General features: G+C 43.7%; 1 protein-coding gene across 1 annotated transcript; it reads left to right on the top strand.

Moving 5' to 3' along the window:
* Positions 1–40,569: 40,569 nt before the first annotated feature.
* Positions 40,570–92,603, top strand: C1QTNF12 (C1q and TNF related 12). The gene is made up of 8 exons (XM_040427662.1): positions 40,570–41,667; positions 68,715–68,831; positions 69,830–69,947; positions 73,484–73,668; positions 75,773–75,881; positions 80,329–80,419; positions 88,330–88,408; positions 91,875–92,603. Exons 1-8 carry the CDS (start codon positions 41,497–41,499, stop codon positions 91,971–91,973), a joined length of 969 nt encoding a protein of 322 aa, XP_040283596.1. The 5' UTR covers positions 40,570–41,496; the 3' UTR covers positions 91,974–92,603.
* The last annotated feature ends 51,576 nt before the right edge of the window (positions 92,604–144,179 follow it).

Raw genomic sequence — 144,179 nt, 5'->3', positions numbered from 1 at the left:
GGAAACGCAACCAAACGGAACGAAATGCATTCTGGTGCATTTCATTTTGTTCAGTTCAGTTTTGTCCCCATTGACAATGAATAGGAACGAAACGGAAGCGTTTTCCCCCGCTATTGAGATCCTGTGATGGATCTCAATAGCGGAAAGGGAAAGTGAAAGTGTGAAAGTATCCTCAGGGTACTTTCACACTAGCGTTAATATTTTCCGGTATTGAGATCCGTCATAGGGTCTCAATAACGAAAAAAACTCTTCAGTTTGTCCCTATTCATTGTCAATGGGATAAAACTTAACTGAACAGAACGGAGTGCTCCAAAATGCATTTCGTTCCATTTGGTTGCGTTCTCATACTGCAGAGCAAACCGCAGCATGCTTTTCGTCATGGGATGCGGAGCAAAAACGGGTCCGTCATGACCCACAATGGCAGGTCAATACGGATCTGTTTTCTCTGACACAATAGAAAACGGATCCGTCCCCTATTTGACTTTCAATGGAGTTCATGACGGATCCGTCTTGGCTATGTTGAAGATAATACACCGGATCCGTTCATAACGGATGCAGATGGTTGTATTATCAGTAACGGAAGAGTTTTTGCTGAAGGCCAGCATCAGTAAAAACGCTGGTGTGAAAGTAGCCTTACATAGTATTCACCAAGTAAGGTGTATAGGTGCCTTCATAAAATACATGAACCTGGTGGAACTTCCAAAAGGGGCCATCCTGGTGACCAAAAGCCTTAGCAGGAGTCACAGAGACTGATTATAGTACCAATAGATAAATAGATAGAAAGATAGATAGATTTAATTGGAACTGATAAATACCAGTTTATGAGACATTCTGAATTATTGGATGGCCATGGAAGGTGTTATAGGCTTTGTTTGAAAGATTAAAGACAAATAACCTGCTATTTTTTCATCAGCGAGGTTTAAGTTTTAGTTTTCTACTCATAATTCTGCTTTTTGTCTTGTAAAATTCATCTGTGTTGGAAAATCTGAATCTGAATTTTCCTCTGCATAAAATTAAGAGGGAACAGGCGCAGTATGGGCCAATATATTTCTGTGAGGCAGGGATATTGAACCCTACAAAACAGATCAATATGTTCCCGAGGCTTTAGGCTACATCCTGATGTTTTTTTTTTCAATTCCATTGTTTTCAATAAGTGTCCATGTGAGCCATCCAGTGTAACAAGGCAAGCTGGTTGTGGAGGCACGTTAGTATCCACATTTGAACATTTTTCTTCAGCCACCGTTAATAGAAGCTTCATACATACTGTTTAGGCTGTGTTCACATGTGCAGGAGGCTCTGTCACAGATTCCATCAAAAAAGCCATACAAAAATGGTGTGTTTGTACACTGTTTGACCAGTATAATGTGGGCTGTCGAAGGTCTGTTCTCATCCATCTTTTATTGGATCTAGTGCTTGTACTATTTTTATTGCTCTCCTAAATATAAGCGCTCCTGCTATTAACTGCTCCAATATTAGCACAGATTTGGATACACCCTTATGCCATGTACTCATTAATAAAAGTTTCCGAAAGCTCTAATTCATTCGAATGCCCAAATTATTGAAATATAAACATATTTGTAACAGAAAATAAATCTAAATGTCCGATTTGAAATTTTTTCTCCAATTCACCTCCCCAAAAAGTTTACTAAAAGTGATCAAAAAGTCATACACACCCCAGATTTGCTTTGCAAAAAATGAGCCCTCACACAGCTCCATAGCTTCTGGAGATAGGAGCGGATCCTAGACATATGACCTGCACGTATCTGACATGATGACATTAAAGCAAGTCTGTTTCCTGGTGATTTCAACTGCTGAATCTGAGTACAGCATATAATAGAGGGAGAGAAGCAGAGCTCTGTGATATATATGGATTTCTTTTTTTATTCTTTATTTAAGCAGTTTCAATAAAGGCAAGTACAAAAGTCTCTTAATCATAGTAAAACATATCAGGACAAAGACTGTATGGAGAGTCACCTGTAACATAACAGTTTCATCATCATCGAAAAAAAAACATGTCAAAGAATGACCTGTGTGGGAGAGTCATCTGTAACATAATCCGTTTCAGCACTATTGTGTGTGGTCCATATGATACAGTCTAAGGGTCCATTCACACGTGCGTAGTGTATTGCGGATCCGCAATACACCCAGCCGGCACCCCCCCATAGAAAATGCCTATTCTTGTCCGCAATTGTGGACAAGAATAGGACATGTTCTATTTTTTTTCCGGAGCCGCGGACCGGAAGATCGGTGACGCGATCCGGAAATGCGGATTGTGGTCAGCACACTGTGTGCTGTCCGCATCCATTCCGTCCCCATAGAGAATAAATGGGTCTGCACCCGTTCTGCTCAATTGCGGAACGGATGTAGACCACAATTGGGGACAATGTGAATGGAGCCCAACAGTGCTTCGAGCTACAATCTTATCTTAAATACTGTATAATCAATGAGACAGTAGGAGGGAGACAAACAGCAATACATGGGGAGGAGTTATAGGGAAAGGGGAAGGTAAGAAAAGAAAAAAAAAGGGGGGGGATGAAGTAAGGAAGAGGTCTCTATTATGTTAATAGAGCACGGTACTCTGGTGTGCACTGAAAGGTGAACCATGAATCCATGCCGAGACAAATGCTCTTAGTTCCTCCATTTCCGGATTTCTCTATCTTGTTGACCCAAAGGTTTTATAGCAGGTGGGGAAGGTGATTTCCATCTAGCTGGGATTACAGGGCCCTATCTGCGTTGACTAGGTAACGCAATATTGATTTGTATAGTAGGCGGTTAGGTAGGTCCGAGAGGAGTAATAAAAAGAAGCTCAGAGTTTTTCGGAATGGGAAAAGATCTGGGTCATGGTTTATGTACCGAGTCCCAAAATGGTCTAATTCTACTACAGTGCCAGAAGATATAAATCAGTGTGCCTGGTGCCGACTGACATCTCCAGCATAGTGGAGATACTGAGGGGAACATTTTCTGTAGGGCGGGTCGGGACATAGTACTATTTAGTAAGTATCTTGTAGCTTTGCCTCTCAAATTTACAGGCAATGGATGATTTATTCGTAAAGATGGAATAGCTTTGGTTATTGGTCGGGGGGAATATCTGTCCCAAGATCAGAGTTCCATTTATCAATATAAGGAGGGCGGAAGTCCGGATGTGGAGCCACGAACGCTCTATAAAACTCTAAAAGAAAGTGTCGGTATACTCCTGAGCCGATACAAACCTTTTCGAACTGTTTCAAGGATCTGTCAAAAACCCAGAGATGAGGGGATAGGAGGAGAGGAAGTGAGATATTTGTCTAGCCCTCCAATGACCCAGGGCGCACTGGTCTGACAGATTTTGTAATTTGGAGTATGTGAGCCATCTCCCTTGCAGTTCTGAAGAAAGGGGCTCTGCACTTACCACTCAGATGCCATTGGCAGGGTATTGCACTGAAGAACAGCTGACTAGGAAGTCCGGGTGACCCAGGACTGGGAACAATGGGGAAGGTGTGGGAGATAGTGTGCACACGTCAGTATATTTGTGTAATTGGAGTAGTGTGGGTCCTATGGTGGGGTGAGCAGAGAGAACGGTCGGTGTCCGCACCATTGCCCAGGGCAGGAGTGCTAAAGGGGTCCGGGAGCAATGCTGTTCAATGGTAACCCATTGTTTAAAGGAAGCGTGTTGACACCAGTCCATCACCCACTGAAGCATGGTGGCGGCATAATATTTTCTAAGGTCTAGGATCCCCCGGCCCCCCCCCCCCCCCGTTCCTTCGGGACATGAAGCAGAGAGCGGGCCAGTCTCGGGCTCTTGCCCGCCCAGATAAAATTAAAAAGGTCTCGGTGTATTTTGACAAAGAAATTGGGAGGCAGTTTAATCGGGAGGGTCTGAAATAGGTACAGTAGGCAAAGGAGGACATTCATTTTAAAGATGGCGCAACGGCCAAACCAAGTGTACATACCCTCTGCTTATTTAGTGAGGTCTCCTTCGGGATCCAAGTTCCCAAATATTCAACCGCTCCAACAGACCATCGGAATGGGAAAGAGGTCCTTAAGTTGGATTCCAGGGAGCTGGACAACAAAATATTGTGAACATTGGGTCATCGGCGTATGCCGCAATTTTATATTACTGCCCCCTACTGAAAGACCTGTGGTATTAGGGTTCGACCGGATTGTTCAGAGTAAAGGCTCTAAGGAGAGTACGAAAATCAAGGGTGATAGGGGTCAATCCTGTCTGGTCCCGTTTTGTATTTCAAACCGTAGGTGATAAAACCCCATTCACCTTCGTTGCCACAGAGGGGCAGGTATATTAGGGAACGGATCCAGGCCCACCATTGAGCCATCTATGCCTACATGGTGTGGGACTTCAAATATCCACTGCCAACTCACCCTATCAAAAGCCTTTCAGCTTTCTGTGGACAACAGGCAGAAAGGTATGAGCTGAAGTTTAGCTTGGTGAACCAGGTTCAGTACTTTAGTGGTATTTTTCTCGGGCCTCCCTGGATGGGATGAAGCCCACTTGGTCAGAGTGGATCAGGGTTGATAATAGGGGAGCCAGGTGCGTGGTTAAGATTTTAGCAAACAGCTTGAGGTCCACATTAAGTAATGAGATTGGGCGATAACTTGCGTAGGCTGCTGGATCCTTTCCCTCTTTATATATAACTGTAATGTGCACATGAGTCATGTCTCTGGGAAGGGAGTTTCCTGTTGCTACTATGTTCAGGGCCTTAATAAGTGGAGTCTGCAGTAGAGGTAAGTACTTCTTATATAAGATGCAGGTAGTCGATCTGGACCAGGGGTTTTGCTCGGCTGCATGGTTTTTAAGGGGCTTCCGAAAAAAGATCTCCTCCCGAAAATGGAGATCTCTATCATAGGTGGCATCAAAACTTTGAACCAACGTGTTCGATCACTTCCCATGGCCACCGGGACAGTTTCCATGTGTGCCTCCTGTTCCGGGGGCTGTGTTCCTCGGGGGAATTTGCGTGGCAACTTCTTGCTGGTGTGCAAGGGAGGGGGAGGGTGGTTGAGGCATGGAAATAGGGACATCCAGCCAGTCTAGCAGAGAGAGGCTAGTGATGTCCAGGAACCGAGCCAAGTCCTCCGTTTGGTTTGGAGAGTGCAGAGTGAAGGAGAGTCAGTTTTTATGGATAATTACATGAAAAGTAGGTGGCTCCTGCTTCTGTAATCAATTGTAGGATATGTTTGAGGGTGCGTCTCATTAGCAGGGTTCGCCTCAACACATCTGGCAGAAGTTGGATTTGGTTCCCTGTGAACATTGTGCGGCCCTGTCTCCAGGCCCGTTGTAGAATTTCCCTCTTTTTTCCCTGAAATAGTGAACCCTGCATAAAACATCTCTAGGGGCTGGGTTGTTTGGGCGTCTTGAACCTAACACTCTATGGACTCTGTCCCAATTCTATTTCGGCATCTGGAGGTCTGGCTAGGAGAGAAATGAAGATGCAGGTAACCACTTTACGCAGAGCAGAAGCAGGCACCTCCTCTGGAATCCCACGTAGTGTGATGTTGTTGCGTCGACCTCTGTTTTCTTGGTAGTCTACTTGTAGTAGTAGTGTCCTGTTCAAAGCCTTTCACATTTTCTTCAACTGTAGTAAGGCGGGATTCTAGTACAGACGAGACCTGTATTTGAGTGGCTACTTGAGTGGAGATGTTACACAGGTCTGTCTTGACAGCAGCAATGGCCTGAGCTTGTTTTGGATTCCACCCGCGATTTCATGGCTTCCATATCATGTTTTAGTCGGCAGGTTACCAAGGAGGGCCCATATATCTTTAATTTAGGGCATATTAGAACGTCTGCTGCCCACTGAAGAGGCAGAGATGGGGATTCAGAGAACTCTGAGAAAGCAGGGGTTTGGAAAACTGCAGGCGCAGACACGGGGTCTAGCAGGTTGTCAGGCCGCAGGAGAAGGTCTGCTATTAGTGTCTGGAACAAAGTCCTTAGCCATAGGGGAAAAGGGAGCCCCGGTGAGTCATCTGGGTATGTGGCCTGTCTTCCAGCTGGAGTGATATGTCTCCAGCTTTATCTCTGGGCAATAGCAGCATGGAATGTGGCGATTTGGTGGACACTGGTCGCTATGCTTGTGTCCATCATTGGTAAGGTCTCCCTGTGCCATGGAGGAGAGGGGCTGTGGTGTTGTTGTGGCAGACACCGGGAGCTGGTGGAGGGCGGCTGTTCTGGAGCTGAGGGTCGTCCATGAGGAGCGGAGCTCGGCAGCGCTAATCTCGGTGGCTTCCCGCTCTGCAGTTGGCGCCATCTTGGATCCTGTAGCCCGGGCGCTCTGCGTTGAAGGTCTGGCTGAATTAGCACGCTATTTGAGGTTCTGGGGCCAAGAAAGAGGAGCCCCGGCACCCCGATCGTCTGACCATCCTTCTCAAAGCTGGTAGTGTCCGCTGACCATTAAATAGATAAGTTGGAGAGGCCCAGGGTTCGGGAGCTCAGCGCAGTGCATCTTCACGGCTGCATGCTCAGGCCACGCCACGATATATAGGATTGCTGAGTAAAAAGCAGAGCAATTCCTGACAGGACTCCAAAGAGAGACAGTAAGACTCCTGATTACCCCGCCCACACAGGATAACGGACAGCTGTCCATGAATTAGTGTGTGTGGTGGAGAAACTGTCAATCATCCTGTGTGGGTGGGGCAATCAGGACTCTTACTGGTTCTCCTAGGTGTCCTGCCAAGATTTATACTGTTTTGTATGCAGAAATCCTACTCGAAATCATATAAACCTATACATCACCGAGCTCAGCTTCTCTCCCTCTATGATATCCTGCTTATATAGGGCAGGTAACAGGTTCACTTTAAGTGTCACATCTATTAGGACCTTGACAAGATAGAGTTTCTAAAGGCGTTAAAAATGTGTATGGAGCTGGAGGGTGAATAACTTTGATCCCTAGCTGGCGTCCTTCACGCCATAGTATTTCTATCACAACCCAGCGTTCACTTTGTATGTTGCCCGCTTCTATTTCAGAGTGTGCATGTACAGTTTGAAACCCAACACTCTTACACTGCGACCTAAGGCACACTTTTTCACGCTTGTGGAGTCTGATTATCCACAGCTCTGCACATACATGTTTAAGAGGTTAAATTAACATCAATGTGTTTTTGGTGAACTCTTCGTCCAGAACCGTGCTGACTGATAACATCAAATGTTAGAAATCCTCAATGCCCGTGGCTACAATACTTGACATGAAGTTTTCATCATGTGAATGTGACATGTTAAATTATACTTAAGACACTCTTCTGTTCTCCTGTGCTTGAATGAAAACGAATCTCATACATATTTGTACAGATTCTAACCAGACAGTAATATAAAATAGGTTTGTATCTTATTATTACCAATAGAGATTGAGCGAAGTATTTAAAAAATTCGATTTGGCTGCTTCGTTTGAATTTTACAAAAAAAATCCGCTTTGTGACTAATTACTTTGTCACAAAACGCATTTCTTTGTAAGTAGTGGGTGCAATGGACAGGGAGCGGCAACTGCGCTGATCCATTTAATTGTAACCCAGAGATGCAGGGTTCATACATGATCGCAGCATCTGATATAAATAAAAGAGTGTAAAATAAAAATAAAAATAAAATACTTACCTGATCTATTGCTCGCAATGGGCTGGCTGCCGCCATCTTGCTAGCCGGCGAACTTGGTGACGTTATAAGTCACTGCACACGGGATTTCGGCAGAGATATTCAAGCTGAATGGCGGCGGGGGGCCAGTTGCGAGCAAATGAAGAAGGCATTAGTTTTTGGTTGTTTTACACAATTTCAGGTTAAATGACTTCAATACCGCGAAGCACGAGGAAATTTGACTTTGCGGTGAATCGATTTTATCCTGAAATTCGGATCGAAGTCCACGGATTTGCTCATTCCTAATTACCAATAATCAATTTATAAAGGAAGGTTGGTAACATTTTGTGGTTATATTGGACTAGAATGGTTGCACCTCTATCAAGCATATGTTTATGGCATACCAAGAGTCTATGGTCTATTTTGAGAAGGGGGGTGTCTATTTCTCACCACTATGAACCCTGTGGCTACCCACCAGTCTCCATAAACCGTATTTTTTGCTTTATAAGGACGCCCCCGCACCTAGGTTTAGAGGAGGAAATAGGAAAAAAAAATTGAACCAAATTGAATATTTCACACTGTTATAAAGGATCTGCGGATGACACACTGTTATGAGGATAATTGGGAGGATCGGTGGATGAGGCCGCTGTTGTGTGACTATAATCCCCCTCATCCTAAAGAATACAACCATGTACTGCAGTACATTGGTGTATTCTTAAGGATGAGGGGTTATAGTCACATTTAACATATTAACAATGTCCAGGGACTATACTGTAATTGGTATGTGTTTATATTATATAGACTATAACCCTCCTCATCCTTAAGAATACATCCATGTATGCAGTACATGGGTCCATTCCTATGGATGAGGGTTATAGTCATATTTAACACACAGTTAATTTTTGGTCCCTGATCTGTCACTCGCCAGGGCCTTCAGGTGCAGGGAATAGCACAGGGTGATGGAGGCCACTAAACGCCTTCCTTCCTCCTATCTCACATCAGCAGTGCTCTGTAGCAACATTGCTCATGGCCGGGCCTGGAGGGAGGGCGTAAGCTTATAGGTGGAGGCGAAGTTCCCCGCCTGCGCTTACCACCAATTAGCAGTAATATGTGGGCGGCAGAGGAGTAGGAGAACTGCTGTACTCTCTCCTCTTCTATGGAGCGGACCCAAGCGGCAGCTACGTATTAGGGACACGCAGGTTGGCGGCATTCAGTTTCACTAAATGTTTAACTGCCGCAGCCGCTGCCCACCCCACACTTAAATCGCAGGAACAGGAGTAGGCTGAGTAAAATCTCCTGCGATCCTGCAATACTGCTGGCCAGCTTGTGCCAGTAATAAGCCCCCCATCATGTGCCAGTATAAGCCCCCATCATGTGCCAGTAATAGCCCCCCAATGTGCCAGTAAAAACCCCCCCAATGTGCCAGTAATAAGCCCCCCTAATGTGCCAGTAACAAGAGCCCCTAATGTGCCTGTAATAAGCCCCCATCATGTGCCAGTAATAAGCCCCCATCATGTGCCAGTAATAAGCCCCCCATCATGTGCCAGTAAATAAGCCCCCCCATCATGTGCCAGTAAAAAGCCCCCCCATCATGTGCCAGTAATAAGCCCCCCCATGTGCCAGTAACAAGAGGCCCCCCTAATGTGCCTGTAAAACTATTGTAAAGGAAAAACAAAAAACACTTATACTTACCTCTATGTCCAGCGATGCGATGCAGGCCTCTTCCGGCCTGTGCCCGCGCTGTATGGCTCAGGGCGGCGCAATAGCATCATCGCGCCTCCTGCGCCGGCCTCTGATAGGCTGCCGGCCTAGTGCCTTGCAGCCTATCAGGGGAAGGGAATGCTTCTCCCTCCCCTGCCGCAGCACAGGCAGATGACTATGCAGATTGAGCGCAATGGAAGCGCTCATCTCCCTGTTGTGCCCGGCTGCAAACCGCTCAGTTGGGGGGGCACATGGGGGGGCACAGCGTGATGTAGGGGGGGCCGTGGCCCCCTCTGGCCCCCCTGGCAAGGATCATCCCATTGTCTATGGTGTAACAACATTTGTGTGCTGTGTACGGCAAAGGGTAAGGAACTGAGAAAGGCTGTATTACACAGCTCCATCTAACAGGCAATTCTTAGTAAGGAAGCGTTCCTTCCAGGAAATCGTATGCTCGCTAGTGGACAAGACCGCTGCTATTACATACTGCGATCTCCTCCTCAGTAATTGTTATATCCATCTCTCTTCCTATATATCTTCATTGTTTGCAGCAGATTGTGATTAGACACCTGTCATGATAGTGGGGAGGGAGGGACACCAGAATAACAACAGAAGGGGAAAGACAAACAACTAGGCCTCAAGGCTAGGGAAGGGGAACGTCCACCTTCTAGGAAACCCCTAGACCTGGCCCTGACTCCTGTCAGTATGTATAGACCTGAAGGTGGGAAAATTACATACGCCGTAACCTAAAACCTTAGGAGCCCTGAAATGCCCTAGAGGTAGTGACAGGGAATAGACTACTGGTTCCTTCCCAGGTGAACGAACCAGCATCTCCTGAGGCCTGTAACAACAAGCACAAGGGAACAACCAAATACAAAGAGCAGTACAAACTTATCTTATAGAAAATAGATGAGCAGGAACCGTAAATGTCCACACACCAACTCTTCCAAATCCAAGCAGAGAATATCAACCGCATGGTATGAAGATTGAGACCAAACTAAAATAGGGAAGCAGTAATGGACAACTAGCTGCACCAGACAAGAGGTGTGGTCATTACCAAACAACAACACTGAGAACTGAGACTGTCAGTTATCCTCACGTGCAGTCAGTCTCTTAGATCTTCTAACCTCTTTCACAGGAGGTACCGTGACAGTACCCCCCCTTCTACGGGTTCCCTTCGGACACCTAGGACCGACCTTATCCGGATTAGCCCTGTAAAGGCTTTCACAAGACAAGTGTTAAGGCTGCCGCAGGCTAGCCTGGATGTTGTGGGAGGGGCTGGTACCTGTCTTAAGCAGTCTGGCTCTCCCAGGCAGCCTGGATTTGTGGAGGGGCCGGTACCTGTCTTAAGCAGTCTGGCTCTCCCAGGCAGCACGTCGGCATTCGGACGTCTGCTACTTCCGGTTGACGGTCATCAGCAAGCGTCCTGCACGAGTCGGATCTCAGAGAAGGCCGGGGTACCTTTCACTTCAGTCTGCAAGCTGTTCAGGTCGTTTTCCAAGATAACTGGTTTGTTTGGGAGCGTGGCAACGTGGAGGAGGTAGAGGGTGTGTAGAGAGGGGAAGTGTGCCGGAGGATCGCTTCTCCTCACTGCGTTCAGCACATGCAATTCAAGTTTTGGCACCAATGGCAGCATTGTCACATAGTTGGAGCTCATTGCCTGTCTCAGCATAACCTGTATCTAAGTTCATACAGGGGCTGCGAGTCATTCTGGCTCAGCAGGTTAAACTCTGGCAGCTGGGTCCTGGTGCCATTACTGAGTTGATTACTTTACAAGGTTGCTGCTTGTGCACATGTTTGACACTCATCACATACACTACATACATACCTTAGACACATAGGTTCGCACATCAGGCAGTTTGACGAAAAAAAAAAAAAAAAAAAAAGGTACAAGTGGATTGTTTAAATAAAGTAAAAAAAAAAATAAAAAAAAAGAGTGGGTTGTTCAATAAAGAAAAAAAAAGGGTACAAGTGGATTGTTAAATAAAGTAAAAAAAAAAAAAAAAAGAGTGGGTTGTTCAAATAAAGAAAAAAAAAAAAAAAAAAAGAGAATTTTTGGGATAAAAAAAACAAAAAAACTTTATCCACCAAGCTTCATCCATACACCTCTAGCATAGGTACATCCGCCAATACAGCTACACGCTCGCACGACATACACACCCCGTTTCATCTCGAGACTAGTGTCATACGTCATACGGTCTGTTTTTCCACAAATCCTATACTTACATACATCACCTACCCACGTCTGTAGGTTCTTTAGCCCGCAGTATTCGTTTTTAATTAATCTGCCACGTCACAGATTCACAACAAACTCGGCTCGCTTCATACGTCATGTGGAAACGACTATCATACTCCCTGTCAGCCTCGAAGGCTTTTCGTTCAATCGTTTCACGCTGCTTGGGGGGGGGAAGGGAGGGCCTTAGATTCCATCATCTTGTTTGTCAGCTTACGGCAGCAGGTCGTAGGGTTAACAGGTTTTTTTTTTTTTTTTTCTTCTCTTTCTTCGTTTTTTTTTGTTGTTGTTGTTTTGTGGTGTTTGTGTGTTGTTTGCAGTGGCTACGCCATCTGCAACTCAGCCAGTGCAGGCTCCTGCATGTCTGTGCCACAGTTTTAGGGCACATCCGGTCACGGTCTGCACATTGAAGCCGGCGTGACTGAGTCGGGTGAATGTGGAGGCACAAGACCCAGCTGCTGCGGCTTCATCCGGTTCAGCCGTTCCGTACATTCCTGGTGGAAGGGTTTTCACGGGGGTTTCACACTGGGCTCATCACCTTGCCCCAGCAGACTCATGAATGCCCCAACTTGCAGTCGGTCTTCTAAACATGCTGGTCTGGTGATTCACTCTTGGCAGTTGAGCTGGACAAGGGTTCATCATTGGTCCTTTCCAGTCCCCTCCTTCTGCAATTGAGGGTGAGCCCGGTGGGGGTGGTGCAGGGAAAATATTCCATAAATTTCATTTGATTATGATTTGTCTGCTCCACATTCTTCCCACGTTCCTAGTCTCAACTCGTTGATTCCGTCCGAGGAATTTTCCTTGAAGTATACTTCCGTAGACCAGGCTATCCAGGTCATTCTTCAGACAGGCATGGGGGCTTGGCTGTCCAAAGCAGATGTCTCTGATGCATTCAAACTGCTGCCCATTAGCCCATCTCTCTGGCAGTGGCATGGCATCAAATGGAGAGATGCGTACTATTTCGCCACAAAGTTGACGTTTGGTTCCTAGAGCAGCCCCAGTCTGTTTGACAGGTTAGCGCAGGCACTGGAATGGATTTTGTTGGAACAGGGTTGCCAGAATGTCATTCACTACCTGGATGATTTCTGTTGATCGAAGAACCCTCACAGGCACCTGTTGACTTGCAGGTTTCTTGCAGGTCTTCAAGGAGTTAAACATTCCAGTGGCCGAACACAAAACAGAAGGGCCTGCGGCAGGTTTGTCACGTTCTTGGGGATCTCTCTGGATTCACGTGCCATGTCAGCCATCTGCCACAAGACAAACTCGACAGAATCAAATCAGGTGTCCGTTTCCTTGCTCATGTCTCAGGTTTGCACCATAGAGAGAATTGCAGTCTCTGTTTGGGCATGTTATACTTTGCCATGAGGATCATTCCTCAGGGTAGAGCATTCATTTCAAGATTGCTAGTCTTATTACAACAGACCAGTGATTTGGACGCATCAGTGCATCTTAATGCGAACGCCCGAGCAGATCTGGTCATGTGGGACAGATTTCTCCAGTGGGTGGAACGGCATTTCCATGTTTATTCCGAGGGCCACTTCTGATTCTCCACACGTATTTTCAGACGCGGCTGCCTCGGTAGGTTTCGCGCCATATTGGCTCACATTGGTTCGCCGGCTCATGGCCCACACACACGTGCTACAGTTGCCGGGGTTTTCTCAGATGTCGGCATTGTTCGAGATCTATCCTATCGTAGCAGCTGCTATAGTCTGGGGCATAGGTGGTCGGGTCACACGGTGGTTTTCCACACTGACAACATGGCGACCGCAGAGATCATTAACAAGGCAGATCTAAATCGTTACTTATCATGTCTTTCATGCGTAGATTGACCTGATAGCTCTGGAACAGGGGTTTCATTTTCATGCCCTGTTTTTGGATGGGGTCAGCAACGTTGCAGCTGATGCTTTATCTCATTTTGATTTTTCTCGCTTTTTTCTTACAGAACCCAGAAGCAGACTCAGTGGGCACCCCGGTACCGGACTGGCGGCTGCTGGTCTTGGATTAGACTCTCTGATGTGGTCGCCAGTTCACTCATTACCAAGTCTTTGTCGGCCAGTACGTTGCGGTCGTACCGCCGAGCGTGGGTGGTTTTTTTCGAACTTTAAGTTGGCATATCCTAGAGGTGACACAGGTCAGGTCAAGTATATGGTGGCTTTCGTGTCTTATTGTCATTCGTATTGGCTTTATCCTACAACACCATTAAGCTATATTTGGCTGGGGTGCAGCATTTTTTGGCACTTCAAGAGCCAGACAGACCCTCTATATTTTCAGCTCACCCGATCAAGGCCATCCTCAGAGGCATTCAAAAAAGCCAGGTCACGGTCAAGTCGGTCCGTCGACCTATTAAGGGGGACACGTTTCGTAGCCTGTCGGAAGTTCTCACATTGTCACCATTCAGAGTCCTTCCCACCTGGTGATCAAGGCGGCGATGTACTTGGCGTTTTTACGGGGTTTTTAAGACCAGGTGAAGTGGACACAGGCCAGACAAGGGGCGGTGGCTCTCCGCAAGGGAGATTTAGTCAGGATGGCAGTAAATCATTTGCAGTTGCCTCACAACAAAACAAGGCAGGTAGGTCCCGGCCATGTAGTTAAGTTCTTCCAGACCACAAACGCAGGTGTCCAGTGACAGTCTTGGACAACCTCTTGCTGGCCCTTAGTCTTCTACAGCCCCACCGACCCATTACTTCCATTCCTGTTGTCCACTGACGTCCAGCCAGTTCATCAAACATATTCGCATCCTGTTGACCAGTGTAGGATTGAATCCGGGCTCAATTCTCGGGGCATTCTTTCCGCATCGGTGCGGCATCCGCAGCGTCCAGCATGGAGTCCCTGTGCATATCATTAAACACTTGGGGTGCTGGCGCTCGGGGTGCTTTGTACGGTATATCCCGGAGCCACAAGCGGAGCTGGTCCAAGCATTCAGTACATTGGCAGAGTTGCACCTAGCACCTCAGGCCAATCCTTCCCTCACTGGTGGGTTTTGCCCCTTTTTCAGGCATACCGACCTAGTGAGGCCAAGGCACCACCTCAGGCCAATTAGGTAGGGGGGTGTGGGTTGGGCATCTTCCACTCGTTTAGGTCCTGACCACAAGTGTTTAAGGCTGGCCGCAGGCTAGCCTGATTTGTGGGGAGGGGCTGGTACCTGTCTTAAGCAGTCTGGCTCCCCAGGCAGCCTGGATTTGTGGGAGGGGCCGGTACCTGTCTTAAGCAGTCTGGCTCTCCCAGGCAGCACGTCGGCATTCGGACGTCCCCTGCCCACCCATTCCCATTCTTCATTCAGTCATTACAACCATCACATTCAGGGTATGCCCCCTTTTTCAGGCATACCGACCTAGTGAGGCCAAGGCACACCTCAGGCCAATTAGGTAGGGGGGGTGGTGTTGGGCATCTTCCACTCGTTTAGGTCCTGACCACAACTGGCATTAACGTCGGCTGCTGGAACCCACATTCTCTCCACCGTAACCCTTCCAGTGAACGAGATACTGGAGGGATCTACAGAGAATTTGGAGTCCACTATCCTGGTGATCTGAAATTCAAGATTATCGTCCACTCGCGACAGGAGGAGGTGGCAGGAAGGACGGTTCAGCAGGTTCGACATATCTTCTTCAGTAATGATTTGTGGAAAACATTATGAACCTTTAAAGTTCAAGATGAAAGGCTACTGGAATAATAATGGCAGAGATCTTATATGGACCAATAAACCTTGGGCCCAAACTTCCAAGAAGGTACTTTCACTTAATGTTTCTTGTGGACAGCCACACAGAATCACCCACTCTCAGGTTCCGGACCACTCAGTACGTCTCTTGTCAGCCATTCGTTTATACTTCTTGCACATTTTTTTTCTGATTATTTTAAATTTTCCGCCAAATAGATGACAAAGAAGAGGAAAATCTTCCTCTTCAGGTATACAGAAGTCTCAGTACCAGATAACATACCAAACTGAGGATAGAACCCATATGCCCAAAAAACGGCGACTTATCAGTGGACTCCTGCCTACGGTTATTTATGGCGAACTTCGCCAAAGACAAAAACAAGAAGACCCACTCCTCCTGATTCTCCTGAGACAAAACATCTCAGATAAGTCTCCAGATTCTGGTTAATATGCTCATTCTGTCCGTTCGACTGAGGCCGGAAGAGAAGGACAATTGTACCCCCAAGCGAGTGCAGAATGCCTTCCAGAATCTGGAAACAACACATCAGAGGGAATGCCATGTAACGGGAATGGCCAACCTGTGGCTCTCCAGCTGTTACAAAACTACAACTCCCAGCATGCCTAGACTGCTTACAGCTTTGAGCCTAGCGCAGGGCATGTGGTATTGTAGTTTACAACAGCTGAGAGCCGCAGGTTGGCTAGCCTGCCATGTAGCTTCAGGATGTAGTCAACAAACACTTGTGCAAGCGTTTTAGCATTAGGTAGCCCTGGTAATGCTATAAGTGCGACATTTTACGGAAGCGATCAACAACCACCAGAATCACAGTTTTTTATGAGGAATTCGGCAAATCTGTGATAAAGTCCATGGACAAATGAGTCCAAGGTCTGGACGGGATGGACAACGGAAGTAGAGATCCTGAAGGCTGAGTATGTGTCACCTTATCACGTGCACAAGTACTACAGCTGACACATAGCCCTCCACACATTTACGCAACCCGGCCACCAGAATCTACGAGAGATGAGATCGACCGTGGATCTGCTCCCAGGGTGTCGTGTAAGAACAGTACAGTGATGTTCCTCGAACACCTTGTGCTGTAATTCCGAAGGAACAAACAACTTTCCTGGAGGACAAGAATCCAGTGCATCTCACTGGGCCTCCAACACCTCTGCCTCAGGGGTCAGGATAAAGGGCGGATATTACTACCCCTTCAGACAAGATAGGACCAGAATCTTCCAATTCACCCCCCCCCCCCTTAGGAAAAGCACACGACAAGGCATCCGCCTTGATGTTCTTAATCCAGGGCGATAGGTGACAATGAAATTAAATCTGGTGAAAAAACAACGACCATCTGGCCTGCCTTGGGTTCAGACGTTTACCTGACTCCAGGTAAGTCAGATTTTTGTGATCGGTAATTACCGTAATAGGATGCATCGCTCCTGCCAACCAATGACTCCATTCCTTAAAAGCCAACTTAAAGGGTTTCTGTCACCCCACAAAACTCTTTTTTTTTTTTTGGGATAGTTAGATTCCTTATAGGGCGATATAGGAGAATATAATAGTCTTACTTACTTTTCATGCGGCCGATTCTTATAAAACGAAGTTTTATAATATGTAAATGAGGGCTCTACCAGCAAGTAGGGCGTCTACTTGCTGGTAGCTGCTGCAGAAATCCGCCCCCTCGCCGTGTTGATTGACAGGGCCAGCCGGGATCTCCTCCTCTGGCCGGCCCTGTCAGTATTCAAAAATCGCGCGCCTCTGGTCATTCGCGCAGGCGCTCTGAGATGAGGAGGCTCGCCTCCTCAGAACTCCCTCAGTGCGCCTGCGCCGATGATGTCTTCTCTTTCGGTGATGTCATCGCGCAGGCGCACTGAGGGAGTTCTGAGGAGACGAGCCTCCTCATCTCAGAGCGCCTGCGCCGAATGACCAAGGCGCGCGATTTTTTGAAATACTGACAGGGCCGGCCGGAGGAGGAGATCACGGCTTGGCCCTGTCAATCAACACGGCGAGGGGGCGGATTTCTGCAGCAGCTACCAGCAAGTAGACGCCCTACTTGCTGGTAAGCCCTCATTTACATATTATAAAACTTCGTTTTATAAAGAATCGGCCGCATGAAGTAAGTAAGACTATTATATTCTCCTATACGCCCTATAAGGAATCTAACTATCAAAAAAAAAAAAAAGAGTTTTGTGGGGTGACAGAAACCCTTTAAATGGTCAGCAATTCTCTATTGCCTACGTCATAATTGCGTTCAGCAGCCAAGAGTTTCTAAGAGAAGAAAGCACTGGGCGCCATTTACTAGGTGAAGGACCTTGCGACAAGACTGCTCCTACCGCTACCCTCGAATGTGTCAACCTCCACAATAAATGACTGTGACACATCCGGCTGTACACCTACATAATAGCAGAAGCAAAACACTTCTTCACTGCTGAAAAGGCTTGTAATGCCGCATTAGACCAAACTGAGACATCCGAACCTTTCCTAGTCATGTCCATTAAAGGTTTAACCACAGTCGAGTAGTTCAAAATAACATTTACGGTAGTAGTTGGTGAACCCCAAAAATCGCATAAGCGCTTTCAGATTTTTGGGTTCGATCCCAGTCCAACAGAGCACAGACCTTTTTAGGATCCATACAAAAACCTGAAGATGAGAGTAGGTAACCCAGGAATTTCACTTCCGGAACTGCAAATACACACTTCTCATCTTAGCTTACAATGTATTCTCTCTTAGGATCTGTAACACGTGATCCTGATGAGTTCCCATGTCTGGAGAATAAATTAGTATATCATTCAGATACACCAACACAAACCTGCCCACCAGATGATGAACGATGTCATTAATGAAATGTGTGAAAAACCGCAGGAGCATTGGTCAACCCAAAAGGCATGACCAAATTCTCAAAATGACCTTCAGGGGCATTAAAGGCCGTCTTCCCATTCGCCCCCTCCTTGATTCTTACCAGATTATATGCCCCCTCAAATCCAACTTAGAGAACACCTTGGCACCGACAATCTGATTGAACAAATCCGGGATCTAAGGAAGGAGATAAGGATCATGGACAGTAATGCGATTAAGCTCACGGAAGTCCAAACAGGCCTAAGAGTTCGTCCTTTTCTTAACAAAGAAGAACCCTGCATCCACTGGGATTTGGATGGTCTAATATGACCTTTAGCCAAACTCTCGGTAATATATTCTTGCATGGCTACTCTTTCAGGTTCAGATGAGGTAAGTAAGATCCAGGATGGTGCTAGCTTCAGCAAACAGTTGGTGGAGCTATTTTCTTTATTTGTTGTATGGCCTGGATTTTATTTGGATTGGGAAGGTTGGTTTGGTAGTGGGAGCTTTCCAATCCACCCCATTCCAGAGAAGGTTTTCCCCTAGCATGAGGGATCCCCAGGTGTAATCCACCTGGATCGTAGGTGGGAAGTAAAAGCCCATCCCAGACTGTCAGTCTGGGGAAGAGACAGAGGAATTGTGATACAGAGACCTGCGGAGGCTCTGTGTAGTCTCAGTCATGAGGGCTGAGGAGCCACAAGGCTATGTGACGCCTGATACCTTCCCTGTGTGTGGACTGTTTGGCTGTGCAAAGCTGGGCCGACTTGCACGTTTGAACGGTGCTTTACAAGAGAGGTAGGGATGTATTGTGTATAGGTAGTGCCCAGACGGGCAGGTGTTTATTTTGTTTTGTTTTGTTGATGCTGAAGTGCCATTAAAAATCACAAGTTTGGACCTTAAACTTGGTGTTTGGCAAAGAAGTCTGTAAGCGCGACCCCCTAAAGTAAAGCGATCCCTTACAATTTGATGGAGGGTGAGGCCATAAACAATGACAACAGGTTTCTAGGGGCAACGACAGGACAGAAAAAAGCAGATGCTGCTGAATGCTGCTTTGTTACTGCTGTGTTGGAGTTAAAGGGCCAGAGGCCTGTGTGTTTGGTGGAGCAGGTGCTGCTCGTGCTATTTTGGACTATTTTTGTCTGTGTTGCAAAGAAAATTGTGCGGGATTAAAAGGCCAGAAGCCCAGAAAAAGTGGACCTGTGAATTATTTATTTTTTCTGATGGTGGTACCTGGACTGTCTGTTGCTATGGGGTGGATGGAGGATCTTACTGAGCAGCTGAGGCAGGCCAATCTGGAGCTAACCAAAGGCACCTGAAGTGGCAACAGGAGCATGAAATGGAGTTTGGGCAGACCAAGAGAAGGTCCTAACCCAAGGCCTAGGCGTTTGCCGTGATAACCTCTGTGCTGAGGAACTGGGCAGTGACCTCGTGACCAGGAACCATGAACTGCAGGTTCTCAGGATGCGGTGGATGCAGAGGAGGAAGCTTTGAGGGGCGCAACTGCAGTTGGCCCTGGAGACTAAAGTCTTCAACACTGAGGAGACACTTTGTAAATGACCAAGTGTGTCGGTGATGTACCTGGAGTTCCAGAGAAAAGGTGGTGTGTACCATTGCCAAGGGCAACCAACGGGGAAGAGAGTGATATGGAGAGCGGTGCAGCTCTCAAGAGTTCAAGTGTTTACGTCAGTGTGTATAGAGTCCTAGAGCGGATGTGCGGAGGAGTCGTGATGTGGTTGCTAGGTGCAACCAACCTATGACAGTATGCAGCAGTCGTTCGGCAACAGAGAGAGTGCTGCTGGAGATGCCGTCAAGTGGGAAACTGTGCACCTGATTGTCCTATGGTCAGGAGTCATGTGACCAGGAATCTAAAGGAGGAGGGTCCTAACATCCAGGAGAAGGATAGGTGACCTTGGGGGAGATGTTCCTGTAGCTCCCTTATCGCCTGGGACTGCCAAACCCGCGACGTCTGCGGGTAAGACTGTTCTGGTTATTGATTGTATAGCAGATAAAGTGACAGTGAGTCGGCGGCAGGTGCTACCTGCTGAGTTGGTAGTGTTGAGACACCGGGACTAGACACTGCGCCGAAAATGTGCAACATTGTGGTGAATGCCAGTTCAGTCCAGGTGTTTTTGGACGCAAAATTCCAGGTGAGCCTGGTACATACCACTGGTACTGGGGACTATGTGCGGGACAATCATGCAGATAGTAAGGACTATCGGTGGCTCTCACTGAGTGTGAGACTCCAGTGGGAACTGACTTGTAAGCTTGGGGTTGCAATTACCTCGTGCATGATGTAGTTTTGGGCCGTGATTTCCCGTTTTTGGAAGTTGTGGGGTAGTGAGATACTTCTGCAGCCAGTGACGAAACTCCTGCAGAAGTTGTACCTATCCCTTTAAGTGAAGTGACCATTGGAAGCAAGGTGCTGAGGACGATGCAAAGTGAATATGCAAAGTTGTCTGAAATGCATAATGACAATGTGATTTATTACAATGTGTGGTGAGATGATGACACCCCTCTTCCCTTGCAGGCTGTGATTGGTAGAGAGAGCTCCCCCTGCTGTAAAAATTTAAATGATGTAGGAATGCTGATAAATGTTGAGGCAACCCACTGTGATAAGTGTGCAGGAAAGTGGGGCAGGGGCTAGCGTATGTACCACACGTACCAGAGGAGGAGTGTGCAGTGTCCTTCAGTGTTCTATGTTTAATAAGGAAATGTCCCAGGTGGGGATTAGGTCATCAGTGCCCCTAGAGGTCAGGATTAATAATGACAGGAGCGGTAAATGTGATGTATGTGCTGTGACCGATAGCAGCTCAGAGAGTGAAGCTACCTTGTCGAGGCCCTGCGAAATTAAGGTGGTTACTAGTAGCGACCAGACGACAGTTTATACCTGAAAAGACGAGAGTTTAAGTGGGGAGAAGTCACCCTAGTGTCTGAACCCATGCCCAGGCCGTGATAGATGACCTGACATACAGCTGCAATCAGGAGGATGATTTCTCTTTCCCCACACGGTCCCTAGTTACAATAGAGAAGGGACTAGCTGTCTTCACAGAACAACTGAAGAAGGTTTCAAAGGGGTTAAAGGAGGAGACCCAGAAAGAGTGGAGTGAACTGAATGGTCTACTGCCTGATGTCCAAGAGAAGATTGAAGACTCCAGAAAAACCAAAGGACTACAGTAGACATCGACAAAGGGCTTCAAGAGTCCCTAGTGGAACTCCCACAGGGTTGCCAAAAGAAAATGTGGGGTACTTCTGTGTCTGACAATGTTCAAGAGAAGGAGAATAAGGCTATCTCTCTGGTAGGGGCCCTAGAGGAAAGTGCCTGAGGACGAAGTAAAGGTGAAGGACTGGAAAAACACCTTACAGCAGAATTGGAAGATATATAAGGCTCAAAGGGATGACGTTGAGTAAGAACGTTCATGAGTTGGAGAAGTCTAAGCGTACTCTCGAGCAGTAGGGTGGAACAAAGTGAGGGACTCTGCTTGAAGAGCTAGAGGGCAAGAGCTTCTCAAGATGACATGTTTGCTCAATCAAAAGAAAATGAGAATCTGAAGGGGAGAGTCCTCTGAGAGAAGAGGCCAAGAAGTCCAAGCCAGAGCCTGTTAAAAATGGGTCTGGAGATGGTGGCCGCCGTAGTGCCGCCGAGGCAGAAAAGGATGGAAGATTCTCTGCTGAACCAGTTAATACGGCTGATATGGATGCTAAGTCCAAGAGACTCATGGTAGTGAGTAGCCAGGACCTGGTCATGAAAGACTTCTCTCTACCGTCAATGCTTCCAGGAAGCCGCAGCCTTCTGGGAAGAAATACAGGAGACAGACGACGAGTGTGCAAATCATGTCTACTACTGCGGGAGGGCTCTCCTGGAGCTTGCACGAATGGAGAACAAGGCCCTGGCTGATTCCTCTGGAGGGACTGCCAGAAGACGAAGAGTCTAATAAGGACCCCAATGTCCCCAGTGCCTCCAACCTCGATGAGAAAGAAAAGGAGGAATTAAAAAGGGCAAGTATATGATGCCATGTCCGAGAAGGATGAGAAGGCTATCAAAGAGAATGGAAAACTCCAGAGACAAAGGCTGAAGAAGCTAAGGCCAATGTGTTGGAGTAAAGAAATCCTCAGATACTGCAGAGCCCAAAGAAGAGGCTGAAGGAGAGTCTGCTGAAGTAGAAAAAGCCACTGAAGAAGCAAGGACTCTGAAACTGCCGTCATAATCCGAGGAAACCACTGCTGAAGAGAAAGAAAAGAGTGAGAATCAGAATGAGGAAATGAAGTCCCCAGGTGCTGCAGAGAACAAAGTTAAGATGAAAGGAGCGGCTGCTGAAGTGGGAAAAGCCACTGAAGATGCAGAAGACTCTGAATCTGGCCCCAAACCCGAGGAAGGCCCTGATGTAAAGAAGGGAAAAGTGGTCCAGATGCGTGGAAAAGGGGTGAGCCGTAAGATGCATGCTCTGCTGAAGCAGCTATGCAAAACAAAGGGAGGGCGAGGTCAAAGAGTAGAAAGAGAGGGTTGGCCCGTTAGTTGGGCACAGGAGTCCCTTAAGCATTTTCTACTGGATAGAGAATCAGTGTTGGTGATAAACCAAGCTCTGCTGGCCTGGGTGTGGCAGAATAAAGGAAAAGATGTGACACTGGCTACATCTTCCAGAGAGCATGGTACGATGTGGAAAATCCCCAGACCTCCAGTCTGAAGAAGAGGGGGAGGATATGTGGTGATGTGAACAGTGAAATGTGTGAGAAAGTCCCTGAAGGGGTGTATACAGTATCTCATCCACGTTCAGCAACTGGATGAGGTAAGTAAGATCCAGGATGGTACTGGCTTCAGCAAACATAGTTGCTGGAGCTATTTTCTTTATTTGTTGTATGGCCTGGATTTTATTTGGATTGGTAAGGTAGGTTTGGTATGGGACCTTTCCAATCCACCCCATTCCAGGGAAGGTTTTCCCCTAGCATGAGGGATCCCTAGGTGTAATCCACCTGGGATCGTTAGTGGGAAGTAAAAGGCCCATCCCAGACTGTCAGTTTGGGGAAGAGAGAGAGGATTGTGATTACAGAGACCCGTGGAGGCTCTGTGTGGTCTCAGTCACGAGGGCGGAAGGGCCACAAGGCTATGTGACGCCTGATACCTCCCCTGTGTGTGGACTGTTTGGCTGTGCAAAGCCGGACCGACTTGCACGTGGTGAACGGTGCTCTACAACAGAGGTAGTGACATATTTTGTATAGGTAGTGCCCAGACAGGCAGCTGTTTATTTTGTTTTGTTTTGTTGATGCTGAAGTGCCACAATAAATCACAAGTTTGGACCTTAAACTTGGTGTCTGGCAAAGAAGTCTGAAGTAATGCGATCCCTTACACATGGTAAACCTGGCACCAAGGGAGCAGGCAGACCCTCCAGCACAAAACACGAAATGGATTCTTGATGAAAATCACCTACCTTTAAACAAATGTCCTGCACCATTTGTGATAAACATTTTTGTGTGAGTGGAGCGGAATCAATTGCAAACCCCAAAATATTTTTGTCCAATGCACTTGTTGTCAACCTATGCATACGAATGAACTGACCACCAACTAGGTTAACCCCTGCCCCAATGTCAATAAATACTTCAATTCCCACAGTTTTGGTCTAGCTCCACCTTGGCAGGCAGGAGAAATCGGGTACTACCGGCAAATGACAAAAGTAATTTCTCAGATTCCCCACACACACTGACAAGAGTGAGATGAGGACTAAACACATCTTTTTTTTCTTTTTCACCTTGACGCTTAACATAAGGACTTACGTTAACAAAATGTCCCCCTTTTCCACAGAAAAAGCAGAGTCTATTCTTAAGCCTAAAGTTCTTATCACCAGGTCCAGGGGTAGCTCCCCCCAGCTGCATTGGCTCATCACCAGACATGTGCTCAAGTGTCTCTTTGCCCAAAGTGGAGGCCGTCACCTTATATGATAGTATGTCCTGAGTGTGAGGAACCATAGATCTCTCCCTCAGGCGTCTATCAATACGTACAGCAAGGGACTTAGCCCCCTCCAATGACTCGGGATATTCGTGAAACCCCAATGCGTCCTTCAGGCTCTCAGATAGCCCTTGACAGAATTGACTACGGAGAGCTGGATCATTCCACTCCGTATCCGTAGCCTATCTCCTAAATTCAGAGCAATCGGTCTCCGCAGAACGCCCTCCCTGCCGTAAGCCTTGCAACTTGGTCTCGGTCAGAGAGATCTGATCTGGGTCATCATAGATAAGCCCTAGAGTTCTGAAAAATTAATCTATTGACCGGAGGGACTGTGATCCGGTCGGCAACGAAAAAGCCCAAGACTGAGCGTCACCTTTTAGTATAGAAATGATTATACCCACTCTTTGACTCTCTTCCCCAAAAGAGCATGGACACAGTTTAAAATATAATTTGCATGACTCCCTGAAGTGACTAAAATTGTCACTTCCCCCGGAAAATCTGTCCGGAAGAGCCACCTTGGGTTCAGGGCAGGCCTGGTTCCCTGGTCGGAACCAGCCACCTGTGGTCTCTGGATCTGTGAGACGGTCGTGGGGAGGTCAGCTACCTCCAGAGGACAGCCCCTGGAGTTGTCCGACCAGTGCAGAAATTGGATCCATTGCCGCACTGATAAAAGCAAAATGGCGGTTTAACGGTGGTTGATAATGTCACAAATAGTGGGGAGGGGAGGGACACTAGAATAACAACAGAAAGGGAAAGACAAAGAAGTAGGCCTCAAGGCTAGGGAGAGGGGAACGGTCACCTCCTAGAAAACTCCTAGACCTGGCCCTGACTCCTGTCAGTATGAATAGACTCTGAAGGTGGGGAAATACATACGCCGGAACCTAAACTATAGGAGCCCTGAAATGCCCTAGAAGTAGTGACAGGGAATGAGACTACTAGTTTCTTCCCAGGTGAACAAACCAGCGTCTCCCTGAGGCCTAGTAACAACAAGCACAAGGGAACAACCAAATACAAAGAGCAGTACAACTTATCTTATAGAAAATGGATGAGCAGAAACAACGGAAAGGTCCACACACCAACTCTTCCAAATCCAAGCAGAGAATATCAACCGCATGATATAAAGTGTGAGACCAAACTAAATAGGGAAGCAGTAATAACCACAAGCTGCACCTGACAAGAGGTGTGGTCATTACCAAACAACAACACTGAGAATCAAGAGACTGTCAGTTAACCTCACGTGCAGTCAGTCTCTCAGATCTTCTAACCTCTGGAGGAACAGTGAAAACACCCCGATCTGCCACCTGCAAACCATAATTTTTAACCTGTCAATAGATTTGGATTGCCTGATGAACAAGCGTTTGCTCGTTCATCGGGCAATCAGTGGCAGTATTACACTTCAAGGTGATCGCTAACCAGCGTTACTACGAATGCTCGTTAGCGATCATCTTCCGAAAAATAGGCAGGTGTAATACAAGCTTAACCCCTTAGTGACCACCCATACGCCTTTTTACAGCGGTCACTAAGGAGCCTTCGGCTGGGCCCCTGTGGAGGGGGGAGCAGGGGCCTGGCTCTCACATGAGAGCTGCAGCCCTGCTCTAACAGCCCGGACCGGCAGGAGTGCCAATCTGGGCTGTTTAACACTTTACACGCCGCGGGAAATGGCGCCCGCCGCATCTAAAGTTCTAACAGAGGGAGTGGACTCCCTTTGTCTCCCATCGGCACCCTGCAAATACGATCCCGGGGTGCCGATGTGTGTGAAGGCTGGCTGGGATCTCGTGTAGGCCCCAGACCAGCCTTGAGTAATTTCCAGCAGGCTGCGCCTCTCTGGCACAGCCTGCTAATCAATGTCAAAATAGCACTGACATTAAAATGCAATGCACTTGACTATAGGGATAATGCATTTGAAATCAATCAAAAGCTGTCTGTTATAGTCCCCTTGTGGGGCTATTAACCACCTCCCGTCCGCCCATAGGATATAAACGTCCGGGAGGTGGATCTCTATTTCTGAATGGACGTTCCAGAACATCCGTTCAGAAACTGCAGCTGCACGCTAATCGTGCAGCTGCTGATCAGGTTGCCCGCTGTCAGTGACAGCAGGGCAACCCAGAGAGAAGGCAGGGACAGTGCCCAGGTGTCCCTGCCTTCTAGATCGCTGTATACACAGTGCTCACCAAGCGCTGTGTATGCAGAGCAAGAAGCGCTATGCGCTTCCTGTTCCGGTCCGGCGGTCATGTGACCGCCGAGACCGGAGAGTGCAGGAGCTGTGTGAGGTCTTTCACAGACCTCGATCAGCCCTGCACTGAGGCTGTACAGCGCAGTATTATGCTGTACAGCCTCTCTGGGGGGTGTATTTCTCCTGTAACTGGGGCTACTATGTCAGCCCCAGTTACAGGAGAAATCAACAGTGAAAAAAAAAAGAAAAAGTGAAGTAAATGTCCCCCAGAGGTCTTTTATGACCTTATGGGGGACGAAAAGTGTAAAATAAAAAAATAAAAAATAAAGGGTTGAAAAAATAAAATAAAAAAAAGGTTTCACATTCCCCAAGTAAGGAATAAAAAAAAATGTTAAAAATAGAAAAAATAAAATAAAATCGACATATTTGGTATTGCCGCGTCCGTAAAAACCAGCTCTATAAAAATATCACATGACCTAACCCCTCGGGTGAACACCGTAAAAAAAAAAAAAAAAAAACTGTGTCAAAACAAGCAGTTTTTGTCACCTTACATCACAAGAAGTGCAACACCAAGTGATCAAAAATGCGTATCTCCCACAAAATGGTACCAATAAAACCGTCACCTCCTCCCGCAAAAAATGAGCCCCTACATAAGAAAATCTCTCAAAAAATAAAAAAACTATAGCTCTCAGAACATGGACACATTAAAACATAATTTTTTTGTTTCAAAAATGCTATTATTGTGTAAAACGTTAATAAATAAGAAAAAGTATACATATTAGGTATCGCCACGTCCGTAACAATCTGCTCTATAAAAATGTCACTTGACTGAACCCCTCAGGTGAACGCTGTAAAAATAAATAAATAGAAACTGTGCCAAAACAACCAATTTTTTGGTCACCTTGCCCCATAAAGTGTTATAATGAATGATCAAAAAATCATATGTACCCAAAAATAGTAGCAATTAAACTGGCACCTTATCCCCTAGTTTCCAAAATAGGATCACTTCTTGGGAGTTTCTACTGTAAGGGTGCATCAGGGGGCTTCAAATGGGACATGGCATCTAAAAACCATGTGGAGTTCCTTTTCTTCTGCGCCCTGCCGTGTGCCCATACAGCAGTTTATGACCACATGTGGGGTGTTTCTGTAAACCGCAGAAACTGGGTAATAATATTGAGGTTTTTTTGGCTGTTAACCATCGATGTGTTAAAGAAAAAATTTGATTAAAATGGAAAATCTGCCAAAAAAGTGAAATTTAAAAATTTGATCTCCATTTTCCTTTAATTCTTGTGGAACGCCTAAAGGGTTAACAAAGTTTGTAAAATCGGTTTTTAAGTAACTTGAGGGGTGTAGTTTCTACAATGGGGTCATTTATGGGGTATCCACTATGTAGGCCCCACAAAGTGACTCCAGACCTGAACTGGTCCTTAAAAAGTGGGTTTTGGGCAATTTTCTTAAAAATTTGAAGAATTGCTTCTAAACTTCTAAGCCTTCTAACGTCCTAAAAAAATAAAATGACATTTCCAAAATGATGCAACATAAAGTAGACATATGGGGAATGTTAAGTAATACAAATTTTATGAGGTATCACTTTCTGTTTTAAAAGCAGAGAAATTGAAATTGACAAAATTGCAAATTTTTTAAAATTTTTGGTAAATTTGGGATTTTTTCATAAATAAAGGTGAAATATTTTGACTCAAATTTATGACTATCATAAAGTACAATGTGTCACGAGAAAACAATCTCTGAATGACTTGGATAAGTAAAGGCGTTCCAAAGTTATTACCACATAAAGTGAGATATGTCACTTTTGCAAAATTAGGCCTGGTCAGGAAGGGGGCAAATGGCCCAGATGGCAAGTGGTTAAGTGGTAAAAAACAAAAAAGACACATTTATACACATTTATAAAAAAAATCCCATTAAAAAATTAAGCTTTTTTTACTCTGAAATTACGCTTTTCAATGAAAAAAAAATCTCCCCCATATGTTTGATATTGCTGCGTCCATAACGACCTGGACTACATAAATATCGTGTAAATTATCCTTTCCGGTGAATGCCGAAAAAAAAAAAAAGACAGAATTGCTCATTAATTCTTTAGTTGCCACCCCAAAAATGTAATAAGCAATCAAAAGGCGCCATTTACTCCATTTACTAAAAAATACAAGTCGTCCTGCAAAAATCAAGCCCTCACACAATCCATAGAAAGAAAAATAAAAAAGTTATGGGTCTTGGGAAGCGGCGATGCAAAAACATTTTTTTCTTTAAAAAAAAAGAGGTTTTATTGCAAAAAAGTAGTAAAATGTAAAAACAATATATGTATTTGGTATCACTGTAATCGTACTGACCCAGAGAATAAATATATTATGTTATTTATACCGAAAAATTAACGCCGTAAAATTTATAAGGTAAAAGCGCAGTGGCAGTATTGCTGTTTTTGCCATTTCCCTCCCTGAAAGAGTTATCAGGGAGGGAAATGGGAAAATTTAATCAGAAAGTTATGTGTTCCCCAAAATGGCACCATTAAAAACGACAACTTGTCTCTCAAAAAAAAAACAACAACTATATAGACGGAAAAATAAAAAAGTTATAGCTCTTTGAATGCGACATTGAAAAAAGGAAGAAAAACGCTTGGTAAGTAAGGCCCAAAACAGGCTGGTCACTAAGGATTAAAGGCTATGTACACCTTCGGAGGCAAATTTTTTTTATATGATTGCATGCTGCTGATATTTGTATAAAAATATCTTTTTCAATTGGCCTTTATTATTGAGCAGTTCACAAAGGGTTAACAGTTTTTCTAGCTTTGTGACTAGCACTTTTACTTTGTGCTGGTCATCTAATAAACCTTATCTCTGAACTACTGAGCTGTCATAAACACTTATTTAAGCCACATTCTTATCAGTAGGATAAGAACTGAGCTATAATGAGTGTTTAGGAGGTCAGAGAACAGAGATAAGGAGCCTGTCTGCTCCTGGTCTGATGGAAAAGACAGAAAATCCAAAGGGTGCTACTAGAGCATGTCAGCTCTGTACAGAAAAAAAGACCCAATATTTTTAATAAAGACCCATTAAAAAAATTATTCTTAGCTCGAAATGAGTAAAAAAAAAAAAGGCCTCCAAAAGGTGTACATGGCCTTTAAGGCTTCAGCCGTCCCTCAGATCTACAGTACAGAAGGTGGGCTGTGTTGTCTCTACATAACCCATGTGAATAGATGAAATATTCAATTTCTTTAAGGCAATGAAACAACAGTGTGAAACTTTGGCTGCTGCTGTAACTTCTGATCCACTCATTTCTGGTTGTTTTTACGTTTTGGGCTGGTCCTCAATAACATAAGCATCCAAACAGAACAGAATGTTAAGTATCGTTTGCGGTATAAACTGCATAATCGCGGCACGATTGTCCTTTATATTGAAACTACTCCCAATTGCTGCATAAATCATTCATAATGTTTAATTATGTGTACAGAAGTGACACTTTAATGTTTGTGGCTGTGGATAGTTATTAGAAGATACCGCAGGATTATTTTTGGAGCCCTCGTGATACATCAGTCTATTATTTTCCTCCACTCATTTTATAACATGGAGAACACGCAATACATCATGAACTGCGCCCTTACTGTTCCTGAATTTTTGTTGGTTTGTTTATGCAGCGGCTGCCTGGGAGGAGCGAGTGGAGGATGGGAGTGGTAGTGGCTCTGGCAATAATAATAAGTTGTCACAGTGGCAATCCTCCCACGATGCCCTCCTAGGGCCATGCAGTGGTAGATGGGCACACTTTTTCTTCCCTCGGGCACACTCTGATATTGGGGCTCCTGTCTGGTAGTTGGGGTGACCTTCGTGTTGGGTATTTTGGCAGAGTGCAAGGCCAGTAGATGGTGCTGGAAAATAAATAAGTCTCTCTCTTTACTAAACTTCAGGATAGGAGTACAAGTTTTTATAATATTCCCTAAACACACCTATTATCTTGTCTGGTTCGTTATATATCTTTCCCCCCTCATCTCGAATTGCAGCAATATTTACCGCTGTCACCATCTTTCTAATTATCCTAGACAAGAATTTCCCTGGTCTACCCCCTTCCCAGTATCTTCTATTTTTAACAAATAAATCCATATTCTGTGCTTCTTCCCTAAGGCCTCCTGCACACGAACGTGTGATGCCCGTTGCCGTATTGCGGACTGCATTTGCGGATCCGCAATACACAGGCGCCATTCCGTGGGCATTCCGCAAAATGGATGCGGACCTATTAACTTCAATGGGTCCGCAAATCCGGAGATGCTGAATGGTGTGGAACGGAAGCACGGAACGGAAACCCACCGAAGCACTACGGAGTGCTTCCGTGGGGTTTCGTCCTGTACTTCCGTTCTGCAAAAGGATAGAACATGTCCTATCTTTTTGCGGAACGGGCGGATCGCGGACCCAAATAAAGTGAATGGGTCCGCGATCCGCTGCGGCTGCCCTATGGTTGGTGTTTCGTGCATTGCGGCCTGCAATTTGTGGGTCGCAGCATGGCCACCGGGCGCACACGTTCGTGTGCAGGAGGCCTAAGATAGTTATTATAATTATTAGCTGCCCAACAACCAAGCTTATCTTGTTTTCTCCGTGTTTTGAGTGATCATCTTTACCTCCTTATTTTCCAATATTAACCTTAAATCAAGCTCCTTTTTCTTAAAGCCTTTTTTTAACTCAATAATCTTTTTATTTAGAAGCCCTCTCACATAAGCCTTGGCAGCATCCCAGACCATATTTACCCCAGCTGAATCCTTGTTTAATTTAAAAAAGAAGATTAAATCTCTTTCAAATTGCTCCTCTCGCCCCAAGACTTAGGCCTCTTTCACACGAGCGTGACGGATTAGGTCCGGATGCGTTCAGGGTGCGTTCAGTGAAACTCGCACTATTTTGCAAGCAAGTTCAGTCAGTTTTGTCTGCGATTGCGTTCTGTTGTTCAGTTTTTTCCACGCGGGTGCAATGCGTTTTGATGCGTTTTTCACGCACATGATAAAAAACTGAAGGTTTATAAACAACATCTCTTAGCAACCATCAGTGAAAAACGCATTGCTCCCGCACTTGCTTGCGGATGCAATGCGTTTTTCACGCAGCCCCATTCACTTCTTTGGGGCCAGGGGTGCGTGAAAAACGCAGAATATAGAACATGCTGCGATTTTTACGCAACGCAGAACTGATGCGTGAAAAACAATGCTCATGTACACAGACCCATTGAAATGAATGGGTCAAGATTCAGTGCGGGTGCTATGCGTTCACGTCACGCATTGCACCCGCGCGGAAAACTCGCCCGTCTGAAAGGGGCCTTAAAGGTAGGCAGACAATGTCATAGAGCAGCAGGAAATGCTAGCAGAATGCTTGGGTGTATAGGGAGAGGCATTACTAGTAGACAGAGGGAGGTGCTCATGCCGCTCTACAGAGCACTAGTGAGACCTCATTTGGAGTATTGTGCTCAGTACTGGAGACCATATCTCCAGAAGGATATTGATACTTTGGAGAGAGTTCAGAGAAGAGCTACTAAACTGGTACATGGATTGCAGGATAAAACTTACCAGGAAAGATTAAAGGACCTTAACATGTATAGCTTGGAAGAAAGACGAGACAGAGGGGATATGATAGAAACTTTTAAATACATAAAGGAAATCAACAAGGTAAAAGAGGAGAGAATATTTAAAAGAAGAAAAACTGCTACAAGAGGACATAGTTTTAAATTAGAGGGGCAAAGGTTTAAAAGTAATATCAGGAAGTATTACTTTACTGAGAGAGTAGTGGATGCATGGAATAGCCTTCCTGCAGAAGTGGTAGCTGCAAATACAGTGAAGGAGTTCAAGCATGCATGGGATAGGCATAAGGCCATCCTTCATATAAGATAGGGCCGGGGGCTATCCATAGTATTCAGTATATTGGGCAGACTAGATGGGCCAAATGGGTCTTATCTGCCGACACATTCTATGTTTCTATTAGGCCTGTGTGCCATTGTGTATGGGTGTGTGGGTCTTCGGATGCTGTCTTAAGGAGTTGCAACCTTTTTTCATCTTATATTTACTGGATAACAGAGTATAAATATATGAAAAGAAGAGATTTCAGCTCACCCACCGTCCTCCCTTGCCGTGCACGGATCCCGGACCAGGAATCGATCGGAGCAGTGGAGGGGGTCCAGCGGCAGGCTCAGGATGAAATCCAGTTTCTTTGTTTCTTCATTGTAGGATCTGTGGGCTGACCAGATAGGCAAGGTCTACGCGTTTAGACCACGTGGTGGTCATGAGTAAGACGTACAACCGAGGCGAGTGGACTTTGCCTGTCTGGTCAGCCTATGGATTTTGTAGTGAAGAGGTAGGGAGATTGGATTTTGTCCTGGGCCTGCTGCTGGATTTTTTCTACTGTTCCGAACAGGGTACAAATATATATTTATTTCTATGTAAGTATTGCTCTTAGGTGATAAGCAATGTATAGCGCGACATCCAATCTAACAAGGCGTGGCACACTTTTATGACATGAAAAGATTTCCGAATACTTCACACATTTTCAGCAATGCTTTTATCATAATATAGTGTAGTTCTGGCATTTATAGTATGATATAATAGTCAAATCAGAGAAGCAAAGAATGGAAAAATACTTCTCATAATAAAAACGCTCTTCTAAGGAAATCTGAATTTCTGAGATATACAGTATGCTAGGGTATTATTGTGCAAAGATGATGTGCTTTCTGTTGTGTCAAGCTATAAAAAAATAAATAAAAAAATTCAGGATAGGAGTAGTAGTACATCCGGCAGTGTCAAGGTTTAGCTCCTAGCAAATTACAGTGTACGGATAGCAGCAATGCTGGGGGTTGTAGAGCTCTTTCTAAAGTCTCTCTCTGGAAATTAAGGTTCTTATAAACTCTTCTGTAATTCCCAGGCTGAGGGCCACAGACATAAGATACAGCTGGCCTAGCCATCTCAAAGTGTGGAAGGGTGAGATGGCAATATTCCCTCTCACAGCGCCAAAGTCTTTATCAACTTTAAATTAGCACAGTACCTTGCTGTCTGACTCCAGTGCACGGCCTTGCAGATTCTGGACCTGCTAATCTTCCTTCTCTTTCTGGAAGACCTTAAATAAAGTTGCTTCTTTAGTTGTAAATGTATCAGAGATGATGGTTCTCTGAACACAGGCCTAGTACTGAGGAGCAAAGACGTGTAAAACCTCTCACTTGCTCTGCTTCTGTCTAGACTTCTGTAGGAACTCCCTCTAGGGGAGGACCCAGGTCCATTTCCTAGTATCTTAAAGGGCTGAGTAAAGGTTATTAACCCTGACCTATCCATACAATACCATTAAGTAAGTGTATGTAGTAAATCAAGACATTTCAATTAACCAGATAATTCAACAATAAACTCTTTTGCAGTGACCTTGTTCTGTGGTACTGCATTTATACAACCGCTATAGAAGAGATACATTGTTTTCTATGTGAGTGTCATTACTTTAGATGGTCAGGCTATCACTCAAAGTTAAGGCATGTCACTCACATTAAAGGATCTGTCTCAAGAAGACAAACCCATTTATAACCCCTATTTCTTCATATGGATATCATGTAGGATCACTGTTTAATACTACAGTTCCCCCAATGACCATGAAAACTGCTCTAATCTGAAAATGGGCTGTCTAAGCCATGCCTCTAACTCCACCCAGTGCCTATTTATACACACCCAGTCCCATCCAGTCCTATTAGTGCCCACTTATGGTAATTATTCCCCCTTTAGGACCCCCACACAGTAGTTAGCCCACATTCTGCCCCCACACAGTAGTTATTTCCCCCTTTAAGTAGTGCCCCCGTACTGTTAATAAAAAAAACAGTAATACTCACCTAGTCCTGTTCAGACGATGATTGGAGCACATTGTGTCTGCTGGGCTGTTTAGGAGGAGTGCACAGGCCATTAGGCACAAAGTGTCAATGTCTCGCACCTGCTGGAGAGTGCAAGCCAGTGAAATGGCTCCCTGCTACACCATTGCATTCAACTGTATCTGCGTTATCAGAATGCAGATACAGTTGAAAGCGAGACATATTTTAGCCATCCCTGGACCACGGGACAGCCATTGAAATATGGGACTGTCACACTGGATCGGTATGGTTTCTCCTGGTGCCCCGTTCCTCATGCTGCCCACTTCTTGTACTACACCGCTGCCAGGGCGGACTGGCTATAGATCCTACAGTGAATATTTCTTGTGGGCTGATGTCAAGGGGCAGCCAGAGCCCTCTATATGGCCATCAGCTAGGTAAGTAATGACCTGACTCTCCCAGACCTACCGTAATTAAGGCTGGGAGAATCACGTACTTATGTACCTGCACAGCGGCCCCAGGCATCCTCCAGACTCCTGAATTCAGCTATATTGCCATCCTGGGGCAACTGGAGTAGGAGCACAGAACGTGGCAGCTTCTGAGGAGGTATTATTTTATGCTGCACTGTTGTATTTGGCTCTGCTGGAGCGGTATTTTCTACCGCAATATGGTAATGTTGGCCCCCATCTTCTGTCAGTTTGGACCTACCTACCACATAGGACCACTTTTAGTATTTTTTTCAGGGCCACTTTTGCTTCCCAGTTATTTGTGTGTGTGTAATTGAGTATATATTGTACATATGGGTATGCCAAAATGTAATGAGTGTGTGCATGTACTGTATGCCTGCATGTTAGTGAATGTATACACAGACGTATGAACTATAGGCAGCATTGGGGCTCAGTGATTAGTACTGGTGCCTTGCAGTGCTGGGGTCCTAGGTTCGAATCTGACTAAGGACATCATCTTTTATATAACCTTTATGATTGGGCTACATCTTGAGATATACCGTCTATATGAATCAATGAAAATTTGTTGAGAGAAGTGGATCATACTCAATGTCAGGGCCTAGGGCAGGGTTTCTCAATTCAGGTCCTCGGGACCCACCTACCGGTCAGGATTTGAGAATATCCCACAGAATGAATACCTGTGGTAAGTCCTGATCCATGGACATTAATTGGATCACCTGCTTAAGGCCGAATGCACACAGCAGTGGAACACGGACGTGAGCAGTCCGTGGTATCCCGGCCTGGCATCCTGCCGACAGCAGGAGCGCACAGCGTCATTGGTTGCTATGAAGCCGTGCGCTTCATGCCGCCGCTGCACTACAGTAATACACTCGTATAGATCATACCAGTGTATTACTGTAGTGCAGCGGCGGCATGAAGCGCACGGCGTCATAGCAACCAATGACGCCGTGCGCTCCTGCTGTCAGCACGATGCTAGGTCGGGATACCACGGACCACTCTCGTCCGTCTTCCACGGGCATTTGCATTCGGCCTAATACTAAGGAAATCCCGAAAACATGACTGGTAGGTCCGTCCCGAGGACTGAAAATGAGAAACCCTGGCCTAGGGCAACATGAGATGTACCGTAAATATGGCCCATGCGGTAACAGATCCACATGTCCCATTCATCTTAGCCTCCATTGGGTTGGTATTCATCCAGGATACCGTTTTTTTTTTTTGCGGTATTTCACAAAGAGACTTCCAGTTACAAAAATATACTGCTTGGTATACATATTTTTTTTACTTGGGGGCTAATGTGTCATATGTCTGAGGTTTCCATTTATAGATGTTTTTTTGCAGTTTACAACTAATAAAAGATGACTTGATATTTGCTCATATACTTGTTCGTGACTCCGGCACAAAGGCCTCCTTTATCCCTAAGCTTATTAATAATACACCTACCAACCTGCCTGGTGTTTTCTTTGTGGTATTGCCAGAATCCATTGTCTCCTCTCTAAAACCATCAAAAAATATTCCCACATACACGCCTGTTCTTTCACACGTTAACTACAACTACAACGCCCTTGCTCCCCTATTTCTAATTCTTCTCTCCCACTGCTAGGGGGACTATAGGCAAGCAACAATGTCAGCCAGTGAGACACCTATACTTTTTAGACAATTGGAAAATTATATGTTTGGAGTCATCAGAGCCAAGTTTCACAGTTTCTTTTCTATTTTTGGTGACTTTTACAGGGATTTTGTGCTGCAATTTTTTATGTGTATTTGGTTAATTTAGAAAAAAAAAAACACTTGATGTAAGTGTATGGGAATTATGAAGCACAGAACATACATTCATTTTTTTGTGGTGTTTTTTTAACATGCCATGCATTTTGTTTAGTCCATGTTTTTTTCTCATTTGCAGGCATTTTTTTGCATCTATTAGTTTTTTTTTGCCCATATTTAAAAAAATGCAATACGTGTTGCCAGGGCCGATTTTAGAAGTGTGGCCCTGGGCAAAATTTAAAGTGGGGCCCCAAATCCTGAAATTTTGGACTAGCAGTCTTGGTCAGTTATTCCATCAGTTATTGTGAGCCAAAAGCAGGTGCGGCTCTAAACACAGAACAGGTGCAGATCTTTCCCTTATACCTTATCTCTGTGAAGCTTCCACTCCTGGTTTTGGCTCACAATCACTGATGGAAATAACTGACGTGTGGCCTAAGCGGCTTATCCTGCAGCTTCTTTGTGTTTGTTTACACAGAGTATTTTCTGTGCTTAAAAAAAACGAATGCAGAATCCGCATCAGTTTTTTTTTTTTGGATGTGTTTTTTTTTCCCCTGATGCATTTGATGCAGTTTTGGGATGGATTTTCATTCCTTCCCATTTTCAATAGGAATTCTGGACTTGGACCCCACGTTATGAATGTCCAGGACACTTCTTTATTTTTCATGGTGAAGTTTATAAAACCACAAAAAGGTGTTGTCCCATCCGGGCTCCTGAAGTTATGCTGCACATGCACACTGTTATAGAGGATCTGTGGATGACACTTTTATGGGGGACCTGTGGATGACACACTGTTGTGGGGGACCTGTGAATGACACACTGTTGTGGGGGACCTGTGAATGACACACTGTTGTGGGGGACCTGTGAATGACACACTGTTGTGGGGGACCTGTGAATGACACACTGTTGTGGGGGACCTGTGAATGACACACTGTTATGGGGGACCTGTGGATGACACTGTTATGGGGGATCTGTGGAGGACACTTATGGGGATCTGTGGAGGACACACTTATGGGGGATCCGTGGATGACACTGTTATGGGGCATCTGGCTGTGATACTGCCTCAATATGTGACATAGCTTTACAGATTCCTTTATTAGCAGCCCTGGTCTGCTCCCCTGCTAATTTGGACTCAGGTTCTTAATCTATACTCCAACGTCCCCTGTCCCCCCCCCCCCCCCCCAATTAACAATACAGACCACCTAAACAATGCAGTCTTCATAAGTTTAACTAGTCATGCAGTAATTGAATGCAGCGTGGCCACATCACAAGCACCGCACGAGCATGCCGTTTGGTTGTGCCCTGGAGTCACATGAAGCCCACAGGACACAAGGAGCTCACAGGGGTACAGGGAGCACACACAGGGGGTACAGGGAGCTAACAAGGGGGGCACAGGAAGCATACACAGCGGGCACAGGGATCACACACAAGTAGCACACAGGGGAGGCACAGGGAGCTCACACAGGGGCACAGGGAGCTTACATACGAAACACAGAGAACACACACAGGGGGCACAGGGAGCGCACACAGCAGGCACAGGGAGCGCACACAGCAGGCACAGGGGGTACAGTGAGCTCATACGGGGGCACAGGAAGCACACACAGCAGGCACAGGGATGACACAAAGAGAGCACACAGAGGAGGCCTAGGGAGCTCACACAGGGGCACAGGGAGCTTACATACGAAACACAGAGAACACACACAGGGGGCACAGGGAGCACACACAGTGGGTACAGGGAGCTCTCAAGGGCACAGGAAGCACAGACAGCGGGCACAAGGATCATACACAGGGAGCACACAGAGGGGGCACAGGGAGTGCACACAGTGGGTACAGGGAGCTCACAAGAGGGGCACAGGAAGCACACACAGCGGACACAGGGATCACACACAGAAAACACACAGAGGAGGCATAGGGAGCTCACACAGGGGCACAGGGAGCTTACATACGAAACACAGAGAGCACACACAGGGGGCACAGGGAGCACACACAGTGGGTACAGGGAGCTCACAAGGGGGGCACAGGAAGCACAGACAGCGGGCACAAGGATCACACACAGGGAGCACACAGAGGGGGCATAGGGAGCTCACACAGTGGGCACAGAGGAGCGCACTCAGAGGGGGCAGAGGGAGCTCACACTGGGCACAGGGAGCACACAGGAGGCACAGGGAGCACACACAGAGGGGGCACAGGAAGCGCACACAGCGGGCACAGGGAGCAACACAGGAGGTACAGGGAGCTCACAAGGGGGGCACAGGGAGCGCACACATGGAGCACACAGGGGGCACAGGCAGCGCACACAGCAGGCACAGGGATAGCACACATCGGGCACAGGGAGCAACACAGGAGGTACAGGGAGCACATAGGAGGGGAATTACCAGCTGGAGAGGGAACAGGCCGGGTGCTTTGATAAGAGGGTCCTGGGAGCCCCCTGCAGTCCAGGAGCTGAGGTCAGAGTCTGGGGGTCGGATGCAGAAGAAGGCCCAGCCATCCCAGCATGAAGTTTAGGCCTAAGGCTTGGAGCAAGTGCAGGCAATGGATGGGGCGGAGCTATGTTAACTCCACCCACACAGAACGTCCTGATGCAGGTCTGTGGCATCACTCACCATTGTGGATAATGCAGCGGGCTGGGCTGTCACTGAGGTCTGGGGTGACTGTGTGGGAGAGGAACAGCAGCCGTGACTGTTCTCACAGGGACCGCTGCAGCATGGTAAAGAGACACTGGGGAGCATGTGGAATAGGAGGACCAGCCCTGTACCTCACATGGATCCAGAGATCTCCACATTCATTGTTCTGCTAGATTTATATCAAGCTGGCAGCTCAGGGGAGTGTATTTTCTGCTGCAGCTCAGGAGGCGTGTCCATGCTCTCCCTATCACAGCTCAGGAGGCGAGTCCATGCTCTCCCTATCACAGCTCAGGAGGTAGCTGAAGGATGAAACTGAGCATGTGCGGCCATCTCAGTGATCAGGTCAAAGAAATAAGAAAAAAATAAACAGCAGGTGGCGCTATACAGATACATTTTATTGAATATATCAGTCGCTTTGCAAAATTTTGAATTACATGCAATTACAAAAGTATTCAGATCCAGTTGCTGATTTGAAAACTGGAGAATATTTTCATGGGACAACCCCTTTAATGTTATGAATCATTATTTCATGCTATTTAATATGTTAATGCCCTGTAATCTGCCATCTGATCTCTGTATGGATCAGTCAGGGTTAATTATCCTGACTCAGCCCCTACAGGAAGTTAGGTGTGGGATTTATGTCTGCCCCTCACTCAGTGAGTCTAGAGTTAGCAGAGGAAGTGAGAGGTTGTCACATGTGCACATTTAGACACGGTCTTGACCACCTATATCTCAATCCTGTACCCCTTCAGTTAGGAATTACAACCAGCATTGCAAGAGTAATGTTGTCAGCCTTAGATTCTGAAGAGAGAGGGAAGATAGAGAGGAAGGAGTACTACAATTCAGATTCTTGCTCAAATCCATATATTGCTGTCTGGGAATATTTGCACTGTGAATAATTTGGAAATGTGTTTTGATACCATTGGATGTACTACAACTCCCATTCTGCACTTAAGTAAATAGAGACATTTATTTTCCTACTACTGGCCTGGTTACTGACTCCAGCATCATACACCGGTCACTACACCTACATGCCCTGCCTTGCATCCATACAAAACAAGAACAGCAAGGGCACCCAACAAACTGTCTGGAGTCCCAATATCCTGTTGTGCCCGGAGGGAAGAAAGGGTGTGTCCTTCTATTCCTGCCCTGGCCTTAGGGAGCATCAGTCTGAGGATTGCCACTGTGAATAAGTATTGCAGCCAAGTGCTTCGCTCCTCCTGGGCTTGCGGCATATCCCTGCACCATATTTATTATCCAGCCTGAGCCCCTCTGATAAATCTGGACAGGCTGTTTACGCTTGCGCCATCTATAGGATTAGTTAATCTGTCCTAGTGTCTGCATGACGCTTTATATGCTACTGTACTGTACTCAGTGCCTTTCATTTGCAAAAAATAAAAAAATGCAGCAAAAAACACAGCATTTTTTGCAAAACAGACGTAGCGCGACACCAGCTTTACTCAGATTTTCATATTTCAATTCTAAGGTCTCTTGAAAATCGCTAATTGCGGGTTTCCCCACTGTTTGGAGCCTCATCCATCAGCTGTGATGGAACTCAGCAGCAAGTGTTCAGTTGCTCCACAGCGCCACCACGGTGGAAATGCACCTCTTTGCTTGCAAGTTAAAACATTGCAGCATCAATATTTTAAGGGTTAATATGAAACATTTCCCATATTGCGTTTTTGTCATATTCAGTCTTTTCCCCTGGGGTTAAAGAAAAAGTTTTTATGGGTCATTAAAATGTGATTAACATCTCTGTGGAGAAGGGCTGAACTGCTTATCAGCTCCACTTTAATAGGGCTGTTAAAAATACTAGGATTGACAGATGAGCAGGGTGAGTTCCCTCCCTCTCCTTCAAGTAGCAGCTACAGGAAAGAAGGATATATTTGGTGAAATGAGCAGCCCGGAGAGCAACTGCCAATTTGCAGCTGGGGAGAGACAGAGTGAGAGAGAAATTGAGACAGGACTGGGACACAGAAAGAAGGAATAAACCATCATTCTGAACAATCAGTAAAAAAGCAACGTTTTCTAAGGAATCACAGGGAGAAATTTCTACAGGACTTTTCCCCCACAATTTTTACCTATTTTTGAGCCTTTTTTTAACCCAGTGAGCCAAGAGCAGATATTTAGACTTCTGCATGTTATCATGATCTATCTGTGAAGGGACACAACTTTTATTTTTAAGAATTAATGCTCAGCAGAAGTGTGAGGCGGCTGCCAACGAGAAGTGTTTTGTGGAGACACTTTATCAGATTCTGAATTTTATCCTAAAGGTTGCATCAAGTCAAGCAGAAGACATCAGGTTGTCGGCTTACAGTAACAGAGGAGAATGACTACTGATCATCAGAGTTTCCATTTCCTATTGTCCACCTAATGGGTCCACTCATTGATCATCATTACCAAGGAAGGTCTAAACCAATGGGGCTTTTTGCTGGCAGATGTGGGCTCAGATGTCACCCTGATCCCTTTAATGTTACAGACTTCATAGTTGAGTGATTTTTAATTATACTGTTTGGACTTTTGAAGAAATTGATGGGAGATCATTTGCTTTCACCTTCTCACCTACTTGTCATGTGTAAAAAGTCCTGGCGGAGTTAAGTAGATTGATGCTTTATCTTGACCCTTTTTGTCTTGGCAAGTGCTTATCTACACTGAAGGATCACTTTCCACTTGTTTTATTCCTCTCAGCATCTTCTTGAAGGTACTTGGAGCTTTCCACAGTTTAACTTTGTAAACTCTGAAGGATATATTCACCAGGCATAATGAGGTGTTGGGTATGGCTCCTGGTGGCCACACTACTGTGCCAGCAACTTGCAATTTTCCCGGTCCTGGCAGCTAAAAAAGAACGTAAAAGGGGAAAAGATCTACATCAGTTCATTGATCCTTTTAATGTTACACTGTCCAACAGTGAGGAGGTACATGAACTTGACAAGGTATGTGAGCCATGCATAGACACCTCCACTGCCTCTTACCTTCTACTCAAGTCACTTCGCATCATCCTTACAAAATCACTTATTTTCATGTGATTTATTTTACTGCTCGAGTGTTCCAGGCATGTTTGGTACTAAAATGACCTCAAACAATGGGGAAGTTCAGGAATAGGTTTAGTTAGAACCTAGAATGTCATAGAAAACTGGTAGGAGAAAATTCTGAGATGACTTCATGATCATTCATGAAGCTATGGGTTGGAGAGATGTTCACTGATAGCTACCTTAATTTTTTAAAATTCTTTATTCTAATTATAGTCATTGCCCTGTTTAATTATAATATGGTAGAATGACCTCTTTAGGTTAGGTTGTAAAAGTTCTACCAGACTGTACAAAAATACTTCCATTATAGAAAATGTGAATATATCTCATTGTCTCTTATTGTAAAACTACTTATACAGTATATGTGTGGTTATGCATTTATATATATATGGGGTAACCCATAGTAAATACATTGTAATCTACATTATGCTAAAGATACACCTGGGGGAATGTGGGAAGGTTTCATGTGTAGGTTGTAAGAATGAAATGAATCTGCTGTTATTTTGAAAGTATATTGGACTACTAATAGAGACATGGTCACCTCTCATAAGTACATTTTACTGTTTGTTATTAGGCAGTGTGAGATAAATAAAATATATAACGACCATTACTTCAGTAACTTTTAGATATATTCCTAAGTTTTACTGACTTGGGCCAACTTCTCTATATCAGTAGGAACAAGTAAGGCTGGCACCTGATCCTTACATTTGAAAGAGTTGTGTAGAACACAAGATCTTCTGTGTAGGGTCATGGCCATTTAAAGTCAAAGAAATGTACGTGAAATGACTTGATATATTGTTTGCTATATCTTCAGAATGAATGGGAGACACTGTCAGGAGGAGTAGGATTTCTTGAGAGAGTCTCGGTTTGGCTGTGAAGAGGTAGAGATGAGCAATTGAGCGTAAGCTGTTGAGATAATGAGGGTGAGCGTCTGGAATGAAAGAGATGCATTTCAGGAAGAGAGAGGTGTTTACGTTGTGGGCGGCACTGGAATGTAGTGGAAATATTGGACTCAGGCATGTTGGTTGCGTTGGGACCAGAGAAATGGGTTGCCAACATGAAGTGGTAAATAAAATGTACACAGGAGACAGATGATGGGGCTGGGACGAGTTGAGCACAAGATGGAAATATATATAGACAGAAATAACTGGGAGGCAGTTAGATAAGAATGTTCTGCAGAAATAACCCATAGGCATCCACATAAAGGAAGCACGTATGCCGAGGAGTGATGTCATGAAATATCTGCTGTATGCACGGATTATACAGAATATAGAAGTGAATGAAGGGCTACTAGAGATCGGGGAGAGGGATTGCAAATATTGTAATAATAAGGTGCAACTCGGGGGGTGAAATCTGTGGAAAATCCACAACAAAATCGATGACAGATTTAACATGTGCAGATTTTGCTCCAGATTTGGTGCAGTGGAAGTAATTCTGCTGCAGAAAACTGGTGCACACCCCTAGGGTACGACCACATGTTCAGGTTTCTGGAGGCATTTTTGGAAGCCAAAACCAGGAGTGAATTGAAAAAAGAGGAGTCCTATCCGTCCTTTATACTTTTTCTCCTTTTATGATTCACCCCTGATTTGGGCTTTCAAAACTGCAGGAAACATGACTGTGTGGCCATACCCCCATAGTAGAAAAATACTTGGTGCCACTTATCAGGGTATTAAATGCCACAAACCATCTGTAGATACAGCTATCATGTACCATGTACATTGCTTACATCTCAGCAATCATTTTGGCAGTTTTGTACTATAAATTATGATAAATGTATCTGTCTGAGGGGGCTTTGTCCCCTTCTGCAAAATGTGGCTTGTGAGAAAACGTACGACTTTTGTACGCCAGAAAATTGACGTACAGCATTGATAGTCATCACACACACCATGCACACAATTATCTAGTACAAACAAAGCACAATGGGCCAGATTTACTAATGTGTCTGCGCCAAAAATCTGTCTAAAAAAGTGGTGAAATCTGGCGCATCTATGTTTTCTCCACTTTTTCTTGCATGCGAGACAAGGGGCGGGACTTAGCAGAAATGGGCAGGGCCTAAGATGCACCGCTCGACAACAAAATTGCGCCACAGTTTCACACTAAGGGCAGGAGTTCCGGTGTTCTAACAAAAATCCTTACTTCGTGAAAATACCTTACCCCTCGTGACTTCCGGGGGTGTGCGCCTCAACTTCCGGGGGTGTGCACTTCAGCGCAAGCGCACTACCATGGTACAGGTAAGGTAAAATTACAAGGAGCGCTGACTCGCGTGCGCCCTCAGGGGTAAGATCTGACAGTCTTTTCTCCTTACTCTCACACTGCGCACGCGCGGATTGTGAAATCTCCTTACCATCACAAGGGTTAGGGTTTAGGGTTAGGGTTAAGGGTTAGGATTAGGGTTATGCCCGCACCCACCACCCACCCCCCGGATGGCAAAAGGAGATTTCACAATCCGCGCGTGCGCAGTGTGAGTGTAAGGAGAAAAGACCGTCAGATCTCCTTACCCCTGAGGGCGCATGCGCAGTGTCCATGAGTCAGTGCTCCCTGCAATTTTACCTTACCCGTGTCGTGGTAGTGCGCTTGCGCTGAGGCACACACCCCCGGAAGTCACGAGGGGTAAGGTATTTTCACAAAGTAAGGATTTTTGTTGGGACACCGGCAGAGATCAGCCGACCGCAGCTCTCTGAATCCAGCCGGATGGTACCAGAATGCCTGCCAGCCCCATTAACTATAATGGGGTCCAATGGAGATACCCGGCAAATATGCACACAGTGTTTTTTGTCCCAGCATTGTCCGCCAGACCTGCTGGCCAGAACAACCAACTGCAGGTCTGAAAGAAGCCTGTTATCACTCCACACCCTTGGCACTAGGTTCCATGTCTCTGGGGTCATAGCAGTGGTTATTTGCTACCTTTCGCAGATCATTGACCTCTTAACACATGGCAGCAGCTACAGTAGCCACTGTAATTCCTGCCCGTGACACCTTTTGACCATGGACCACACAGTCTTTAGGCCAATGTAATCTTTAGTTAGGCACTGTCAACTTAAAAAGCTCACAGCTCAGAAGAACACAGTATGGCAGCACTAGTAAACAATTTCACGTTCCGGTATGGCTCACACTTATAGAATAGTGCTGTCACTCCAAGGACTTGAGAATAGTCAAAAATGATGGACTCAGGAGGAGGAAGGAACCAAAATGGCCACCAGCACGAGTCTCTTATACGCAGAAGAAGGTTGTGCAGTTCCAAGGAGTTTTTAAAGGGCATTTTTAAGGAGTCTGGATCGCCATTTTTTATTTTCCTACTGCCTCCCGTTTCACCGCTGTGATATACACAGTCCAGACTGCTGTGCTAACATAATGGAGAGGACTCCTGTGTGCATGAACAGCAGTCCTGACAGTGTACTTCAGTACAGCCTTAAAGAGCAGATTTGTACCGATGAAACTGGCTGACCTGTTCCATGTGCGCTTGGCAGCTGAAGGCATCTGTGTTGGTCCCATGTTCATATGTGCCTGAATTGCTGAGAAAAATGATGTTTCAATATATGCAAATGAGCCTCTGGGAGCAACGGGGGCGTTACCATTACACCTAGAGGCTCAGCAATCTCTGCAACTGGTGCTCCCTCTGCACTTTCATTGATAGGACCAGGTAGTGAAAGCATCATCACGCCTGCCTGGCCTGGTTATTCAAAATGCAAATGAGCCTCTAGGAGCAACTGGGGTGTTGCCATTGCAGAGAGAGCTGAGCCATTGCTCCTAGAGGCTCATTTGCATGTATTAAAGCATCATGTTTCTCAGCTACGCAGCACTTATAAACATGGGACCAACACAGATGCCTTCAGATGCCAAGTGCACATGTAACAGGTCAGCTGGTTTATAGATACAAATCTGCTGACAGATGCCCTTTAAAGCTGTACTGAAGTACACTGTCAGGACTGCCGTGCATGCGCACAGGAGTCCTCTCCATTATGCTAGCACAGCCGTCTGGACTGTGTATATTAGTACAGCTGACAGTGGCGGAACAGGGGACAGTAGGGAAAAGAAATGGCGATCCAGACTACTTATGTGTAGTAATACTACTATTACTGCATATAATAGTCCAGAATCATGGTGACAGGTTTTTATAGGGTTGGAGATAAAATATCCACTTTGGAAAATATCTTCTTGTTAGATAGGATTGGTGATAATGAACTGATCACATCATTTCCCACATCTGGGACCTTATTTTGTGTGGAAACCCAAGAAAATCTCTGCAGTATCGCCACATGGGAAAAAAGGTATTACAAGATCTTAATAGATTTCAGTGGACTGTCTGTATAAGGGCTCGTTCACACGAACTTATGGGTTCCGTTGCCGAATCGCGGATCCGCAATAAACGGACACCGTGTGAAAATCCGGAGATGCGGAGCGATGCGGAACGGAAGCACGGAACAGAAACCCACGGAAGCACTATGCAGTGTTCTGTGGGGTTCTGTTCCGTACTTCTGTTCCGCACAAAGATAGAACATAGAACTTTTTGCGGAATGGAGGGATGCGGACCCATTCAAGTTGAATGGGTCTGGATCCATCCTGGAGGCCCCACGAACGTGCACGGAACGGAACCCATACGTTCGTGTGAACAAGCCCTAATATGCAGACATGCTATCGTAGGTCCTCCAGAGAGAGAGAGAGACAGAGAGAGAGAGAGAGAGAGAGAGAGACAGAGAGAGATGCTCCTTCTATTGAATAATAGATAAGGGGAGTGAATGGTGGACCCCTCTAATAAGGTATTTGAAATTGGTTCTTTTTAACCAGACAACCTCTATAAATGCTGCCACTGAATAAATTAACATCCAGCTAAAGGCTTCTTTATACTTGTCCTAAATGATGTATCTACAGATAGAAGAATTCTCCACTTAATTACTGTTATTTGTTTCAAAGATGCACAAACACAGTTTTTTTATAACTGTCCGAGGTACTTGTGGATCTCTGCTACTGGACAACTACTCCCAGTATGATCTGTCAATCACAGGTAGAACACAATAAAGCGGGGGGGGGGGGGGGGGGGGGTGGATATCACTGTCACCAGCTGATCATCGAGCTCACATTCTCGCCATCAGTCACTTCTGGAAACACCTAATGTAATACAAGATCAAAACAATGAAAATGGTCTCTTCACATCATAGGAAATAAAGAAACAAATGATCCCATTTCTTGACTATTTAAAAATAGATAGTGTATAAAATACCAGGCAATTATCAACTCACAGCTCTAGCTTTAAAGAGGACCTTTCATCAGTTTTGACATAGGCTAATTAGGGTATTACCTTGTAGGGCGGCCCCCACCGATGCCAAGGGTGTTTTTGTTTTTTCAACCAGCCCCCCCTCGCTCCTTCTCCCTGGCTGTGAGCGGTCCGTTTTGATTGGATCGCGCTCACAGCCAGGGAGAAGGAGACGCCCCGTTGCTGCGAAGTTACAGCTCATTACAATACAGCGCGCCAAAATATCGAGGACCACAGCGGACGAACGGTTGGGGCGGGGGGTATGGTTTTAAAAAAAAAACCACTTAAGGCATCAGTGGGGGCCACCCTACAAGTTAATACCATAATTAGTCAAATGTCAAAACTTATAAAAGGTCTTCTTTAAAAATATATTTTTTTTGCGGGGCCACGGAACGGTGCAACGGAAGCGGACAGCACACGGAGTGCTGTCCGCATCTTTTACGGCCCCATTGAAGTGAATGGGTCCGCATCCGAGCCGCAAAAACGGCTAACAATGACAGACATGAGGTACAGCTGCAGATAGTAGCACTGTATATAGTGTACATGTTCTACTCCTCAATACCCCACTATTCACCTGTTGGATAGGTGGGCAGTTAACTGAAAGCAAAGTCACATGATAGTTTTGAGGGTCACAAGACATGTATAGTGCTACAAAACATGCTGGTTAATATAGCGATAGAGGTCAGTATGCAGAGATGAATGCTCCCACAATGAAAGCACTTACTGCCCAATACCTTTTCACTACCTGCCACTTGTCCCTACCTGGTGCAATCGCCTCGCCTCATTGGCAGTGCACCCCTGGACAGGAGCGGAGCGGACCCCATTAACTTCTAAGGGAGAGTCTTCTAGGCATGGGGGGAGCAGACAAGCGGTGATATCACCTATTGTGAATATGCTAATCCTGCCTGTAATGATAAGAAGATGACTACTGAAACGAGATCTGAACAGTCCGAGAAGTGGCACCTATTATTAGAGGCCAGTCTTAAATCTACAGGATTTGCAGAATTATAGGATTTTTTCTGAAATATACAGTTTATAGTGACATGGAAAATTAAATACACCACCACCAAAAATTTTTACAAATGTGTTTAACAAAAAACTTGATGTAAAGAATTGGTTATTATTTTTTGATGCCACGTGCCCTTTAAGCAGACATATTGTTCGTCAAAATCAATGACCCCCGCTGGGATGTGAGTACAGGCTGTGCTCTCCATGATTTGGAACACTTTCGAGCGCTGCGATCCACTGGCACATGTAAAGTGTCTGTATACACGAGGGCTCGGAGACAAGGCATGTCAGACAAAATATTTAAATTAACTTGATAGTATTTACTCCTATTGGTAAATTATATGCGTTGTGATCCTGAGCCTGAGATTGAGAAGAAAAAGCATAACAATAACGAGTGTTGGGCTAATGCACTGTATAAATATTATTGCCTAAAAGAATTTTTGGAGAAGGAAAGCTGATCGCAGCCATTGTTTACCAAGAAACACTGTCCAGGGTGGGGATTGAAACTGCACAATGTATATTTTTACTTTCCAGACAGGTGTCAATGAGGATTATTCTGGATTATTATTCTGCAGAGATAAAGTCAGTGAATAGTGACCAAGGATTCCCGGGAAGGATTCTGAGAGAAGAGTGTGGACACAACAATGGTTAGGAATAGGATTAGGAAGTTGCAGGATGAAAGAGTCCGGAGTGAGAGAAGTGATTGTGAAGTGTGTTAAGAAAATAAGATCTTCATCAACTCGAAATACCCTTCTGAGTAATGTGTGAGTCTCAGCAATTACAACAATGAAGACAGAACCTTGCGTCTTTGACCTGTTAAGTGACCACAGGGTAGGAAGAGCTTTGATCTCCACCCCAGGGGTAGGACGTGGCAGTGTGTGATAGACAGGGGGATACACTGGACTGGAAGCCACTGAGGTGACCAAGCTCAATAATTGGTTACGGATGAGGAGCCCCTTTGATTTTCTCAGTGGCTGTGAGCTGTCTTCATATATACCGCATGTGATTATTAATGATAGTAATGATATTCTGCTGATATTACAGTACTAATAGTAATAACTCATAGGTTATCCATGCTGGACTAGTTACAGCCATGTCTGTTTTAAAGTAAATTCACCATAAAATAACATATTTTCTTAGAACACTATCTAGTTCTGTACCTTTGTTATTCCCCCTGGAAAGGTATGAACGTCTACTGGGAGTTACCATAACCCTAGTCAATAGAGCAGGTCTTTACACGTCTCACAATTGTGAAAGAGTGGAAGAGACATGCCCATTGACATAGATATTGTAGCCCCTATTTGTCAAGTTATTCATACATTTCCAGGAGGAATAGAACAAGGAAGGCAAACTCTATAGTTCTATGAAAATGTGCTTTTGCATTGTTAAGAAATGCAGGAATTTAATAAAACAGGAGAACTGGCAGGTCAGATATCATATAGTACATGACAGTCTCTTTCTAACAAAGCTAGAACCAGCCCTGTACCTCACATGGATCGAGAGATCTCCACATTCATTGCTCCAATGGCTGTAGTAGATGTATTTCAAGCTGGCAGCTCAGGGGCTGTGTCCTTTCTGCTGCCTATGATAGCAGCTGGAGGATGGAACTGAGAATTTGAATCCTCCGCAGTGAGGTGGACAGAGAAATTAGAAAAAGAGCAAACAGCAGGGGGTGCTATACAGATAGACTTAATACAAATTTTTAATTACATACAATTACAAAAGTATTCAGATCCTGGTGCTGGTTTGAAAACTAGAGTATTTTTCATGGGACAACCCCTTTAAGTGAAGTGAGAAAAAATGATGTGAAGGACTTGCTAAAACAGCATCTAAGGAATGGTTCTTTGGTTACATCAGTGTGAAGGGATTTGCATCTCCACCAGTTCCATTCTTCCTTTTGTATCAGTGCTCCTAAACTTCCATCCAACTTATTTTACCTGTCCTCATTTTTGAAGGAAAGTGGCTTCCAAATGCAGGACTGAAGTCCAAATAGTGCATTAGTCAGGTGGAAGTAAATGTATTTGCTTGAATGTGTTTGGGATGCAGCCTAAATATGTGTCTTAAAGGGTTCCTCCGGAACAGGATAAGTCATCAATATCAGATTGATAGGTGTCAGCTCAGTATTTGCAGGAACTCTAGTGCTGTGTAGCTGCTGTGCCTGTTTTTCTGTAGCACTACTCCCATCCACTACATAGTGGACACAGCTGTGTAGTTCCGGGGCCTGGTTCCAGAGCTCCTGCAAACAGTTTTGGTAGTGCCAGGAGTCAGTCTCCTGCCAATCCAATATTGACCAGAATCGTGGTGCTAGCTGCTATACAAGTGGAGATAGAAGCTTTAGAAACCGGGTAGAAAATGAGAGTTGCGGCTAAATGCAGCTCTCACTTCACCCAGCTCTATTTCCAGATGTATTGTGGGTAGAATCACAATCCTGGTCTTGTTTTTAAGCTGAGATTGCTCATACATCTGGCTGTATAATATACAGCCTGAGATACAGCCATCATTACACCTGAAGTGCCACCCTGCTACGATATATGAGAAACGTCCTTGGCAGGGAAACATTAAGGCTGTATTGCACTGGTATATTTTCTGCCAGATGATTCCTAACAAATGTTTATAGTAACGCTCATTACTGATCATCTGAAAGTGTAATGCAGCCGCCGATTACCCGAAGAACAGGTATTCATGATCTTTCAGCATGCTAAAGGATCACGATTTGGCGGCAGCGGATCGTGCTGTCTGCTGTCACGATCTGCTGCCGGCAAATAACTAGAAAGCATAGGGACGAGTGATAGCATAATGATCACTCCCATGCTGGGGAGGAGATTACTGCATATCAAGCAAGCAGGCGATTGCCCGGAAGGAATGCTTCCTTCCCGACACTTGCCTGTAGGATCGCTAGGTCTAACATAGGTTTTAAAGTTGTTCTCCTATGATTTCACTACAAGTTATCAATGTCCGATCAATGGTGGTCCACCATGATGAGTAAAAAAGATGAACAGAATTGACAGAAGCCAAAAAGAGCATAGTTATTTTCTAGCGGGGTCTAACTTTCTTATCTCATGTCTACTCATTCTTGAGAACAGAGGAGATCACTTTGGTGAAATGTCTCAATCACTTATATGAAAAACATGTGGAAACCTCCTTTATGCTTCTTAAGCTGAGTGCAACATTACAAAAATAAGGCAGTTTCACTTTAACAGCACGTGCCGTATCTTCTGTGATGTCAGGAATCAAAGGGATATTTCAGCGCAGGGCTGGAATTACCTGCTTACATTTCCTTTCATGCTTGAAAAGGCCACAAGAAGCTCAGATTGGACTTGAAGTGTCAATTTCAAAGTACAGTACTCTTGTATTACACAATCAAACAACTAATTTCAGGAGCTGATCTGCTGATAGGAGATTTGTATAAATCACAGAGCTCGGCTACAAATGCTCAATTCCCTGGTGTGAGATGATATTTGTCGCTTGGCTACAGTACAAACACAGATTTGGTGAGTCTAACAGACTGCACTAGTAAAAGGAGACGCATTATTCCCTGGTTCTTAGGATAAAAATAGTGGCGCTGACTTTTACATTACCAGACGAGGCTGAACACAAGATGAGATGTTTGAGTAAGTTATCTACATCTGTAATATATTGTGTGTCCCTGCACTCAATGATGTATCGCCCACGCCTCCATTATAATATCCAGAGCTCGTCCATACACAATGTTAGGCCCCATGCACACGACAACAAAGAAGAAAAAAAAAAGGGGATCAGATATGGACCCAGTTATTTCACTGGAGCTGCAAACAATGCGGACGGCACACCATGTGCTGTCAGCAGCCATCTGTCTGTTCCACTGGCCTGCAAAAAAGAACGTGTACTATTTTTGTCCGTTTTGCAGACAATAAAAGGCATTTTTAACATAGGGCAGGACACGCGAAAAAGGGAAAATGTGAAACGCACACTGCTGGTATCTGTGTTTGGCGGATCTGCAATTTCTGGACCGCAAAACGGATATGGTCGAGTGCATGGAGCCTTAGCCAAAGAATATCCTTTATACACTGCCGACCAGTGTGCCCTCATAGGCAGTGCCAACCAGAGAGTACTTATAGACAGTGTCAGTCAGAAAGTGTTCCCAGAAATCGATCCTATTTATTACTGCCAGCCACAGATTGCCCTAAAAAAATGCACCCCTTAAAGAGGTTATCTGGGATCAAGAAAAAAGTGGCCAAGGGGTGGAAATGGCATACAACAATGAGACCACTGAGGCCAGTGATTGGCTAAGGAGGCCAGTGAATGGCTGAAGAGGTCAGTGATTGGCTGCAGAGGTCAGGCGGTGATGTGATGTCACCACTGCAGCACAGTAAGCAAAGCCCGGTGGGGGGCACTGGAGAGGCGGAGGATTGGACAGGTAAGTCATTTTTATTTTATTGTGCTATGCAATTCACTTGCTCATTTTTTTCTTGAACCCAGACAATGTTTAAATGCTGCCAACCAAAAATGCCCTTCTAGGGGAGTCCCATTTTTACGAGACAAGTATGCTGATGGTTGGTCTATATAGAGACATGTCTGCTGACAGATTCACATTAAAGGCCAGAGCCCTGCTGTTGGGTGATGCGTGAGGTCTCCTAGAAAGTGCAAGTCCCAGACTGTTCTGTTGGCATTGGCACATGCTTAAAGTCATTAAGCATACCAGGCCCTGTCACACCAATCAGGTGGGCTGAGAGAGTAGCTTCTCCTAGTGCGAACATTTAGTATAGGTTCTCCAAAATGTATGTAGAGGGAAATGCCAAGGGCTCTATAGGTGTTTCATAACCAAAGGCAGATGGTTGGTGATAAACATGTCCATCCTTGAGGATATCTCGAAGGAAGGATCACAATCTAAGGCTTCTTTCACATTAGCGTTTTCAATTCCGCTTCAGTTTTGTCCCCATTCATTGTCAATGGGGACAAAACTGAACTGAGCAAAACGAAATGTTCTAAAATGCATTCCGTTAAGTTTGGTTGCGTCCCCAAGCAAGCAGCGTTTTTCTGTCCGGGATGTGGTGCGGAGCAAGACGGATCCGTCCTGACACACAATGTAAGTAAATGGGGACGGATTCGTTTTCTCTGACAAAATCTGACACAATAGAAAACGGATCCGTCCCCCATTGACTTTCAATGGTGTTGAAGACGGATCCGTCATGGCTAGAGAAGACATAATACAACCGGATCCGTTCATGACGGATGCATGCAGTTGTATTATGGTAACGGAAGCATTTTTGCAAATCCATGATGGATCCGCAAAAAAATGCTAATTTGAAAGTAGCCTTACAGAACCCCACAATTTAATTAGAAGGTGATGCTTCCAACATGTTGAAAAGGTTTCTCGCTCAATATTAAGATTGGCAGACAAATCCATTATGACCTTTTACAAGAAGTCATTTTTGGCCCAATACAACCTCAGTAGATGGAACAAGTTCAGCAATGAAGATGTTTTAAACCTGAAAGTTTAATGTGATTATTGTCAACAAGTAGTAGTAAAGTTATGGCTGGATGCTTTATACTGTAATTTCCTGACAGCTTTGTCCCATGGACTCGACAACTTGGAATTAGTTGTCTGTTTTTTGGATCCCAAAAGTTGTGAGATGTCAACTATATTTTTTGGGATGTCTCAAGCCATTGCCATACAAACACATGGGGGAGATCAAAATGGGTGTAAAGGAAAACTAAGTTAACCACAGCAACCAATCAAATTCCACTTTTTATTGTCCAAAGAAGTTTTGAAAAATGAAAAGTGCCACGTTTTACTTTACGCCCGTTTTGATGTTCTGCACCATTGACTTCAACTAGTGTATTTATTAAAGATGAGATTATAGCTAATGTTCATTACATGTCTAGGGACCAGCTCAGGTTGGCAGTTTCCTATTATTTAAGGTGGCCATACACATTAGATGGAAGCAGGTTGATGGTTGAACAACAATTGAGCAAGTGATTGTCTTGTGACCAATCCTTACAGTGAGTCATAGACATTTTACTCCATATATCCAGTCGTTCAAACTGGCCATTCATGTTCAATGACATTGGGTGAAGAATGAATGATCTTTCTAAGAACTTTCTTGAAAAGATCCTTTGTGGACTAAAAACAACAGGAAGAACATTTGAAACACCTCCAAACTTTGGTGGTCTCTCATTGTTCAGCTAAAATGGTCATTTATTATGAGATTAAAGCCTAATGCACACGGCCGCTGTTCGGGTCCGCATCCGAGCCGCAGTTGTTGCAGCTCGGGTGCAGACCCATTTACTTCATTGGGGCCGCAAAAGATGCGGACAGCACTCCGTGTTCTGTCCGCATCCGTTGCTCCGTTCCGAGGCCCCGCAAAAAAAATATAACATGTCCAATTCTTGTCCGTTTTGCGGACAAGAATAGGCATTTTTACAATGGGCCGCCCGTTCCGTAAATTGCGAAAGGCACACTTTTTTGCGGATCCGTGGTTTGCAGACCGCAAAAAAACGGAACGGTCATGTGCATGAGGCCTTAATCTGATGAATAATCTGTTTTGATCAACTTTCGACTAACATGTACAGCCACTGCTACAGAAGCTGTAAACCTTAGGGTCTATTCACATGTCCGTATGAATGGGTCCGCATCCGTTCCGCAATTTTGCGGCTCAGGTGCGGACCCATACATTTCAATGTGGCGGCAAAAGATGCGGACAGCACACCATGTGCTTCAGTGAAAAGTTCCAGCAAACCGCCAATATGTTGCAAAATGTTATTCTTCTTTATTTCATGACTCAATTGATTGTTTCATATAACGCGTTTCGACATATAGCCTTTATCAATGGAAACATAATATGATTCACAATGGCTCTTATATATAATATGTATCAATCAAACAGAAGTGACATTGATCGATACATATTATATATAAGAGCCATTGTGAATCATATTTTGTATCCATTGATAAAGGCTATATGCCGAAACGCGTTATATGAAACAATTAATTGAGTCATGAATTAAAGAAGAATAACATTTTGCAACATATTGGCGGTTTGCTGGAACTTTTCACTCATCCACGTGGAGCGACGATCCTTTCCGTTGCAACGCCAGGCAACACAGCGAGTGCCGGCTGGATTCAAGTTTAGCACACCATGTGCTGTCCACATCCGCAGCCTTGTCTATCACATTGTCCTGTGTGCAAACACCTTCAATTGCTTTTTAATGGCTTTTGTCTCAAGATAATGAAATGAGTTAAGAAATTTGAGTTAACAGCGGGAGTGCTAACCATGGTACATCTGTATGTCATGTAATGCTGCTGCTTACTGAATCTCAGGGATTATACGATGAGAAGAGTGTGACATGACTAATGCCATGGATGTTTCAGTTAGTCCACACAGGACTGATACATGGGCTATACCGTTCTGCTGCCTAATATAAGATGTGTATGCATAATTTTACATACATATACAGTACAGACCAAAAGTTTAGACACACCTTCTCATTCGAAGAGTTTTCTTTATTTTCATGACTATGAAAATTGTAGATTCACACTGAAGGCATCAAAACTATGAATTAACACATGTGGAATTATATACATAACAAACAAGTGGGAAACAACTGAAAATATGTCATATTCTACAGTAGGTTCTTCAAAGTAGCCACCTTTTGCTTTGATTACTGCTTTGCACACTCTTGGCATTCTCTTGATGAGCTTCAAGAGGTAGTCCCCTGAAATGGTTTTCACTTCACAGGTGTGCCCTGTGAGGTTTAATAAATGGGATTTCTTGCCTTATAAATGGGGTTGGGACCATCAGTTGCGTTGAGGAGAAGTCAGGTGGATACACAGCTGATAGTCCTACTGAATAGACTGTTAGAATTTGTATTATGGCAAGAAAAAAGCAGCTAAGTAAAGAAAAACCTGTGGCCATCATTACTTTAAGAAATGAAGGTCAGTCAGTCAGCCGAAAAATTGGGAAAACTTTGAAAGTAAGGGCTATTTGACCATGAAGGAGAGTGATGGGGTGCTGCGCCAGATGACCTGGCCTCCACAGTCACCGTACCTGAACCCAATCGAGATGGTTTGGGGTGAGCTGGACCGCAGAGTGAAGGCAAAATGGCCAACAAGTGCTAAGCATCTCTGGGAACTCCTTCAAGACTGTTGGAAGACCATTTCAGGGGACTACCTCTTGAAGCTCATCAAGAGAATGCCAAGAGTGTGCAAAGCAGTAATCAAAGCAAAAGGTGGCTACTTTGAAGAACCTAGAATATGACATATTTTCAGTTGTTTCACACTTGTTTGTTATGTATATAATTCCACATGTGTTAATTCATAGTTTTGATGCCTTCATAGTCATGAAAATAAAGAAAACTCTTTGAATGAGAAGGTGTGTCCAAACTTTTGGTCTGTACTGTATATTAGAAAATTGTATGATTTCCTCTTATATATACAAATAAATGGAAAAAATAAATAAAAACTGGAGTACCTCTTTAATGTGCCTTTAATGTCAGTCAGCACTCCAGTAGATTCATTCCAACTTTGTCTCCTGCATGGTATAGCAAGAGGGGCAAAACTAAGCACTAGGAAAATAATCTGGCACGCCGATGACGCCAATGTGATGGCTTCCACTCATACTGATGACTCTAAAGGACAAAACGGACTTATAATAAGATCTGCTCGATGTTGTCAGGATGCGGTTTTGTAAGGATAAGAATAGCGCTGTCTGCAGAGATTTTCTTGCTATTGAAACCCTACTGGAAAGTCCATAATACAAGTGTGAACAGGCTCCATTGTTTATTTCTAGTACAGGGAGACAATTTTTCAGCTATTTTCAGGTTGCATGAATTTATGACTATTTCCATATTATTATTATAATATGGGTTTTTTGATCATTTATTTTCTCTAGAGGATACAGCAAACCCCATTCCAAATGAAATGGAGTGGTGGGTAATAGGAAAAATAGATAGGAAAGGGATGGCACAGATTTATATGCAATGAAAGATGAACATATAGGGCCAGATTTATCATTACACTTACATCTCACTCCACTTTTACATATGTTCAAAGTCACTTTTGGCTAAGTCAGATTTATTAATGGTCCTTTAATACTGTGATAAAGGTGGTTTGACGGTAGCAGTTTATCTTTTAGTAAGCGGCTTTACAAAAGTCGCATGTTCTATTAAAAAGTAGCATATGATAAGCATGAATGAGGTAAAACCGGCACTCTTCACTTGATTAACCACACTGAGAGCAATATAGGTATATAGTATATTTATTTATTTATTTGTTTGTTTAGACTATAGTTATAGAGGTATGTTGTAAAAGTGCATAAATTTGCAAAGATAATAAAAAATTTATAAGGTATATATAAAAAGTATATAATATATATATATATATATATATATTCCAGGTAAAAAAAAAAATTGTAAAAAAAAAGGGGTAAATTAGTTAGTTTAAGAAAAAAGATTAATTAATTAAGAGTTAGAAAAAATGTAGATGCATGGGGTGCATGAAACATAGAAACATAGAAACATAGAATGTGTCGGCAGATAAGAACCATTTGGCCCATCCAGTCTGCCCAATATACTAAATACTATGGATAGCCCCCGGCCCTATCTTATATGAAGGATGGCCTTATGCCTATCCCATGCATGCTTAAACTCCTTCACTGTATTTGCAGCTGCCACTTCTGCAGGAAGGCTATTCCATGCATCCACTACTCTCTCAGTAAAGTAATACTTCCTGATATTACTTTTAAACCTTTGCCCCTCTAATTTAAAACTATGTCCTCTTGTAGCAGTTTTTCTTCTTTTAAATATTCTCTCCTCTTTTATCTTGTTGATTCCCTTTATGTATTTAAAAGTTTCTATCATATCCCCTCTGTCTCGTCTTTCTTCCAAGCTATACATGTTAAGGTCCTTTAACCTTTCCTGGTAAGTTTTATCCTGCAATCCATGTACTAGTTTAGTAGCTCTTCTCTGAACTCTCTCCAAAGTATCAATATCCTTCTGGAGATATGGTCTCCAGTACTGCGCACAATACTCCAAATGAGGTCTCACTAGTGCTCTGTAGAGCGGCATGAGCACCTCCCTCTGTCTACTAGTAATGCCTCTCCCTATACACCCAAGCATTCTGCTAGCATTTCCTGCTGCTCTGTGACATTGTCTGCCCACCTTTAAGTCTTCTGAAAAAATGACCCCTAAATCCCTTTCCTCAGATACTGAGGTTAGGACTGTATCACAGATTTTATATTCTGCTCTTGGGTTTTTACGTCCAAGTGCATTATCTTGCACTTATCAACAATAAATTTTAGTTGCCATATTTTTGACCATTCCGGAGAAAGGTACCTTCAGTCAGGGTGTGAGCCTAACAACGTGCGGGACGCCGCACTAGGCATAACAAACTGACTGATACATCCAAAAAAAAAAAATCATTAATTTTTTTGCACCTCTATACATCCCATGGTCCACAGTGACTGGCATACGAACAAGGAGAGAAGCTAAATATATCACTAACTGTCATCCTCCTATTATATGGACTGAACACTACATGAATATATTTAGAGATTCTTGAACTAAGGGATCTCAGAATGATATTTCGTCATTGGGTGATTAATGTATAGAACTATATGGTAAAAGTGATCACCGGCTGATCAATTTGCCACCTATACATCTATATATCCCTATACCTGCAATCACCCATATTAACTATACGTCTGACAGACGAACAGTGAAGATATCTAGATTCTTGATACAGATTCCTGACGCAGGACTGCAAATACAAGGAAACTCCCCTTCCCCTAAAAGGGTGAAAACAAGATACGCATCTCATGCACCCCATGCATGTACATTTTTTCTAACTCTTAATTAATTAATTTTTTTTACTTAAACTAACGAATTTACCCCTTTTTTTGCAATTTTTTTTTACCTGAATATATATATATATTTTATATACTTTTTTACTTTTTATATATACCTTATACATTTTTTATTATCTTTGCAAATTTATGCACTTTTACAACAGACCTCTATAACTATAGTCTAGACCAGTGATGGCGAACCTTTTACAGACCGAGTGCCCAAACTGCAACATAAACCCACTTATTTATCGCAAAGTGCCAACACAGCAATTTACCTTGAATACTACAGTCCAATATAGTATATCTTCTATGTACTTTATTATTTAGCTATAATATCCTGCCTACATTCAGTGCGCTGCCTGTGCTGTACATAGTGCGCCCTGTGCTGATGACTGACAGGAAAAGTCTAAGGCATATTGGTACACCATAGACTTTTCCAGGGTGTGGGTGCCACAGAGAGGGCTCTGAGTGCCGCCTCTGGCACCCGTGCCATAGGTTCGCCATCACTGGTCTAGACAAACAAATAAATAAATATACTATATACCTATATCGCTCTCAGTGTGGTTAATCAAGTGAAGAGTGCCGATTTTACTACATTTATTTCTATATTCCACTTTTTCTGATTGGGTGAATCAGCTAAACCTGAGCACCTATACATGGTATTGGTTGGGTGAGCCACCCGTTACCCACAACTATAAGATAAGCATGGTCTTCACTGGAGTGAAATTGTGCAATTTTTTGCGAAATGTTTTTGTGAATTTTTTAAATTGTCGCAATAATATATCTGTCTAGAGATTGATTTACATAAGAAAACACGCCCACTTTCAGAAAACTGGCGAGCATAGCGCAGAGCCAATAAAATGCAAATATATAAAGTAGTTGGAGGGCACTCAAATATCTGACAACATCCAGGCAAACTAATATGTTTGCATAAAACTCATAAAACGACATACATTATAAAACATATACATGTGTCCCAATGTAGACCCTGTGACCATATAATCGCCAGGTGGGCGTGTGAGTCACTTATAGATGTCCGCACTAGATAGGCGTGTGAGTCACTTGTAAATGTCCGCACTAGATCGCCCGTTCCGGCGTCCGCATACAATAGGAATCACTAGTATAATGTCTTCGAATAAGCCCCATGGGGCAGAGTACTTTACCCCTCTTCCGTTCCCGTAATCCAGCAGAGGCCGCTTATGACTCACCCGGCGTCCCGAGCGGTCAGCAGGTCTCAAACGCGGCGTCCCACGTGACCTGGCTGCGTCTCACATGATGCACACCGCTCTATGGAAAGCTGGTGAGTACGCTGGGTCCTAGAGTCCGGACCGTATATTGGTCTTTGTATCGGATTTCATTCACTGGGGGTCCGAGGGGTGGAATGCCTGTTGATATTGGCACCTCAAGATTCCATAGTAGAGTCCTGTGCTGTCATGAACCGTACGCGTTTCGGGGATCAAGCCCCTTCCTCAGCGCCAATAAAAGTCCCACATTTTTGCGCAGTTTTAATAATTGCGCCAAAATTTTTGACTTTTTCACTCCATTATTTTGACTTGAGCTAATGATAAATCTGTCCCATAGTAATAAAGTATATTCAGTCATGGATAAAAAATGGAAATGGATGGCAGTACATGTATCTTGGGATCCATTTTGAAATCTGTTGAATATGAAACTTAGACCTTATTCACACTTAGACTATTTTGAATCCACAAGACTGAGTTTTTTTTTTACCTAAAAAAACTGCAACTTTTTTTTCTTCCACACTTTTTATAAATTTTACGAGCAATGGATGACTAAAAAACAGATCATGCATAGATGCATGCCTCCCAAGTGTCCCTTTTTTTTGGAGGGACAGTCCCTCTTTTTGACTTAAGTCTCTCTGTCCCTGTTTGCTCCTTAAATGTCCCTCTTTTTAACCTGGGAAATAAATGTGCATTAACAAACTTACTAAACTGTTCCAGAAATTATCCGCCTGGTTCCTACCTGTATGTTAGACCTCAACTTATATATATATATGTTTTTTATTATTTGATGCTATTTGGACCTTAAAATGTTTATAACCAGATGATTTTTGTGTTCCAACACAAAAAAATAAACTGTCCTGCACATGCTATAAAAAAAGAACTTATACCCACCTCACCGATCCCTCGCTGCTGCCGTTTTGACCATTCCTGGTCCCCGTTGCACCCCACATCCTGCTACTGCCTCAACATGGCAGGAAATGGATGTAATTGCTGCTCAACCAATCGCTGGCTGCAGCCAATACCCGCCTCAGCCAGTGATTGAGGTGTAACGGTCCCTCTTTGACCATCCAGATAAGTTGGATGCATAGTTGTTATGCATAGATGGCCTCCGTGTGCTCTCCATGCCTTTCATGAACTCCTTGAATGGAATGGATGCATTCTGTCCACAAAACGGACCAAAGCAGTGCACGCGCCCATGTTTTTCCCGTGGAGCATCTGTCCACAGAAAAACATGGACGTCTGAATACACATGTAGAGTTCAATGGATCCTTGTGCTGTCCGTGGAGAACACAGCACATGGATGTGCATCAATGAAGTGTGAACAAGGCCGTATACTGGACTGTGCATGCAGTGCAGAAATCTTTTCCATATGCTGGTGGACATCATCAACATCAAATTGTCCAGCTCCCGTGGATGTCACCGTCACCAGACAAGCGCTGATTTATGAATCAGCTGCAGTGGCCCCCGTAACTGTGAGGCTGTGTGCACTCACCATGCCACCTCTCCTAAGCTGCTGTGTATTAAGCTTTATGTGCAGTAGGACGGAGCCTGGCAGCACCTGAATTGGCAGCCTTGCCTCAGTGCCTCAACTTAAAGCTGCCAAAACAAAGAAGATCCCGGCCAGCGAGAGCTGGGACTGCTTCTGCATGCCATAGTAATTAAATAATCACTGTGCAAAGGGGGCTCCTTCCAGAAGCCATTCAGACTTCACAACAGCACTTGGGCGAAAAGTGCGTGACTGTTTGTCTATCATAAAAACGGGCGGAGAGGCTTCTTTTTTGGGGGGGTGGATGAGGGGCTGACATATATCGTGAAATAGGAGTAATATTTCAGGCTTGGAGTTGAGGTATTTCAAAAAGGTAGAGAAAGTTTAACATTTTGTAGATTGTAGATTTTAGTATATATATTTTTTTATCCATTGATTTATTCTGCCCTATTTGACGGCAGCATAAACTGGAGACCCTGAGCAAAACGCTGGGTCACTTATTTGAATTGACCAGGGGCGGACTGGGAACTTATATGTGGCCCTGGAAAAAAAAAGTGTTCCCATGTTGTAGGTGGGTCCAAGTTGGCAGAAGACAGAGCAGCACATGTAGGTGGGGACAACAGAAGTAGGGGGGCAAGCAATACCATAGTGGAGAACAAAATACCGCCCCTTAAGGAAAACCCCTTTTTTGCACAGCATATGTACAATATGCCACAGTTTAAACCTGCAGAAACTTTGCTTTAGGCCTCATGCACACGACCGTATGTATTTTGCGGTTCGCAAAAAATACGGATGACGTCTGTGTGCATTCTGTATTTTGCGAGTCGCAGACCTATTCAAGTCAATGGGTCTGCTCTGCAATATGGGATTCACACGGCCAGTGTGGCCCGCACGGACATGAACAACTTATGTTCATGTGAATGTATTCTAAGGCCTCATGCACACGACCGTTGTTCTGGCTCGGATGCGGACCCATTAACTTCAATGGGGCCGCAAAAGATGCAGACAGCACTCCGCGTGCTGTCCGCATCCGTTGCTCTGTTCCGTGGCCCCGCAAAAAAAATTATGACATGTCCTATTCTTGTCCGTTTTGCGGAGAAGAATAGGCATTTCTACAATGGGCTGCCTGTTCCGTTCCGCAAATTGCGGAAGGCACACAGGCGGCTTCCCTGTTTTGCGGATCCGCAATTTGCGGACCGCAAAAAACCGAACGGTCGTGTGCATGAGGCCTAATAGTGTGCAAATTAAAAAATTAAACCATGCACATTTCCATTATATCAGGGATAGCCAACCTGCGGCTCTCCAGCTGTAAAACTACAATTCCCAGGATGTCCTGCTGTAGGCAGTCTTTGCATGCTGGGAGTTGTAGTTTTGCAACAGCTGGAGAGCCGCAGGTTGGCCATTCCTGCATTATATGTATGCATTGCTATATTTAGGTGCTCTATAGAAAAACTTGTTGGATGACCTACTTTCAGTCGCCCTATAGGGAATTCTGAATTATTTAGCTGGAATCCTCCATTCAGGACCCTCATCTATTAGCCAGATCAGAAAGCAGCTACAAGGAGTTTCTCTGGAGGACCCATCATATCTTCCTGTTACATGGAAAGCCCTATGAATTCAGTCGGAACTATGTAATGCTTCATATGACCTGCGGAGGTGCTGCAGAGAAGTTGAACATTTGCTTTAAGGTTCTTCCACAAATTACAGCTAATCACTAGGACCAATTAGCGGGATCGTGATGGAGATAGAAACATTATTTGCACCAGCTCCATCAAAACCATTATGTATCTAATAAGAATGCAATAGGTTGTAAAATGCGCATCTCAACATCCTGCAAAGTGCTGTAGAGACAAAGGCCATTTATTACCCATATTGCACAAGACATATCTTGGCCTTGCCGTCTTCTCTAGCCGCACCAGAAGAAATCATTGTTCATTTTTTTATTATTAGAAATAAAATTGACATTTTTACAAGCGCAGTGGTCTTGCCCAATGGCTATTATTCTCATTGCTGCGTTTTATTACATCCTGTTTGAAGTGTGGCTGGCACATACCACCCCCTCATTTCACTAATGGGGAAAGCACACTTTTGCAGAAAGCAGCTGACTTCTTTAACCTGTTCTTGGCCAGGGACTGAGTCTTCCAGCAGATGCCATTCTAGGTGCAGAAAATCAGGAACAAGGTCTTGGAGGCCACTTTATACAAATGCATTTATGCCAAGGCTATCAACCATATGAGATAAATAATGTCTTCTTTGTTACACTGCACCCATCATCTGCTGTGGGATGTGGCGTTATGTGATGCCATGGCAGGCGTCTCTTTTGAATGTTTATTTTCCATCTCAATGCCATATTGTTAGGGTGTGAATAGTATTTTAGGCACCCTTGGGCAATGTACCTGTGACGCAAGATTCCTTAAAGGGTGGGATTTTCAGGAAATGTAGTTGTTCAATAACAAGAGTTGGCAGGGTGGTTTCTAAGGGTAGCAGAGATGCTCAATTATTCAGGATGGCATGTAGGACATGGTTGTCAGGCTCGCTCCTCTCCAGCTTGCGTTTATATGGAGAACAGGTGGCAAATTGTTAAAAATTGCTTTTATGACCAATCATTTACTTTATAAGTGTTTACTATGTAAGAGAAGGCATGGGTGCATGGACCTGGGTCCATACATAGTTCAATAGAAGGCGGCTCGGTGGCTAATTCGCTAGCACTGTCGCCTTGGATTCCTGCAGCCCTGGGTCCCTGTCTGTCCCAGACAAAAAATGTTTTACTCCTTGGTAATTTTAAATTAGCAATACTGCCATAATAAGGGCTCATGCACATGGGTGTGCAGTCTGAGAGCTATTCTGTGGACCTCAGCGAGTCTTCTTATGCCTCGGTTTCATACAGAGGCTTGAAGAGTTCATTTCCTTCAAAATAATTGAGAATTGGAAAGGAAAAAAATCTTTACTATAAACAGCCACGAAGCTGTAACGTTAACAACTCCAAATCCACTGCATTGTCATAGAGTTAAATGATAAGATTTTGACTGCCTGCAACTGCCACTAGAGGGAGCTTGGGAGCTTATTGCATACTGTTAAAGGGACACTCCAGCATTTTTATTTTTTAATATACCAGGTAGTCATGGAAGCAGATTACAAATGTGTTATTTCGATTCTATCGGCCATGCACATTACGTATTAACTCAGTGAGTCTTCACCTATTCCAGAAGCCATCTCTCCCCCCCCCCCCCCCTCTTCCTCTCCAGCAGAAGTAACAGTAAAAGTTTTTGTCCCTCTGAAGCTGATGGGACGGAAATAGGAAGATCAAGTAAAAAAAAAGTCAGGATCTGAGCAGAACGATCTGTTTATCAGCGTGTAGAAGAGCAGGGCAGGATTTTCCTTGCTCTGATCCCACACTGTAGTTCTCAATAGTCTCTTCACGCAGCAGAGACCTTTGGTTTATACAGAAGCTCAAGGGCCAGGAAACAGATCATACTGTGATCACGTGACTTGGAGACGAAGGAAAAAAAAAATAACTCAGCAGAGTGTCCCTTCAATATATTGAACTCAATAATAAACCACCATTTATTACGCTCCTGCAGACAGCCAAAATGTTACCAAGACCATTCCGGGAATTTGGAGGTTTTTAGCAGGAAAACGAAGATCCAACTGTTGTAAGGATATATTAATACATTTTGAACATAAAAATGACATGGTGGTGAACACCATCTGATCTAAAGGTCAAATATAACTCCTAACCTCCGGCTCCCCAGCTGTTGCAATTCCCAGCATGCACACTTGTTTGATTATTCTCTTTGACTTTTTTGACAGGATCTAAAGGTTCTTATTTGTTTTCTCCGAGAATATGAAAGTACTCCAGTACGGAAGTTTGACTTTTTTTTTTTCTGTGAATCGGGCCGTGTTTATATAGGGTCCAAGAAATAGAACTGGGGCTGTAATGACATCCTGTACCTTTCCTTAGATTATTTCCCTATGTAGATGGTTTCATTGCACATACGGAGTCCAGTAGTTATTATACTAGTAGGTGCCATGGACACTTCATTTGTTCTTAGACGTAAGCTTTTCTTTTACCACCTTGGCGTGTTTAAAGTGTTACAGGATGCACAAAAGGCACGGCAGGCAGGCTCATGGTGTTTGCTGCGCTGAAGTCAACTGGAATCAGAGCCCATTGAATCCAACTATGAAGCAGAGAAATGGTAACTAGAATAGCATTTCAATAGTTCACTGTAGAGCTTTCTTTCGGAGCTAGGCAAAAGGGGGTATGCCCTGATGCTTACCGCCAAATGAAGGCTTTAATGTATGCCAGTGTGTATGTATTCAGTGGCATATGTTGCCTGAAGACTTTTATTATAAAAAAAGAGAATAGTTGTTGTAGTTGTGCAATGCTCCAGTGGCCCACTGCATAAGGGGTTAATGTGATGTCATTATTCACTGTGTATCTCAAGGGTCATGTGTGGAGAGTTAACTCACCAGCTCAGCCCCTGAGCCCAGTAAGGGCTCATTCACACAAACATATTTTTTTTCCATTCAGTTTTTTTTTACAGGTCTGTATGCGGAACCATTCACATCAATGGGGCTTAAAAAAAAAGGAAATGACTCAGTGTGCATTCCGTGTCCATTTTTCCACATGTCTATTCTGCAAAAAAATAGAACATGTCCTATTCTTGCCCGTTTGGCGGACAAGGACAGGCATTGTTACAATTTATCCACCAAAAAAACGGATGCAACACGGACATCATCCTTTTTTTTTGCGGATCCGTGTTTTGTGGACCGCAAAATACATACGGTCGTGTGCGTGCGTCACCTCTGCTGACATGCCTGTTTTAATAGCTTCATGCATTCCCCATGTAATAACAATTCTGGAGCTTCTATTCTTATGGCTCTATGTTGTGCCATTCCTTTATTATTTCTACTAGAAGTTATGAATGATCTGCTAGCAGTCTGCAGTAAGGGTACAGAGGGGAGGTAACCAGTTGGGGGGGTGTACCTGCACAGTCTGGAAATGGCAGCACTGATTGGATAGAGTGAGTCTGTGCACGGACACCCCCCCAACTGGTTACCTCCCCTCTGTACCCTTACTGCTGACTGCTAGCAGATCATTCATAACTTCTAGTAGAAATAATAAAGGAATGGCACAACATAGAGCCATAAGAATAGAAGCTCCAGAATTGTTATTACAAGGGGAATGCATGAAGCTATTAAAACAGGCATGTCAGGAGTGGTGACAGGTCCTCTTTAAGTTATGCAGTATATGTTTGAAATTATCTATAGTTTCCAACACAAGGGAATCTCACAAGAAACATACTGGGGCATATGTCCAGCGGCACACTCAGACATGCATGTAGACTGCAGTGGATATGCCAGGAAAGAGTGTGAACAGAGCCTAAACCATTTACTAATCTGCATGTGGCAAAAAAAAACTATTACATTTGAAGAGATCATCCACCAAAATTTAGTTTTAGAAAAATCTAGTTAAGGCCTAGTTCACATGAACGTATGGCTTTTATAGTTTTTGGGGGTCCGTTTTTTAGTTCCGTTGTGTTTCCGTTTCCTTTCGGTTTTTCCGTTCCATTTTTCCGTATGCCATGTACAGTATACAGTAATTACATAGAAAAAATTGGGCTGGGCATAACATTTTTTATAAATGGTTCAGCAAAAACGGAACGGATACGGAAGACATACGGATGCATTTCCGTATGTGTTCCGTTTTTTTTTGCGGACCCATTGACTTGAATGGAGCCACGGAACGTTCTTTGAATGGAACGGAAAAACGGAAATACGGAAACGCAATGCTTAGGCTACATTCACACGTCCGTTGTGTGTTGCGGACCCGCAAATTGCGGGTCCGCAACACACCAGCCCGGCACCCCCATTGAAATGCCTATTCTTGTCCACAAGCTGCGGACAAGAATAGGACATGCTCTATCTTTTTGCGGAGCTACGGACCCAAAATCGGGGCCGCGCTCCGCAATTGCGGCTGCAGACAGCACACTGTATGCTGTCCGCATCCATTCCGTCCCCATAGAGAATGAATGGGTCCGCACCCGTTCCGCAAAATTGCGGAACGGACGCGGACACATTTTGCGGACGTGTGAATGGAGCCTTACGGAACACATTCCGTTTTTAATGCGAAAGCATTGAAATGAATGGTTCCGTATACGGAACACAAAAAAACGGCCCGTACACTCGCAAAAAAAAAAACGTTAGTGTGAACTAGGCCTAACATGTCAGCTTGTCCTCTCTCATTCTCAACTCTCTGCCAACTAGGCCTTTAGGTGAAGACCTATTTAGGAGGACCTGTAACCTCTCCTGACATGTCTGTTTTAACAACTACATGTGACTCTATGATGTGCTATTCCTTTATTCCTGCTAGAAGTGATGAGTAAATTGCTAGCAGTTTGTATTGAAGGTCCAGCTGGGTGTTACCACTTGGGGGGGGGGGTCCATCTAATCAGCGCTGCCAGTGTCAGAATGTATGGGGACCCATAACTGGTAAGTCTACTTTCACAGCGGCATTATTGCTATACGGTTTTGAGATCCGGCATAGGATCTCAAAACCACAGCAAAACACTTCTGTTCTAATAATACAACTGGCCGCTTCCGTTCAGAATGGATCCGGTTGTATTATATTGAAAATGAAGAGACTGGATCCAGCACTAAAACCATTGTAAGTCAATGAATACCTGATCCATTTTTTTCATGTCTGAAACTGATGGTTTTTGGTGCTGGATCCGGCTTTTTCAGTTTCCCATGTTGCACACAAAAACGCTGCTTGCAGCCGTTTTGTGTTCGGCGTGAGAACGCAACAAACCGGAGCGGAATGCATTGTGGTGCACTCGTTGTGGTTTGTTCAGTTTTGTCCCCATTGATAATGAAGGGGGACAAAACTGAAGCGTTGTGCTGCGGCTTTGAGAGCCTGTGCCGGATCTCAACACCGGAAAGAACAACGAAGATGTGGGCTCCACCCCTATCACACATTGGGGGCATATCCTAGCGATATGCCCCCAATGTCCAAGATTAGACAGTCCCTTTACGCTTTATATTATTTATGATAACAAACAGTAAAAAATGATATTCACTGAAAATCTAATACTTACTGATATAGATATTGGATTCCTTTACCTTTCTTTTTTGTTTAGCTTCCTGATTCTCCTGGTCCTGAAAAGCCAGATCCTGCAACAACTTGGGTTACATTCAGAGACCGAATTGATGATGGTGTATACCCAAAAAAGAAATGTAAATCTAATAAGAATTCTGTGAGTATCTGAATGTTTTTTTTCACCATTCCCCTGAAAAAACAAGAAAAAAACTAACTCAGGATAAAAGATTGGGACTAGGAATACTTCAAAAGTATCAGTATTTGTTGCTCTTTTAATCATGTGAATATAATAATAACGTAATGCTATTTATTAGTCATTGTTGACATTTTTGGTGGAGGGAACCTTTAAAGTTTAAAGTGATTCCACACCCCACCGATCAGCTGTTACTTTATACAGATGTAGCATGCGCCCAGGGGCGTAACTACCATAGCGGCAGACCAGACGACTGCTATGGGGTCCAGGGCAAGAGGGGGCCCGGTCTTAGTTGGGATTATCCCCTCTTCTACTGAAGGTGAAAACTTGGTCAGGACTCTACCCTGTAAAGGAACAACTTTTAGCAAAGGAGGCAGTGAAAAAAATGGCCCAAGGGTCATTGAAAAGGGTTTAGGTAGAAATCCTGGTAAAATGGTTTTATCCTTGCTATGGGGCCCTTTCTTCTCTATGTACGCCACTGCATGCACCATCAGTGGTTTGACTCGTTATCCTGACAGTGTAACTTGATGACAACTCTGAACTTTAGAAGCTGTGCACAAACAAAGCCAGTGCGATAAGCTTGTGTGTTAACGCGCCAGGAATTACTTTAACGCTTGCTAGATCTGTATCTCCAGTCCTGGAGGCCATCAAAATCCTGGACAATCCCTGTAACCTCTAAAATGTATTTTCCCAAAGTTAATATAAGGCTTTCATGTCCATTTAGGATTGATACATGGAAATAACTGTAGAAGGAATGTAAAGGTTATGGCTACATCTGGGCCCTGATGCCGCAGGGAGTCTAAAGGTTTCCTCTGCTAAATCTAAGACTACATTTTGCATAATGATTGGGAGGCATTGTTATGGATTTTGCATTGGGTTCCAACAGCTTCAAGTGATGTCTCTGGATTGATGTATTAACCAGGCTAATGTACTTGACTAATTATGTTTTCCTTCATCATCAGAGACTATCGGGGCCACAAGGCCCACCAGGGCCACAAGGACCTCCTGGACCTCCAGGAATGCCAGGAGCTGAGGTCACACATGAAGTTTTATTGCAGGAGTTCAAACAGATGCTCAGAGGTAGGTGTAGGAGGTAGAGTTATAGATCTATGGGTTGATGATTACCGATAATCTCTGTGAAGTTATTTTCCTATTATCACTAGAGGACATATGTGAAGGACCGGTCCATGAATCAAAGAATAAATGCCCCCACTGGTATAACTAGAGATAACGTACTAGAGTTTGGGACTCTTATCTATTGGCCTATGTAAAGAAAGGGATTGCAAAGTGCAGCAAGCCTGAGAGGGGAGAGCAAGAGGATGGGAGTGGCAGTACTGGCAAGTATTGGAGTAGTAGTTGCAGTAGTCACGATGGCAGTCCTCACTCTGACACTCCCTGAGTCGAGTAATAATGGGAGGGGCACAACCCTTCTTTCCATTGGGGCACAACCTGGTCCTGGGGTTTCTGCCTGATGTTAGGGGGTGTGCCCTTGGTGTCAGAGGGTCTTGGGGTGCAAGGCAGGGCTCCCTTAAGGTATCGGCCAAAGAGGGCAATGTAGGCAATGCAAGGCAATAAGGAGGTTGGATTTGGAGGTAACAAGTCAACACTTTGGGCATATGTCACAGGCCCTTGCAAAATTAAGTTTAGTCTCTTCCCAAATCGGCTAAGGGGTGAAAATTCTCTCAATATCATTGCAATGCCCAACTGCAGGGTGCAGTCCTCAAATGGATGGTCAGTCTGTCTCAGTACTGTGGTGGACACTGGAAGCAATATAACCCAGACCATATGCAGTGAAGTCTTCAGCCATACATGTGTATTACCTTTCACTGACTTTCTTGTCCATGCACGGTCTCTTTTGTAATGACCCTCAACGTTTCACAAAATTCAGTGTTTTTCTCTCTCAGAGGTTAGCACTGGTTCCAGTGACTTTTTCTGGTATCCTACAGCTTGCACGGCTGGTGTAACCCTGTCTGGTACTTCTCTCTGTCACCAGCTACACAAAACTAGCTGCTCACCCTCTGACTGCAAGCTGTACAGTAGTTGTTCACTGCATACTCTCTACACTACTGCGCTTAGCTCAGATGGGTGGGGCTAGCCCATCCCTAGCAACTCCAAGGCGAGAAAAAAATAACTATTTCTCCCATCCACAGCCTGTGAGACAGTCACATTAAACCTTTTTCAGTAAACCATAGTACATTATAGCATCAACTTTTTTAACATTGAACCACCAGGCCAGTGCAAAAGTATGCCCTGGAGGACCCCACATGTCTATTTATTACAGAGACAACTCATTGGCTTTAATGGGAACAGTATAATGCTTTATAGGGGAAGTAAACACATGTCGCTGGCTTCTCACTGTGTTCCCCCTCCTCAGAGTCCTGGCAGCAGGACACCTTGTAACATAGTGACATAGTAAGGCTGAAAAAAGACATCTGTTCATCCAGTTCAGGCTGTTATCCTGAAAAGTTGATCCAGAGGAAGGCAAGAAAAACCCTCACGAGGTGTAGAAGCCAATTTTCCGCATTTTTAGGGGAAAAAATTCCTTCCGACTCCAATCAGGGAATCAGAATAATTCTTTGGATTAACAACTCTTCTCCAGAATTCTAGACGGGGTTCGCATCGTGTGTTCCCATCCATTTAACGTATACAAAAAATTTATACGTAAAACGGATACCTCACGCTCATGCCATACAGTGGCATCTGTACTTTTTTTTACCATTGTAAGAAGAAAGTATACTTTTTTTACTGGACTGTGCAGGGTACAAGATCGTGGTCTGCTGCTTTTTTGTATTCTTTTTTTTCTTATGTATATGTCAAGCGGAGGCATAAAACGTGATGTGAAGGCACCCTAACCTGTAATATTATTACACTCCAGAAATACATCCAGGCCCCTCTTGAACTCTTTTAGTGAACTCGCCATCACCACCTCCTCAGGCAGAGAGTTCCATAGTCTCACTGCTCTTACCGTAAAGAATCCTCTTCTATAATTGTGTACAAACCTTCTTTCCTCCAGACGCAGAGGATGTCCCCTCGTCACAGTCACAGTCCTGGGGATAAATAGATGATGGGATAGATCTCTGTACTGACCCCTGATATATTTATACATAGTAATTAGATCTCCCCTCAGTCGTCTTTTTTCTAAAGTGAATAACCCTAATTTTAATAATCTTTCTGGGTCCTGTAGTCCACCCATTCCAGTTATCCACCCATTCCAGTTATTACTTTAGTTGCCCTCCTCTGAACCCTCTCCAGCTCTGCTATGTCTGCCTTGTTCATAAGAGCCTAGAACTGTACACCGTACTCCATGTGTGGTCTGACTAATGATTTGTAAAGTGGTAGGACTATGTTCTCATCACGGGCATCTATGCCCCTTTTGATGCAACCCATTATCTTATTGGCCTTGGCAGCAGCTGCCTGACACTGTTTTTTACAGCTTAGTTTGCTGTTCACTAATATTTCTAAGTCCTTTTCCATGTCAGTGTTACCCAGTGTTTTACCATTTAGTATGTACGGATGACTTGCGTTATTCCTTCCCATGTGCATAACTTTACATTTGTCAGTGTTTAACCTTATCTGACTCCCACTTCTCTGCCCAAGCCTCCAATCTATTCAGATTTTGATATTGATATTTTACTGTGCAATCCTTCTACAAGATCATTAATAAATATACTGAAGAGAATAGGGCCCAATACTGACCCCTGAGGTACCCCGCTAGTGACAGTGACCCAATCAGATTGTGTACCATTAATAACCACCCTCTGTTTTCTATCACTGAGCCAGTTACTTACCCACATACAGGCATTTTCCCCCAGTCCGAGCATTCTCATTATATGTACTCTGTGATTTGCTGACAACACTAAGTAGGTGCTGAGGAGAGCGGGACAAACACACCTATTGTGGAGCTTTTATTGTCAGGAAAAAAGTGAATAGAAACTTTTATTCTGCTAGATTCTGCTCCTTAGGCTACATGCACACGATTGTTTTTTTGCAGTCCGCAAATAGCGGATCCGTGTTCCTGTTTTTTTTACATCCACATCCGTTCCGTTTGTCCGCTAATTTTGTAGGTTGTGTTTCCGTGTGTCTTCAGTTTTTTTTGTGGTCCGCAAAGAAAAAACTGAAGGCTGTAATTCTTGAAATTTAATATATACAGGTTTCCCAGCAACCATCCGCAAAAAAAAAAGGATGCGGATGACATATGGATGGCTTCCGTTGGTCATCCGCATTTTTTTGCAGACCCATTGACTTCAATGTTTATTGCGGACAGTAATAGGACATGCAATACTTTTTTTGGGGATGGGAAACCCGGACAGCGGACGCAGATAAGAAATGGATGAGTCCACCGCATTTTTAACAAATCCATAGAAATGAATGGGAAACCATCCGATCCGCAAAAAAAACGGAATGTAAAAAACCACTGCCGTGTGCATGTAGCCTTAAAGTGGTTCACTTCACAGTGAAGCTCCGCCTCTAGTGCACTGAATTAGCAGAAACTTTCAGAATAATAGTTTATATTCTCAAGAAATATGTGTGTCCTGCTTCTACTTCCTAAAAACCAAAGTGATATTCTTAAAGTTTTCTTTATAACATGCTTTTCATATGAAATTGTTATTTCTTAGAAGCCACAGAGCGTCGATCAACATCTGGAGATAGTGCTGATCACTCCAGTGAACCTCCATCCCCAATGCTCCCAATTAAGGACCTCTATCCATACAGGCGAATAGATGAAGCTTTTCATTGCCGACTGAAGGGTTCGATAATGGTGGACAAAAGAACATTGGCAGAACTTCAAAATTTTCAGCTGGTAAGAATTAAGAAGAAAGAGAAAATAGAAAGACAGTACCACAGGTGGACTCAGAGTCAACTAGGTCCTTGGGCATTAACGACTGGCCCCTTTACCAACCACTGTAGCCACTGGGCCATGGGCCATCAGACAGTGATTTCCAAATAATCAGTTCACTCCTGATCAGTACATTAGACTAAATCACATCTGGTTAACTATAGGGAATAGAGTGTACTATAACAGGCATGGCCAAACTACAACTCCCAGACTGCCTACAGCAGGGCATGATGGGAGTTGTAGTTTTACAATAGCTGGAGAGCCGCACTATACCTTGTTCTATAACTATCAACCCACATAACCTAAAGACCAATTCCCCTAACACATAAAAATATTCGCGCACGCACTCTCTATCACGGAGTGCCTTTTTATAGTAGTTGTGTGCTGGTGTGACGTATAAGGCCCCTTTCACACGGGCGAGTATTCCGTGCGGATGCGATGCGTGAGTTGAACGCATTGCACCCGCACTGAATACCGACCCATTCATTTCTATGGGGCTGTTCACATGAGCGGTGATTTTCACGCATCACTTGTGCGTTGCGTGAAAATTGCAGCATGCTCTATATTCTGCGTTTTTCACGCAACGCAGGCCCCATAGAAATGAATGGGGTTGCGTGAATGGGGTTGCAAGTGCGGATGCGGTGCGATTTTCACGCACGGTTGCTAGGAGACGATCGGGATGGAAACCCGATCATTATTTTTTTCCCTTATAACATGGTTATAAAGGAAAATAATAGCATTCTGAATACAGAATGCATAGTAAAATAGCGCTGGAGGGGTTAAAAAATATATAAAAATAATTTAACTCACCTTAGTCCACTTGATCGCGATGCCCGGCATCTCCTTCTGTCTCCTTTACTGAACAGGACCTGTGGTGAGCATTCATTACAGGTCAAGGACCTGTGGTGACGTCACTCCGGTCATCACATGATCCATCACATGATCTTTTACCATGGTGATGGATCATGTGATGACCGGAGTGACGTCACCACAGGTCCTTGACCTGTAATGAATGCTCACCACAGGTCCTGTTCAGTAAAGGAGACAGAAGGAGATGCCGGGCATCACGATCAAGTGGACTAAGGTGAGTTAAATTATTATTTATTTATTTTTAACCCCTCCAGCGCTATTTTACTATGCATTCTGTATTCAGAATGCTATTATTTTCCTTTATAACTATGTTATAAGGGGAAATAATACAATCTACAGAACACCTAACCCAAGCCCGAACTTCTGTGAAGAAGTTCGGGTTTGGGTACCAAACATGCACGATTTTTCTCACGCGAGTGCAAAACGCATTACAATGTTTTGCACTCGCGCAGAAAAATCGCGGGTGTTCCCGTAACGCACCCGCACATTTTCCCGCAACGCCCGTGTGAAAGAGGCCTAACTTTGCTACATAGTTTTCCTAGTCAGTGTTTGAATGGGCTTGGAATGGAATGACTATTTCATGGGGTCAGAATCATTCTCACAGCTGCACCCACCTTCTGCCATTAGCGGGATAAAATATTGCATTGGCCATCAGGGGGCGACAGTGAGTACAAGTAAAAGCACTTTCCAAAGTAAAAAGAATTTGATATTTCTTGTTCATTTTGAGGCATCAGAAGGTAACTTTCTCCTGATTTCCGATTTATTTTAAAGAGGACCAGTCACCTCTTCTGAATTGTCTTTAGTAACTTCTTGCATGTAATACCAATTCTGGAACATCTATTCCTATGTTTCCATGTTGTATCATTCCTTTATTAGAACTTCTAGAAGTTATGAATGAATTGCAGCAAAGGTCCAGCTGGGTGTTACCAGTTGGGGGGGGGGGGGTGTCCCTGCACATTCTGACATTATCCAATCAGTGCTGCCAGTGTCAGACTGTGCAGGGGCACACCCAAAACTGGTAACACCCATCTTGAACTTCGCTGTAAACTGCTGGCAATTCATTTATAACTTGTATGAATAGCATCTCGGCTTTTCCTCACACTTTCTGTCTTACATTAGTACACAGCTCTTGAATTTGATATTACCAGAGTTGGACTTTTAGTAACTATAAGTATATGCTGTTTTGTTTCAAATGCAGCCAGCGGCTAAAGGCGCCTTCCTGCGTGGTTCTGGAATGAACCTGCCGACGGGTCGGTTTACAGCTACTATTCCTGGAATTTACCAGTTTTCTGCTCATGTTCATATAGGTGAGTGAGCTCGATGGCGTCCGCTTTAGTCACAGGATGTAAGATATTGTGTAAGGCGAATTCCGATGTCAGGCATTTCTGTAACCTGCACATAGCCCCACCATTAGGAGATCCCCTTTCCACCCCGTTACAGCATGGGATAAGTGCAGGTTCTGCAAACCGACTTATTGCAGTGAATTGTGCCCATGCCTTAGCGGTGGCTTCTGACTGTATATACAGATGCCACCCTGGACAACCTGCTATAATGGTCGGGAACAGACTGTGGCATCTAATTTGTTAGACGGGGTGGGGGCTCCCTCCTGCAGGGGTGCAAAGTGTTGCTATGGCAGGTGGGCGCCTAACAATGTCTGCATTGTACTGTACATAAGCCAGAGGTAGGGCTTAACAGGCTGCCCATTAGTGTAACACTGATAGGTATATTACTGTACATTGCAATCCAGATGTATTACGGAAATTACGGAAAATAATGCACTAACACATTCGATGCATATATTTTATATGGACTAAGCCCTCATCCTGATATGAAAAAATCTGAGAATCTCTGCCAATATATTTTGATCCAAACACATCTGTGCCCACCTACCAGCTCCAAGGTGGTCTCAGTCAGGCAGGTCCTAATCTAAACCTACCTATGCCGTTGGGAATCTTTGTTCAGGAGAGCAGACCCTGCACATATAGTGTGCCGCTCCTTGTTACCTCTATGTGCACCAAGCAACCAATGAGAGGAAGAGCCCGCACAGCTACTGTATATGTATCACCTAATCAAAGTCGTCTGTTAGATAGGAGGGGAAAAATCCACAGGAGTGCTACTCCCAAGATAGAAACACATTCACACTTGAAGGTGCCACTCCTTCAAGCACATAAATTCATTAAAAATCCAAGAAAAAGATACAAAACATTCTGCATTCATTTTTTTTTATCAATTGTGCAAAACAAAAAACATGAAAAAATAAAATACGTTTAGTGTCACTGTAAATGCAATAAAACACAAAATACAGTTACTATATATTTACCACAGAATGAAAGCCTTAAGAACAAAACTCAAAAATAATGGCAACATTGTTTTTTTTTTCCTTTCTACCACCCCAAATACAAAAGAAAAGATATAGGATACATTTACATGCACCCCAAAATGTTGCCATTAAAAATACAACTCACTCTCCTATAGTTAGATCAACAGAAAAATAAAAAAGTTATGGCTATTGAAATGTAAAGATTAAAAAAAACAAAAAAAAACGCTGCAGCCATATCTCCTGCAGTACTATGAGGTCCTCACCCATAATATCCTAATATTTGGATGTTAATAAACTAATTTATTTTATTTATTTTACGTACTTATATAGCGCTACTATATTCCACAGCGCTTTACAGACATTAGCATCCAACTGTCCCAAATGGGGCTCACAATCTAAGGTCCCTATCAGTATGTAATAGAAAAAGTGGATCCAGCACCATAGATACTTGAGTGAAGGTTTCTGTATTTCCAGCAGTGAGTATTACAGTAATAATAAAGCACGTCCTCGTCACATCCCGCTTTAGTCTACGCGTTTCGAACAAACAATGTTGACATGAGTAAGAACATTGTTTGTTCGAAATGCGTAGACTAAAGCGGGATGTGACGAGGACGTGCTTTATTATTATTGTAATACTCACTGCTGGAAATACAGAAACCTTCACTAAAGTATCTATGGTGCTGGATCTATTACAAGCTTTGAGGTCTGACCAACAATTTCCACGCACCAAGGGGTAAACATTAGGATAACAACTACAGGTGAGCTAGATTCCTTTGTTATACATCCCTATCAGTATGTCTTTGGAGTGCCGGAGGAAACCTGCGCAAAAACGGGGAGAACATGCATACAAACTCCATGCAGATGTCCTTGGTTGGATTCGAACCTAGGACCCCAGCGCTAACCACTGAGCCACCGTGCTGCCCACACCTTGCTAAAACAGTATTGTGTATGGTGTCTGCATTCAGAAAGAGTGGACCCAGGCTACTTTCACACTAGCGTTTTTGTTGGATCCGGCAGGGTTTAGCAAAAACGCTTCCGTTACTGATAATACAACCATCTGCATCCATTATGAACGGATCCGGTTGTATTATTTTTAACATTGCCAAGATGGATCCGTCATGAACTCCACTGAAATGGGGGGCGGATCTGTTTTCTATTGTGTCAGAGAAAACGGATCCGTCCAGATTGACTTGCATTGTGGGTCATGACGGATACGTCTTGCTCCGCATCCCAGGACGGAAAGCAAACCAGTATGAGAACGGAACGGAAGGCATTTTGGAGCATTCCGGTCTGTTCAGTTACATTTTCTCCCCATTGACAATGAATGGGGAAAAAACAGAAGCGTTTCTTTTCCGGTATTGAGACCCTATGTCGGATCTCAATACCGGAAAGTATTAACGCTAGTGTGAAAGTAGCCTTAGAACATAAAAATGATGTAAAGTAATCTCTAGTAATTCCTTAAATGCTTAAAGGGATTTTCCAGACTTTGAATATTGATAACTATCCTCAGGATAGGTCATCAATGTCAGATTGGCAGGGGTCCGACACCTGGGACCCCGTTGATCAGCTATTTTGAGAAGGCAGCGGCGCTCCTGTGAGCGCAGCTGCCTTCTCGCAGCTTACCAAGCACAGTGCCGTACATTGTATAGCGGCAGTACTTGGTATCCTACTCAGCCCCATTCACTAGAGTGGGGTTGAGCTGCTCCTAGGCCACGTGACCGATGAACATGACGTCACATAGCCTAGGGAAAGCAGAATGAAGGCCACGGCGCTCACAGGAGCACTGCTGCCTTCTCAAACAGCTGATCGGCGGGTATCCTGGGTGTTGGACCCCCATGACCAGATACTGATTACCTATCCAGAGGTCATCAAAATCAGTAAGGCCTCTTGCACACGACCGTATGGCTTTTTCAGTGTTTTGCAGTGCGTTTTAAACAGATCAGATTTTTGTTTCAGTAGTTTTTCCGTCACCATTCCTCTTCCGTTCCGTTTTTACAATTGGTTTCCGTTTTTTGCGGATCGCATACAGAAACGGAAGCATGGCATATACAGTATACAGTAATTACATAGAAAAATTGGGCTGGGAATAAAATTTTCAATAAATGGTTCAGAAAAAACAGAACGGATACGGAAGACATACCGATGCATTCCGTATCCGTTCAGTTTTTTTTTTACTACAGCCCCATTGACTTGAATGGAGCCACAGAATGTGATTTGCGGGCAATAATAGGACATATTCTATCTTTGAACGGAACGGAAAAATGGAAATACGGAAACGGAATGCATACGGAGTACATTCCGCCTTTTTGCGGACCCATTGAAATTAATGGTTCAGTATACGGAAAGCAAAAATCGGAACGTAAAAGGAAAAAAAAAAAGGTTTGTATGCAAGAGGCCTTAGGGTCCTCTTACACGACTGATGCCAGGCAGTAAATGAGTGCCAACTGATGATATACAAGTTGATTAGCTCTCGTTTAAACTGCTTTCATATGAGCAGATGCAAGGTGAAAGCAGGACAAACAATTGTAATGACGCTCATTTGTACTCCGTATACTTTGCTTATTGCCAGCAGCACATCCCCTGTACTGCCAGTGATTGACATCTTTGGGGCCAGTGTCGGAGTGGCCCACCAGAGTACCAGAGGATCATCCAGTGAGCCCAGGCTTCTATACTAAAGATCCCATTTAGAGCTGCCTTTGGAACCAGTCACTCTCCGCTAGGGTCTAGTTCTTTGATTCAAATCCTATTAGACTTTATTGATGATTTAGGAGTTGGGCTTCGACAATAATTTTCTCTGGTGGGCCCTAAGGAACCCCAGTCTGACACTGGTTGAGGCCACATCAAAGATGCAAACACCCCACAAATGAGGGTTTTCCTAGTTTCTCAGGTGATCTGCAGCACTCTGCTATTTTCAAAAGTCCCACGAATAGAGAGCACACCACGCCAGCATGGCCACCACTCCATTAACTTCTGTGGGACTGTCGGAGATAGCTGAGCTAGCCCATGGCTATTTTAGGCAGTCCCATAGAAATGAATAGAGGGCGGCCATGCATGCGCAGTTGCTCCCCACTCACTTTGGGGGTCCCATTCTGAATATGGGTGCGGATCCCAGAGGTGGCACTCGCACCTATCTGACATTGGTGGCATCAATTTCTAAGATGAGACGACCCCGTTAACAAAGTAGCTAAAATGCTTTTTTTTTTTATACCAGACAATACCTTTAATATTGTTTTTTTGGATGTATAAATTTAGAGAACTTTTTTTGCAGATCTATCAAGTGTCATTTGAGTAGCAGTTGGAGATGATTACTCAGGATTATTTTTTTATCCTAAAAACAGTCATCTGATTGCATATTCTCAGAATACTTTGGTTTTACTGTATTACATGCAGAAGTACTGTTTTTACTAAGCTGTGTCCTTCAATGTTGATTGTAGATCACAGTGAGATGAAGAACAAAGGACAGTTACGTCCACGGGACAGTATCCGCGTCCTGATATGTATTGAGTCCCTCTGTCACGGATATACGTGAGTATAGTGTAACTATTGTCATTGGTTCACTGGGACATATTTTAGGTATTTGGGTTAAAGGGAACCTGTCACCGGGATTTTGTGTATAGAGCTGAGGACATGGGTTGCTAGATGGCCGCTAGCACATCCGCAATACCCAGTCCCCATAGCTATGTGTGCTTTTATTGTGTAAAAAAAATGATTTGATACATATGCAAATTAACCTGAGATGTGTCCTGTCCCTGACTCATCTCACATACAGGACTCATCTCAGGTTAATTTGCATATGTATTAAATCGCACACAGAGCTATGGGGACTGGGTATTGCGGATGTACTAGCGGCCATCTAGCAACCCATGTCCTCAGCTCTATACATCAAATCCCGGTGACAGGTTCCCTTTAAAGACATTGAGATAGTAAAAGGGGTCTGTTTTTTTCTTTTTGGAAATAGCACCATATTGTCCCTGTGTCTGGAAAGAGAGGGCGCAGCAGCTGCAGAAAGAGCAGATCCTCTAGATGTAACAACAATGCCCCTGTTGCTCCTAGAGACTAATTTGCATATATTAAAATCAATGCGGGCACATATGCACATGGGACCAACACAGATGCCTTCAGCTGCCAAGTTCACATGGAACAGGTCAGCCAGTGTCATAGGTACAAATCTGCTGACAGATGGCCTTTAAGAAATGTAACGCATAAATTGACCTGCGTTGCAGATTGTAAAGGGAATCTGTCACCAGTGACCTCCCTATCAAACTCTTTGCATAGACACATAGCTGTGGTTCACCTGATTTTTCTTGATCCGAGGCTCCCTTCCCGAGTTATGATACTTTTTCTTAATATACAAATTATTCTATCTTAATCATGACCTACTGTAACTGCAAACAAGCATACCTGTAAAAGCAAAAAGAATCACTTAGAAGCCAATGAGGTCTCCTCCTGTCCATTGTGTCTATGGACCATATTAAAAACAACTCAGGCAAGATGACAGCCCCCATAATAGTGTTCAGGAATTAGAATTAAAAAAAATCTGCAATCAGAAAACAAAAACAGATTAGACAAAAAAGGTATTTGTCACCATCTGGTTTTTACTGGTATAAAAAGTTTCGGTAACACATTTAATTTAAAGAACAGGGATCTATTATAGTCTGACCTTCATCAAAGGTTTTGTATCATGGCACAAACAAAGGAGATTTCTGAGGACCTCAGAAGAAGAGTTGTTGATGCTCATCAGGCTGAAAAAGGGCTGTGAAACCATCTCTAAAGAATTTGGACTCCACCAATCCACAAACTATGTACAAATGGAGGACATTCAAGACTATTATTACCCTCCCCAGGAGTGGTCGACCAACAAAAATCACACCAAGATCAAGGCGTGTAATGTTTGCAAGGTCACAAAGGAACCCAAGGAAACCTCTAAGCCAGGCATCCTCAAACTGCGGCCCTCCAGCTGTTGCAAAACTACAACTCCCAGCATGCCCAAACAGCCTACAGCAGGGCATTGAAGGACATTGTGGGAGTTGTAGTTTTACAACAGCTGGAGGGCCGCAGTTTGAGGATGCCTGCTCTAAACTGTGCAGTTTGCTAAAAATCACCTGAACAAGCCAGAAGACTACTGGAACAATGTTTTATGGATGGATGAGACCAAAATACAACTATTGTGTTTAAATGAGAAGCGTTATGTTTGGAGAAATTAAAACTTTGTCCCATCTGTGAAACATGGTGGTGGTAGTATCATGGTTTGGGCCACTTTTTCAGGACAGGTTGCCATCATTGATGCAACAATGAAGTTTGAATTATACCAGCAAATTCTAAAGGAAAATGTCAGGAGTCAGGACATCTGTTCATTAGCTGAATCTCAAGAGAATTTGGGTCATGCAGCAAGAAAACAAACCTAAGTTCACAAGTCCTTCTACCAAAAAAGGTTAAAGAAGAATAAAGTTAAAATCCTTAATCCGATAGAAATGTTGTGGAAGGACCTGAAGCCAGAAGTTCATGGGAGGACACCCACCAACACAAGACAGGTGAAGCTGTTTTGTATGGAGGAATGGGTGATGTGCAGGACTAATCAATATTTACCAGAAAAGTTTAGTTGCAGTTAGGGCTCATGCACACGACAGTATGTATTTTGCGGTCCGCAAAAAACGTATCCTCAAAAAATACGGATGACATCTGTATGCATTCCGTATTTTGCGGAACGGAACAGCTGGCCTTTCATAGAACTGTACTATCCTTGTCCGTAATGCAGACATTAATAGGACATGTTCTAATTTTTTGCGGAACGGAAATACGGACATACGGAAACGGAATGCACGCGGATTAACATCCGTTTTTTTTCACGGACCCATTGAAGTGAATAGTTACGCAAAAAGACTGAACGGACACGGAAAGAAAATACGTTCGTGTGCATTAGCCCTTATAGCTGCAGAAGGAGGTCACACCAGATACTGAAAGCAAAGGTTCACATACTTTTTTTTGTAGTTTTAGGTCAAATTTATGCAGAGATACAGAAACTCTGAAGGGTTCACAAACTTTCAAGCACCACTGTATCCTGAATTATATTTTGTTTTGAGCTGCGTTCACAATTCTTGAGGCTTCAGATCTGAAATCTCCCGGTGTGTTCATTGTCTGCACACAGCTGTTTTGGAGATTTTAACAGCTCTGAGAATTGAGGTTTTTACACCAGCCACTGGACAGTAATTTAATGTAGGAAAAAGTAATGAACCCAATGCATCATATGAGCTCAGCTACGCTGTTAGAACGAGTCTGACTACACGCATGTTGACTGTTTCCAATGACAGAGACAATAGTTAATAGAGCTCTGAGCTATAGTGAAGACTATCATTTAGAATCAGTGCAAGATAAATAAAATGTCATACCTTTGCAGAGTTACTTAATGATTAGTAAACTAATTTTGTACATAGCGCGGTTATATCATTTTCTGTGGAGAATGCAGAAAGAAATTCTTGTATTACTTGCTAATTATTTATAAAGTGCTGGTCAGTCTATTGTATGCAAGAAATGTCATCCTATGAAGATCCAATGAGTGTGATTTGGAAATCTTGGAAGTTTCTACGATGTTGGAACATCACATTCATTGCTTTTTGTTGAAGTGTTTTTACAGAAATTTTGGCATTCTTTCAGACATTTTTATGAGAATGCACTCAATTAAAGCAAGCATCTTATTCTAGATCGGTTCTGACATCTGCTGAAGGCTTCTGCCTCTCCCATTAGAGTAGAAAGTGTTAAAACACATTAGAGCAAGAAAAGGTTTTCCCTTCTAATTCATATAACTGTAGCTTATAATAAAAGTTCAGAATAATTGTAGCAAAGTGAATTTACAGGAAGGTATGAAAAATATGATTACGTGCCAAATGTCTTTTCAACGTATCACCATATTTACCTTCCCCAAATCACCCCCTCAGGTCCTGCCCCTCCTCCTGTTCCTTGGCAGGTACACCAAGACAGAATCAGGTTTTGCACTTGTAATGCTAGAGACCTTCTGTCGTCAGTGTGATCTCATGCCCCAGCAATGTTCCATTTGCGTCCTCTTCTGCCCACCAGCCTGGCACTTGTTATTTCCCAGCAGAGTTTGCTCCTCGGCATCATTTTCCAGTAAACTGTCTTTTTTATTGTTATGAAAGGTCTAGCTGATATTGTGTCTCAGGAGGAATGGAATTGTCAAGGAGCTGGAAAAGCGCCTTACACTTCACAAAGAACCTTCCCTGTGCTCCAGCACTTACTAATGAAGGCGAAAGGAATTCTGAGGACAAAACGTCTAAAACGTGGAATATTCCCTTGTGAATATCTACCCTTAGGGGCTTCACATAGTCTTAGAAATATTCTAATCATGTTATGTAACATAAAAAAAGAAACTTATTTGGGAGTAATCAAGCAGGACTGAGCTGATCCATCAAAGTACCAAAGGACCCTTCGGTAGTCAAGGTTTGGGGCCTCAAAGGTCCAGCAGAGGACAATCCTGTTTTGAGCTGACTTTGGAGCCAAGCACTTGCCACTAGTGTCTACTTTATATGTGACGAGCCATAAAGAACCTATAAGCCAGCAGAATAGTTTCCTCAAGTGGGTGCAAGGAATTCCAATCTGACACTGTACACATGTGGAAAAGAATATTTAAGTGGGTCCAATAGCATCCAGAGGACTGACCATTGCACCTAGACTGATTGGGCTTCTAAGAGAATCCAGCTTAGCCCCTAAATGGTCCTCAGAGCGCATGTCCACCACCAAAACTACCCTTACCCTAAACCTAACCCTATCATACTGAAGAGACCACACAGAATACCTAGAAAACCTTCCACAGCTCCCCAAAACACAACACTTTCCTAAATGGTATTTTTCACGACCACCTATCTGAAACCTCTCAGCAGCCCATACACTCTAGGCATTCCCATGAACTGACTCCTAAACCACATAAGGGGGCCTGAATAGCATGCACAGGACTAGCTCCACATCCTTCTTCCGAAACTACTGTATATCTGCTAGACGCCCTACTGTTAATAGATCTGACTTCATGACAGATTAGCCCCAAACAGCTTGAGTAGTTGACACCTGTAAACTGGTATGCGACTGTAATAAATCTGGAATCTGATAATACTATTGTAAATATGCAAGATCTACTAGATGATGTAACAATTGAAGCTCTGTGACACCGGATATCATCTTACTGTAATGCCTTCAGTTTCCAGTATCTTGGTAAATCTAATACCACATGACGGGAACAACGAACCTTGACAATAAAAGAATCGTCCATCCAATGGAAGGCTAAAAGCACAAAGAATAATCCACAACTGAACCTTAACTCATAATGACATAAGATTAATGTATTGCCAGATTAGAATGGCCTGACTCCTGACTGCTTCCCATTTGGGAAGGTCCACACTAAGGAACCAGCCAGCGAGATGGGCTATGCTGTTACATGTGGAACCTGCATCTATGTGCCATAAACAATTGCAATGGAAATATCCCTTTAATTAATAAATTTATAAAGGCATTGCCTTGCTTAGAAAACTCATTTTCACGTGCCCTATTATGTCAGTACAGTGGGTCCGATGTCCAGGATTTTCATCTCTTGTCCAGAGTGAAAAGCTCTTACAGAGAACATCTTTTGATCTGGAGGACTTGTCTAGTCCTGCATCACACGTAAGGGCTCATTCAGACGGACGTATACTGTCCGCAAAATGCGGATCCGTTTTTTTGCAAACATTTCAGTATGTCCGCAAAAAAACGGATCGCATTCAGTTTTTTTGCTGATCCATAGACTTCAATTGGGCCATGTCCTGATTTTCACTGACAAGTATAGGACATATAGGAAAAATTAGGAAGACTCACCTGTCATGGTCCCGCCACTGCTCTGTTCACAGCCGCTTCCAGTCCCAGGACTGCTGTGGCCAATCACAGGCCTCAGCGGTCACAGAAGCTTTAACGGTACATAACTGATATGACATAGCGTCGAAGCCGTGTGATTGGCTGCAGGGATCATGAGACCATGAAAATCCTGCGTGGACCAGAACAAGCAGTGGTAGGACCATGGACAAGTGAGTCTTCCTTTTTTATTAGTCTGGACCAAAGGGTTTTATCGGCCTCAAGGTCGGACAAACCCTTTAAAAGGTATACCCATTATTCATGAACAGTAATAGAAAATTCCTTTAAAAATCTAAATTGGCAAAAAACAAACAAACAAAAAACTAATCAATTCATTTCTTAAAGGCTTTATCCCAGGAACTGTTTTTATCACCTATCCACAGGACCCCTAGAGATCCCAAGAACAGAGGGTCCCTATGTTCCCACTCTGGATGAAATAGTAGTGGCATGTTGCTTCACTGCTTCATTCACCTCAATGAGACTGACATACACAGTGCTCCGTCAGTCCGATAGAAGGGAGTGGAGCAGTGGAACTGACATGGGCACCACTGCTCCATTTAGAGAGGGGCTGGGGACCCTCTGCTCTGAGCAATGTTAATGACCCTAGTAATTTGACCCACCGGGGATCTGACAATTATCACCATGAATAATAGTGTGTATGTAGTTGGCCAATTCGAGGTATGTAAGCCCTGCCCCAGGAATGGCCATTTGTGGGTGCCGCTTTCATAAGCCCCATCCACGTTCAGGTTGGAATAGCCTAAATTTACTGAAGCTGTCTCTGAAAATTAGGGACAGTCCCTGCAAATTCAGCATTGATGGTAACTAGGTGACTGACGGCATTTTTAGTCCACTGCAGTCAGCCCATAGATAAAGAATGGGATGTGACTCGAATTTTAAATGCATTTTTAGTAGAAAGTGACTGATTTTGTGTTTTATCAACATATTAAACTCTTCTTTCAGGCTTGGTCTTGAAAGTGACAAGATGCTTCACGATGCGAATTGGCCTTCCGATTCCATTCGGGTCTGAATAAATTTGATCTGAATTAAAAGTGCCCTGATTGGGGAAAAAAAAATTTGGGAAGAATTTGGGTCAAATTTCCGAACTTTAGAATAGATCACTCATCTGTAGTCTTGCTCCTGCTGCACTCCAGATGACCGCCATATGGAAGCTACGCAAATCCTGCATGCAGTAATCGACCCTATGTAACAAGGCCTTCATCTTATTGGACACTGCTTTCTTTATTGTACTTTGCAGACTATTGGAGTTTTGTAGGAATACTAATACTTTCCTAGCAGTTGTTGCCAACGAGCAGCTTGTCCCTGCCTCTGCACATTTCACAGTTAATATTTGGTGGTGGGGGAGTGGACACTGTGTCATCATCCTGGAAGAATCTCAGGCAGAGGGATGCATGTCAAGGCTAGCTCTCGCCTGGCACCAAGTACTGCACACCGCTAGCATGCTGGCGATGTCAGTCTTATGTGTGTACTGCAGTCATTCACATCTTTCACAGCCTCAGGGAACTTAGAGGCAGAGACTGGAAATGACTGAACTTTACTCTTTCCATCCAGACAAGAATGTATACCAGTTCTGGGTGTAGTATACACCTTTCTTGAACTTCCTCTTGTGTATTAGAGAACTGCACATTGTACCAGCGGGGATTCCAAAATGTGGAAATCTGAAAATAGAGCAGGGAAGCCACCAGGCATTCAAGTCATTAAAGCTGTTTTACAGCAGCCTGTTTCTGTTAGGCCCCTTTCACACGGGCGAGTTTGCCACGCGGGTGCAATGCGTGAGTTGAACGCATTGCACCCGCACTGAATCCGGACCCATTCATTTCTATAGGGCTGTCTATGGGGCTGTGCACATGAGCGGTGATTTTCACGCATCACTTGTGCGTTGTGTGAAAATCGCAGCATGCTCTATATTGTGCCTTTTTCACGCAATGCAGGCCCCATAGAAGTGAGTGGGGCTGCGTGAAAATCGCAAGCATCCGCAAGCAAGTGCGAATGCGGTGTGATTTTTACGCATGGTTTCTAGGTGACGATCGGGATGGGGACCCGATCATTATTATTTTCCCTTATAACATGGTTATAGGGGAAATAATAGCATTCTTAATACAGAATGCTAAGTAAATTAGGGATGGAGTGGTTAAAAAATAAAAAAATGTAAATTAAACTCACCTCATCCACTTGTTCGCACAGCCCGGCTCGTCTTCTTTCTTCTTCTTTGATGACCTGAGAGGAAAAGGACCTTTGGTGACGTCACTGCGCTCATCACATGGTCCGTCACATGGTCCATCACCATGGTGAAAATCCACGTATATGTGAATAAGGCCTTACCCTGAAAAATCTCAAGAAGGTGCAAATTTCTGTGCAAAATTTTGTTTCTGCAAACACCTACAAGTTTTGTATGTCAGAAAGCTTAGTAAATGTTCCCCAAAGTGTTCAAACTAGTATTTTGCTTGGACTCATGATACCAAGTAGAAACAAAAAAATCTTCTTTGTGTCTGTTGTACTGTCTTGTACCTAATCATTTATTTAATCCTTAGGTCCCTAGAAGTCATTGCTGGATTGGAAAGTAACAGCAGAATATTCACTGTACATGTCCAGGGATTGCTACAGTTACAGGTAGGAATCTGTCTCTGGTTCTAGTATCGGAGCACTGTTTATCCCTGTTATGTGTGACCATGTTTAGTGTTAAGCAAAGAAGTTTGCTGAATTTGTGGGAGGGGAGGGTCATTACAAGGCTACTTTCATGCACCTGTGAGCCCAGGCTGGCTGGTTACTAGGCTATTTATAGGCACCTGTGGGTCCAGACTGACGCCGATTCAGCTGATTTCACCCACCCACCCACTCCATCTTACAGTCACTTCATACTAGGGTGGCCCACTTTAGGCTGCCCTACCGCAGCAGTTATGGCACAATTCTACTGCTTGTTGTAGATGGGTGTACCCATCCTATCTAACCCATTCTTATAGCCGATCCGACCACAAGTTCTGTTATTAGAGTCCTGTGCGTTTCTGCAATTTGTAGAACGTATGGCACGAGGATGAAGACACTATGTGGCCACTTACTGTTTTTCCCTGTCAAGTACACGATTTGCTTCCGTCATTTCAATTATTTATTGTACTATTAGTAGTTGCTTCAAGCGTTGTTCACTTTATCCTTGTCATTTCTTCTTCATGGCTTTTTTGTGTAGACACTATATGGTAGTTTTGTGCGGGCAACATAACCATGGCCCCATTGTTTTAGCACTCTACAACATTTATTTATTTTTATATTATCTTATATATATTTATTATTTATTATTTGCACAGTGTATGACACTGCGCTGCGGAGTATCTTGGCACTATATAAATAAAGATTATTATTATTATGACACCATTATTTTTGCATTGTTCGGCCTGTGTGGCCTAGTCTTTTATAAACTTTTTTTTTTTATAAACCCTGTTCTTTAGTGTACATGGTTTCATTATGTGGAAAGTACTCCACGTGGGACGTATATATCTATGCCTTGACTGCTGTGTACTAGGCCTACTCTTCAGATCCAGTCTGGCCATTAAGGAAGGTCCAGGCCAGGGACAGACTCAGAACTTAAAGTGGTCACATATTGTAGGCAGTTCAAATTGAATGAAGGTGGGGTAACACAAGTAGGTAGGTAAAACAAAAGTAGACAGGACAACAGAAGTAGGCGGGGCCAGCAACACTGTAGTGCAGCACAAAACACCGCCCCAGCAGAACCAAATATGACAGTGCAGCACAAAATACACTGAGGGAAACCTGCGGCCACTAGCCAGGGACATAATAGGTACCTCATGTTCCTAGCATTAGTGTTGAAAGCATCTGATCATTAAGTACCCAGCGGCCGTGAGGAGGGCTCAGGTGGCCCACTGAGAAATTTCCCTGACGGGTCTATGGCCAGTCCGTCGTGCCAGGCAATTAACTATCATATACTGTTTCTAAGATGCTTTTTGCTCCTTTTTTAATCTCTAGCTTATAGATATATTGATTCCCTATAATTTTCTATCAACTGTGAATAGAAACACCCCCCTTTATGTTCAGGACCTATACTTTAAGTTAGACCCCTGTACATTAAAATGAATTATAGCTTCATCAGCCGTAGCTCCCGTTGACTTTAGGACCAAAGCAGAGCCATAACAGACAGTAAACTAGACCATAAAACCTGATGAATAACCCCTTTATTACCGTTAACTGTCCGTTCAATTATAGCCGCTTGGGGGAAGCAATATATAGCTTTCTCAGTTTTCATTTTAAGTCCAAGACACTTTGTGGAGTTACTCTACGTTTCCCAAGATGCCATTCACTTTGGTATTTTGGTATTTCAAGTGCCCCACAAGGCTGATCTATAAAGAGAATTCCTTCAGCCTGTGTTTATTTGAAACTTTTCGTTTCATTGAAAACCTTGGAATCATAAAATTCTGCAGAGCCATCCTTTCTTCAGTTACTTTTCTGGAACATTAGTAGTTGTCTCCGTGAGACAGCTAAAACTTACAGTTATTGTTTTTGGACGCCCCAGACACCAGCCAGTGAGCCATTAGATACTCATCGTGGCATTTGTTATTTTTATGGATGAGCATCTGTAAAAATTTGATTTGCTACTTTGCATTGGTTCCAAGAAATTGGACTGGAAACTGTTTTCTTAACGACAGTTTATAAAAGCAACGAACCGTGTAGATGTGCCGTATGCAAATACCAGTACAAGCGCCTTCATTCAATAGTCTGGAGGGGCCGTGGAGGCAATGAGTGATTTTACCAAACACATTGAGATGTATATATTGAAAAATCCATAGAAAATGCGCTCACAAGGAAAATGTTTATTTCAAGGTATGACATCTTGATTCTCAAACAAACTCGCCAGGGAACCTTACATAAACACTGCAAGGAAGTGAGCTCTTTATCGGCAGGGGTCTCATTACTACAATCGCTAATTTTGCCACCCAAGGTTATAAGAAAAGTAAAAAATAGAATATATGATATCATCAGAAAAATACTTGTTTAAAGGGCATCTGTCAGCAGATTTGTACTTGTGAAACTGGCTGACCTGTTACATGTGCGCTTGGCAGCTGAAGACATCTGTGTTGGTCCCATGTTCTTATGTGCCCGTATTGCTGAAAAATATGAAGTTTTAATATATGCAAATGAGCCTCTAGGAGCAACGGGGCGTTGCCATTACTCCACTGTGATTGACATGGCCAGGCAGTGTAAGCATTATCACGCCTGGTCCTGTCAATCAAAGTGCAGAGGGCGCGGCACTTGCAGAGAGAGCAGAGCCTCTAGGTGTAATGGCAACACCCCTGTAAATGCTATGGAAACCTTTGGGGGCATTTTTATTAGTACATTTCGCTTGGGCTACAAATCCTTTTTTTAATAGGTCTTTCATCTACATCTTTCACTTTTACTGCATCTATAGATTGTTCTCTGACTCACACTGGATCCGTCAGGGAGCTGCAATGATGGCTAGATCTGTAGCCCTTATCGCTGAACTCCTGACATATAGCTAAACTCTTATCAAACTGATAAGCATATAGTACTTTGACCTTGTTTAGATCAAACATGGACTACAAGTATAACCTTGCGAACACACCTTTAACAGGTATTGCAGCACAATAAAAAATCTTAGACATGGCCTGCAAATTGTTAAAAAATTAAAGGGTTTATACTCACCTCACTGTTCCTGCCGCTGCTTCCAACAGTGCTTAAGTTCCTGCCCCTGTTGGGAATGCCGCTCAGCCAATCACTGGCTGCATTGATAACCCGCCTCAGCCAGCGATTGGCTGAGTGGTAACCCCAGTCACTTCCTGCTATATTGGGACAGGAGCAGGAAGTGGAGCGCAGCAGAGATCCAGGTACTATCAGAATGGCAGTGATGAGTATCAGTGAGTACAAGCCCCTTTTTTTTTAACCATTTGCAGGCCATGCCCAAGCTTTTTTTTATTGTCCTGGAATACCCCCTTAAAGGGAAACAGTAAACTGTAAATATATGGAAAAGGCTGAACTGTAAGTATATAATATAAGCAAGAATACAGTTTGCATAAATATGCTAATTTCTGTCTATTCTTTTTTATATTTACAGAGTGGGCAATATACGTCTATATTTATCGACAATGGTGCAGGGGCACCAATCACCGTCCAAAATGGCTCCGATTTTATGGGCATTTTCATGGGGCTGTAGATGAGATCCAAGGAGAGGCATCCAACTCCAGATCATCCTTAACCCTCCGATGTACACATTCACTCTGCAATGGAAGAAGCTTTCACAATAGCTGTTACCTGGGACCATCTCTTGTGTTACTGCTTAGTAACTGCTGCAATGCAAGAAGGAAACTTACTGACCCCCCACTGCTTGGTACATCTCCTTCTGAGCCTTACATTGCCATAGAGGCCAGCCATATAGCTCTGTAATGCAACATATAGTAGGCCCCCGCTGTCAGGGGAAGGGTTAATATTTACATGTCGGACTATGTAAAAACTAGTAACATTTAGGAGTCCTTTTCGTCATTGTTTGTTGGTGTTCGGTACATGTTATAAGAAGACGGGGGCATGAAGAAACGTACAGGAGGGATGTCTAGAATGGACTCAGTCAATGGACACTATGCAAAGATATTGATGGCTGATTTAAAAGGGATCCACAGGAGGGTGCTGCTGATGTGCAATGTTGCGGGACTGGCGGCATTCTTTGCGTCACATGACATAATCGGATAAGGACTTGTCTCCAATCATAAGCAATGACACTTGTATTGATTTCTACATTATAAAATATTGCTTAAATGCCTGTAATTTAATAAAGAAAACAGTCACATTATACTATGACAACCATATACAATTATTTTTGTGTTTTTTGGTTGTTTGGTCGATATAACTCAACAGAATATGAAGAAAAGCATGAACTGATAGGTAGTTATAAAAGCATAGTTATTCGTGGTAGGTGGTCCGTGCGCCTTCCCTGTCGGTTTGCTGGTGGTCTTGTCGTGTCCTGGTTTCTAGGTGTCAGGAGTTGTGATACAACCCTTATGTTTCTGAGATACCCACTTGTTGACTTGGATATAGCTACAACAACATTCTTGACGTTATAGGTATTACATTCCACACCGGTAACAGAATAAAATATCAATTTAAAGATTTATTGGATAAACATTTTAAATGTCCCAATTACATGGGACATTTAGCAGCCATCATATCAAAGCCTCAATGGGTACTACATACTAAATATATATATTTTTAATATTAGTATTATATATAATACACCAGGTCTTCTGCTGTTCTTTTCTAATAAGGACTAAAGGGCCTCTTTGGTCTTACATCCTTTATGCTGCTCTCACAGACATGTTGATGTCACATATGTGTTAATATGAGGTAGTTGCCCAATATTTATAGTTTAATGCTGGCAGCATGGGCCCGAGAGGACTCAAGGCCTGCCACAGAAGAGTCCGGCTTATCATGAGAAAGGCCTCTCTTGCCCACCCGCTGCTCATTGACAGTTTTCTCAGAGAGGATTGAGCTGCCAATCATTGGAAAGAGAGTAAGCTCAAGAATAAACCGGACTCTTCTCTGGCAACCTGTGACTCTTCTAGGGCATGTGCTACCAGCATAAACTGTAAGTACTCTGCCACCACTTCATATTAGCACATGAGTGATAAGCTGCTGAAATGAGTATCTCTGTCACTAGTTTATGTTGCTCTCTATAAAGGACATGACATATTTCCTTCAAACACAAGGGCGGATAATGGGATACTGATAGTTGTTATTAAAGGAGTTATTCAACTCTTTGTAACTGATAAACTATACTCTGGATCGGTCATCAGCATCTGATCTGTTGGGGTCCGGCAACTGGGACCCTCACCGATCAGCTGTTTGAAGAGGCGCTGTGGCCTTCTCACTGCTTACCCTAGGCCAATGACATCACTACTATCGTTCACGTAGCCTAGGCGCAGCTCAGCCCCTCAGCAGAGAGTCATATAACTTCTAGTATAACAATCTCTGTTACCACTACCACCATCTAGGCTTACTTCTTATGCACAGTGGTTGAATATAGCAGGTCAGTGCCACAACTCAATATTTTGCCCACCGTCCTTTACCAATGCTGGTCTGGCTGTACAAAGGCATGTCCTTGACCTTAAATGTAAAAGAGAGATAGGGGACGGCTCACCTCTGATTTTATGATGGTAAGGTGCACCAAACTGATGTTGTACCCAATCACCAAAAAACAATTGTATAGAAAATAGAATAGGCACTCTTATATCTGGTTCAGTAGGTAAGCAATGCGACTCAAGCAATATGATAATGCTGGGTAGATTTATTGGTAGCAATATATGACAAAGAAATTTTTCAGTTATTTGAACATTTATTTGAACATATATTTATTCACACAGTTCTCTGGAAGTATACTTGCTGCTAGCCGCTGTTTTAGATAGTGGACTAACATCGTGTCCCTCCTATCCAAGTTGGACTGGACCTCTGGCTTTCCACTAGCTATAACAGTGGATGGTTTTATGTGTATTTTATATATCAATTTTATGTGTGTTTTATCCATTTATTTAGAGAATTGAGGTATTAGGTTTTCATTACCAATTGCATATTGTCATATATTGCTACCAATAAATCTACCCAGCATTATCATATTGCTTGAGTCGCATTGCTTACCTACTGAACCAGATATAAGAGTGCCTATTCTATGTCCTTGACCTTCATTGACAAATACAGGTTTGATGGGATGTCCATAATTCTCCAGGGGCTTAAAAAAATTATAAAGGGGTTAAATGATGAGAAAAGGGGAAGAATAGCTTGAACAAATAAAGCAAGCAACACACCTCACTGTACCACTGTCGCCGCCTTTCCAATGCCTTCTGGGGTCCCCTGATGGATTGTACTTTCTCGACACCCAGGAAATGCCCATTTAGCTAATCACTGTGACCAGTGGGGGACGCGGAAAAAGTTGATGGATTATATGTTTTATATTTTATACCATTCTTGCTCTTTTCTCAGAATTTTTTATTTATCAGGCAACCCCTTTAAAGGAGTTTCTGGGATTTAAAATCCCCCCCCCCAGCCAGTGGGATTTGTGAAGAGAAACCTACTTACTTACTTCCTGCTGCTAGGTTTCAGCTCCGGGACTGTCTGTACTGCACAGGGTCAGCTTCACCTCTGCAGCCAATAACTGGCCTCAGTGGTGACGGGCTTGCTAGTATTTATCAGCATAGCCAGTATTTCTGATACAAAGCCACTGCCGCTATTGTTTTTTTTACCGGCATTTATAAATGCCAGTATTTTTCTATGAAAAATTTTGCACATGCAAGGTCAATGATTTGAACATTCTGATTTCTTGGTATGGTGCCAGCAGGAAGCTGGATGGGAGGAGTTTAGGTGTAGCAGTGAGGGAATAAAGATGATTGGTTGTCAACAGCCCTAGCGAAATGATGACTAGGAGGAGTCAGGCCAGTGGCGGATCCAGAGCCTGGTCTCGGGAGGGGCACTTCCAGATTATTTTCTGTCCGCCGCTACAAAACAGTGCACAGTGTATGCTATATGTGTATAACATAAACATATTTCACATGAAAACTTACAATTACTTGGCTTGGCTCTTGGGGATCTCGGACGCCACTTCAACACTTTGTCCGCGGGCTCGGTGGAGCTGATGTATTTTATCCTAATGAGAAAGATTTCATAATAAGGATTTGGAGAAGGGGCAGATGGATAGCAGAGCAGGGGGAGGCTAGTGCTGCTACTAGCGAGCTCATACCATGGGGGAGTAATAAAGGCCACCATAATGCCCCCAGTAGAAATAATTCTCCTTATAATGTGACAGTGCAAAAAATACCCCCTTGTAATGCCCCCAGTTGAGCTAATGTCCCCATAGTGCCCCCATAATGTGCCAGTATAAAATACCCCTATAGAGTGCCCCCAGTAAATGCCTCCATAGTGCTCCTCCCCCCTTCCTCCTAGTGCCCCCATAATGTACCAGTATAAAATGCCCCATATATAGTGCCCCAGTAGATGACCCCATAGTACTCCTCTCCCAACTTCCCCATAGTACCCACCATAATATGTCCCAGTATAAAATGCTACTGTACAGAGCCCCCCATATAAAATACCCCTTCTTTGTGGCCTCAGTAGATGCCCCTATAGTGCCCCCAATAATGTGCCAGTAATAAGTGCCCCCAATAATGTGCCAGTAAAATGTGCCCCCATAGATGCCCCCCAATCATGTGCCAGTAATAAAAGCCCCCCATCATGTGCCAGTAACAAGAGCCCCCCCAATCATGTGCCAGCAATAAAAGCACCCCCCATCATCATGTGCCAGTAATAAAAGCACCCCCCATCATGTGCCAGTAATAAGAGACCCCCATCATGTGCCAGTAACAAGAGCCCCCCCATTCATGTGCCAGTAATAAAATCACCCCCCATCATGTGCCAGTAATAAAAGCACCCCGCATCATGTGCCAGTAATAAGAGCACCCCCCATCATGTGCCAGTAATAAGAGCCCCTCCATCATGTGCCAGTAATAAGAGCCCCCCATCATGTGCCAGTAACAAGAGCCCCCCCAATCATGTGCCAGTAATAAAAGCACACCCCATCATGTGTCAGTAATAAGAGCCCCCCCATCATGTGCCAGTAATAAGAGACCCCCATTATGTGCCAGTAACAAGAGCCCCCCCATTCATGTGCCAGTAATAAAATCACCTCCCATCATGTGCCAGTAATAAAAGCACCCCACATCATGTGCTAGTAATAAGAGCACCCCCCATCATGTGCCAGTAATAAGAGCCCCCCATCATGTGCCAGTAATAAGAGCCCCCCATCATGTGCCAGTAACAAGAGCCCCCCCAATCATGTGCCAGTAATAAAAGCACACCCCATCATGTGTCAGTAATAAGAGCCCCCCCATCATGTGCCAGTAATAAGAGTCCCCCCATCATGTGCCAGTAATAAGAGCACCCCCCAATATGTGCCAGTAATAAGAGCACCCCCCATCATGTGCCAGTAATAAGAGCCCCCCCATCTTGCCCCAGTAATAAGAGCCCCCCCATCATGTGCCAGTAATAAGAGCCCCCATCATGTGCCAGTAATAAGAGCACCCCGCATCATGTGCCAGTAATAAGAGCACCCCCATCATGTGCCAGTAATAAGAGCCCCCCCCATCATGTGCCAGTAATTAGAGCCCCCCATCATGTGCCAGTAACAAGAGCCCCCCAATCATGTGCCAGTAATAAAAGCACACCCCATCATGTGCCAGTAATCAGAGCACCCCCCCATCATGTGCCAGTAATAAGAGCACCCCCCATCATGTGCCAGTAATAAGAGCACCCCCATCATGTGCCAGTAATAAGAGCACCCCATCGTGCGCCAGTAATAAGAGCCCCACATCATGTGCCAGTAATAAGAGCCCCCCATCATGTGCCAGTAATAAGAGCCCCCATCATGTGCCAGTAATAAGAGCCCCCCCATCATGTGCCACTAACAAGAGCCCCCCATCATGTGCCAGTAACATCTGCCCCCCCTATCAGAGGAACGGGAAGGGACATGCCTCTCCCTCCCCTGCCCCGCCGCAGCACAGCCATCTGTATCGCTGTCCTGAGGACGGCGATACAGATAACTATGGAGATGAGCGCTTCCATAATGTAAGCGCTCATCTCCTTGTGCCCTGCCGCCACCGACCCCCACTTGTGAGCAGGGCCGTGCCGCCAGCTCGGGGGGGGGGGGGCAATTGCCCCGTTGACCCCCCCCTGGATCTGCCAGTGAGTCAGACAGAGATACACTTAACTGGTCCTGATCGGTGGCAGCCCACTGGTGGATCCAGGGGGGGGGGCAACGGGGCAATTGTCCGCCCCCCCCCCCCCCCCCCGAGCTGGCGGCACCGCCCTGCTCACAAGTGGAGGGCAGCGGCGGCAGGGCACAGGGAGATGAGCGCTTCCATTGTTGAAGCGCTCATCTCCATAGTCATCTGTATCGCCGTCCTCAGGACAGCGATACAGATGGCTGTGCTGCGGCGGGGCAGGGGAGGGAGAGGCGATGACATCATCGCACCGTCTGAGCCGTACAGTGCGGGACACAGGCCGGAAGAGGCCTGCATCGCATCGCTGACATGGAGGTAAGTATAAGTGTTTTTTTTTATATGTACAATACTTTTACTGGTACATTGGAGGGGCTCTTGTTACTGGCACATGATATGGGGGCTCTTATTACTGGCACATGATGGGGGGGCTCTTGTTACTGGCACATGATATGGGGGCTCTTATTACTGAAACATGATGGGGGGTGCTCTTATTACTGGCCCATTATGGGGGGGCTCTTATTACTGGCACATGATGGGGGGCTCTTATTACTAGCACATGATTGGGGGGCTCTTATTACTGGCACATGATGGGGGGGGGTGCTTTTATTACTGGCACATGATTGGGGTGGGGGCCTTGTTACTGGCACATGATGGGGGGGCTCTTGTTACTGGCACATGATGGGGGGCTCTTGTTACTGGCACATGATAGGGGCTCTTATTACTGGCACATGATGGGGGGGCTCTTTTACTGGCACATGATGGGGGGCTCTTATTACTGGCACATGATGAGGGGGTGCTTTTATTACTGGCACATGATTGGGGGGGCTCTTGTTACTGGCACATGATCGGGGTGCTTTTATTGCTGGCACATGATTGGGGGGGCTCTTGTTACTGGCACATGATGGGGGGCACCTATGGGGGCCCATTTTACTGGCACATTATTTGGGGCACTTATTACTGGCACATTATTGGGGGCACTTATTACTGGCACATTATTGGGGGCACTTATTACTGACACATTATTGGGGGCACTTATTACTGGCACATTATTGGGGGCACTATAGGGGCATCTACTGAGGCCACAAAGAAGGGGTATTTTATATGGGGGGCTCTGTACAGTAGCATTTTATACTGGGACACATTATGGTGGGTACTATGGGGAAGTTGGGAGAGAAGTACTATGGGGTCATCTACGGGGGGCACTAAGAAGGGGTGTATTATACTTGCAAATTATGGGGGACACTGAGGGCATCTACTGGGGCACTATATATGGGGCATTTTACACTGGTACATTATGGGGGGCACTAGGAGGAAGGGGGAGAGGAGCACTATGGGGATATTTACTGGGGGCACTATATAGGGGTATTTTACACTGGCACATTATGGGGGCACTATGGGGACATTAGCTCAACTGGGGGCATTACAAGGGGGTATTTTTTGCACTGTCACATTATAAGGAGAATTATTTCTACTGGGGGGGGGGGGGGGCATTATGGTGGGCTTTATTACTCCCCCATGGTATGACCCCCTAGTAGCAGCACCAGCCTCTCCCTGCTCTGCTATCACTCTGCCCCTTCACCAAATCCTTATTATGAAATCTTTCTCATTAGGATAAAACACAACATCATTATAGGGTTTTTTCACCCCAGTAACCAAAAAGCTGTATTTCTGTCCTAAATGTGACAGTGACTTATGCACGTGTAATCACAGATGTGCAGTATATTAGAGGGTTTTTTCACCCTAACCAAAAAGCTGTATTTCTGTCCTAAATGTGACAGTCACTTATGCACGTGTAATCCCAGATGTGCAGTATATTAGAGGGTTTTTTCACCCTAACCAAAAAGCTGTATTTCTGTCCTAAATGTGACAGTCACTTATGCACGTGTAATCCCAGATGTGCAGTATATTAGAGGGTTTTTTCACCCTAACCAAAAAGCTGTATTTCTGTCCTAAATGTGACAGTCACTTATGCTTGTCTAATCCCAGATGTGCAGTATATTAGAGGATTTTTTCACCCCAGTATCCCAAAGCTGTATTTCTGGACTTGCAGATAGCCTATGCTGGTGCACTATCGTTGCATAAAATGGATGCGATTATGTATTGATATTGACTAACTGAAGAAAAAAAAGTTTGTTTTCAGCAGTAGTTGGCTCAGGGCAGGCTTAAAAAAATTGTGCACTGCACCCACAAAACACTTTTTCTGTAGATCGCTGAGTACATAAACCAGTTCTTGATGAGATTTCTCCCTGATCTCTCCCTCACAGCAGCTGCAGCCTCTCCCTACACTAATCCGAGCAGAGTGACGGGCGGCGCTACGTGAATCCAGCTTAAATAGAGGCTGGGTCACATGCTGCAGTTGGCCAATCACAGCCATGCCAATAGTAGGCATGTCTGTGATGGCCTTTTGTTGCAAGTAGTATGACGCTTGTTGATTGGCTGCTTTGCAGCCTTTCAAAAAGCGCCATTAAAATCGCCGAACATCGAACCCTAACTTTTAAGTAAATGTTCGGGTCCAGGTGCCGAAAACCCTAAAGTTCGGTACGAACCCGAACTTTACAGTTCGGGTTCGCTCAACTCTACTAGGAGTTAGTGATTATTCTGGTACTATACCTACAAGACATTAAAAATGGAAGCTCTTTGCACACATTTTTGATCAAACATGTGTCGGGCCCATCTACCGATGTCAAGATGGCTTCTCAACATTGTAGGCTTAGGTTAGGCCCATCTGCAGAAGCCACCTTGACGCCACAACAGAGAATATAGCAGTGATGCTGGTAGACTCACCTCCTGTCTTCCTTTGTTATGTTCTCCAGGCTTGGCTCCAGTGTCCATTGTACGTTGGTCCACCCATTTTGGTCTGCCTCTCTGAGCCTCTGCATGAATCTACATTACATCAGCCCTTTCTGTCCCTTTAGTTTGTTTGCATTAGGTACAGTACATGGTCAGCAGCCAGGTGAGACTGAGAATAGCAGATGTTTTGTCAGTACTGCTGGCCCATGACATTGTCAGAAGGCAGCATCTGCTATTCTCACCTGGCTACATGCCTGACGCAACAAAAGGGATCGAACAGAGGCTCAACTGCTCAGTCAGGGCATTTGGTTTTTAAATGGCATAATTTTTTTAAGTTTGATCCAACCATTGGTTTTAAATCACGCTCTGTGAAGCCGTGCCCTGGGACAGGCTGCATGTAAAGCCATCCCCTCAAGACCACAAGTCCTTTTTACATGTGTAGACTTGGCCGGTATTTTTTGTTGGGAAAGGTGGCAGGTTGGCAACCCTAGTGGTGATGTATCCCCTAGTTGCACATGACCTAGGCAGTGATCCAGCAGTGACTTGCAGTGACTTGCAAAGAGCTGGCTCTGCCTGCATATCTGCTCTTTGGTTTTCATAACAAGGACTGATTTGTTTTTTACACGCAAGGCTTCCCTGTAGTAAAGTCCTCACTATCAGGCCCAGATTATAGCTCAACCAGTGGCCATTACTGTGGGGGTCTAACTCAATACTTACATATTTAATGTCGTTTTGTGCTATACCCACTGACAGAAGAATACTGTAATTAAATTCCCTTCACTAGTGAATGGTCACATATGTATGGCCACTTTCCAGGGCTGCTCTCATTTTTGGGATTGGTATGGATTTTAGAAACTGGATTACCACCAAGCATACTTTTGCATGACACATGATAAAAGTGAATTACTGTAAAACTCAATTATGTGAGAATTTGCCAGAACAAACTGAGGAATGCAGAACCTATCTTTTTTTAAATGGGCAACATCACCCATTTTTCTATCTAGGTCATTGTTGATGGCTCTTCTCCGGATAAGAACATGCGCGGGCACTGGAGAAGAGTCTCCATCTGTGGTTACAAACGGCTTTTCAGAAAATACTCTTCTAATGTTACTTGTGAGTAAGTAAACATATTCAATTAAGCAAATGATATTTGGAACATGGCAGTAAAAAGTATTATATAAGCATTTTGTACTCCACTAAAATATCATACTACTGAGGAAACAAGTTGAAAGACATTTCATGAAATGGATAGTTTTTCTTGGTTTGTCTCAGTTTTACCAGTAGAGACTTTCCTCTAATTAAGTATGGTAGGATATCCGTGCACCATAGTGTAGGGTATTTGTATTAATACCATTGTAACACTTCAGGAAGTCTGCTTTGAACTTTGTTTAGTCCTTTTAAAATGAGTCTGTTTAGCATGGTCAAAACTGCTGACAGGGGCTGGCGAGAGCAGTCCAAAAATACCTTTTGCAGAGCTTTTTCCATCAGGTGTAGTGTGAATGTGAAGTTTTGCTCTGATAAATTCTGTTTTTGCAAGTGCACTGGCGGTGGTGCTTCACTGTGAAGTGCTTTCTACTCTCTGCATTGAGCTCTTTCTACTCTCTGCATTTTTGGTGCACTGGAGGTGGAGATTCACTGTGAAGTGCTCGCTGCATGGAGTTGCTTCACAGCCCCTCCCCTCTGCTCTGAGTGACAGCTGTAGTTGTCTCCTGGTTGGATGTTACTCAGAGCAGAGGGGAGGGACTGTGAAGCAACTCCATGCAGCGAGCACTTCACAGTGAATCTCCACCTCCAGTGCACCAAAAATAAAAATCTGGCAGAATAAAACTTCATATTCATACTACTCCACAAAATGTATGTTTTGTACTGCCCTTCCCAGCCCTACCTAGTGCAGTCAGCAGTTCAGCATGATCAAAACTACTGATGACCTCCCTAGAACAAGGTTACTGCAAAAGGGTAATTGTTGTAATGTTTTATTGTTAAGTAAAATGTTCTGATTTACTGTATTTATAAACCTAATAACACTGTATGGACAGCTAAGGGTTATGTCCTTGGCTCATCCCCTTATAGAAACATAGAAACATAGAATGTGTCGGCAGATAAGATCCATTTGGCCCATCTAGTCTGCCCAATATACTGAATACTATGAATAGCCCCTGGCCCTATCTTATATGAGGGTTGGCCTTATGCCTATCCCATGCACGCTTAAAATCCTTCACTGTATTTGCAGCTACCACTTCTGCAGGAAGGCTATTCCATGCATCCACTACTCTCTCAGTAAAGTAATACTTCCTGATATTACTTTTAAACCTTTGCCCCTCTAATTTAAAACTATGTCCTCTTGTAGCAGTTTTTCTTCTTTTAAATATTATCTCCTCTTTTACCTTGTTGATTCCATTTATGTATTTAAAAGTTTCTATCATATCCCCTCTGTCTCGTCTTTCTTCCAAGCTATACATGTTAAAGTCCTTTAATCTTCCTGGGAAGTTTTATCCTGCAATCCATGTACTAGTTTAGTAGCTCTTCTCTGAACTCTCTCCAAAGTATCAATATCTTTCTGGAGATATGGTCTCCAGTACTGAGCACAATACTCCAAATGAGGTCTCACATTCTGCTAGCATTTCCTGCTGCTCTATGACATTGTCTGCCTACCTTTAAGTCTTTTGAAATAATGACCCCTAAATCTCTTTCCTCAGATAGGAGGTTAGGACTGTATCACAGATTTTATATTCTGCTCTTGGGTTTTTACGCCCCAAGTGCATTATCTTGCACTTATCAACAATAAATTTTAGTTGCCAGATTTTTGACCATTCCTCTAGTTTTCCTAAATCCTTTTCCATTTGGTGTATCCCTCCAGGAACATCAACCCTGTTACAAATCTTTGTGTCATCAGCAAAAAGACACACCTTACCATCGAGGCCTTCTGCAATTTCGCTGATAAAGATATTAAACAATATGGGTCCCAGAACAGATCCCTGAGGTACCCCACTGGTAACAAGACCATGGTCTGAATATACTCCACAATCCTCTGTTGTCTGTCCCTCAGCCACTGCCTAATCCATTCAACAATATGGGAGTCCACGCACAAAGACTGCAATTTATTGATAAGCCTTCTATGTGGGACAGTATCAAAAGCCTTACTAAAGTCCAGATATGCGATGTCTACTGCACCTCCGCCATCTATTATTTTAGTCAACCAATCAAAAAAATTAGTTTGACATGATCTCCCTGAAGTAAACCCATGCTGTTTTTCATCTTTCAATCCATGGGATTTCCCACAATCCTCTCCTTAAGTATGGTTTCCATTAATTTCCCCACTATTGATGTCAGGCTTACTGGCCTATAGTTGCCCGATTCCTCCCTACTACCTTTCTTGTGAATGGGCACAACATTTGCCAATTTCCAACCTTCTGGGACGACTCCTGTTTCCAGTGATTGGTTAAATAATTCTGTTAATGGTTTTGCTAGTTCGCCGCTGAGCTCTTTTAATAGCTTTGGGTGTATCCCATCAGGCCCCTGTGACTTATTTGTATTAATTTTAGACAGCTTACTTAGAACCTCTTCCTCTGTAAAGACACATGCATCAAAAGATTCATTAGTCTTCTCTCCTAACTGAGGTCCTTTTCCTTCATTTTCCTTTGTAAAAACTGAACAGAAGTATTCATTGAGGCAGTCAGCTAGTTCTTTATTTTCTTCCATATACCTTCCTTCTTTTGTTTTTAATTTGGTAATTCCTTGTTTTAGTTTCCTTTTTTCATTTATGTATCTGAAGAATGTCTTATCACCTTTTTTCACTGACTGAGCTCATTTCTCTTCTGCCTGTGCTTTAGAAGCTCTTATAACTTGTTTGGCCTCTCTCTGCCTAATATTATAAATTTGCCTGTCATCCTCGTTTTTTTTAATAATTACTAAATGTTATCTTTTTGTTTTTAATGATTTTTGCCACTTCTGCTGAGTACCACAGTGGTCTCTTCCTTTTTTTGCTTTTACTGACAAGCCTAATGCAATTTTCTGTTGCCTTCAATAGTGCCACTTTTAACTAGTCCCATTTCTCCTGGACTCCATTGAAACTGTTCCAATCTGATAGGGACTTGTATACCACTAATCTAAATTTAGAAAAGTCAACTTTTCTAAAATCTAAAACTTTTGTTTTTGTGTGGTGTGACTCAGTCACTGTACTTATAGTAAACCACACTGACTGGTGATCACTAGATCCCAAGCTTTTCCCTACAGTAATACTAAATCTAAAATGGCCTCCTTCCGGGTTGGTTCCTCAACTACTTGCTGTAGAGATAATCCCAGTAGGGAATTTAGAATATCTGTACTCCTGGCAGAACTAGCTATTTTGGTTTTCCAGTTTACATCAGGAAGATTAACGTCTCCCATAATGATAACTTCCCCCTTCAATGTCATTTTAGCTATTTCCTCAACTAGTAGATTATCTAATTCTTTGACTTATGATGCCAGGAGACAGAACTAGGTCCACCCACTAGTTAGTTTTTGGAATGTAGAATGTAGAGTTTGTGCTTATCTGAGGAATAGAGGACCTGCAAATGTAAGCTTCTCAGAGCTAGGTCTGAGCTCAGAGAACTCTCATCCCTGACACAATCTACAGCCAAGGAAGCATCTGCTACACAAAAATGCTTCAGACAAAGAGAATTTAGAAGGTTCAGACTGTACAAGGTATTGTGCATGTTTTTGGCATAGAGATTTTGCTGCTGTGAGAGGGGACATTGCTGGTGAACCTTTCTACACTTTGAGATGGTCCGGCCAACTTTATCTTAAATCTGCACCCCTCAGTCTGGGAATTTGAAGAAACTTTTATCAAGAACGTCATCACCAGCCTAATGTTCTAAAGAGTAACTGCACTTTATTAAAGAGAGACTTATTCATACCAAGAGGCCTGGTTACTGACCACCCATTCACCAACCATTGCACCTGCCCTCCTGTCTTGCACACTTATCACCAAGGGCATCCCAACTACTACCAAACAGGAGTCCAAATATCAGGGTGTCCTCCTAGGGAAAAAGGGTTTACCCTCCAGTCACTGCACAGCCCTAGGGAAAGCAAGAGGGGAGATTTATACTGTAATCTGTGAGTACAACAACCACCCTCCGGGCCAGAACTACCACTTCCATCCTCACATTCCCTTTCCTGGGCCCACTGCAAATGTAATATCAATACTCTTAGTTTAATGAATAAATTAAAATATGTGAAAGTGCACACAAGTCTTTAAACATACAATTGTGACCAAAAGTTTAGAGACTGACACAAATTTTGGTTTTGGCAGAGTAAGTATTTCAGTTTTTATGGTGACAATTTGCATTAACTAGATTGTTATGAAGAATGATCAGAAAAATCTCATATCCACTGCATTTCAGCCCTGCCTCAAAATGACCTGCTAACATCCTTTCAGTGATCTTGTTCGTTCAGGAGAAAGTGTTAACAAGGAAAAGGCAGTTGGTATCAATCTGCCACACTGATTGAATTAGCAGAGCAGACTGGTTGTTTTAAAAGGGGTGGTGCATGAAATCATTGTTTTCTGTTAACCATGGTTACCTCTAAGAAAACTCATGCAGTCCTCATTGCTTTGCATCAAAGGGCTTCACAGGCAAGGCTATTGCCGCTTGCAAGATTACACCTAAAACAACCATTTATTGGATCAAGAACTTCAAGGAGAGAGGTTCTGTTGCTGTGAAGAAGGCTTAAGGGCACCCAAGAAAGTCCAGCAAGTGCCAGGACAGTCTCCTAAAGAGGATTTAGCTATGAGCTTGGGCCACCACCTGTGCAGAACTTTTTCAGGAATGGCAGCAGGCAGGTGTGAGTCCATCTGCACGTACAGTGTGCCGAAAGGATTTTGGAGGATGGCCTGGTGTCTAAAAGGTAGCAAAGAAGTCACTTCTCTTCAAGGAAAACATCAAGGACAGAGTGACATTCTACAGGAAGTACAGGGATTGGACTGCAGAGGTAAAGTTATTTTCTCTGATTAAACCTCTTTCAGACTGTTTGAGACATTGGAAAAATCATTGCCAGGAGAAGAAAAGGCGAACGCTACCATGAGTCCTGTGTCAGGGCAACAATAAAGCATTTGGAGACTATTAATCTGTGGAGTTGCTTCTCATCCAAGGTGGTGGGCTCACTCACAATTTTGCCTAAGAACAATGCCATGAATAAAGAATGGTATCAAAACATGCTCCAACTTCTCCCAACGATCTAGGAGCAATTTGGTGATGAACAATTTTTTTTCCAGCATGATGGAGAACCATGTCAAAAGGCAAAAGTGATAACTAGTAGAAGCTAGAATAATGGGTGAGCACACTTCGTTTGGACTTATACAATCTAAAATTTAATTAAATAAAACAGTTGTATACTGCACACGTGTATAACATATCGTGATAAAATGAGATAAAACAAAACACTGTAAAATACACTAAAATCAAATAGAAAATCCAGTGCACTTCTTGAAGGCTGACACCACCTCTTATATCTGGCAAAGTCCACACGATTTGGCAGAAACTGCCTGGGTAGTTCCTGCTTCACACAATAATCGACTGGCTATATAATGCCAAAGTTCTTAATAGTGTAGATTAGAGTCCCATGGGGGTAAGTCCGCATATAAATACAGATAAATATCCAAAATGTAGCTATATCGGTAATCAAACCCTTTGACGTTTCATAGATTATTTCAGAGTGTAAGTCTCTTGTACTGTTATATTCCAAATAACTGTTGGTAATAATTTTGCCCACATTAATGGTTGATATATTTGTAGGTGAAATTCCTCTTACCTTCCTCAGTGTTAATGTTTAATTCAGGCGAGGGTCGGGCGGCGCGGGACAATGCCGGCGTCACGCTCCGTACTCCTCTAGCCGGCTTCCCCGAGATATCGCGGGAGTTGGGACGGGACTTACGTGTCTACTTCGTCCGTGCCTGTTTGTCTTCCGGCACAATACAGAGAAAGGTACCTTTTCGGTCTGTGGATTCTTGTTCCGATAGTTTTTTCCTCTATCCTGTAGTTTCAATTTTCATAGCGTGGCCACGCTTATGATTGCGGAGGTGCTCTTTACAGATGTCCGATCCGGACCAGACGCGTTTCGGGAATTAGCCTTCCCTTCATAAGTGGTCACCACTGATGAGGGGAAGGCTAATTCCCGAACAACTGTTTGATTTAATGAAATTTTAGATTGTATAAGTCCAAAGAAGTGTGCTCACCCATTATTCTAGCTTCTACCATTTAAACCTGACCAGAGGGTGGGTGTCCCTCTAATTTGGGTTAGCAGCACCTGTTCCTAAATTTCGTTTGGAGTGAGCCACCATCTTGAAATCTAAAAGTGATAACTAAGCGGCTCAGTGAATTAAACATTGAAAGTTTGGGTCCATGGCCAGGAAACACCCCAAATCTCAATCCCATTGAGAACCTGAGGTCAATCCTTTAAAAAGCAAGTGGACAAAAAAACAACACAGAAATTGTTATAAGTTCAAAACACTGATTAGATAAGAATGGATTGCCATCAGTCAGGATTTGGCCCAGAAGCTGATATCCAGCATGCCAGGGTGAATTGCAGAAGTCTTAAAAAATAAAGGTGAACACTGAAAATACTGAGTCTTGGCATAAACTTGATGGGTTTCAATAAATGTTGAAAAAAACTTATGAAATACTTAGAATTGTGCTTCAGCATACGATAGAAACATCTGACAAAAAGATTAAAAAATGTGTACAAAAAAATAGTTATGGGAAGCTCACCAAAATAGAGCACGGCCTGCTACCATCCAATAGCTAAACAATAAATATACAAAAAGATGACCAGCTCACAAGAAGTCAATTACATAAAATTTAATCCCAACCTGTAAAATTATGCCGGATATTGGCCAATCATACATAAAAAATAAGCACTCTTGTGTGCTGACATGGAAATAGCAGTATAAAATCAAAAGGCAATTATGAATCTAATATAGCAATAAAATTAAAATGACAATAAAATGATAATAGTAACGGCCCCTCCTTTCTATTAAGCTGCGGAGCTCTCGCAGCTTACTCTATATTGTTTGGACTGCAGCCCTACGTTGTTTTCCTTAAAATTTTCTTAATTGAGGTATTTTCAGCAGGATGGTGGAATGTTCTATGGGGCATATGTGAGTGTCCAGTGTCTCAATACACATTGATAGGTGCGTTGAATGATTAACAGTGATGGTGCGTAAGTCCACTTGCGTGTCCAGTCGCTTCGGCGCCTTTGTAGTGCTGCAGTCCAAACAATATAGAGTAAGCTGCGAGAGCTCCGCAGCTTAATAGAAAGGAGGGACCGTGACTATTATCATTTTATTGTCATTTTAATTTTATTGCTATCTTAGATTCATAATTGCCTTTTGATTTTATACTGCTATTTGTTGTGTCCATGTCAGCACACAAGAGTGCTTATTTTTATGTATGATTGGCCAATATCCGGCATAATTTTACAGGTTGGGATTAAATTTGATGTAATTGACTTCTTGTGAGCTGGTCATCTTTTTGTAAGATTAAAAAATACTTAAGCAGCAAACTTTGTGGGGGAAAAAAAAAACTTTTGGCCATGACTGTAATACACAAGTACTCATGGGATAGAAAGGGTCCCACAGACTCATATACAATCTATGAGAAGGTGGAGAAGAGTTATTTTTCGCAAGCACCTATAAGGGTTTTTACAGGGAGATTTTCCAGCACTTGAAACTGAGTGCTTCTGATCCATTGAAGTGAATGTTATCTCCCATACACAGAGTGATTCTGGACCTACATTTGCAGTGATGTACGATCAACACAAGAATTGGTGACTTATATGAGAGTCCAAAGTTCAACATCCAATATGGCAATGATTTCCAAGGCTTCAGTAAGAGCTTTTGACAGATAGGCTAAAGTAGTTTGGCTTTTAATTTTTACCCTGAAATGCTTCCCAAATTTTTTGACACAGAGAGTAGCAGGTTATATATCAACATGATGTTTTTTTTCCAACATCTTCAGACAGAAGTTTAGGCTTTCCAGTATTTCGTTATTGTTACTTTTTTAGTGTAGAGGAATTTTTAAGCTTATGGATTGCTGCCAACCTTTCTTTGCCAAAATATAGATAGGTCTTGCGCTTGCCTCCCCTACAAGGGAGCCATAGAATTGGGTATTGATATCTTATATTTCGATATCACTACCTATTCTGATCATAGATCAACCTTGTCCGTTGGCCTAATATTGAATATCTGTAACAGAAACCTAGTAAGGCAGTTACAGAGAACACAGAGATCTATGTGCTCATGTGTGGATTAGAATATGCTTAAATGGGATGTGTCATCATTATTACCATTTATCCTGTAACATGACATGCTTCCCTCAAACTGGATGCATTCTCTAAAACTGGCACACTGCTACCCTACTTCTATAAAAGAGTCTAGGTTGACTTGACATCAATAATTTGACTCTTCCAAAAAACTGTAAATTATTAGCAGCAGTATGCTGGCAGTATGAACATATCGTTGGGCTCCTTCTGAAATGTTATCATCGAGAATGTATTGAGATTTCAATTGAAATTTTTATAAAACTTGAGACAGTCACCGTAGACTACCCTTATATTTCATCTTAGACAGTCCACTGACAAAACACCAAGATGGAGGATTACATGGAGATTACACAGAGATTTATTTATTCAGACTGACTCTAGATTTATTCTGACAACATTAAGAGTTTGTGATATTAACTTTCTTCACTTCGCTGCAGGTCTTGTATTACTAGATGCACCTGTTTCTAATATGAAAAGTCTCTTAAAGTCACTGACTACCTGACACTAATTACTTTACGGTTGTCTCAGAACCTGAAATCTATACATTAAGTTAAGTCTCATTTTGAAACCTTTATTTAGGCCCAAACCTACTGAAATCTTAATGCTATCCTGACATCTTTAAGTTGTCAACTTTATAGAGGGTGGACTTCTTGGAGATTAGATTGATTGGTCGTGTACAACCCATTGCCTTTGAAATTTCTTTCTTGTAATTTTGTGGAAACCTTTCCCAAACCCTAAAATTTCTGTACATTCTGGTGTATTATTTTCTGCTCTATGACAGGAACCATTGTGGAATTATAACTACTGCACTTTGTCTTCACCAAGCCTGTATCTCCACATGGGACCACCCTAACAGTTGGCACAAAGCAGCATTTGGCTTCTCTAACCCTGGATTTAAGTTTCAGGTTCTTAATGTGACAGTAACGTCCATGCAGACAGACTGAGTAGGTATTTGTCTTAGACAACTCACACTTATTGCTCTGGCTCTGTCTTGGCACACCATGAACTTCTTCTGTCCTCTGTTAAGGTTCTTTTATAAATAGGAAAGTCTATAAATCATGGAGCTTAAGGATGGGGGTCAAGGGGCAACTAAGAGATGACAGATAATTAAACACAAGAAATGCTTTGTGGGATTTGTTTATATTCAGAAAATAGAAAATCATTACCAGGAGATGAAAATAAAAGTTCAGCACAACGTGTAAGACGGAAGGTGGGACAGCAATGTCCCAAGATGTTCTTTAATAGTTTTACGATCAGGCTTGATATCGGTCAGTGTTGCCAACCTGAATTTGGCATCCCAAAATCACAGACAGCCAACATTTTTCTGGAACAAAATGGAAAACTATATAAAATATTAAAGATTATAGGTAATCGTTTCTACTGGTGGTCTGTTTGGGCTATCCAGAGCTTCTTCACTGTATGTGCGTGCATTCACGCAACCACTGCTCCTAATAACTAGGTTAGAACAGCCTAGATGGCTGGCAATTCATCAAAACGACAATCCTGCTTCTCTCAGTCCAATGATTGGCCCCTTTCAAAGTCTGTCAGTTGGGCATGCATCACAGAGGCATGTCTAGCAGTCAATGATTTCTCACCAAGGGGTACAGTTCCCAAAGGTAGTCTGTGAGAGCCTTGGGCAGCATGATAATCACTTTTATGTCCTCTTGTGGCAAGACCTGTTATCAGATGTGACATAACTACATGCTGAGTTCTGTAGCAACCCAACATTTCAATCTGAATGCGTTTTTTTTCTCCATTAAGTGCACAGGGTGGGCCATTTATATGGATACACCTTAATAAAATGGTAATGGTTGGTGATATTAACTTCCTGTTTGTGGCACATTAGTATATGTGAGGGGGGAAACTTTTCAAGATGGGTGGTGACCATGGCGGCCATTTTGAAGTCGACCATTTTGAATCCAACTTTTGTTTTTTCAATAGGAAGAGGGTCATGTGACACATCAAACTTATTGGGAATTTCACAAGAAAAACAATGGTGTGCTTGGTTTTAACGTAACTTTATTCTTTCATGAGTTATTTACAAGTTTCTGACCACTTATAAAATGTGTTCAATGTGCTGCCCATTGTGTTGGATTGTCAATGCAACCCTCTTCTCCCACTCTTCACACACTAATAGCAACACCGCAGGAGAAATGCTAGCACAGACCTCCAGTATCCGTAGTTTCAGGTGCTGCACATCTCGTATCTTCACAGCATAGACAATTGCCTTCAGATGACCCCAAAGATAAAAGTCTAAGGGGGTCAGATCGGGAGACCTTGGGGGGCCATTCAACTGGCCCACGACGACCAATCCACTTTCCAGGAAACTGTTCATCTAGGAATGCTCAGACCTGACACCCATAATGTGGTGGTGCACCATCTTGCTGGAAAAACTCAGGGAACGTGCCAGCTTCAGTGCATAAAGAGGCAAACACATCATCATGTAGCAATTTCACATATCCAGTGGCCTTGAGGTTTCCATTGATGAAGAATGGCCCCAATATCTTTGTACCCCATATACCACACCATACCATAATTTTTTTTGTTCCAACAGTCTTGGAGGGATCTATTCAATGTGGGTTAGTGTCAGACCAATAGCGGTGGTTTTGTTTGTTAAATTCACCATTCACATAAAAGTTTGCCTCATCACTGAACAAAATCTTCCGCGTAAACTGAGGGTCCTGTTCCAATTTTTGTTTTGCCCATTCTGCAAATTCAGTGCGCTGATCTGGGTCATCCTCGTTGAGATGCTGCAGTAGCTGGAGTTTGTAAGGGTGCCATTTGTGAGTAGCTAATATCCGCCGAAGGGATGTTCGACTAATGCCACTCTCCAGTGACATGTGGCGAGTGCTACGCTGTGGGCTCTTGCTGATTGAAGCTAGGACAGCCACTGATGTTTCTTCATTAGAGACAGATTTCATGCGTCCACATTTTGGCAAATCCAACACTGAACCAGTTTCACGAAACTTAGCAAGCAGTTTGCTAACTGTAGCATGGGAGATGGGTGGTCTCGTAGGGTGTCTTGCATTGAAATCTGCTGCAATGACCCGGTTACTGCGTTCACCAGACATCAACACAATTTCTATCCGCTCCTCACGTGTTAACCTCGGCGACATGTCATTGGCTGTAAACAAAGAGAAACTTGTAAATAACTCATGAAAGAATAAAGTTACGTTAAAACCAAGCACACCGTTGTTTTTCGTGTGAAATTCCCAATAAGTTTGATGTATCACATGACCCTCTTCCTATTGAAAAAACAAAAGTTGGATTCAAAATGGCCGAATTTAAAATGGCCGCCATGGTCACCACCCATCTTGAAAAGTTTCCCCCCTCACATATACTAATGTGCCACAAACAGGAAGTTAATATCACCAACCATTCCCATTTTATTAAGGTGTATCCATATAAATGGCCCACCCTGTATATTCAATAGAGTCCACAGACCCATATTATCACAGAGAACTCGATAGAATATAATAAACACATTCATCTTAGGCTGCTTTCACACTCGCGTTTGGTGCGGATCCGTCATGGATCTGCACAAACGCATCCGTTAAGATAATACTACCGCATGCATCCATTCAGAACGGATCCGTTTGTATTATCTTTAACATAGCCAAAACAGATCCGTCTTGAACACCATTGAAAGTCAATGGAGGACGGATCCGTTTTCTATTGTGCCAGATTGTGTCAGTGAAAACGGATCCGTCCCCATTGACTTACATTGTGTGTCAGGACGGATCCATTTGGCTCAGTTTCGTCAGACGGACACCAAAACGCTACAAGCAGCGTTTTGGTGTCCGCCTCCAAAACGGAATGGAGACGGAATGGAGGCAAACTGATGCATTCTGAGCGGATCCTTTTCCATTCAGAATGCATTAGGGCAAAACTGATCCGTTTTGGACCGCTTGTGAGAGCCCTGAACGGATCTCACAAATGGAAACCAAAACGCCAGTGTGAAAGTAGACTTCTAGACTTCTATGGTTTAAATTATATCTAGCAAATGCATCCAAATATCCAAGAACTTTGTCAAATCTTAAAACTTCTAAACTTGTAAATATTCCAAATTAAAGGGAACCTGTCACCGGGATTTTGTGTATAGAGCTGAGGACATGGGTTGCTAGATGGCCGCTAGCACATCCGCAATATCCAGTCCCAATAGCTCTGTGTGCTTTTATTGTGTAAAAAAAACGATTTGACACATATGCAAATTACCCTGAGATGAGTCCTGTATGTGAGATGAGTCCTGTATGTGAGATGAGTCAGGGACAGGACTCATCTCAGGTTAATTTGCATATGTATCAAATAGTTTTTTTTTACACAATAAAAGCACACAGAGCTATTGGGACTGGGTATTGTGGATGTGCTAGCGGCCATCTAGCAACCCATGTCCTCAGCTCTATACACAAAATCCTGGTAACAGGTTCCCTTTAACAGAATAGATTTCTCAAATTTAAAATTGATAACTTTTTCATGAAGACTACTGTAGTTTTCTGAACTAGCCAAATTATTTGGGGGCTAGTGCGTAAAGCTGGCAGCGGATAGTGAGCTTGGGGTACCTAAGACATAAGCGAAAACAGGGTTTTTTTTCTTCATTTTTTACTTTATAGATCAAGCACTTACTACTACTCCATAAATTCTACAATCATCTCCAGACGTGGCAACTACTATTGATCGAACACCTGACTCATATATCCCAAATAAAAGTCAAATACAGTAGAACGACTCAGCTTGTCATAGATGCTGACATCTATATCACGCATTTCCTCATGAGCCTTATGACAGCCTGGCTCAAAATAAAAGGTCTATAGATCATTATATAACTGGACGGCGTTCTCATCATGTCCCAGGATGCAAACCAGCTGGCAGAAGATGTAACACTTAACAACTGCTCCTGGTAGATCACTTATGCTGTTACGAATGTCTCAGATAAAGGCACACAGGTAATTGAACTATTAAAAACAGACCGTATCCATCAAAATAGAGTGAATCACTGAGAATGGGTGTTTTTTATAATCCATATAGCAATTTTGGCTTGGCCAAGCTAGCAGTGTAAGACTAGGGGCTTACTGAACATTCAGATGAAAGCCAAAGCAGTAGGTGCGGCTGATTATGTCTTCCAGTAACCTACTGTAATTAAAGGCATAATGGCAGTACAAAAGACGGAGGGTAAGAATAACATGTTTCCATCATGGCCAAGCTGCTGGTACTCACATCCATCAAGCAAAGGCAGATGCGGATTGTCAAGAGAAAGTTTCCATCTTGATATCTCACAAAGCCAAAGGAAGAAAATATATATCAAAAGTACAGTATAAAACCCATACACTGCACATAGACATGGTATAAAATACAACAAAAAGCAGTACAGTACCATTAAAGAATAGCAAATGCAACCATAACAAAGAGTCACTAAACCTAATATTGTCCAAGTAATTATCCTTAGCTGGGTGCAGGCTTACTTTTGTATTCTTCAATGTAATTAGAGGTTGGAATTTCAGAAAAATGGCTGCCCCCATGCTCAATGATTTATCATACATTATCTTCAGAAATGTCAAGGATAATTACATAATCTAGCCAACGGAGGTACAACGAAGGACAGTGCGACCTTCTCCTTGTCTTCCTTTGACTTCTACAGCACAGTGATTACCTAATTAGCACATGTATACATGTAATACATATATAACTGTTCATATATATTTCTATATCTTACTGACCATTTTACAGGTATGTGTCTACTGTTCCTAAATCTATAGGATATCTGTATGCTGAGAGGGAGGACTGAAGGAGACACTGGTCAGCATTTATCTATGCATTTAAAGGGAATATGTCATCAGAAAATGACCTATTGTTTAAATCCTGTTTTTATATTAAAATATATACCGTATTTTTCGCTTTATAAGACGCACCTGGTGATAAGACACACTTAGTTTTTTGAGGAAAAAAAATAAGAAAAAAAATATTTTATATTTAATGAGTATAAGAATACTTACATGGAATGTTCGGGGTCTAGGGGAGAAGGTAAAAAGACAGGCGGTATTAGATTTGATAAGGAGACATCTGCCAGCTATTGTTTGTCTGGTTGAAACTCATTTTTCACGGGAGAGGACACCCCGACTTGGGGGGAGCTGGGCTACACAGTTTTACAACTCCACATATACTACCTACTCCAGAGGAGTCATAGTATTGATTCACAAACAGATATGTATGGCAGGCTTGATTGAAAGCTATGTATCTTGGTGTTTATATATATCCCCCTCCGTTTTCTAGACAGGTATTGAACTGTTTGATGGCCTTTGTGGATCAGTGGCCTGATTGTTTGTTGATAGTCAATGGGGATTTTAATTGTGTGATGAATCCAGAGGTAGATAGGATCTCTATTGGAGGGAATGGGTGTTCCCCGGCCCAGGGGTCCCCCCTGGCTCGTTTTTGCCAAGAGGTGGGCCTTGTGGAATACCTATTTAGAGAAAAAAGAGCTTTTTCCTGTGTTAGTAAATCTGGAACCTCTATGTCTAGAATTGATCTGACCCTGATAAATAAAGGTTATCCAAATTGTGTTAAACGTATGAAATACGAGGCCAGATCCGTTTCAGACCATGTTCCCTTCTTAATGGAGCTATCTATGGCTGAGAATGATGCTAGAGTGAAACCTCCATTTAGATTGAATCCCCATTGGCTATTAATAATTGAGAATCATAATCAGATAGAAAAGTAAATTATCTCCTTTTGGGACAGGAACTATGCCTCGGCTAAATTTCAATATATTTGGGATGCGTTTAAAGCATTCATGAGAGGCATCTTTATCAGCATAATTGAAAATCTTAGTAAACGCTATGCTATGAAGGAGAAAGAATTTGAGGAAGCAGCCGCTGTAGGAATGGCTAGATATGCCAAGGGGAAAACAGAGGAAGCCAGAGAGATTATGCAGAAGACAAGTCAGGCCTTTTCGGACTTTCTTCTGGATAAAGCACAACAGAAGCTGTTTTTTAGAGGACAAAAATATTTTTCAGAGGCAGGCCGCCCTGGAAGATGCTGGCTAGAGTAATAGCAAGCCAGGATTTAAAAAAAGAGATCCGTAATATTCGTATGTCTGATGGTACTATTGTGGAAGATCAGGAGGGAATTTTAGAAGTATTTATAAAATATTTTGGTGAATTGTATGAATCAGAGAGTGTTCTCTCAGAGTCTGCAATGAACTCATACTTGGACTCTGTTTCCCTTCCGGTTCTTACAGATGGGCAAAAGGAACGTTTGGAGATGGACTTGAGTCCCCAAGAGATAGAGGATGCAATTAACGCCTGCTCAGGTAACTCCTCCCCCGGATTGGATGGACTCCCGTATGAGTTTTATCGTAAATATGGGGAGGTTGTTTTTCCCCCATCTGTGGAGAACACTCTCTGACTCAATAAAAGAGGGAGCCCTCCCAGAAACAATGACAGAGGCCGTGATAACAGTAATGTTAAAGAAGGGTAAAGACTCTAATGAGTTGGGATCTTATAGACCTATTTCTCTGCTGAATACAGATGTTAAACTCTACTCCAAAACCTTAGCTATGAGGTTATCTAGTGTTATGACATCAATTATATACCCAGACCAGAATGGCTTTATTACTAATAAGGGGACTCATTATAATTTACATCGTCTTTTTTCTAATATACAGACCTCTGGAGGGCCCTGACGATCTATCCTGTCTATAGACGCTTCTAAGGCTTTTGATAGAGTTGAGTGGGGATTTCTATGGAGAGTGCTTCATAGGATGGGCTTTGGCCCTAGGTTTATTAATATGGTTAAGCTTCTCTATAGAACTCCTACGGCAAGATTAAATATAAATGGACATCTTACAAGAAGCTTTCCCATGACTAGGGGCACTCGCCAGAGATGTCCACTATCTCCTCTTCTATTTGATATCTATATTAAACCTTTGGCGGCCAGTGTTAGACAGGATTCTAGGATACTAGGGTTTGGGGTACTGGGAACGGAAGATCGCATTTCTTTATATGCCGATGATATTCTATTCTATGTCCAACAGACAGAATCTACTCTCTTAACTATTATGCAAATTATACATTCTTTTGAAGAAGCCTCCGGTCTGGGTGTGAATTGGGATAAAACCATGATCATGCCATTAGACATAACCACTACGCCCTTAGAAAAATTCTCATTCCCCGATGATAGTCCGCTGAACACTCTGAAAATTGCTGATTCCTTTGAGTATCTTGGTATTATAGTTTCCCCTAGGGTGGAAGATTTTATTCCTCTTAAATTGATGCCACTGATTAATAAGTTAAGGGTAAAAATAACAACGTGGCTTTGTTTACCTTTATCAATAGAATATCTTTAGTTAAGATGGTGATTCTCCCTCAGTTACTTTATCTCTTTAGGAATTCTCCAATCTGGATCCCCGATAGATTCTTTAAGGTGATCGAAAGGATGATTAATGATCTACTTTGGGGGAGGAAACGGGTAAGACTTAAGTTAGAGCATTGGTATAAGCCCTTGGAGAGGGGAGGAGTTAACCTCCCTTGTTTTAAGGGATATTTTTTAGCCGCACAGTTTTGTTTTCTCCGGGAATGGAAAGAGAGTCCACTGTGCAGGGACTTAGTGAACAGATCTCCATATGATAACTTTTTTACTCTACTGGAGTCTAATCAATTGATCAACTCCGATAGAGAATTGAGATCAGCTAGGAATCTTTTCATGAAGTCATGGTATTCTATTAGACTATGGTGTGGAGTGAAAGGTTCACTAGGATGCACTCCTTTATGGTATAATCAGCACTTACAAACTTTAGATGAACTAGCTAAGGAACAATATTGGCAAAAAAGTAATATTGTATATTTGACACAGGTAGTAAGTAATGGAGATATTTCATTTGTAGAATTATCACAGAGAGAAAAAGCACAGAAATTATTATGGTTTCGTTATTTACAGTTAAGGTCGGCACTTTTGAGTATAAAGGAAAAAAATAGGTTTCAAATAGACACTTCTACACAATTTAATGAGTGGATAGGGAATATGGATCAGAAGATGAAGATCTCTCACCTATATAAAAATTTACTTATATCGCGATTTGGAGATGTTTCTCCTGCTGGCCAGAGGTCTTGGCAAAATGAGTGTCCAATGATTTATTTGGACGACCAGCAGACGGTAACTCTGAATTTAAAACTAGTTTCACATAACTTTGCAGTTTAATATTCTACACAGACTTTTTTTTTTTTTAATAGCGTTTATTTAACATTTTGCATATTAATACAACACTCCCAAGGGGAGAATAGAAAAGAACAATCCTTCCATGACCCATGCACTCGCATTGGCAAGTCCAATATTAACATATATCTTGACCTTAAAGGACATATAAGTGACTTCAATACAAGGTAACGCTGTTTCCACCAGATGAGTTCTAGGACTCACTCCAACCACATGCACACTCACAATCATACCATGGGTGATTCACTCGCCACTGCCAATGACTCAAGTTGTGCCCTCCGCCTGGACCCGAAGGCCCCAGATATTATCAAATCGATCAGGCAATCCCCTTGCCTCGTATGTCAACTTGTACATTTGCAGGTCTTTATTTATCAGGAGTACCCATTGGCTCACTGTAGGACACTTGGGCGGTTTCCAATTCAAAAGTATATTCTTTCTCCCATAGAACATCAACAATCTTAATAATATTCTGTTATATTTGGAAGGAGTAGCGTCAGAGACTAGCCCTAGTAAACATATTACAGGATTACAGATCCCTGGGAGCCCTAACCTAACGTTAATAAAGTTACATATTCCCTTCCAGTATGACTTCATCACCGGGCAGAGCCATACCATATGAAAGAAAGAGCCCCTCGCCTCTCCACATCTGTCACATCCAGGATTCGGTATTTGCCGCATCTGATAGAGACGCAGTGGGGTCAAGTATACTCTGTGCATCCACTTAGCTTGAATGAGCTGATCTCTAGCACTTATAACTGACGTTTTTCATCTCAGACGCCACTCCTCCAAATGAGCATCCTCCAATTCCGGGATATCCTCAGCCCATTTAACAAAGGAAGCTCTAATAGGGGATTCTTGCATTTTGACAATTTCAGCATAAAAGGAAGATATAGGTTTGCATGGGATTTTCCTTCTGGCTACTGACTCTAGTGGGCCACACTCTAATTTTAAGGACAGGGATTTAAATTGTTTCTCACAGGCATGCCTCAATTGGAGGAAGCGGTAAAAGCTTGTCCGTGGCAGCTGGAATTCAGCCCGCAGGCTCTCAAAGGAACGGAAGATCCCTTCATGGAACAGTTGCGTTAGATACTTAAGGCCCTTCCTAGGCCAGAATTCAAAATCGGGAAGGTGCAAGAGCTCTGGAAGAAGCCTGTTACGCCATAATGGGATATAAGGGGACCAGGTGTCCCCCGCCTGATTTTCAGCGTGTATCTCTACAAATCTCACCCAAGCCTCGCTAACTGTCACCATAGACTCCGTATAAAGCCCAGGACCTGTGACCCTTCCCCCCCTATATACCAGATTAGTCAAAGCTTCAAAAGAACCAGCTAGCGCCGCCTCTAATACCACCGCTGGGTTATTGGCATCCGCCCTAATCCACCAAGATGCATACATTAGTCGTGTAGCTATGTAATATATAAACATATCCGGAAGCTGCAAACCCCCCTGTACGTAGGAGGCCTTCAGTGTCTTTCTCGCAATTCTGGGGGACCGATGAAGCCACAAGAAACGGGACAAGGTTCTATCCAAAATGTCAAAATGGGACTTAGGGATCCCAACCGGGGCTGCTCTATAAATATACAGAAGTTTGGGTAGCAACACCATCTTAACAATGTTGATCCTTCCCACCAGGGTCAAAGGAAGGTTTTCCCAGGCTTCCAGCTTGCGCGTGACGTATTCCATAGTGGGTCTCAGATTCAATTGACAGAACTGCCTAGGGTCCCTATGGATATGTATTCCTAGGTAAAGAAAACTTTCCACCACCTTCAGTGGTGATACCGGGAAATGTCCACAGGTTCATCCACATCTATAATACATAAACTAGACTTGGTCCAGTTTACCCGTAGTCCCGAGTATCCCCCATATCCATTGACCACGTCTAGTAGGGTCTCTAAGGAAGGGCCAGGGTCAGCCAAGTAAACTAACAGGTCATCCGCATAGAGTGACACCTTCTCCTGAATCCCGGCTATCGTCCACCCCTCTATCAGAGAGCTATTGTTGATCAGCTGTGTCAACGGTTCCATTATCAGGGCGAACAAAAAAGGGGATAGAGGACACCCCTGCCTAGTACCCCTGTACAGCCTGAAGGGCCTGGACATAACTCCATTTACCCTAATCCTCGCTATAGGTGCCTGATATAACAATTTGACCCACTTAATAAAAGAGGGAGGGAAACCAAGGCGAAACATTGTCTCCCAAATAAAATGCCACTCCACTGAGTCAAAGGCCTTTTCGTTATCTAGGGCTGCCAAGACTCTTGAACCCGCATTATCATGCCTGACTTGCAAGTTGGTGAATAATCTCCTAAGATTTATGTCAGTCGTCTTCCCGGGCATAAACCCAGATTGATCTGGGTCAATAATGGACAATATCACCTCACCCAGACGCCTAGCCAGAACTTTGGCCAAGATTTTTGCATCCGTGTTTAGAAGGGAAATCGGCCTATATGAAGCACACTGATCCGGAGGCTTCCCAACTTTGTGAATTACCACGATGGTCGCCTCCCCAAAGGAGGAAGGCAACTGCCCGGACTCACATGCATAATCAAAAAGCCTGAGTAAACGTGCAGATTGTAAAGTAACATCCAACCTGTACCATTCGATCGGGAAGCCGTCCGGACCAGGCGACCTCCCAGGCGCCATGTCCTCAATAGCTGCTCTGACCTCCCCTTCATCAATAGCCCTCCCTAAATAACCACTATCAGCCGCAGCTAAAGTAGTAAGTGGGATGGATTGAAGGAACGAACGAATCCCCTCTGGGGAGGAAGTGGATTTAGAACTGTATAGGTCAGTATAGAACTGAACAAACTGTTCACAAATATCTGCCGGTCGATATACCTTCAAGCCATCCCCGCCGGTAATGTGCGGAACTACCGTCTGTGGCACCTCGGTCCTAGCCATGAAAGCTAAGGCACTCCCATTTTTGTCACCATCTGCAAAGACTAGGCGCCTCTGGAACAGAAATTTCTTCTGGGTATACTCAGTGAGATGCAAGTTAAGTTTCCTCTGGGCCTCATCCCATAAACCACGGTTCACACTATTTGGGTCTGTGATAAAGGCTTGCTCCTTCCCAACTACCTCGTTTTCTAGTTTAACTCTAGTGGCACTCAGCTCTTTCCTGTATGATGCAATTGCCTGAATCAACGTACCACGTAGCACAGCTTTAAATGCCTCCCACTCCACCAGAGGATTAGTAGAGCCCTCATTAAGTTCCCAATAATCCTTCATCCCCTGCTGTGCAGCCCAACTCACCGGCAACACCTCAAGCCATTTACTATTAAGTCTCCATAGCCTTTCTGCAGGCGCAAGTGGCTGTCTCAGAATCACCAGCAGGGGGGCATGGTCAGAAATGCCTCTCGGCAAATATTCCGTGGCCACCAGCGAGGGCAACAGCTCCCTACTGAGAAATACTAAATCGATCCGGGAGAGCGCTGCATAGGAGGCCGAATAGCAAGAGTATTGCCGCAGATCAGGGTGCATATATCTCCAGCCCTCTGTTAGGGCAAATACCTCTGCCCAGGAGTTCAATGCATCAGTATGCGCCCCCCCAGGGCGAAGCCTATCCATCGAACGGTCTAGCACCGCATTATAATCCCCAAGCACAATCAGAGGCACCGGAGGTAACGCTGCAACACGTTTCATAATTTCGTCCAACACGTCCCTCTGAAAAGGGGGGGGGACATACACCCCTATCACAAGATAATCAATGCCTCTGATTGCAGCATGAAGGATCACAAAACGCCCCATCATGTCAGTCTGAACTGAATAAGATCGGAAGGGAAGGGATTTCGCCACCAGAATTGACACACCTCTCGCTCTAGAACTGTATACCGCATGGTAAGCCGCTCCCACCCAGGGTCTCCTCAGCGCCAGCAATTTCCGCCCCTGCAGATGTGTCTCCTGCAATATCAATAAATCAGGGTTATGTTTCTTTACAAAATTGAAGACAAGGGATCTTTTAATTTTATCATTTAGTCCCCTGACATTCCAGGAGACAAACAAACAGATTGCCATTATGGTGGAGTGTCAAAGTTATATCCCACAAGGAGAACGCACCACCCAAACCATACATACACACAGTCACACTCATACTTCAGGAATGCGGTAAAACCATCCCAACATGCCCAGAACTGCGGGCAACTCCCCCCACCCTGCCCAGATATCCCCAACCTATCCAAGCCTGAATACCCCATAATCAATCTCCTCTCTAGTAGATCAGGACGGGGAGGCCCGTGCTGCCGCCCACCACTCTAGGTAAAACTAAGAACTGAACCTAGGCAGTAGGACAATCTAACTTTAGCACACTCAGCTCCCCCATATAAAGTGACCATCCTGAACATGAAATAAGACTCTCAGTACACAAGTCCAAATTTACTCAGCCCCTGCGGTCCAGCCAGTCGGACGCCTCCTCTGGGGTGGTGAAGAATTTCACTACTTCTCCATCCTGGACTCTGAGACGTGCCGGATACATCATGGCGTAGACGAGGCCTTTCTCCCGCAACCGAACTCTCACTGCTGTGAATTGCCTGCGTTGTTTCTGCACCTCTGTGGAGAAGTCCGGGTAGAAGGAGATCCGGACGTTATCAAAATGAATGTCCTTCATACGATGGGCCGTCGCCAGTATAACATCCCGGTCTCTATAGTTGAGCACTTTAAAGATAAAAGGACGTGACGGGGCTCCAGGAGGCAGAGGACGAGTAGGTATCCTGTGCGCCCGCTCCACTGCAAAAGTCCCCGATAGGGTAATTGGGCTTAGGATTTGTTTGATAAGGCGCTCCGTAAATTCCTCAGGGGATGGACCCTCTGCCCTCTCTGGTAAGCCCATAATCCTAATGTTATTTCTCCTATTTCGGTTTTCGGCATCCTCCACTTTTGCTGCCAGGGTTTTAACCTGATTTTGCAGAGCACGGACCACCGAATCCTCGCGTTGAACAGTATCCTCCACCTCTCTCAGCCTTCTCTCCACCTCCGTTGTTCTCTCCCGAATCTTATCAATGTCATGTCTGAGGAGAGTTAGGTCGGCCTGTACATGGTCAATTTTGACCGTGAGTGTCGTTTGGCAGTTAGTAATGGCCGCCATAACTTTGGCAAGGTCCACCTCTGTACGTGGAGAAGAGGCCCCAGCTTCCTGGCCGTCTGTTTGGCTCATGTTATCGAGCATCAACTTAGGAGGGATAGCAGGCCCTGAAGTGCCCGTTTTGCGGCCCATAAAACCTCCTGTAAGCACCACACTTGATATTAAAGAGGAAGCGCTTCAGCAAGTACGGCTGTGGCCTAATACAAGTGTCAGATCTCTTTATACTGAGGCAAACGTAGTCCCAGTGTCCCCATCCTGCGTCACACCGCCCCAGGAAAGTGTCCTTAGCAATGCAGGAGAAAGAAGATTCTTTACCTGGAGCGTAGGCTACAGAGGAAGAGGTGCGGTCGTCCTCAGAGCTGCAGCCAAGATGGCGCCCGCAGCTCCAAGCGTGCAGGAATCACCGTCCGGCCGGGAAGAAAGGTTAGTTTAACCCACTGGAATGAGTCTCCAAGCTCCGCTTGACCTCCGGTGCAGGTGAGTATAGCAGGATACCGTTTTTCACCGGCGCCGCCACCCATAGCACCAGCCAGCAGGTAAGGATGTCCTCTGGGGAGAATGCCCGGCTCCAAGGTAGCGTCCGGCAGCAGCCGCAGGGCCCAGAGACAGGCGAGTTTTAGGGGGGGTCAAGCACAGGGACTCACTGAGGGTCTTTTGACCAAAAATCGGGTTCCACCAGAACGGATGGTCAGGATACCAACAGGATTATACCGGAGCTGAAGCGACCTGCGTCCTCACTCCATGCCGGTCAGGCCACGCCCCCCGAGTCCTGTCTCTACACAGACTTTATGTTACACCTCTTTGGCTTAAGAGATTAGGAATGACTCTAACTGTCCTAGGTGTGATATTCCTGAAGCGGATTATTTGCATATGTTCTGGTCCTGTCCAGAGTTGAAACATTACTGGGGGGCTATTCATAGATTGAAGGTATGGATCCCTTTCTCTGCTAAATGTTGGGTATTGGGTGAGCGAGATCTTAGGCTCAGAACAAACTCCATGAACGCAAGCAGAACCGGTCACCTGAAACTGAGAGACAGTTTTACGGAGATCAGCTAGCTCCAGTGAAAGAACCTGTACGCGGTCAATCAAGGCTGAAACCGGATCCATGCTTTAAAACGGTTATGGCGGTTTATAATGTCACGGATGGTTATGCAGAAAACTAGAAGTCCCAAATAAAGATCCAACTGACTTGATCCCAAACTAAGGAACATATGGGTGAGCCCTACAAAAGCCCTAGAGCTTTTTCTCAGAGATCTGGCGGTGACAGTACCCCTCCCTCTACGAGTGGACTCCGGACACTCAGAGCCCACCTTCTCAGGATGGGACCTATGGAAAGCCCTGATAAGACGAGTGGCCTTAATGTCCGCCACTGGGACCCACATCCTCTCCTCAGGACCATAACCCTCCCAATGAACGAGGTACTGGAGAGAACCGTGGATAATACGAGAATCCACAATCCTAGAGACCTGAAATTCAAGATTACCATCAACCAAAATCGGAGGAGGAGGCAAAGAGGAGGGTACAGTGGGTTGGACATAAGGTTTTAATAGGGACTTGTGAAAAACATTATGGATCTTCCAAGTCTGAGGAAGATCAAGACGGAAAGCAACGGGATCTTGTAAGGCCCAATAAACTTAGGACCCAACTTCCAGGAGGGAACTTTCAATTTGATATTCTTAGTAGACAACCACACCAGATCACCTACATTCAGGTCCGGACCAGGCACACGTCTCTTATCCGCCACACGCTTATATCTCTCACTCATGCTCTTTAGATTACCCTGAATCTTTTGCCAAATAGATGACAAAGAAGAGGAAAATCTATCCTCATCAGGTAAACCAGAAGACCCCTCACCAGAGAATGTCCCAAACTGCGGATGAAACCCATATGCACCAAAAAATGGTGACTTATCAGAGGACTCCTGGCAACGGTTATTTAAAGTAAACTTAGCAAGGGACAAAAAAGAACACCAATCCTCCTGATTCTCTGTCACAAAACAGCGCAGATATGTCTCCAGATTCTGATTGACGCGCTCGGTCTGGCCATTCGACTGCGGGTGAAAAGCAGAAGAGAATGACAACCGAACCCCCAAGCGAGAACAGAAAGCCTTCCAGAATCTGGAAACAAACTGCGTGCCCCTATCAGAGACTATGTCTGAAGGAATGCCATGCAATTTGACAATGTGGTCAACAAATGCTTGCGCCAGCGTTTTAGCATTGGGTAACCCAGGAAAAGGAATGAAATGTGCCATTTTGCTAAAACGGTCCACCACCACCAGAATCACAGTCTTCCTCGAGGAACGAGGCAGGTCCATAATGAAGTCCATGGACAGATGTGTCCAAGGACGGGAAGGAATGGGTAACGGGAGGAGAGGACCCGATGGCCGTGAATGAGGGACCTTGGCACGAGCGCAGGTCTCACAGGCTGCCACAAAACCCTCAACAGTCTTACGAAGAGCCGGCCACCAGAATCTCCGAGCAATGAGATCCACTGTGGCTCTACCCACAGGGTGCCCAGCAAGGACAGTATCGTGGTGCTCCTTAAAAACCTTGTGTCGTAAAGCGAGAGGCACAAACAACCTCCCAGGAGGACAAAGATCAGGAGCCTCTGCCTGGGTTGCCTGAACCTTCTGATTCTCAGGAAGCTCCCAATCAAGCACAGCGCGGACCTTCTCAGGGTCCATGCGAAAACCAGAAACGGAGAGAAGAAAACCCAGAAATTGAATCTCTGAAACCGCAAACACACATTTTTCCAGTTTAGCGTACAATTTATTCTCCCACAGAATGAGCAAGACCTGACGTAGGTGGTCCCTATGAGTTTTGAAATCAGGAGAAAAAATCAAAATGTCATCTAGATACACTAGTACAAATTTCCCCATTAAATGATAAAAAATGCTGTTGGAAGACGGCTGGAGCATTCATCAAACCAAAAGGCATAACCAAATTCTCGAAATGGCCCTCAGGGGTATTGAAGGCCGTCTTCCATTCGTCCCCTTCCCTGACCCTGACCAGGTTGTATGCCCCTCTTAAATCCAACTTAGAAAAAACCTTAGCCCCAACAATCTGGTTAAACAGGTCTGGGATCAGAGGAAGCGGATAAGGGTCACGAATTGTGATACTGTTCAGCTCCCTGAAATCCAGACATGGTCTTAAAGAACCATCTTTTTTCTTAACAAAATAAAAACCAGCGGCCACAGGTAACTTCGAGGGTCGGATGTGTCCCTTTCTCAGGCTCTCAGAGATATAAGTACGCATAGTGACCCTTTCAGGTTGAGAGAGATTATATAAACGAGATTTAGGCAGCTTGGCGTCTGGGATGAGATTAATAGGGCAATCGTACTCCCGGTGAGTGGGCAACTCCTGGACACCCCTCTCTGAAAACATATCCGAAAATTCAGAGAGAAAAGATGGTACAGTCTTAGTAGAAACCTCTGAAAGAGACATCGAGAGGCAATTCTCTCTGCAAAAGTCACTCCAACCATTTATTTGCCTCGCTTGCCAATCAATGGTGGGGTTATGTTTAGTGAGCCAGGGTAGCCCCAACACTAGAGGAGTAGGTAATCCGCTTAGGACGAAACATGACACATCCTCAACATGAGTATCACCCACAGTCAAACGGATATTGTGAACTATGCCCTTTAACGATTTTTGAGAAAGTGGAGCGGAATCGATTGCAAAAACAGGTATATCCTTTCCCAAAGTGCATACCTGGAAACCATGTGTTATAGCAAATTGATTATCAATGAGATTGACAGCTGCTCCACTATCTACAAAAATCTCACAAACAATGTTCTTGCTCTCTAGCGCCACCCTGGCAGGTAGGACAAAACGGGAACTACAAGCAAATGGAAAACCTTCAATTTCCGCATCAACCTTGCCAATAGTAACAGATGGAACGTTTTTAGAGGACTTTTTTCTTTTTGTTTCTTTAATACCCTAAAAAAACTCCCTGAATCTCCTAGAGGGGCAAACATTTGCCAAATGATTTATACCTCCACAACAGAAACAAACCCTCCTCTGAGAGCTGAATCCTCTATTGTTAGAGGCAAGCAAACCCAGCTGCATGGGCTCCTGCTCAGAGGGGATTGAGAGAGACTGAGGCCCCTGCGCACTGAATGTGACAGGAAGGAGTGATCTCTCCTCTCTCTCTAAGACGCCTGTCAATACGAACAGCTAGAGACATGGCAGACTCCAAGGAGGTAGGTCTCTCATGAAAGGCAAATGCATCTTTCAATCCCTCCGAAAGACCATGGCAAAATTGACTTTGGAGTGCAGCATCATTCCAACCAGAATCAGCTGCCCATCTCCGAAATTCTGAACAGTATATCTCTGCGGACTGTTTACCCTGGCATAAAAGACGCAGTTTAGATTCAGCCAGAGCAATACGATCCGGATCATCATATATCTGACCCAGGGATACAAAAAATTCATCCACCGATCGGAGGGGCCGTGCCCCCACCGGTAGCGAAAAGGCCCAAGACTGAGCGTTATCCTTGAGCAGCGAGATGATGATCCCCACCCTCTGTTCCTCATCACCAGAGGAATGAGGAAGTAAGCGAAAATGGAGTTTGCAAGCCTCTCTAAAACGAACAAAATTCTCACTACCCCTGGAGAACGTATCCGGAAGCAAGATCTTAGGCTCAGAACAAACTCCATGAACGCAAGCAGAACCAGTCACCTGAAACTGAGAGACAGTTTTATGGAGATCAGCTACCTCCAGTGAAAGATCCTGTACGCGGTCAATCAAGGCTGAAACCGGATCCATGCTTTAAAACGGTTATGGCGGTACATTTCACATTTCTAGAAGTCCCAAATAAAGATCCAACTGACTTGATCCAAAACTAAGGAACATATAGTGAGCCCTACAAAAGCCCTAGAGCTCTCCCTGACTCCTCAGCCCATGCAAAGATCTTAATAGAAAGTTGCATGCCCCCGTACCTAGACTGAGTACCACCTGAAAACCCTATAATAGTGAGGGGACACGACCACCGGCTCCCTGCACTCAATAAGGAGGGAGTCAGGGTCACCTAGAATCAAGCCAACAGAAAAACACAAATAAAGGAATAGACTTATCTGAGGAACCAGCAGTTGTAGCATCTAGCAGTGAGCACAATCAAGGAAGTGGTATAAACCGCAAAGTGAAGCAGTATGGGAGGGGATATAAAGGGAGGCGATCACTGCTAATAGATGACAGCTGGGAGAGGGAGGAGAGATGACAAAATGAAACCAAAACAAAAGAACATCATGCAAGAGGTACTGAAGAATGTCTGTCAGAACTTCTCAGAGATCTGGCGGTGACAATAATTGAGTGAGAGAGGTTACACTGCCGGCCTGCCCGCCGCTTTGATAGTGAGTACTACTACAGAAGATTACGCTAGTTTAATAAACCAGAGCCACTGGTTAAGGATTAATGGACAGGCAGCACAGAGGAGAAGGAGATCCTCCTGCTGCTCCGGCTGTGGTGAGTGAAGGACGTGCGGGCTGGCCGCCCAACAATACTAAATGTCATGAATGGAAGAGCGGGCTACCGGCATCATTTAGTGAAGCCGCCAGACTGCGGCAGGTGCTGCTTAGTCCCGTGATGTATGCGCGGGCTGGAGGCTTCACTGAAGGCTCTGCTGCCAGCATGCGCTAACTCCCGCCCACCCACAGTTTCATGGCAGCTCAGGAGCCGTTAGTGAGAGCTCCTGAGCTGCCACAGCCAGCACATTTGGGGTCACCTTGCGTTTATAAGATGCACTAACTTTTTCCCTCCACTTTGGAGGGGAAAAAAGTGCGTCTTATAAGGCGAAAAATACAGTATATTTGTTTTTAGAATTTTATGCTTTAACCGCTTGCCGCCACTGTAACGCCGATAGGCGTCCGGGCGGCAGCACTCTTAGGTCTCAGCGACGCCTATTGACGTCATCTCGTGAGACCCGAGATTTCCTGCGTTCACAGGATCGCACAGTAAACAAGTTGAACTACAGCCTGCCATCGCTGATCATTGGCTGGCAGGCTGTAGATTTTTAAAATAACCAATGAAATAGGTACGTATATCAGACGCTATTTTGTAAATAGCGTCTGATATACCTGCTACCTGCTCCTCTGGTGGTCCCTTTTGCTTGGATCGACCACCAGAGGACACAGGCAGCTCTGTAAGTAACACCAAACACCACACACACACACACACATTACACCCCCCTGTCACTTATTAACCCCTTATTAACCCCTGATCACCCCATATATACTCCCTGATCACCCCCCTGTCATTGATCACCCCCCTGTAAGGGTCCCTTATCACCGCCAGTTACTTAGCTACTTGTTAGGTAGTTAGCGCCCATCCCACTGCAGTCACTGATTAGTCGCTGATTAGCGTCATCGCTGTCGCTAATCAGCACTAGTGCTAAAACGCAGTGTTCGCCCGATCAGGCCTGATCTTGTGGCCACACTTGCGTTCAGTCCGCCCCACCGCAGTGACAGAATTAATTTTTTCTGATCACTGCAAAAACACCGTAAAATCGCTGCTGCGCTATAAAGATCACTTTTGAGCTTTCTGGATCTTTATTAGCGATCGCAGCTTTACTTCGCAAGCACTCCTTTTTACTAGGCAGGTGTGCTCTTTTTTCTGGGTAGTCTCAGAGGAATACCCCCTAAATTTAGTTAGCCCAAAATGTCAAAGGGGTATTCCGCTGAAGAGGCCTACAGGATTCTGGTCGTGATGGATGAAAGCGATGGGGACGCCTCACCCGCTGAATCCAGTGGTTCAGAATATGAACCTGTAGACAGCAGTGGCACTCTAACCGCTAGTGCAGATGACGAGGTTGAGGTCCCTGCTATGGTCAGGCATACCCGACCCCATGTCAGTGTTCTGCATACCCCGCGTGATGAGCCTCATTTGCAGCAGAGTGGTGCTAGCGCTGATCTTTTTTATGGTGCAGCATACACCAGCAGCGCAGCACACCCTGGACCTTCTACCAGCACTGCCGTATTCCCTGGTGAAGTGGCGAGCACCAGAAGGGCAGTTCAAGCTGGTACGGTGGCACGTGCAGTAACTCCCCCGTCGCAGCCACCATGTTCACAGGCCCGTAGAGCCTTTAGTCTCCCAGAGGTGCTGGCAAACCCAAATTGGCAATCCCCTGCTTCCGCCCCACCCGTAATGCCCCCTTTCACCGCCCAGTCTGGAGTTCGCGTGCAGACAGCTCATTTAGGATCAGCCCTTGAGTTTTTTGAGCTGTTCTTCACCGCGGATCTCTATGACTTTGTTGTGGCGGAAAACAACCGCTACGCCACACAGTATATAACCGCCAATCCGGAAAGCTTCTATGCCCAGCCTTTCCGGTTGAAACCAGTCACAGTTTCCGAATTTAAAATATTTTTGGGCCTTATCCTCAGCATGGGTCTAACAAAAAAAAATGCATTGCGGTCCTATTGGTCTAAAGACCCAATACATTACATGCCCATGTTCTCTGCTGCTATGTCCAGGGCACGTTTTGAGGGCATCATGCGCTTTATGCATTTCACTGAAAATAAAACTTGTCATCCAAGAGGCCACCCTGCTTATGACTGGCTCCACAAAATTCGGCCCCTCATAGACCGTTTGTCATCCAGGTTTGCAGATGTGTATACCCCCAATCAGAACATCTGCATAGACGAGTCCCTTGTACATTTTACCGGGCGCCTTGGCATCAAACAGTACATCCCCAGCAAGCGCGCCCGGTATGGGGTCAAACTGTATAAGCTCTGTGAAAGGGCCACAGGCTATACATATCGTTTTAGGGTCTATGGAGCCGGTCGGATGCCCTGACTACCTGGGGTGCAGTGGCAAGATTGTCTGAGACTTGGTGTCACCCTTACTCCACAAAGGGGTAAAACTTATACGTGGACAATTTTTACACAAGCGTGGCCCTCTTTCGGCACTTACATATAGTCGGAATTCAATGCTGTGGCACCGCGCGACCTAGTCGCCGGGGCTTCCCCCAACGGCTCGTTAATACCCGACTTGCACGGGGGGAGAGGGCTGCCTTGTGTGACCAAGAACTGCTCGCGGTGAAGTGGAGGGACAAGAGGGACGTTTACCTTCTGTCCACCATTCACGCAGACACGACAGTACAAATTGAAAGGGCAACTGGAGTCATTGAGAAACCCCTCTCTGTCCACGACTATAACCTTCACATGGGAGGGGTGGACTTCAATGACCTATTTAGTGTCCCGCCGCACCAGACGCTGGTATAAGAAGGTGTCTGTTTATTTAATTTAATTGACTGTCTATAATAGTTTTGTTCTCTACAGTAAGGCTGGGAGAACGGGATCCTTCCTAAAATTCCAGGAAGAGATCATTTCGGAAATCCTGTATCCAGGAGGGTCCGTGCCCCAAGTCCCTGATGTAGTTAGCCGGCTACATGGCAGACACTTCCCGAGTGTCTATCCTGGTACCCCAACTCAGCGTTCCCCAAGAAAAAGATGTCGTGTCTGTAGCATTGGCTGGGATAAGGCGTGACACCACCGTTTTTTGTCCTGACTGTCCTGACCAGCCTGCCCTATGCATAGGGGAGTGTTTCCGCAAGTTCCACACACAGGTACACTATTAGTGTAGGGACCGCGTGACACAGGACAGGCACACAGGGGTCTTAGGGCCCTTTCACACAGAGCTGCTACAAACCTCTCCTTTCACCTGGGACAAAGTGTATAATGTACTTCGCCACATCTCTGGGCGATTTGCGCTTTGTACATTGTCCCATGGGGAAGGAGAGGTTTGTCCTCTAAAGGTAAAAAAAAAAAATCACAGGTAAGCAAAAAAGTTAATGTTCTGTTTCAAATGTTATATAAAGTTTATAAAAGTTGATGTTAATAAATTTATTGCGTTGCTGCCTGTTTTTTTTTTTTTTTTTTTTTTACCTTCCAGGTGGACCAAGAGATCAACCAGCTGCAGCACTGATGTGCATTCGGACAGAAGCATTGCGCTGCTGTCAGATTACACAAAGTCGGTGTATGCGGCGCTGCAAGATGAGATTTCTCCTCTGCAGTAAAAAAGATACGTTTGCCGAGGAGCGGTGTTCATATGCTTTGGCAAACACTTTGTATAAAATAAAATAAAAATTCTGGCAATGATTTATTCATCCACATCGATTGATGTGAATGGAGAAATCGAGGTTTGCCAGGGCATACGAGCTGAAGTGGGTTTGGATGTTGGGCGGAGCTCCTATGTCCTGGCAGACGCCTTTCCCCTCTTTTTTTTGCACACTTTTTGGCAGAGATTTTTTTTTATCCACATTGATCAATGCGAATGAAGAAATCTGTGCCGCAAACCAATAAATATACACTTATTGGATTTTTTTTTATCAAAGACATGTAGCACAATAAATTCTGACACAAACTTGTATAGAAATGTAATTATATTTGAACAATTTTACCAGAAAAAGTTAAAAATACACTTTTTTGAGAAAATTGCGGTCTATTTTGATTAATATCAGAAAAACGAAAAATGTCAGCAGCAATCAAATACCACCAAAAGAAAGCTGTATTTGTGAGAAGAAAAGGAGGTAAAATTCATTTGGGTGCCAAGTTGCATGACCGAGCAATAAACCGTTAAAGTTGTGAAGTGCCGATTTGTAAAAAAGGGCCTGGTCATTAGGGGGGTATAAACCTGTGGTCCTTAAGTGGTTAAAAATGTTTACATGTATTTAAAAATGTATATAATCTGAATTTTCACACTAGGCCAAATAATAGATCAGGAGTTCATAATTTTTACAGGTACAGGTTTTACAGGCCATCCCAGGTTTTCGGTAGCTATCTTGTTATCATCACAGGCAGAATTACAATAACAGCTATCACCTCTTTATAGATAACACAGGATCCAACATTCACAATAACTGATATCACAGCTTATCTTCTCCCTCCTGACCTCTGCACATGTCACAGAAAATGCCTACAAAAATCCCCCATAGAAGTCCATGAGGTCAGCTCCTATCTATTCTGCCCCTGTGGCTGCTCTCAAAGAACATAATCAGCACCTGATTTCCAGTTCGTCGGCACGGGAAAGGAATCACTCCAATGGAAATATAGCAAAAAATGCCAGCGGATGCTCTTCATCTTCAAAACATCTCTTTGTTTATTTCATTAATATGTATAAATATATATCTGTATTGATGAAATAAAGAAAGAGATGTTTTGAAGACGAAGAGTGTCCGCTAAGATTTTTTGCTATAGGTCTAAAAAAGTGGACGTGGCCTGGGCGGGGAAGGGGATGAGCCGGCTAGGAAGCGGTCTTACATTTACATTTAGGCCGGCGCCTCTACATAACTTCAGCGGATCCACCTCCAGTGCAGGGTTTTATTAAGACCGGCTTCTAAAACTCCTGTCTTAATAAATGTGTCCCTTGATTTAAACAAAATGTAATTTTCTGTTGTCACATCCTCTATAAGACAAGTTATATGGCAAAAATTCTAAATTTTAAAAGTTGCTTTGGAATGTGCACCAAATTTGTGTAATTTGTTCCCGCTTTTGGCAATGATGTCGTTATCCCGAAAATGAAGATAAATGCTTTTAATAAACTTGGAGCACATCTCTCCACCTTCTCTACATTGGCGTAAAATATAGCATTATTAGTAAAAGTGGACCAAGTTTATAAATGGAAATAGTATAACATTTATTGTAGTGTAAAAATCTCATCAAAGAAATCTAATCAAAACCAAACAGATAGTAAACCCAGTTTGAAATTTATGTCTGCAATATAAAAAATATCTGAAAGAAAATGAAGGGGGCACTTATTTCTACTTCACTGCATAAAAGTGTAATAAAAGGCACAGGTATAATATATAATAAGGGCTATGCATTTTTGCAGTTAATAAAACGTTAGTTATTGCGGCTATGAAAATGATTCATAAGGTTTAACAGAAAGAATGCTGCATGCTACCATAAAATCACGGGCTTACTTATGAAAAATGATTTCTTTTCCATAATATGAAGAAATGAATGTGTATTTATTTTTATCCTAGGTTTTATAAAGTGTGTCTGTCACCTACTAACAGGTTAGGCATCATTTCGGCGTAGCCAAAATCACAATTCATTATGTACCTGAGGCATCACTGAGGTATTTAAAGGAAAATTCCTGCAATGTTTCACTATTATTATAACCTAACCTATAATTTTTTATTTATTTTCAAGAATATTCAAAGGGCTCGGGCTATTCCATTCTCAGTGACCACCGTCTGTGTTCTCAGGTTTCAGAACCTCAGAAGTGGTAGTCACCATGTTAGGAGCTGCAGTGGATCATTTTGCCTTGAAAATGATGAAGGTACAAATAGTACTGACACTCACCTAAAATGTCCCTCTTGCTTATAATATTTCGGACAGTATTTCTGAGTAACACTACCTCCTAGTCTAGTAACACAACCTAGCCATAAGAGGTGCTGAGGCAGTAGTTGCACAGGTGCAGTGACCCTGTTTGAGGTAGCCCCCAATGCTATGTTGCGTCCCCTGCGCTCCGTCTAGGTGTCACCTCGTGTTGAGCCCTTCAAAAGGGCAGTAAGGCGTGGTGCCCCCAAATGGGAAATAAGTCTAGAGAGTCATGGTTTGCAGTAAACCAATGGGCTTCTTTGCTGGAGGAGCATTAATCTCCCCTCTGATAGCAGAAGGTTCTGTGTTGAGAAAAGGCCTGATCTAGCTGTCACTCTCTTTCTTAGAAGGCTGGTACCGTGGCTAAAGGGCTGGTGGCTCACAGTCTGTGGCTCAGTCATCCAGCTGGCTCCCTGGTCAAAGAGTTGGTGACCCAAAGTCTGTGACATAGTACCTCTATCTCAGCATCATCTTCTGATGATTCATGCAGTCTGGCAGAGTCTCTCTGTCACGGCCTTTGGTGTGCGCCGTGACACTGTTGCCACACTTGCAGTTGCCTGTGGCAACGTGTTGCTGTTTTAGCATGCGGGGCAGAGTCACGGCCTTTGTTGTGGGCGCCGTTACATGGTTGCCACGCATGCGGTTGCCTGCGGCAACGTGTTGCTTTTTATGCTTCTGTGTGCACTTTCCCTTTAAGTTGTTTCCTCCTTCTGTGTGGTGGTCGTGGGGTTAATGTCTTCCAAGGTGTGGAACTGGGTGTGGTCTCTAGGCTCTATTTACCCTTGTGTTTTGAGCCTGAGATCAAGTTTTGTCTCCATCCTTGGTGTGGAGTGTTAATGTTCCTGGATTCCATCTGTCCTGTCTGCGGGCCTTTCTAGTAGAACATCAATGTCACCCCCTTGTTTCTATGTTCTATCCCCTACCCTTGTTGTGATTGGTGTGGGTTTAGGTATGGGTGTGTGGTGATGTCTTGTTTGGTGTACTATGTCTGGCATGTTTGGTGTTATGCCTGGCATGGTTGCTAGACATCCCTTTGTCTGTATCCACCTTCAGGAGGGGGCCCAATTGGTTTATCGAAGGGGTGAACCTGAAGGTATGAGCAGCCTTGCCTGGAGCCACCTTGCATCCGGTGTCCGCATGGGGGTCCAGGTTCTTTTGGTGTCATTGTTCCATCTTTTCTGCGGCAGGTAAGTGTTTGATTTTCTGGTGTGCTGTTGTTTCACTTGATGCTTACCTGCCATTCAGTTGCTGCTGATTCTATCTTTTTTCCATCTGTTACTAGGCCGCTGGAGACTCCAGTTCGGCTGTTTCCTTGAGGAACCGGTTGTCTCTTATTCCTGACCCCTATGCAAGGGACTGTTAGGGTCAGCAGGATCCAGGTTTAAGTGTTTGAGCCCTCCCACCTTTAGGGGGCACTCATACGGTCAGGAGATCAGGGTCAGGATTAGGGCGGCTGTAGGAGGTGACCTGCTCCCTTTCCATGTTTACGGGCTTAGTAATAGCTCTCACAATACGGTGGGGAGTTTCCCCCACTCCCTTTTGTGACACTCTCCCACTAAACACTAGTACCTATCTGCAGACAACTAGGGTCTCTGACTGCTCTACAGTTTCTAACTGGTCCAATACCTTCTAGTGAAGCTGGAGAATCACAGCCTAACAGAAACAATGTTGCAGTTCAAGGCTGCAATACACTTGTAATGCGTCTCAATACAAGTCAATGGGAATGACCAAGCAGTTTTCAGAAGAAAACAGTCTGACAGAGCTCAACCAGATGGTCAAAAGTTCACGGTGTCTGGTTTTCCCTCTGAAACTCAGCTGTGCATACAGTAGTTCACTATGACAGCACTGAAAAATTACCAAATTCTCAGTACATATGCTGGAAATTCCCAAAATCTCTTTTTTTTTTAAACAAAATGTTTATTAAGATTTTTCAATAGACAAATTTCTCAATTTACATGTCATCTGTATGAAGGTTATAACCACTTTACATGTACAAGATTAATCCTTCAGAACATCCCATTCTTCCCCTCACCCCCTTTCTCAGGTGGTCTTTCTTTATTCCTTTATTCTTTATTCAAGTCATTTATTATAATATCAAGCCTCCTGTATGTTTTCGTTCATCTTTATTGAGCAGTTGTTATGTTAGTGCATTTCAGTTTCCTTAGTGTGCCAGCAATGTCTTCTTTAAGGTACCAGGTTGAATCTTCAAAAGGGGATATTAGTTTATGAATATCTGTCTGACATAAATGCACAAATAAATTGTCTCCATTTCTTGAAGATGGGGTTGCCTGAGTTTCTTGCCTCCTCTCAGTTTATACTCTCTCTAACATCATACAATGTTTCACCTGGGCTACCACCTCTGACGCATTGGGTGAAGCCACCTACTCAGAAGACGTCTCTTGGCTGCCCGGATGAATAGGTGTATAACTTCTGGCAGGTTATCCTTTCCCCCTGATGCCTGGAAGAGTATCATTTCTGTGTCTCCTGGGGCATAGCCCCCAGTTTAGTTTTAAGTAGCTCATTTAACTGACTCAAATAACGTCTGGAAGCCGGACAAGCCCAAAGTCCATGGTATAGATCAGTATCTTCCAATTGACACTTGGGGCGTGCTACCAATCTACCTTGACGCATAGTTGTTTTGCCTTTCCGGAAACCATACAGTATATTGCCCTGTGTATAATCCTAAATTGTGTCTCCCTTCATACTTCATTAACAGTCGCCTTTCTTACTTGAGTCCACCCTGTCAGGATGGCGTTATTTAGGGTATCAGTTGGGAAATCAGATTTCCAGCCTTTAAATATTGCGAAATCTTATGACTGCATAATTTGGTCTCTAATGTTGGCATATACTGTAGAATAGCTAAACTCAGTTTCCCTTGATGGGGTGACAACAGTGTGTCAAATCCATTGACTTGAGTTTCTATAGAGTAGTCCTGTAGCTTTGCCCGTAAAGAGCAAATTATTTGGTGGTAGGCTAGATGAGTTCTCTACGTTATATTTGTTTTTAAATTCATTAAAAGTATAATATATTTTTTCTTTTAGGTGCCAAAAGTCAGATATAGTCCTCTGTGTACTAGAGTCATGAGACGCGCTAAGTTTGGCCTGTGTCCCCCTCTCCGCCACAATCATTTTCAATAGGTCAAGGTATTTGGAGACCTGATACGACAGGCCATAGCTTTTGCGAACCACTTTCCATGACGCTATGTTGTCACTTGTATAGTTAAATCCTGCTTTGTTTAGACTTCCAGATAAATGTACTAAATTCCTTCTCAAGGAGTTTTATATCTGTGTGCTTTAGCAGTAGGGTAATAGTCTGCAGTGGGTAGAGGAGTTTCGGAAAACTCATCATCTTTAGGAGATGGCATCTACCCAAAAATTACAACAGCAAATGATGCCTTTTTCTCAAGTCTCCCACTATTTACCTGATTAGAGGTGGATAGTTTAGCGAATATATGGTTTCCGGTGTTCTGCCAACTTGAATGCCTAAATATCTATATTAAGTCCTACTGATATGTATCTTATGATATATACCTTTCCATGTGTCTCGGGATGCCCGAGGAGACAGATCTAGGAGCTCACATTTATTTTGGTTGACTTTGAAGCCCGAGAATGTCCAAAAACGCGAGAGTAGTGCAAATACGTGTGATAAATCCGTGTGGGCATGCAAGGAAGAGCAATATGTGGTCGGCAAATGCCCTGTATGTGTTCTGCTAAAAGGATGGCTCTGGATAGTGGTTCTAGTGCCAAATTGAAAAGCAGTGGTGAAAGTGGGCATCCTTGCATGGTTCTTTTTTGATAGGGGAAGGATGGTCATAAAAAGCCTGGGGTGTATACCCTAGCATGTGTGTCCCCATATAGTGCTGTTAGATATGATCAAAAAGCTCCAGAAAACCCATGTTATTTAGGACTAAATTGAGCCAACTCCATTTGACATTGTTGTAGGCTTTCTCTGCATCTATCGTCAATACAGCTGGGTGTCTGTATAATTGTGGGTGTCTCAAAACATAGTCAAAAACTATCATGACTTTGCTAATATTGTAGACCCCCGCACTCCCTTGTTCAAATCCCACTTGATGATTTGAGATGAGACCTGGCAGAATATTAGCCAATCTGTCTGCTAGTATTTTGGATATCAGTTTAATGTCCACATTTATCAGTGAGATTGATCTGTAGGATGTTGGCTGTGTAGGATCTTTGCCTGATTTAGGCAGAACTTTAATATACGCCATGTAAGACTGTATTGGCATGTCTTTTCCCTCCATGTATCGCCTATATACCTGTTGCAGTAAGGGCGAGATTTGTTCATTTAGGATTTTATAAAATTCGCCTGTATAGCCATCCGAGCCAGGTGCCTTACCCAGAGCCAGGTTTTAAATGGTTGCCTGAATATCTTCTACAGTTATAGGGGCATTAAAGGATAACTGTCATATTTTTTTTATTTCCTAGTTTATTAGAGCTAGGCATGTATACCTGAGTTAGTCTGTCAATGATTGCCAAAAGATCTGTAATTACCTTAATTAAATCTTTTATTCTAATGTCCTCTGTCCCTTTCAACTGCTCCCTTAAAAGACCGTTGCTAGGGCTCATCTGTTGCCCAACTTAATGTAAACAGAAGACAGAGGGGCGGTCCTTCACACTTCATGCCTGCATTAGGCTTCAGAGTGAGGAGGCGTGTCTCTCAGTAATCCAATCTTATTGGCTGGCAGGAAGCTGCTGGCTACAGCAAGTGTGTATGGGAAGTAAGGGAAGGCAGTTTTAGAGAACTGGCAGAGGAGCCATCTTGAGAAGATCCTCATAATGTGGGATTAAAGACAGCCGTAACTAAGGGGAAAACTCAAGGAAAACAGCGGTATGTGAAGAAACTAAAGATTGCTTTATGCATAATGCTGCTGCAGCAGTAACATATGCTGAAATAGATTTTTTGATGAAAACATGACAGTTATCCTTTAAGGCATTGTCTCAAATCATTAGTAATGTAGGTGAAGGTATGTAGTGTAGCCACTCCCTGGCATCTCCAGCAGTCAATTTGAAAGTCAGAGTATAGCTGTTTATAGTAATCTAGAAGGATAGTATTTATCTTTCGTGGGTCGTGGTGCAATGTACCTCCTTTTGCTTTTAGAGCCAGGATTGATGTAGAAGTAAAGGGGCCATGTACAAATCTAGAAAGCAATTTTCCAGCTTTATTGCCATACCTGTACAATTGGGCTTCCCTTTGGGTACGGTAAAGGTCTTTTTTTTTTTTTTTTTTTTTGCATCCAAATCTCATATTGAGACTTGGCATCTTGCCAGGCCTTTTTGTTTGGCGGTGTTGGGGAAGAGGTAAAAGCTACATATGCATGTCTCAGCATTAGACTATGTTGGGCTTGTTGAGTAGATATATACTTTTCCTATGTGCCATATAAGAGAGAAATCGTCCTACATCCCACAATAGCTGGGGATCTGTGGTTGTGGAAATATTGTCTAAATATTCCTTCCACCATCCCTTCAATTTAGAGAAAAAAGTGCCCCCTCATAATAGTGATGCCTATTTAGTGCCAACCACACAGTAATGGTGCTCACAGATAGTAATGATTTCCCTTTAGTATCCCTAGCAAAGTATGATTGTCCCATAAGCGGCGCCAACACCGGTATGAAGCCCCCACACAGTGTTACACCCCTATAAGTGGCCCCCACAAAGAGTTATGCTTTAATAGCACAACTTAAATACTCACCTATCCCACGTTTCCACGATGAACAGAAAAGAGCTTAGCTGCTCTCCCATCTAGTGCGATGACGTCACTTCATCCCGCCTGCCTGCCCCAAACCACCGGAAGGAGGGAATGCGGAGCTGGGAGCAGGTAACTCCCTGTTTCACCATTGTATTCACCTGTATCTGCACCCTGAGAACACACATACAGTTGAAGTCAGGACATGCAGCAGGTGTCTCATGACTGCGGGACAGAGGCCAAAATTGAGGACTGTCCCACTGGATCCAGAATGGTTGGGAAGCATGTAAATCTACTTAGTTATGCAATATACTGTATCTTTGCAGTGGAGGTTGCAGTAGAATGCTTACAAAAACTGTGAGCGCTGCATCTGACAAAAACACCAAGATAACGTGGAAATCAATGAAAGAAATTAACCAAAAAAGTATACATCTTATCTAATAGGATGTATCTAATAGGAAAATTGTCCAAGTTTGGCCCATACGGGGGTTCTGTGAAATGTATTTTGGTAGTGTAGTTATATTGTACGCTTTTTATCAGACTTCTGTTTATACTTGGTTTTCATACTTTTTATACTTGCTTTACAGTAGTATGTCTAAAATTGAATGAATCCATATCTGCCTCCTTATATCACAGAATGATCAAAAATGTTGATTGGCAGAGAGGAGGAAGGGGCCTATCTTGATAAGAGGAAACATCCAGAAAGTCCTCAGGCTGGGCCTGCATTGACCTGCAAAAATTCTACCGGAGGACATGGTGTGGTTATGAAATAACTCGGTGATTGTGCATCAAGACCCCAGTTACCAAGGGACAGAGGTGTTTGTCTGAAGGAAGAGACACTTGTTTTACTAAAAGCCAGGTATATACTGTCCCTTATATTAATGACAAAGTCCTCCTAAGTAAGTGAAGTAGATCTTGTACGAATGTATCGGTACATACAAGAAGAAAGTCTACAATCTTCATTTAATAAAAAAAAACGGTTGTATTCTTGTGCGTCCTAGAAATCAAAGACAAAAAAAATAAAGGCTCATATTTACTAATGTGCCTGCGCCTAAAATTTGTCTAAAAGGTGGCGCAAACTGGAAAAATATGGCGCAACTAGTATTTCTACACTTTTTTTTTTTTACTTGCTCAAAAGGAGGCAGGACTTAGAGGGAACAGGGTGTGGCTTCATGTTAAAGGAGGCATGGCCCAAAGTGCCATTTTACGCCAAAATTGTGTGAAACGTCTGTCATAAAACTATGACCCAATGTAAGCAAACCAATAGTTGCCATAATGTCAGACACAAGTGTCACTGGGGACAGCTTGATGCTAATGTCTGTAAAGTGTTGCGGAATATAGAAGCGCTTATATATAAGTGCATGAAATAAATAAATGAAAACTATTGCAAGGAAAGTATAAGAGGAACCAGTGATATAAATGGAGATGGTTGTTGGGGGGCCTATTACTAACTGTGCCTTGGAGCTTCCCACATAAAACCTCTATAGCTATGACAGGTCATCAGAGCATCTTAGTCTTCCATCCCCCTATTCAGAAGTCTAAGCATTATAGTAAGCAGTTCTATTATCTAATCATTTCATTACTTATCAATTTTGATCATGAATCTTCTTGCAGATTTTGAAGGGAAATACCATGACTAAAGTGTATTCATGCCATGTCAACTCTGAGACTTCAAGCGAGCAAGATAAAGATCAAGCTTGGTTATTCTCTCTACTACCGTGTTTTTATATAAATCTCAGGATCTGCACCTAGAGAAGAAAAACGTGCAGCAAACAGGGGCGAGGAGCATCTATTCCAAAGCTGAGTCACATATTGCCAGCACTAGAAAGTCTCTAGGGGTACTCGTTATACCATGAAAAGCTAGACTTGCTGTCATTCAATAAGAACCTTCTTATCAAATATAGCTTCATAGTGCCAAGAGCAGGCACAGGGAGTAGAGTACATTTGTATTGAGGTGCAGTGGGAACAACAACAGCAATGGAGGGTCTATCTGTGGAAATAGAAAGGATGAACCCAATGATGAAGTATCTAATATAAAGTACATATGAAAATATAACGTGTGCCCTGTCTGTAATCGAATCTAGTCCTAGATTACCAATACATTTTATAGCCAGAAGAGTGGTTTTTGCTTTCCCAGCATTCTGTCTGAATAACGTGGTCCAATTATGGGATGAAGGACGCTGACTGAACACAGTTCAGGTTTCTTTGTGTAATGTTATAATATTGGGCTAGGAATTAAAGTGATTGTGTCAAGTATGAAAGTTATCCCCTATCCACAGTGCTCATCTATTTCTAGCAGTCCCACAGAGAAATGAATGGAGTAGCTGGCGCATGCTCGGCCTGCCACTTTATCAGGCCAGGAACATGGGACCCCCATTATCTGGATCGGTGGGGTCGTAGTGGTCAGACCCCCACCGATTAGTTAGTTATCTCCTATCCTTAAATGCTTTTGACCTACCCTTTGGAAAGGTCATCAGTATCTTATTAGTGGGGGCCACATTGCCCAGATGAATACAGTACACCAAGAACCGCGCCATATGTTGTATAGTGGCTGTGCTTGGTATTACAGTGTAATCCCATTCACTTTTTTAGCCATTGGCATCTTTAGCTTTCTTCACACTTCAAACCAGGGTCGGGCATAATGTATTTGCCAACTCTGAAGGAATGTCTACAGTATATCAAGCCATTATCTATCCATCTATATCTATCTATCTATCTATCTATCTATTGCATATCTATCTATCTCATATCTATCTATCTACTGTATCTCATATCTATCTATGTATCTATCTACTGTATCTAATATCTATCTATCTATCTATCTCATACACTGCTCAAAAAAATAAAGGGAACACAAAAATAAAACATCCTAGATCTGAATTAATTAAATATTTTTCTGAAATACTTTGTTCTTTACATAGTTGAATGTGCTGACAACAAAATCACACAAAAATTAAAAAATGGAATTCAAATTTTTTAACCCATGGAGGTCTGGATTTGGAGTCACACTCAAAATGAAAGTGGAAAAACACACTACAGGCTGATCCAACTTTGATGTAATGTCCTTAAAACAAGTCAAAATGAGGCTCAGTAGTGTGTGTGGCCTCCACGTGCCTGTATGACCTCCCTACAACGCCTGTGCCTGCTCCTGATGAGGTGGCGGACGGTCTCCTGAGGGATCTCCTCCCAGACCTGGACTAAAGCATCTGCCAACTCCTGGACAG

The sequence above is a fragment of the Bufo bufo genome, chromosome 1, assembly GCF_905171765.1.
Source record: "Bufo bufo chromosome 1, aBufBuf1.1, whole genome shotgun sequence".
Lineage (NCBI taxonomy): Eukaryota > Metazoa > Chordata > Amphibia > Anura > Bufonidae > Bufo > Bufo bufo.
This window is presented reverse-complemented; position numbering and strand designations above follow the sequence as displayed.

Excerpts from the sequence above, each read along its gene's own strand:
- C1QTNF12 (XM_040427662.1), top strand. The coding sequence starts at position 41,497 with ATGAGGTGTTGGGTATGGCTCCTGGTGGCCACACTACTGTGCCAGCAA. Across the intron at positions 80,420-88,329 it reads TCCCTCTGTCACGGATATAC|GTCCCTAGAAGTCATTGCTG; the intron begins GTGAGTATAGTG and ends TTTAATCCTTAG. Across the intron at positions 88,409-91,874 it reads AGGGATTGCTACAGTTACAG|AGTGGGCAATATACGTCTAT; the intron begins GTAGGAATCTGT and ends TTATATTTACAG.